This window comes from Somniosus microcephalus, chromosome 29 (assembly GCF_052327205.1).
Source record: "Somniosus microcephalus isolate GS21.2 chromosome 29, FLI_Smic_1.0, whole genome shotgun sequence".
Classification (NCBI taxonomy): domain Eukaryota; kingdom Metazoa; phylum Chordata; class Chondrichthyes; order Squaliformes; family Somniosidae; genus Somniosus; species Somniosus microcephalus.
This window is the reverse complement of record NC_141015.1, coordinates 25,616,935-25,761,113: the sequence shown is the minus strand read 5'-3', so window position 1 is coordinate 25,761,113 and position 144,179 is coordinate 25,616,935. Positions and strand designations below refer to the sequence as shown.

The 144,179-nt window shown below is 48.0% G+C and overlaps 1 protein-coding gene across 1 annotated transcript; it reads right to left on the bottom strand.

The window, feature by feature from the left end:
- Positions 1 to 80,847: 80,847 nt before the first annotated feature.
- On the bottom strand, positions 80,848 to 139,315 carry caly (calcyon neuron-specific vesicular protein). Its single transcript, XM_085970420.1, has 5 exons — positions 139,165 to 139,315; positions 109,428 to 109,571; positions 99,752 to 99,871; positions 99,468 to 99,581; positions 80,848 to 85,353 (listed from the first exon to the last, which is right to left on the bottom strand). The coding sequence occupies exons 2-5, from the start codon at positions 109,554 to 109,556 to the stop codon at positions 85,150 to 85,152; spliced, it is 567 nt and encodes a 188-aa protein (XP_085826546.1). The 5' UTR covers positions 109,557 to 109,571; positions 139,165 to 139,315; the 3' UTR covers positions 80,848 to 85,149.
- Between the last annotated feature and the right edge of the window lie 4,864 nt (positions 139,316 to 144,179).

The window sequence follows — 144,179 nt, the reverse complement described above, 5'->3', positions numbered from 1 at the left end:
CAAAGGAGGCCAATTTCTAGCCCATAGTTCCTTCCTTAATCGTGTTGCAGGGAAAATTATTTTAAATGGTGTAATCTAGAGAGCACTGTAAAGCTTTATAAATTTCATTCTCCAGCCAAAATAATGCTTTTTATTTGTTTGTGGAGAGTGTTATCCTGCATGCTAAAGATTGTGGGTGTTATTTCGGCCAAAGGGTAAAAACAGGCACTCAATGAGTGCGGTGCTAATACGACACGCCTGTTCAAAAGTCTGGATTTAGCACACAATTTTGGTCCTACTTGTTGATTACCATAATTTGAACTTGCCTGGAGCCTGAACCTGCAGGTTTAGCACTCAAGTGATGATTAAATGCAATTTTCGGAGAGCAGCCTATGTGGGCTCCTCGCACCCACTTGCACTGAAGGTGTGGAGTGCTCTGGTTGACACACAGCGGCACATTGCAGGATGGCTCAGGGACCGAGGGCGAGGGTGCACAGGTTCTCGGGCGAGGGTGCACAGGTTCTTGGGCGCGGCACTGGAGGTCCTGGTGGAGGAGGTCCAGAGGAGGAGGGACGTCCTGTACCTCTAGCGGGAAGGAGTCCACCTCACCCTCCTGTCCCTCTCTCCTGCAGCAGCTGGTGCTACTCTGCCTGGCCTCATGTCCTCCTCCTATTCCTCATCCAGACCAAGCAGGACCTCTAGCAAGATGCCCATGACCAAGCCCTCCCTTTCTCCTGGTGACTCCTATGATGTGGCATAGCGTAGCCCTTACTCCTTAAGTAGGTGAAGTCCCAGAGAATTTCCAGAATAAATATTGCTCGAGTGTTGGTGAAGTCTTGACAAAAGTGTCCCAGAAAATCTCCCGATGTGTTTCAGAGGTCCTCGTCACAGCTCGAGCAGCAATGACCATGAAATGGTGAGTATCGATTTAAGGAGCGCTTGAAATTGACATCAACAGCGTGTTTACTCAGCTGGTCGCTGTTAGGCGAGGGCGTTAGTTGAAGCGCTAGCCACCAAAATGCCGTGCAGCCTCTTTAATGAGTGTGAGCAGGCATTTTAAGTGGCAATCAACTGTTTAACAAGCTTCCGGATGGCCATTTCCAGTGCTGGCTTCCAATCCTTTACCAAGATGGTGTCTTGTGCTAAACGCGGGCTAAACCGGCGGTTTCAGCTCAAGTCCCCATCTTGGCCACCTCAGAGGATCGTTAGTGCCTGAATGCGCTGCTGAAAATTGCCCAATGATCCTTATTTAGAAGTAGACAGGTTACTGCATAACAACATTAATTAACTGTGCTGTGATTGGAAGTTTGAACAAGGCCTTATACTAAGTTTGTGATCTTCCCTTAGTACAATATATGATACAATGGAGAATAGTAGCCTATTATTGGTGTCAGCTTGGCTTTAAGTCAGAAGGTTTTGGTCTCAAGTCCCACTCCAGTGTGGTACAGAGTGAGTGCTGCATTATTGGAGGTGCTATCCTTGGATGGGATGTGGAACTGAGGTCTTGTCTGCCTGTTCAGGTGGATGTTAAAAGGTGTAATTGGAAGTTGGTAGGGTGGGTTATTCTGGAAGAATGAGATCAAATGGGCCAATGGCCTTTCTTCATCTGAATGTACCTTGTGATCTTCCGCCTGCCTATAGAGATAAAGACTAGCTACTGCATTCCATATGGCCTCATCTGACTGACACCTGGAATGTCCTGGCCAGGAGGCTCTTCTTCCTCCATTACTTTGGTGAGCTTCTTGCCTCGACCCCTTTCCCATCTATGAACAAGCAAAAGTGTTGTTTCCTATCTGTGCTTGAGTTGTGGACATGCCAAAATTCTGTATCTCCAGTTGCCCAAGCGATTGTTTTTACAACTGAGTGGTTCGATAGACAACTTCAGAGGGCATTAAAAACCAACCACGTAGTGTGGAGTAGAGTCACATGTCGGCCACAGCAGGTACATAAGAACATAAGAAATAGGAGCAGGAGTCGGCCATTCGGCCCCTCGAGCCTGCTCCGCCATTCAATGAGATCATGGCTGATTATCCAAATTCAGTACCCGGTCCCTGCTTTCTCCCCATATCCCTTGATCCCCTTTAGCCTTAAGAAATATATATAACTCCTTCTTGAATATATTTAATGAATTGGCCTCAACTGTCTTCTGTGGTAGAGAATTCCACAGGTTCACCACTCTCTGGGTGAAGAAATTCCTCCTCATCTCTGTCCTAAATGGCTTACCCCTTACCCTTAGACTGTGACCCCTGGTTATGGACTCCCCCGCCATCGGGAACAGCCTTCCTGCATCTAATCTGTCTAGTCCTGTTAGAATTTTATAAGTTTCAATGAGATCCCCTCTCATTCTTCTAAGCTCTAGCGAATATAAGCCTAATCGACCCAATCTCTTCATACGTCATTCCTGCCATCCCAGGTATCAGACTGGTGAATCTTCGCTGCACTCCCTCCATGGCAAGATCGTCCTTCCTCAGATAAGGCGACCAAAACTGCACACAATACTCAAGGCGTGGTCTCACCAAGGCCCTGTACAACTGCAGCAAGACATCCTTGCTCCTGTACTCGAATCCTCTCGCTATGAAGGCCAGCATACCATTTGCCTTCTTAACCGCCTGCTGCACCTGCGTGCTTACCTTCAGCGACTGGTGCACAAGGACACCCAGGTCTCGTTGCACTTCCCCTTTTCCCAGTCTATTGCTGTTCAGATAATAATCTGCCTTCCTGTTTTTGCCACCAAAGTGGATAACCTCGCATTTATCCACATTATACTGCATCTGCCATGCATCTGCCCAATCGCCCAACCTGTCCAAATCATACTGGAGTTTCTCGGCATCCTCCTCACAGCACACACGCCCACCCAGCTTTGTGCCGTCTGCAAACTTGAAGATATTACATCTAGTTCCCTCTAGAACATAAGAACTAGGAGCAGGAGTAGGCCATTCGGCCCCTCGAGCCTGCTCCACCATTCAATAAGATCATGGCTGAGCTGATCTTGGCCTCAACTCCACTTCCCTGCCCACTCCCCATAACCCTTGACTCCCCTGTAGCTCAAATATCTGTCAATCTCCGCCTTGAATATATTCAATGACTCCGCCTCCACTGCTCCCTGGGATAGAGAATTCCAAAGATTCACGATACTCTGAGAGAAGAAATTCCTCCTCATCTCCGTCTTAACTGGGTGACCCCTTATCCTGAAACTATGCCCCCTAGTTCTAGATTCCCCCACTAGGGGAAACATCCGCTCTGCATCTACCCTGTCGAGCCCCTCAGAATCTTATTTGTTTTAATAAGATCCCCTCTCATTCTTCTAAACGCCAATGAGTATAGGCCCAACCTGCTCAACCTTTCCTCATAAGACAACCCCTTCATCCCAGGAATCAATCTAGTGAACCTTCTCTGAACTAACTTCAATGCAAGTATATCCCTCCTTAAATAAGGGGACTAAAACTGTACGAGTGACAGGTTCCCTTCTTTGAAAGACATTACTGAACCAATTGGGTTTTTACAACAATCCAGCAGCTTCCATTTCTTTGTGTAGTTTCAGAAATAATCATAATTATTAAGTTCAATTTTCCATAGAGGGATTCAAACTCACAACCTCTGAGGTTACTGCTCCAGTACCATAACCACAACACTACGGTACTCCTAGACATAAAGCTCAAATTACTTAATCTTGTTCTGGACAACTAATACATATTACAACTCTAGTTCCAACAGCTTTTATTATAACATTTAAGAAGCCCAGATTAAATGGTGACCATCTTTGTTCCTAAACTTTGATTCATTATTATAACTTAAAAATGGAATAAAATCATTGCTTCCACCCCAAGGACATTAAGGGTGAAACTGAATAGTCTTCACTAGTGAGAAGACAAAGCATTGTGCCTATTTGTTATAATGCACAGTCACTTCTTCTTAATCTTCATTTCAGATATTTGTTAATTATACAGTACCATCATCTCAGAACTTCAATACTATTAGGCGTGTCAATGCGTTTCATGTTTAATGTATAATTTTCAAAATAGAAGGGATTAAATTAGAGTTGCTTGTAAACACCTGTTAAAGATGAAATTTGCCGATCTGTATTTATTCAAACGTTTTGAGGTTACAGCAATGCTTTACCTGTAATTTAGTGTTCACCGCATGCAACAAGCAGATAGACACCCGCTTTGAAAATAGCCCTCAAGGTGAAACTAAGGTCCATGCTTACCTCTGAACCAACACACCAACTCGATATAAACTGTCTCCGTTTGGTCTCCTCTACATTGGAGAGGCCAAACGCAGATTGGGTGATCACTTTGTGGAACACCTCTGTTCAGTCCGCAAGCGTGACCCCGAGCTTCCGGTCGCCTGTCATTTTCATTCTCTGCCCCACTCCCACTCTGACCTCTCTGTCCTCGACCTCCTGCACTGTTCTAATGAAGCTCAATGGAAGCTCGAGGAACAGCACCTCATCTTTTGATTAGGCACTTTACAGCCTTCCGGACTCAACATAGAGTTCAACAATTTCAGATCATAACCTCGGCCCCCATTTCATTCAGACAGCAGCTGTTGGCAATGATTCTGCCATTGCCATTTACACCTCCTCTAGGCCCATCTTTTGTTTCTTTACTTGTCCCATTACCATCTCCTTTTGCCTTGCACCATCTCTTTTGCCATTTAATCTCTCCTGCCTCCCACCCCATCACAGACCTTCCCGTTTGCTATTTCCTCCCATCTCTCTTTCCCTGCCTCTGTACTTGCTTAAAACCTGTTACATCGCTAACTTTTTCCAGTTCTGATGAAAGGTCATTGTTCAGAGACGTTAAAATGTTTCTCTCTCCACAGATGCTGAGTGGCCTGCTGAGTATTTCCAGCATTTTCTGTTTTAATTTCAGATTTCCAGCAACCGCAGTATTTTGCTTTTCCATATAAACTTCCTACCGATTTACCTTACCAGGAGGACCCGGCCCACCTCATTTACTGATCACTAACATATCAGGAACGGATGATACTAACACGCGCCCTTTTGACTCATCCCTTAGATGGCCAAACTGGTGAGGTTCTATTATACTAAACATACATCATAACACGAACAACCTTAGAACGAATTACAATTAGAGTATAACTTCACAATTCGAACATTCATCTAACTATCCCGCTAAGACGACAGCCCCATTTTAAAATCAATATTATTGGGCCAGAAATTCGGGTCCCCGCGGGTGAGTATGCGCTGGGTACTCACGCGTGGGCCCAACGAAAGTGCCGGTTTCGTGCATGCGCGGGAAACCGGAACTTCCGTTCCCTTAAAGGAAAGGGTTCACAGGTCGAACGCGTGCGCCGGAGAGGCAGCGCCTGCGCCTGGAACTTCCGTTTTTTTTACAGGTTTCTCCGGGAGGGTAAGTCTCCAGGAGCTACGCTTGTAAAAAGCAGTCTCAAGGCCTGCTTTTAACAAGGTAAGTGGTGAATTAAGTTAAATTAAAACATTTTTTCCACAGGTTTATTATTTTTAAATACTTTAAAGAAAGGTAAGTTTATTTTTAGCCCCGTTAGAAACTGTAATTAATTTTTCAAAAATTTAAATTATTGTTTAAAATAGTTATTTTATGTAATTTATAGTTATTTTAAAAATGTGATTTAAAAAAAAAATTATTTGAAGTTTTAGTGATGTTTTGGGGCTGAATTGTATTCATAGATTTGACAGCTCTTCCTGTCAAATCTATGAATACAGATTCCCTGCTACCATTGGCTCTCCATGGCCCACGTGATCCCAGGGGACGCTTCGAACTAACTGCGCCCCTGGGATACGCAAGCACTGCACGCCGGCAGTTGGAGCAGGCCCAGGATCGGAATCCCACGCGGGCCCACAGCTCAACGGCCGGCGCGCTAGGTAAGTGCAGGTCGGAGGCTTGCACCCGCGGGAAGCCCCCGACCTGAATTTCTGGGCCATTAATGATTCTGCAAATCTTGTCTCACTAATTTGACCAGCCCACGATTCGGGGGATCCCAGCCACTTATTGTTGGTCTTGGACACTTTTTTTGAACTCCTCTAGGTCGGTTACCTGGCCAGTAAACAGAGGCGGTGTTTTTAAAGTAAATTGCCCAGGATTATCAGTGCTGCAGCCAGGAGCAGCTGCTGTTGCTCAGGGTGGTTTGTGCAGCCACGATACAGCCACAGCTGATCTCTCCAATGTGCCACAGCTGATGCAGCTGGTCCCAGCCTGGAAGAGGAGGCTGAGAAACGTGTCCTTGTTGGAAATTGGAAATGATTTCTCCTGAGGTTGTGCCGAGGCCATCAGTCGCGTTACAGCTATCTCGGCAGCTAGTCTTCCTGCAAAGTACACGTCTGATCTCACAGCTCCTCCCTTTGTGTGACCCACTAACTGGGCCCTCTCACTAAGACAAGCGCATTTGACCAGTCCCTTAAATGGCCAATGTAGTGAGGTCTGATTATACTAAATACACAGGATCACATCCTGACTCTGCAAAGCCTCTCCACCATCTACAAGGCACAATTCAGGAGTATGATGGAATATTCTGCATTTGTTTGATGGGTGCAGCTGCAACAACACTCAAGAAGCTCGACGCCATCCAGGACTAAGCAGTTCGTGGCAACCCATCCACCACCTTAAACATTCACTCCCTCCACCACCAGTGCTACTGAGACATTGGGCTGGATTTTCCAAGCCCCGAGGAGGCGGGCATGGAGGCGGGACTGCCGATAAACTCAGAGAAAGTGGGGGCGGATGGCAAAGCCGCCCCCATCCCGCCTCCGTGCCCTTTTGCCAGGAGGCGGGAAGATGTGCAGCTTCGGGTCCCGTCTCCTTTAGGCGGGAAAGACATTTAATCCTTTTCACTGCCTGTTAACAGGTAGTTAACAGGCAGAAAAAAAGGATTAGTGCCATTTTACCTTCACAGGTGAAGGCTTCCCGACCTCGGAGAACCTCGCTGGGTTGGGGGAGACGTGGAGGAGGTCTGCAGTGGTCGGAAGCACCTGGAAGTAAGATGTAGAGGTGAGTAATGGGTGCAAGTGTGGAATGGTAAGTATGCAAGGTGAGTGATAAGTTTAAAAAAGTGTTCACTTACCTTGTTTTCTTCCGACAGCTTTTAGCCGCAGTGGATCGGGCGAGCCAACATCCTCCTTGTCAATTTCACAGACTGGCTGTTGGATCCTCCGAACCAACAGCCATGTGAAATTTACAAAGTTGGAAGGTTTGATGAGTCCTGAACACAAGGACTCATCAAACTAAAGAGAATGTCAGTGTTTGACAGCTTCACAGAGCTGTCAAACGCTGACATTTCTTCTTTGAAGAAGTCTTGACAGATAGCACGTCTGACATTGACGTGATCTGTCAGTGACTTCCTCCCTAATTGGCCTGCTGAGCCCGCAGGGCGGGCTTAACAAGCTCAATCAGGGGAAAACCCCTCTGGTTGGTCAGGTGAGGATGGAGGCGGGACATTGACACGACAAGCAGCAGTCCCGCCTCCAACTCACCTCCATTCACAAAATCCAGCCCATTGACTGCCACAGGCAATGCTGTCTTGACTGCGCTGCGAGGTCTGAGTCTCCGTTCCACGGGGCCACAGATCTCTGTGATGACCGCCTTTGAAAAGCGCAGCCTCCTCACGCACTGTTCTTGGGTCATGTGAATGTAGGAGTAGTGCTCTCTGAAGACCTTGGCTGGATAGGGCCTCCTGCTGAGAGCCGTCCTCGCCCTCCTGTTCCTCTCTCCTCACCCTCCTGTCCCTCTTCTCCCTCTCTCCTCCAGCAACTGGTGTTGCTCTGCCTGGCCTCACCTCCTCCTCCCATTCCTCCTCCAGACCAAAGGGGACCCCTAGCAAGATCCCCATGACAACCACTCCCATTCTCCTGGTGACTCTGAAAAGGTCTTCAATAAAGGTACAGTGGCACTGCACTGACTCTTTTTAGGTGAAGTCCTCAGAGAATTTCCGGAAAAATTGTTGATAGGGTGTTGGTGATGTCATGACAAAGTGTCCCAGAAAGTCTCCCAATGTGTATCAAAAGTCCTCTTCAAACGCAGTGCAGTCAGTTGATCTCAATCAGCAAGTGAACAGTGAAAACTGAGCGTGGCTGTAAATAGCGCTCACAATCCTCACCAACGTCTTTGTTATTCCTGTTCAGTTGGTCGCTGTTAGGAGAGGTCGTTAATCACAGCGCTAGCCGGCAAAATGGCGCAGCCTCTTTAATGAGCGCTAGGAGCCAATTTAATTGGTAATCAGAGGCTTAATCATCCTAGGGGCGGTCGTTCATAGCACGCGCTTAAACTCCTTTAGTAAGATGGTGGCTTGCGCTAAAGGCAGGCTAACCAGGCGCTGCAGCTCAAGCCCCCATCGTGGCCACATTGGAGGCTCTTTAACGCTTAAACTACCGGCGCCACAGCTGGGAAAATAGCCCCAAAAATGTTAAATGTAAATTCAGCAGGGCCTGAGGGAAACCCGTTCTTCCAGGTTTCCCAACCCAAAACAGCAACCACCCCCACCCCACCCCACCCCCACCACCGCCCCCCACCACCGCCGCCCCCCACTCCCTCCCAGCCTCCAATTTAATATCGGGGCCAGTATGTCTTCCTTGAATTACACTGTAAGATCTATTTAATTGATTCTACTTAAAGAAAGTGGGGCCTCCATCCAATCTCTCATATTCTGGGACAATCCCACGGCTGAAAACAAACTGATTCCAACCCTTTTTATTTTCAATTTACAATAATGAATTCATGTTTCAGTGTCTACAAGCCACTTGAACTGTGCATTGCATTTTACAATAAAGCATGTTGGCGTGACTGTTTCATTATTTTCCAGCATATAATTTAAATCTTTGTTTCCTTAGAATGCCAAACTGCCTCAAATCCAATTATGTTAAATATCAGTAAAATTGCACAGGATTTACAGCACAGAAACAGGCCATTCGGCCCAACTGGTCTGTGCCGATGTTTATGCTCCACGCGATCCTTCTCCCACCCAACTTTTTCTAACCCTATCAGCATATCCTTTTAGTTTTTTCTCCCTCATGTACTTATCTAGCTTCCCCTTAAATGCATCTTGTTATAAATCTCATCATCATCAAGAAACTACTCATGAAATAACGCTGGACGGCCAGCTGGTGGCGCCGTCCAAGGAGTATAAATACTCGGGCGTGGGCCCAGCTTGCCAGGGACATTTTGTAAGACAAGGAACTAGTGAAGTACAACTAGACCTCCATGTTCTGAAACAAGTTGATTAAAGCCTTGCTTTATGCTCAAACCAAGTGTGTAGTGAGTTTTATTACATCAATTTAATCAACTTGATATCGACTCCACGCTTTGGGTGATTTCGGGAACAGCCAGCTACAACTCGAACCGTAGAAGGGAACTCAGACAAGTAATTGATCCGTCATGGAGAAACTACTCAGCCCCGCCCGTCTCGACCTGGACCCGAATTCACTTACAGCTGCTAAGGTATGGAAACACTGGTATCGTACCTTTAGCAACTTCCTTGAGGAGTGTGGTGAGAATGTTCCTAACAAGTTACAAATGCTTGCTAATTATGTATCCCCTCATGTGTTTGATTATATCGAAGACTGTGTAGACTATGACACCGCTATCCAAATACTACAGCAGCTATATGTCAAGTCCCCAAATGAAATTTTTGCTCGGCATCTACTGGCCACAACTCAACAACAACCCAAGGAATCACTTGACGAATTCCTTCAGAAACTTCACAGGCTCAGCAAGAATTGTAATCTTAAAGCTGTTACAGCTGAGCAGTACCAGGAGGAGTTAATTAGTGATTCCTTTATTAATGGGATTGCATCTCCCTTCATACGTCAACGTCTGTTGGAGAATAAAACCCTCAAGTTACAGGCTGCCTATGACCAGGCATGTTCTCTGGACTTAGCAAAGAGGAATGCAGACACCTATCTTTCACCACGTGCACGGGCTACTGCTATCACTTTTAGTGACTCCTTCGATAGACCTCGGGCGGAAGCCCTCACGGATGACGACTCCAACCTGGCTGATGACAACCCTACCCTAGAAACCTACACTGATGATGACCCCGCCCTAGCGGCATCTTGGCAATCTGTAAGGAAGTGTTTCTTCTGTGGAGGTGCGTTCCATTATAGGAAATTTTGTCCTGCTCGTAACGCAACCAGCAATCATTGCAGCAAGAAAGGTCACTTTTCTAAGGTATGCCAGTCAAGAGCCGCTGTTAGTAAGAAAGGCTACTTTTCTAAGGTATACCGGTCAAGAGCTCCTGTTAGTTTTGCAGCTACTATCTATAAAACTGCTCCTCCCCCAAGAGCCACTACTAAGGTTACAGCTGCAATCTATAAAACTGCTCCTCCCCCAAGAACCACTACTAAGGTTACAGCTGTCAAGGGTAAAACTGCCCCTCCTCCCATCACAGCTGGTTTTCCCCAAAGTCTGTCCCATGCAGCCACAAAGGTTTCAGTAAATGGACACATTTTGAGTGCACTAATCAAGTCATGCAGCTCTGACAGCTTCATTAGTGAGTGGGCTGTCAGTAAGTTAAAACTGCGTATTTACCCCTTGGACAGGGAAATTGCAATGGCTCTGACGACACTGACCACCAATTCTTCCGGCTTTTGTCTTGTCGACCTTATTCTCAATGGCCGCACTTATTTCTCCACCCGGCTCGGGGTGCTCAAGAACCTATGCAGTGATGTGCTCCTGGGACAGGATTTCCAGAAACAACACAAAAGACTCACTTTCGAGTTTGGAGGGTCAAAGCCGGAGCTTACTATTTCCAAAGTATCGTTTTGTGCGCTTTCGGTGGCTTCGCTCGACGAGCCCTCCTTGTTTGCCAATCTTTCCCCCCAATGTAAGCCCATAGTCACCAAATCACGACGATTCAGCCAAGATGATCGATCCTTTATCTAGGCAGAAATCTCTCACCTTCTAGCAGACAGCATCATTGAGCCATGTTCATCTTCCTGGCGGGCTCACGTCGTCATTGTCAAACATCCTCTGAAGCAACACAAGAAACGTCTTTGCATCGATTACTCGCAAACTATTAAACAGTATACCGACCTGGATGCCTACCCACTACCACGCATCGATGACATGGTCAATAACCTTGCTAACTACAAGGAATTTTCAACCTTTGATTTAAAGAGCGCATATCATCAAGTACCGTTAAAGGACTCTGACAAAAAGTATACGGCCTTTGAGGCCAATGGTCGGCTTTACCAGTTTTGTCGCCTTCCATTTGGGGTCACCAATGGGGTGGCCGTCTTTCAACGGGCAATGGATAGCCTAGTCAAACAGGAGAACTTAACAGACACTTTTCCATATCTGGATAATATCACCATTGCTGGTCATGACCAGAAGGAGCATGATGCCAACCTCCGGAAATTTGTTGACGTTCTCCGTCGTCGCAACTTAACCTTAAATGAGTCCAAATCTGTAAAATCAGTACCATCAGTCAACATCCTTGGCTACTGGGTGGGCAACGGTGTCATCAAACTGGATCCGGAGCGACTTCGTCTGCTTCAGGAGCTCCCTCCCACTACGAGTCTCGGTTCTCTTCATCAGGCACTCGGCATGTTCGCCTATTATGTGAAATGGATACCCCACTTCTCCGACAAGATCCAGCCCCTGCTTCACACAAAGTCATTTCCATTGGAGGCAACGGTTATTTCAGCTTTCAACCTCCTCAAGTGACAACTGGAAAAAGCCACGCTTCATTCCATTGATGAAAATCTTCCTTCCGTGGTCGAGTGCGATGCATCGGATGTGGCGATCACTGCTACCTTGAATCAAGGTGGTCGACCCGTTGCATTTCTGTCCAGAACTTTGCAGGGTAGCAAGCTCCATTATCCTCCTGTCGAGAAGGAGGCTACGGCCATCATCGAAGCTGTACGTAAATGGAGTCATTTTCTCGCTCGTCGCCATTTCACACTTATAACCGATCAGCGCTCCGTGGCTTTTATGCTGGATAACCGGAAATGCACTAAGATCAAGAATAACAAAATACAACTCTGGAGGATGGAATTGGCCGCCTTTGGATACACCATATATTATCGACCCGGCAAAGAGAATGTGGCCCTGGATACCCTCACGCGGGCATTCTGCTCTTCTATGTCAACTTCGACTCTGGCGGATCTTCATACTGACTTATGCCATCCTGGCGTTACCCGTATGTTGCACTTTGTGCGATCTAAAAATCTCCCATTTTCTACGGAAGATGTGAAAAGAACGTGCTCCTCCTGTAGAATTTGTGCGGAATTAAAACCGCAATTCTTCCGTCCATTGGATGGCTCACTCATACACGCTATGCAGCCTATGCAGCGACTCAGCATTGGCTTTAAAGGGCCATTGCCTTCCTCAACGCGAAACACCTACTTACTGACTATGGTGGATGAATATTCATGCTTTCCCTTTGCTTTCCCCTGTCCCAATATGCTTACTTCCACAGTGATCAAATGCCTCGATCAGGTCTTTTCCCTTTGCGGTACGGCCAGTTTCATCCACTCTGATCGGGGTCCCTACTTCATGTCAAGTGAACTCAAAAGTTATCTCTCCCAACGGGGAATCGCCACAAGTAAAACGACATCGTACCATCCCATCGGTAATGGACAGGTTGAGAGATACAACGCTATCATTTGGAACGCTGTTCATCTTGCGCTGAGGTCACACAACCTACCAGACCAGCAGTGGGAAACTATGCTCCCTGATGGATCAAGCAGCTCAGGGACCAAGACACGATCTGGGGAGACAGGCCTAAATCCAAAAATCTAAAAGACTGCGGCTATTCGTGGTCCGCCTAATCCGTTAAGAGGAAGTCGTCGGACTTCCATCAGGTCTCTCCTTTCTACGTCTACCAATGTCACACCTCACGAGCGATTCTTCAGCTTCCAGCGTCACTCCACCCATGGGACATCTCTACTGTCATGGTTGGCAGCTCCCGGCCCCATGCTGCTCCGAAGATTCGTCCGATTGTCTAAAAATGATCCTCTCGTCGACGAGGTAGAACTCACGGACATCAATCCCACGTACGCGCACGTGCAGTACCCTGATGGCCGGAAGTCCACTGTTTCGCTCCGGGACCTGGCTCCCTGTCCAGCCGGTTCCACGGACCCAACTGATAGAGGGACCCACGGGGATGATGCCGACACTCTGCGCTCCCCCGAAGATGACGCCCTACCTGGGACATCTGCCAGCTGCCCCACTGGATCCACTCGGGGAGCTGAGTGCTCCCCATGGGATGGCCACCCTAGGCCAGGACGCCGGTCAATCCCCAGCTATCAAACAGGATGAAGCCAGTTCTGCGCCTGTGGGGACCCGCACCCGGAGTCACGATCTCCCCAGCCTCCCTCGGGTCGATCAGAGCAACACGGGCCCTGTCGATCCACCAGTACGGGTCAAGCGGCTCAGGGACCAAGACACTATCCGGGGAGACAGGCCTAAATCCAAAAATCTAAAAGACTGCGGCTATTCGTGGTCCGCCTAATCCGTTAAGAGGAAGTCATCGGACTTCCAAATCTTTTAGGCAGGAAGAATATTATAAATCTCATCATCATCAAGAAGCTACTCATGAAATAACACTGGACAGCCAGCTGGTGGTGCCGTCCAAGGAGTATAAATACTCGGGCGTGGGCCAAGCTTTCCCAGGGACATTTTGTAAGACAAGGAACTAGTGAAGTACAACTAGACCTCCATGTTCTGAAACAAGTTGGTTAAAGCCTTGCTTTATACTCAAACCGAGTGCGTAGTGAGTTTTATTAAGTCACATCTATGCTATTTGCCTCAACTACTCCCTGTGGTAGCGAGTTCCACATTCTCACCACTCTCTGGGTAAAAAAGTATCTTCTGAATTCCCGATTTGATTTCTTGGTGACGATCTTGCATTTCTCTAGTTTTGCTCTTCCCCTCAAGTGGAAATACTCTACTTACTGGGTTTCTCACGACTTTGCTTTAAACGCTCTTAAGCATGGTGACGGCTTTCCGCGTGGATGACTCAAAGAACAGCTTGCTCCTCAGCCCTCACCTCACCTTCTTTCAGCAAGTTGCACGTCTCTCCTTCTGCCTGCTCCGGGTATCCCTTCTCCACCTCTCCTGCGAAAGGAACCTCAGCAGAAACAAGAAGGGAGGGCCTCAGGGGGTGAAAGGAGCCAGCAGCAGAGCCTTCTGGGAGAGTGGAGCCTCCAAACCCAACTTCAGCGATGAAAGGAAGCAGAGCAACTTGGAGATTCCGCTTGATGTGCCTCCAGTTGTGACCCTAACCCGGTAATTTGACAGCTAAAGGCCTCAAATGTTTAAAAAACTGACAGGATGTCAAGCACTGTGAGAGAATAATATTATACTTTCATTTCATTTGTAATGAACTTTAATAGCTTTGGGAGAGTAACCGAGATCTAACGTTTGTTATTTTTAGCCATTTTTGTTCCAATATCAAAATTTCACGTGTCCCTACTACAGTGCATCAGAAATGAAAGTACGAAGCTATAAATAACTAAGATGTTATCGTATGAAGGCTTCAGGCACTCGTATCAAATTCCTTTCTCTGGCGTATTAATGGGGGCAATAACCAATTTATCTAAATGGGTTAAGGTCTAGTATAAGAGCAGAGAGTGGAGTTTGATAAAACAGATGATAAATCATTCATGGAGATTTCCAGCCTATAGCGCTGAACTATAATTATATTCCGTGCTCCTCGAAAATTTAAAGCGGAAAACACCAAGATAAACAACAACAAAAAAGAGAAAGGTGCCCCTTGTGTGTAAAAATGAACACAGATGTAGTCAAATGTTGCCCTAGAGAAGCTTTTTTGGAGGCCCAGAGATATTGCTGAGTGGTAGATTGGTACAGGACACATCTGTAGAGTAGGGTTGCCATCGCCAACCCTCGAGGATTGCCCTGGTGTCTCCAGGAATGAAAGATTAATCTCCTTCACACCGCTGCGAGCAAACCCGGGAGAAAAATCATAGGGAGATTTAACACTTGCTTTTATTAGCTATCAAAATATTGGAAAAAGGCTGTTTGACCGGAAGGGGCGGGTTGGAGCCAAGAGGTCATGTGATGAAACCTGCTCCAGCAGAATTGGCGACCCTACTGTACAGGCATAGCGTTGGCCAACAGGACCAATACTGACCAGTTGGACATCTTTAATAATCGGAGAACCAACCTGAAAAGCAGAAAACCAAGGATCCTCAAAGTCAGAGACACTCAGGCTAGTTGTTGAATTTGTCCCATGTTATTCCAACTGAGGTCAGCTAACTCAACACAAAGACCAGGGATCAAACCTGGACGTAGTCTGTATGACTCGGCAACACACAGCAACAACTTGCATTTGTATACAGCCTTTAACATAGTAAAACATCCCAAGGCGCTTCACAAGAGCGTTATCAAACAAAATTTGACAGCGAGCCACATAAGGAGGTATTCGGACAGGCACTCAAAAGTTTGGTCAAAGAAGTAGGTTTTAAGCAGTGTCTTAAAGGAGGAGAGAGAGGTAGAGAGGCGGAAAGGTTTAGGGAGAGAATTCCAGAGGTTAGGGCCAAAGCAGCTGGAGGGATGGCCAATGGTGCACAAGAGACCAGAATCGGAGGAGCACAGAGATCACAGAGGGTTGTAGGGCTGGAGGAGGTTACAGAGCTAGGGAGGGGCGAGGCCATGGAGGGATTTGAAAACAAGGATGAGAATTTTAAAATCGAGGCGTTGCTTAACCGGGAGCCAATGTAGGTCAGCGAGCACAGGGGTGGTGGGCGAACGGGACTTGGTGCGAGTTAGGGTATGGGGCAGCAGAGTTTGGGATGAGCTCAAGTTTGTGTAGGGTGGAAGATGGGAAGCCGGCCGGCCAGGAGAGCGTTGGAATAGTCGAGTCTAAAGGTAACAAAACCACATGGTGCATTTACCTGACGGTTCACCAAGAAAGGTGACTTTTTTTTGAATCCCTTGATCAAATGGAGAATGATCCTGAAACATCAACTTAAAAGAAACACAATTGATGTCAGTATTTACTGATGTCAAGTAAAGGGTCCGCGTGAAAAGAGCCAGAAAGTGTTTTTCTGAAAACATCAATCGTTCTCCTTCAATTATTCATGAAATGGAGCAGGACAATTTGGCTGGATTTCCCCAGGACTGTTATGACAGCAACAAAAATCTATTTGTACTTTTCTATTCAGTTGATTTATGTTGTGAATATGCCTGGCTATGATTACATGCTCTGAACTAATTAACTGGAGGATCTAGCGTGTTATTTCTGCTCAGAGGTCCATTCGATGTCGTGAAATTGCCAAACTTTGCCGAATGAAGAAGACACAAGGGTCTATTTTAACGATAGCAAAACCTTCCAGGTGAAACAGCGATTTACTTGTACTTCTTGCAATTTAGTATACTGTATTCGCTGCTCACGATGTGGTCTCCTCTACATTGGGGGGACCAAACGCAGATTGGGTGACCGCTTTGCGGAACACCTCCGTTCAGTCCGTAAGGGTGACCCCGAGCTTCCGGTCGCCTGTCATTTTAATTCACCGCCCCATTCCCACTCGGACCTCGGTCTCTTGCATTGTTCCATGGAAGCTCAGCGTAAACTCGAGGAACAGCACCTCATCTTCCGATTAGGCACTTTACAGCCTTCCGGACTCAATATCGAGTTCAACAATTTCAGATCATAACCTCGGCCCCTATTACATTTTTACTTATTTTTTATCCACACTTTTGGTTTGTGCCTTTTCCTTTTTATTTTCTCTCTCCTACATGGCAGCTGTCTCTCACTCTGCCAACGCATTTCACACTTCATCTAGAGCCATCCTTTGTTTCTTTACCTGTCCTATTACCATCTCGTCTCGCCTTGAATATCTCTTAATGTCTTTTCACCTCTCAGACCTTCCCCTTTGTTCTTTCATCCCCTCCCCCATTTCCTAGCCCCCCAAACTTGCTTTTTAATCTGTTTCATTTCCTGCTTTTTTTCCAGTTCTGATGAAGGGTCTTCGACATGAAACGTTAACTCTGTTTCTCTCTCCACGGATGTTGCCTGGCCTGCTGAGTTTTTCCAGCATTTTCTGTTGTTATTAGGGTCTATTTTAACTTGGGCCGGGAATCAGGGGTGTGGGGGACAAAGAAGGTGGCAAACTATCCGGCCCCTTGCACCCCCCCGAGCCTCATGTACATGCCTGACACTGACTACTGGCCGAAGCTGGCAGGGTGGACAACACCACTGGCAGGCAGGGGCCAGTCCTCTGCCGGGGACCCATGGTAACGGTCCCTGGCAAGGTAAGTAGGGATTGGGGAGGAGGGGGTGGGGGTTGGTGGGTGGTCTGACAAGCCCATGATCGGGGGACTGGGGAAGTCCAGGGTCGGGAAGCGCAAGGTATACTTCACAAGGAAACTCTAAAAAAACATTTTTTGAAAGGACTTACCTGGGTCTGGTGGGTGGGCCCGAGACCTTGCCGGCTGTAATCGGGCCCACAGTTAAAATGGCGTGCATGGCCCGATGGTGTCATCTGGACATGAAGCAGCCATTGACAACAGTCCCCCACTCCTCTGGAGGGGGATGACATTGTTGTACCTAAAAGTGGCGACGAGTTAGGGTGACGAGGAACACGGTGGGAACACCATGTCGAACATAATATCCCGGTTGCAATTTTGAGGTAAAAACTGGGCTCGGAAAATTTAATTTTTGTGGTTGTGGGCCCAGGAGTGCCGGCCCATCCAAGACCCCTCCCCCTTCACTCTCAATTCCGCCCCCCCCCCCCGCCTCCCCCAGGATCGCCTCCCCCACCCCCAGGCACTGACTGTAGGCCTGCTCAGTGTGGGACTGGCCAATTGCATGTCCTCCCACAACCGACGAGTTGCAGTGAGACGCACGTTTGGTGCTTGCTGCCCTGCCAGCGACCCGGCTAGTCAATGCTGCATTTGTGCTGTCCGGTACTGTGCGTATCTGATGATGTAAATTGGGCATATTCTCACTGGAAAAGAGAACGTTTAGAGGTGACGAGTGCTATTTTTAGGATTCCAAAGGGACTAGATGATGCAGACCATGACGAGCTGTTTCACCTTCTCCAGAACATTATGTAAGAAGTCACACAACACCAGGTTATAGTCCAACAGTTTTATTTGAAATCACAAGCTTTCGGAGCACTGCTCCTTCGTCAGCGCTCCGAAAGCTTGTGATTTCAAATAAAACTGTTGGACTATAACCTGGTGTTGTGTGACTTCTTACATTTGTCCACCCCAGTCCAACACCAGCATCTCCACATTCCAGAACATTAGAACCAGAGGACACGGCCTGCGCTGGAAGGGGAGGTAAATTCAAAACTAATTTGTGGCAACATTACTTCAGTGAGCGAGTGGACAATCTATGGAACAGGTTTCCGAGGGAGAGGTGGAAGCTGATTGTATTGATTCATTCAAATGCAAATTAGATAGGTTTGTTTCAGAACATAACATTTCGGGATACGGTGTATGAGTAATTTGAGACGTGACATGTGGTGAGTGTAACATTGCTTGGAGGAAACGGGTAACTTTGGACCTATGGTCCCAAAGCTCTCCACCTCTGGGGGTTTTCCTCACCTCATGTCTGTGTCTGTTGTAGACTCATTGATAGAGATTGATCGCGGTGATTAGTCAACAGCTCCATTATCGTTGTATCATGGGACTGCCAGGACGGTAGAAGGTGATCTAGTCTTTTTCCGTCTAGCAATTCCTATGGTCCTATCTGCATGATGTGCACAGTTAGAAGACTAGGAAGGGTGCTTCAGTGCCAGAGGTAGTGGACATGAAAGGAGCAAAATGGCAGAAGATCAAAGGTAAAATAAATGGCAATTTAGGAAAGTGCCTCAATATTTGTCTTGCAGATGTTGACTTTTTGTTGGCAAATCGTGGCCGGAATTTTCAAGTCTCTGACCCGCCCGGAGTGGGGGCGGGGGTGGGGGGGGGGAGCTGGTAGACGGCAGGAAACCCGGAAGTCTGGGTTTTCCTGCAGGCTGCGTGCGTGTGACGTCATGGACAGGTTCCCCGCCCGACTGGGAAGCCAGCCTTTAGGCGGGGAACGCTGGACAGGAGGCGGTCTGATCGAGGGGGGGGGGGGGAGTTTTCCAAGCCCTGGGGCGGTCCGATCCCAGACCCCGGGGGGAGTTCCAATCCCGGGGTAGGACGGTCCGATCCTTGACCCCAGGGGGAGTTCCGATCCCGGGGTGGGGCGGTCCGATCCTTGACCCCGGGGGGAGTTCCGATCCCGGGGTGGGGCGGTCTGATCCTTGACCCCAGGGGGAGTTCCGATCCCGGGGTGGGGTGGTCCAATCCTTGACCCCAGGGGGAGTTCCGATCCCGGGGTGGGGCTGTCCGATCCTTGACCCCAGGGGGAGTTCCGATCCCGGGGTGGGGCGGTCCGATCCCTGACCCCAGGGAGAGTTCCGATCCCGGGGTGGGGCGGTCCGATCCTTGACCCCAGGGGGAGTTCCGATCCCGGGGTGGGGCGGTCCGATCCCTGACCCCGGGGGAAGTTCCGATCCCAGGGTGGGGCGGTCCGATCTCTAACCCCAGGGGGTGTTCCGATCCCGGGGTGGGGCGGCCCGATCCTTGACCCCAGGGGGAGTTCCGATCCCGGGGTGGGGCGGTCCAATCCCTGACCTCAGGGAGAGTTCCGATCCTGGGGTGGGGCGGTCCGATCTCTGACCCCAGGGAGAGTTCCGATCCCGGGGTGGGGCGGTCCGATCTCTGACCCCAGGGAGAGTTCCGATCCCGGGGTGGGGCGGTCCGATCTCTGACCCCAGGGGGAGTTCCGATCCCGGGGTGGGGCGGTCCGATCTCTGACCCCAGGGAGAGTTCCGATCCCGGGGTGGGGCGGGCCAATTCTTGACCCCAGGGGGAGTTCCGATCCCGGGGTGGGGCGGTCCGATCCTTGACCCCAGGGGGAGTTCCGATCCCGGGGTGGGGCGGTCCGATCCCTGACCCCAGGGAGAGTTCCGATCCCGGGGTGGGGCGGTCCGATCCTTGACCCCAGGGGGAGTTCCGATCCCGGGGTGGGGCGGTCTGATCCTTGACCCCAGGGGGAGTTCCGATCCCGCAGTGGGGCGGTCTGATCCCTGACCCCAGGGAGAGTTCCGATCCCGGGGTGGGGCGGTCCGATCCCTGACCCCGGGGGAAGTTCCGATCCCAGGGTGGGGCGGTCCGATCTCTAACCCCAGGGGGAGTTCCGATCCCGGGGTGGGGCGGTCCGATCCTTGACCCCAGGGGGAGTTCCGATCCCGGGGTGGGGCGGTCCAATCCCTGACCTCAGGGAGAGTTCCGATCCTGGGGTGGGGCGGTCCGATCTCTGACCCCAGGGAGAGTTCCGATCCCGGGGTGGGGCGGTCCGATCTCTGACCCCAGGGAGAGTTCCGATCCCGGGGTGGGGCGGTCCGATCTCTGACCCCAGGGGGAGTTCCGATCCCGGGGTGGGGCGGTCCGATCTCTGACCCCAGGGAGAGTTCCGATCCCGGGGTGGGGCGGGCCAATTCTTGACCCCAGGGGGAGTTCCGATCCTGGGGTGGGGCGGTCCGATCCGATCCCTGACCCCAGGGGGAGTTCTGATCCTGGGGTGGGGCGGTCCGATCTCTGACCCCGGGGGGAGTTCCGATCCCGGGGTGGGGCAGTCCGATCCCTGACCCCAGGGGGAGTTCCGATCCCGGGGTGCGGCGGTCCAATCCTTGACCCCAGGGGGAGTTCCGATCCCGGGGTGGGGCGGTCCGATCCCTGACCCCAGGGAGAGTTCCGATCCCGGGGTGGGGCGGTCCGATCCTTGACCCCAGGGGGAGTTCCGATCCCGGGGTGGGGCGGTCTGATCCTTGACCCCAGGGGGAGTTCCGATCCCGCAGTGGGGCGGTCTGATCCCTGACCCCAGGGAGAGTTCCGATCCCGGGGTGGGGCGGTCCGATCCCTGACCCCGGGGGAAGTTCCGATCCCAGGGTGGGGCGGTCCGATCTCTAACCCCAGGGGGAGTTCCGATCCCGGGGTGGGGCAGTCCGATCCTTGACCCCAGGGGGAGTTCCGATCCTGGGGTGGGGCGGTCCGATCTCTGACCCCAGGGAGAGTTCCGATCCCGGGGTGGGGCGGGCCAATTCTTGACCCCAGGGGGAGTTCCGATCCTGGGGTGGGGCGGTCCGATCCGATCCCTGACCCCAGGGGGAGTTCTGATCCTGGGGTGGGGCGGTCCGATCTCTGACCCCGGGGGGAGTTCCGATCCCGGGGTGGGGCAGTCCGATCCCTGACCCCAGGGGGAGTTCCAATCCCGGGGTGGGGCAGTCCGATCTCTGACCCCGGGGGGAGTTCCGATCCCGGGGTGGGGCGGTCTGATACTTGACCCCAGGGGGAGTTCCGATCCCGGGGTGGGGCTGTCCGATCCTTGACCCCAGGGGGAGTTCCGATCCCGGGGTGGGGCGGTCCGATCCCTGACCCCAGGGAAAGTTCCGATCCCGGGGTGGGGCGGTCCGATCCCTGACCCCAGGAGGAGTTCCGATCCCGGGGTGGGGCGGTCCGATCCCTGACCCCAGGGGGAGTTCCGATCCCGGGGTGGGGCGATCCGATCTCTGACCCCAGCGGGAGTTCCGATCCCGGGGTGGGGCGGTCCAATCCCTGACCTCGGGGGGCGTTCCGATCTCTGACCCCAGCGGGAGTTCCGATCCCGGGGTGGGGCGGTCCAATCCCTGACCCCGGGGGGAGTTCCGATCTCTGACCCCAGCGGGAGTTCCGATCCCGGGGTGGGGCGGTCCGATCTCTGACCCCAGGGGGTGTTCCGATCCCGGGGTGGAGCAGTCCGATCTCTGACCCCAGGGAGAGTTCCGATCCCGGGGTGGGGCGGTCCGATTGTATGGGGTAGGCTGATGGTGGGTGAGCTTGGGGGGCTGGAAGGCTGTACTCCTGCTCCTCCTGGCCCACAAGGAATGCTTCCCTGAGGCTGTCCTCACCTCGCTGCAGCTATCGGGGATCCCGGGATCCCGGACCGGTCACAGTTAAACCTGCACAGTAGGTTAAAGCAGAGGCTTCAGGGCCTCATTATCATATTTAAAGTGCCAACCTGTCTCCTGGCAGCGGGTTGGTTTCAAAGCCCCCAACCCGCCTCTGTTAAACCCGAAGTGGGCGGGTCGGAGGCAGGTTGGGGTGGGGATTTAGATTTCTAATACTTTAACTTCCCCTCCACCACCACTCACCCACCCCCAACCCACCTGTTTTTTCAGGTTAAAATTCCCCCCACCCTGTGCGTCTGATTATTTTTTTAAACAAAACTCACCAGAGAATCCTTCGTATTTTAGATTTATATGCAAAACACTTTAGAGCTCGGGGAACTCACATTAAAACGCAAGAGGGGGAGGGAGGAGGGAGAATTCTCCCCAGATGCTTGTCAGACACGATGTCTAGTAGTTTTTCTGGTTCTCTTCTAATCTGGGTCAAGCGTTCAGTTTATGTTTTGGGATTGCTCCATTTCTCAATCACCCCTGGTTGAAGTTGTTCCTTTTATATGAGCAACCAAAGGGCACTCAGTTAAAGCTGATCCCTATAGGAAGGGTCATTTCTGATGCTGTTAGTGCTTAAGGCCCTGAAAGTCCACCGGCTTTGATCCCAGCAGTTATGGTGGGATTGCGCCCTCCAGCACTAACCCTACCAGAGTATTCGGGGATCAATGGGAAAGCTCTTCATTGCAATGGTCTGAGCTTGAGGGAGTGGGGTTGTGGGGCATATAGAGTCATAACTGTTGGATCCGTGGTTCAGTGGATAAATAATTACACGGATGCTGTACATAAACAAATAACAGGTCTTTACTGGAGGAGGGTAATCTCTAGACTGGGGTACAGAGGCATGCGCACAGCTTATATACCGGTGTGGTCACTGCCGGTACTACAGTATACAGGAGCTGTAAAAAGTAGTTCTGACTTAAAGCACATACACTACAATTCCTCCCTTTTTAGATTAATAATACCCCCTTAATATTCAAATAACTATTACATTTTTACATGTACATTCAATAACAAAAGGTCCATTTATAGATTCAGTCTTTGGGGCGGCTTCCTGACCCTTTCGGGATAGCGCCTTTCCGGAGGTTCTTGTTCTTGGTGCAGAGGCGATTCTGACCCCCTTTCATCGGGTAGTTCATCGGGTTCCACTGCTACTGGGTCTGAAGTAGATGCCACCGGTATGTCGGGTTCATCCCCAGGTACTCGAGACATGGGGTTGACGCATTCCTGTGACGCTAAGATCTGATCGACATGGCGTCTCACAATGTTCTCCCCGACATCCACTGTGTACATTAATGGCCCCTGCCTTGTACATATCGTTCCGGGTTGCCACTTCTCTGTTCGATAGTCCCGGGCCAAGACTGGTTGCCCTACATTGAAGCTCCTTGTCGGCTTCTTGTTGATGTGCTGGAATTGTTTGTCCTCAACATTTCTTCGCACATTTGGTCTGAGTAAGTCCAGACGAGATCTCAACCTGCGGTTAAAGAACATCATGGCCGGGGTCTGGTTGGTAACTGTATGTGTCGCGTTTCGGTAGGCTAATAAGAAGTTGTCCATCTTATGCTGTAGTGGAATTTCCTCGTCGCACATGGCCTTTATCGCCTTCTTAAAGGTTTGCACGAACCTCTCAGCCAATCCATTGGTGGCTGGATGATACGGGGCAGATGTGTAATGCCTTACCCCATTCCTTTTCATGAATTTTTGGAACTCTTCGGACACAAACTGTGGTCCATTATCAGGGCAGATATGCTCTGGCAAACCGTTTCTGGCAAATATGGTCCGTAGGACTGCAATCATTTTCTCTGTAGTGGTTGAAGACATCTTTATCACCTCAGGCCACTTTGAATGAGCATCCACTGCTATTAAGAACATTGAATCCATGAATGGACCAGCGAAATCAATGTGCACCCGTTGCCATGGAGAGGAGGGCCACTCCCATGGGTGTAGAGGGGCATGTGGTGGTGCATTTTGGACCTTCTGGCATCCTAAGCAGCTCTTAGTTAGGTCTTCGATTTGTTGATCGATTCCCGGCCACCACACATAAGCCCTAGCTAGGCTTTTCATTTTCACCCCCACCAGATGACCTTCATGTAGCTCATTTAGCACTCTCTCCCTTAACTTGGGTGGAATCACCACTCTGGATCCACACATCACTGTCCCCTGGCATACTGACAGCTGTTCTCTTCTGGATGAGAATGCTGGCAACAGTGAGTCGCCATGTGTTGGCCATCCCCTCACCGTCAATTCATATACCCGTGACAGCGTCGGATCATTGCGGGTCTCCTTCTCTATATCCGCGTTTGTTACTGGCAATCGTTCAATTATCGACGAATAAAATATCTCGATAGGGTCCACTGCTGGTGCTTCCTCCACAGTAGGCAGTGGCAGGCGCGATAGCCCATCAGCGTTCCCATGCCGTCTCGTGCCTTTATATTCTATTTCATATTGATTCGCCCCTAGAAACAGGGACCATCTTTGTAACCGCTGTGCAGTCATTACTATCACGGCCTTCTTAGGATTAAAGATGGAGACAAGTGGTTGGTGGTCAGTCAGCAAGGTGAACTTCTGTCCATGCAGATAGTGGTTGAATTTTTTTACTCCCCATACTAGGCTGAGGGCCTCCCTGTCAATCTGGTCGTAGTTGCGCTCGGCTGAGGTTAGTGACCGAGACGCAAAGGTTACTGGCCTCTCCAACCCGTCTGGGAATTTGTGCAACAGCACCGCTCCAATGCCGTAGGGTGATGCATCACATGCCAAACGAATTGGTAGTGCTGGGTTGAAATGGGCCAACACCTCTTTTGATGTGATCAATTCTTTACACTTCTGGAAAGCTCGTCTACATTCGTCATCCACTTCCATGGTACCCCTGTTTGCAGTAGGGTGTTCAGCGGGTGTAATACCGTAGACAAATTTGGTAAGAACTTGTGGTAATAGTTTACCAGCCCGAGGAACGACCTCAGTTGTGACACATTTTCCGGTGCTGGAGCCTTGACTAATGCCTCAATCTTGTCAGGGGACTTATGTAACCCCTCTTCATCGATGACATGGCCGCAATACGAGATCTGTTTCTGGAAAAACTCGCACTTGTGGCGATTAGCTCGTAGCCCATATTCCTTTAATCTGGCGAGCACCTTCTCCATGTTAACGAGGTGATCACCGTCATTTTCGCCCGTGACCAAGATGTCGTCCAAATAACACTGGGTCCCTGGAATCCCTTGTAGGACCTGATCCATCGCCCTTTGCCAGATAGCCGGAGCCGAGGCTACTCCAAACACCAGCCGGTTGTATTGATAGAGACCTTTATGGGTGTTGATCGTAAGGTAATGTTTCGAAGCTTCTTCTACCTCCATTTGCAAGTACGCCTGAGCTAGATCAATTTTGGTGAAGCATTTACCACCAGATAGCGAGGCGAAAATATCCTCAATTCGTGGAAGCGGATATTGCACCGTGTGAAGGACTGGGTTCACTGTCACCTTAAAATCCCCACAGATGCAGACCTTATTGGTTCCCCAGGCGTATTACTCAACGACCTCTTCATTACAGGAATGATGGGTGTAGCCCACTCGCTCCAGTCCACTTTGGACAGTACTCCTGAACGTTACAATCCTTCCAGCTCTGCTTCAACCACTGGTCTGATCGCATAAGGCACTGGTCTGGCCTTCAGAAACTTTGGGCTTGCATTATCCTCTATTTTAATTGTTGCTGTTATTCCTTTTAGTGTTCCTAGTCCCTCCTGGAACACTTCTTTTGCGTCAGTTAGCATTTTTGACAGTTGTCCAGGTGTGACGTCGTCATCCTTTTTGGCCTCCACCTTCAGTGCCTGTATGGAATGCCAATCTAAATGTATCTTCCGGATCCATTCACGTCCTAGCAGTGGTGGTCCTCCATTTGGCAATACATATATATCCATTTTAGGTATTTCCTGACCTTTATATGTCACTTTCACCCTTATTTTCCCTTTGGGGTAGACTTTTTGCCCCGTATACGTCTTCAAGACAATCTCTGTAGCCTTCAAGGGTATGTGTGAAAATAGCCGCTTGTAGTCTCTTTGATTTATGACTTTTAGAGCTGACCCTGTGTCCAATTCCATTTCCACTTGGACTCCGTCTATCTTGAGTGTAACCCAGATGGTCTGGTGATCCTCCATTTCGGTTACATTATGTAGTTTCAGACAACCCAGCTCCTTGCTTCCGGAGTCTGTGTCACTTTTCTGTTCGTCTGAACCACTGTCCCTCACCTGGTGTACCTTTTTGTACTTTTCCTGTGGAGATTTCTTACTGTTGGTTTTCTTCCCAGACCTGCAGACTCTTGCTATGTGTCCTGCTTTCCCACACTGTCTGCACACTTGGTCCTTGAACCAACAATCTTTCTGGTCATGTGTTATTCTGCCGCAGCGATAGCACTTCCCTGTTCCATAGGTCATTTCGTTGGTGCCATATTCTTGCGGTCTCCGTTGTATCTCTGCAGCGCCCCTTGCGGCTGTTTCGTGTGATACTGCCATACTGAAAGCTTTGTCCAGCGTAAGGTCCTTTTCTGACAGAAGCCGTTTCTGGGTTCCTTCACTTTGTAGCCCACACACAAACTTGTCCCTTAACGTGTCTGCTAGTCCCGCTCCAAACTGGCAGTATTTCGATAGCTTGCGCAGTTCCGTTAGGTACTCAGCATTGCTTTCGTCTTTGTGTTGGTTCCTTTTATGGAACTTAAATCGTTCTGCTATCAGCAGCGGTGTGGAGTTTAAGTGGTCCTGTAGGATTTCTACTATGCTTTCAAAATTCTTGTTTACCGGCTTCTCTGGGGTTATTAGATTTCGCGGTAACCCATAAGTTTTTGCACCCATGGAATTTAACAGAACCAGTGCTTTATTAGCATCTGGCACTTCATTCGCCCTGCAGTACACCTCAATACGTTCCACATATGTCGCCCAATCTTCGACGTCATTGTCGAACGTAGAGATACTGCCACTCTTCGGCATCCTTGGTTGTGCATTAACTATCACCAATGGTGCCTCCCGCGCTTCCCCTTCTTCTCCGCTGGCACAAAATGGCATCTCCCGCGCTTTCCTTCCTTCCCGCGCTCGCCCGTCTTCTCCGCTGCGGCTTTGCAAAATGGCGTCTCCCGCGCTCTTCCTTCTTCTCTGCAGCTCAATGGCGCCTCCTGCGCTCTCCCTGCTTCTCCGCGGCTCAATGGCATCTCCCGCGCTCTCCCTGCTTCTCCGCGGCTCAATGGCGTCTCCCCTTGCTTCGCCCCGCGGACCCTGATCAGCCCGTGATCCCTGGCTGTGCCCTGCGCGTTCCTCTCTTGATATTTGTCGACGCCGCTCAGTCTAGAACCCGGCTGTTTCTTACCCTCGCTCTCTGCGGTTTGCAGTATTTTTCCTCGACGCCACTCGGTGATCAACCCCTGGCTGCGCCCTGCTCTCTTCACCCTCTTTCTTACCCCATCGACGCTGCTCGGCTCTCTCTCTCTGCCGTCGGTCGGCTCCAGCCGCCGCTGCTCGGGAAGGGTCTGCTCTGGACCTGTCGTCGGTCTCTTACTGCTCGTTGTGGCTGGGGAACCAAGCCCGGCTCGCCACAGCCTCCCCAGCGAAGTTGGATCTCTGCCTGACTGCTGGGCGGTTGCTCGCGGTCGACGCCCGTGTTCCTGGACTCGACTACTTTTTAATTTTTTTTTCTGTTTTATGTTGCAGGTAGATTCGCATCGACACTCGTCGCCACTGTTGGAATCGTGGTTCAGTGGATAAATAATTGCACGGATGCTGTACATAAACAAATAACAGGTCTTTACTGGAGGAGGGTAATCTCTAGACTGGGGTACAGAGGCATGCGCACAGCTTATATACCGGTGTGGTCACCGCCGGTACTACAGTATACAGGAGCTATAAAAAGTAGTTCTGACTTAAAGCACATACACTACAATAACGGCACAGAGGGAGGCCATTCGGCCCATCGAGTCCATGCCGGCTCTCTGTAGAGCAATCCAGTCAGTCTCATTCCCCTGCTTTATCCCTGTAGCCCTGCAAGTTTATTTCCCTCAAGTGCCTATCCAGTCTCCCCTTGAAAACATTGAGTGTCTCCGCTTCCACCACTTCCGTCGGCAGCGAGTTCCAGGTCCTCACCACTCGCTGCATAAAAAAGCTTTTCCTCACATTCCCCCCTGTATCTCTTGCCCAAAACCTTAAATCTGTGTCCCCTAATCCTTGTACCATCAACTAGTGGGAACAGCCTTTCCCCGTCTAGCCTACCCAAACCCATCATAATCTTGTACACCTCTATCAAATCACCCCTCAACCTCCTTTGCTCTAATGAAAACAAATCCAGCTTCTCCAACCTGTCCTTGTAGCTAAGATCCCCCATCCCCGGAACCATTCTGGTAAATCTCCTCTGCACCCTCTCAAGGTCCTTCACATCCTTCCGAAAGTGTGGTGACCAGAACTGGATGCAATACTCGATACAAATCTGCACCACTATGGGAGCATCTTGGGTGCCCACCAGCTCCACACTGCTTGTAACTCCTGTGGCAACCTACCTGCCATTTGGGGTGGGGCTGGGGGGTGTTGCCCAAGCACCCCCCCACCACCCCTTGGAAAAACCTTCTTCCTTTGGGGTGCAATTGCAAAAAATATCTTTTGAGGAAGAATGTTCCCCTCTACGTCAGGGAGTCCACGCCACTTCACTGGCCTGGACCTCCCCAGTGGGGCCCACTTGCTTCGCTCTACATCACATCTGACTGGGGTACCAGCATCTAGATATAGAAGAGGTCCCATAGGAATTGAAATTGTGGAACTGCAGTTCTTTGGAAAAAAGTGGAAAGAGAGGACCGGTATGAATGGTATCCATGGAAACAACCCACTCCACTAACTGGTGTTACTCCATCGCTCTAATATTGATTATTGTGATTTCAAATCTCACTAGGATTCTATCACAAGTGAAATTTATTAAAATATTAAACCAGAAAAAGAGAAACATTGAGCGCTGGAGTCCCTTTAAAAAATTTAATTGATTCAGCATCCTTCCCCTCAAGGAAGGAAAGAAAAACACCTCATTTTTGTAGCTTCCCCTCCGCCATTTTTATCTTATTCTCACTCCTTGTGTTTGGGTGCTTGCTGTGCTGCACCCCTGTGCTCGGCTGTCCTACATTGGTTCCCAGTCCACCAATGCCTCAATTTTAAAATTCTCATCCCCGTGTTCAAATCCCCACCACGGCCTCGCCCCTCCCTAGCTCTGCAACCTGCTCCTGAGCTCCGGAACTCCCTCCACAAACCTCTTCACGTCTCCACCCCTCCCTCTCTCCTTTAAGACACGACTTAAAACCTACCTCTTTGACCAAGCTTTTTTGGTCGCCTCTCCTAATCTTTCCTTCTTTGGCTCGATGTCAGTTTTTCTCTGATTACGTTCCTGTGAAGCGCCTTGGGGATGTATTACTAGGTTAAAGGCGCTATATAAATTCAGGTTGCTGTTGGGTCTTCCCTGGTAACATGCACATCATTTCATGACCCGCCCTCAGGCCTACGCTGATGCTGCTCTGCCCTTCAGTACTTGTCTGTGCTGCCAGATGATACGGTGACGTGAGTTCAAATCCCACCACGGAAGCCGGGGAATTTAAATTCAATTAAATAAATCTGGAATTTAACAAAAAAGCTGGTATCAATAATGGTGACCATGAAACTACCGTCTTCTTAGGCAGTCCCTCGGAACCGAGGATGACTTGCTTCCACATTAAAAATGAGCTCTCAGGAGACTGATGAGTCCAATGCGGGACCTACAGTCTCTGTCACAGGTGGGGCAGACGGTGGTTGAAGGGGTGGGTGGGTGGGGTGCTTGGGTTGACGTGCGCTCTTTCCGCTGCTTGCACTTGGCTTCCGCTTGCTCCCGGCGAAGAGACTTGAGGTGTTCGGCGCCTTCCCGGATGCATGTCCTGTACTTCGTGCGGTCTTGGGCCAGGGATTCCCAGGTGTCGGTGGGGATGTTGCACTTTTTCAAGGAGGCTTTGAGGGTGCCCTTGAAGCGTTTCCTCTGCCCACCTGGGGCTCTCTTGCCGTGTCGGAGCTCCGAGTAGAGCGCTTGTTTTGGGAGTCTCGCATCGCGCATGCTCGATCAGCTCCGATGGACGGGTCACGTCATCCGCATGCCCGACACGAGACTCCCAAAACATGAAATTACCCGATTGTCGTTAAAACCCATCTGGTTCACTAATGTCCTTTAGGGAAGGAAATCTGCCGTCCTTACCCGGTCTGGCCTGTATAGGACTCCAGACCCACAGCAATGTGGCTGACTTTTAACTGCCCTCTGAAATGGCCCAACAAGCCACTCAATTGTTCAAGGGTAACTAGGGATGGGCAATAAATACTGGCCTTGCCAGCGACGCCCACATCCCATGAACTAATATAAAAAAAATGAAGAGCAGAGCAGGATAATATCTGTGTTGCCAGAGAAGAATCAAGGGGAAGCTAGTATGGCCATTCGGAATTTAATATCAGTGACCTGGTAACAAAAATGGTCATTTTAAAGAAAATCGGTGATTAAAGAACTATAGGGCTAGAAATTGGCCTCCTTTGCACCTCCCGTTATTACCTCCAGGGGGCGATAATGGGGCACTAATGACTTACCGACCGGGCGGGGCGAAAGAAACAACTCCCGCGAAATTCAATGGCGAGGGGGGGTAGCGCCGGCAGTAAAACTTACCACCTCGATCTCCTGCGCCCCGGAGATGATGACGTCATCCGGTGCGCATCGCCCCGTTACCGCCCCGGATCCTAAATTCGCTCCCGCCCCCTGCAGCTTCGCCGGGCGTCAGCAACGGCAGCCGCAGCAGGAGACGTTGTGACCTCGGCCGGCCGCTTGGGGAGCGGTAATTAAAGGGATTGGTGGTCAGGTAGGCCGGAAAAAAATACTCACCCCTTTGAGCTGTTTTTTTGTAATTCTTCATTGCCACGATTGATCGGCCCTGCGCTCTCTTAGAGGGCTTGGGGCTGCTCCTCGCCGATCGCGTTCGCCGTCGCCGACCCATCCCCAGCCTTCCCTTTAACTGCTGTGAGCATTGGACCTTCCCTTTAAGGGAGGGAAGGAGCTGGCGAATCCGGCAGTGCTGCACGGAACACTGCTCAGCGCTCTGCCGATTCCGCCCTCTCGCTCCCTTTAGCACTCTAGGAGAAGTGATAACGTTTGATTTAGTGCTCCACTTCCCTCTTGGAGCGCTACAACTGAATTTTGCGGGAGCCTCTCATCATTAGCGCCTGGCGATCATTTTTCCGCTTCCAAAGTTCTAGCGCCCCAAACGGGACTATAATGAATTTCTCCCCCATTATATGTTGTTACTCCATTTCAAGTGTGGTGATGTAATATGAAAACTCCAAAATGCTAATCAAGAGTTTTAGTGCAGAATCCTTAATGAGACAACTTAGAACTTCCAAATTTCTAGGGAATCGACGGGAAAGTTCTGAATGGGCAGAATTCTGAGGTTTCTGTAGAAATCACATGATCTTGGATTCTCACCGATCGCAGTGACATTTTTCCCTTTCCTCTTCTGACAGTTTCCCTCACTCTTCTCCTTTCTTCTCTCCTGACTACTTGCTGGGTTACAGTTCTGTGGGTGTCAAGCGCCCTGTTGGTACCTCACCCAAGTAGCAACTCTTCATGCCTGAGTCCAGATAGTGAGTAGCACAAGCTATTCAACAAAGGGAGGCACCCCAACCAAGCCTGTCCTCACCCAATGCCCACGGTATCATAGTAGTTATGTTACTGGACTAGTAATCCAAAGGCCTGGACTAATAATCCAGTGAGAACATGAGTTCAAATCCCACCACGGCACCAGGGGAATTTAAATTCAGTTAAGTAAATAAATCTGGAATACAAAGCTAGTATCAGTAATGGTAACCATGAAACTACCAATGTAAGGAGTCACACAACACCAGGTTATAGTCCAACAGCTTTATTTGAAATCACAAGCTTTCGGAGCGCTGCTCCTTCGTCAGGTGAAGTGGAGAGATGCATAAAAACACAGCTTATATAGTCAGAGAATAATGTCAGATGTTTACAGGTAATCTTTCTAACTGCCATTTATCACACCTCGGCAGAGAGATAATCACAGCAATCAAAGGTGTAAATGGTGTCCAAACAGGTCAGTAGGAAAACATTACATCAAAGAACAATGAGGTGGGGTCACAAGGGGTCAAATGTTGCAGATGCTGGGGTCTGTATGAAAAACAAAAAAACAGACAAAAAATATTTTTTTTGCTGGAAATCACAGCAGGTCCGGCCGCATCTGTGTGGAGCGAACAAGCCAACGACAACTCGAGTCTGGATGACCCTACGTCAGGTGGGGTTACATGTAGCGTGACATATGACCCTACGTCAGGTGGGGTTACATGTAGCGTGACATGAACCCAAAATCCCGGTTGAGGCCGTCCTCATGGGTGCGGAACTTGGCTATCAGTTTCTGCTCGACGATTTTGCGTTGTCATGTGTCTCGAAGGCCGCCTTGGAGAATGCTTACCCGAAGATCAGAGGCTGAATGTCCTTGACTGCTGAAGTGTTCCCCGACTGGGAGGGAACACTCCTGCCTGGCGATTGTTGCGCGGTGTCCGTTCATCTGTTGTCGCAGTGTTTGCATGGTCTCGCCGATGTACCATGCTCCGGGACATCCTTTCCTGCAATGTATGAGGTAGACAACGTTGGCCGAGTCACATGAGTATGTACCATGTACCTGGTGGGTGGTGTCCTCACGTGTGATGATGGTATCTGTGTTGATGATCTGGCATGTCTTGCAGAGGTTGCTGTGGCAGGGTTGTGTGGTGTCGTGGTCGCTGTTCTCCTGAAAGCTGGGTAATTTGCTGCGAACGATGGTCTGTTTGAGGTTAGGCGGCTGTTTGAAGGCGAGTAGTGGAGGCGTGGGGATGGCCTTAGCGAGGTGTTCGTCATCATCGATGACATGTTGAAGGCTGCGAAGAACATGGCATAGTTTCTCTGCTCCGGGGAAGTACTGGACGACGAAGGGTACTCTGTTGGTTGTGTTATCGTGTTTGTCTTCTGAGGAGGTCTATGCGATTTTTCGCTGTGGCCCGTCGGAACTGTCGATCAACGAGTCATATCCCGTTCTTAGAAGGGCGTCTTTCAGCGTCTGTAGGTGTCCATCGCGTTCCTCCTCGTCTGAGCAAATTCTGTGTATTCGCAGGGCTTGTCCATAGGGGATGGCTTCTTTAACGTGGTTAGGGTGGAAGCTGGAGAAGTGGAGCATCCTGAGGTTGTCCTTGGGCTTGCGGTAGAGTGAAGTGCTGAGGTGTCTGTCTTTGATGGAGATTCGTGTGTCCAAGAATGAAACCGATTCTGAGGAGTAGTCCATAGAATCACTGAAAAGACTACACGATAACATCAACAAGTTCCATCCCACCATCAAACTCACCATGGACTACTCCTCAGAATCGGTTATAAAATTCTAACAGGACTAGACAGACTAGATGCAGGAAGGATGTTCCCGATGGCGGGGGAGTCCAGAACCAGGGGTCGCAGTCTAAGGATAAGGGGTGAGGAGGAAATGAGGAGGAATTTCTTCACCCAGAGAGTGGTGAACCTGTGGAATTCTCTACCACAAAAGGCAGTTGAGGCCAATTCATTAAATATATTCAAGAAGGAGTTAGATATATTTCTTAAGGCTAAAGGGATCAAGGGATATGGGGAGAAGGCAGGGACAGGGTACTGAGTTTGGATGATCAGCCATGATCTCATTGAATGGCGGAGCAGGCTCGAGGGGCCGAATGCTCCTATCTTCTATGTTTCTATGTAATTGTTCACTAATGTCCTTTAGAGAAGGAAATCTGCCGTCCTTACCCGATCTGTGACTCCAGACCCACAGCAATGTGGTTGACTCTCAACTGCCCTCTGAAATGGCCCAGCGAGCCACTCCGATGTATGAGGAGGCTCACCACCACCACCACGTTGTCAAGGGCAATTAGGGATGGGCAATAAATGCTGGCTTTGCCAGCGACGCCCACATCCCGCGAATACATTTTAAAAATGCGCATTTCCAACAGGGACCATGGGCAGTTTGTCCCTCCCTGGCCCAGGAATGCGAAGGCGAATTTGACCCGCCCTTCACGATGCTCACGTTAAACTCAGCTAACTCAGCACAGACTGAAAACATTGCGAACCAGTGTACTTGCTCTTTGCTATTCCACTGCCGAATATGCCTGCCCTACATGGGAACGGTCTACTCGTGCCAAGAAGATGGATGACGTTCTGAATGCAAGCTGCCGATTTATCACAGGTTGCTTAAAACCAACAAACACCAACAGCCTATATATCGTGGCGGGTATCGCTCCCCCTGATATAAGAAGAACGGTAGCCAGCAAGAAAGAGCGACTCCATCAAACATCAGATGAGAGGAACCCTCTGCATTGTCACACACCTGCACCCAGCCGCCTAAAGTCAAGGAAGAGCTTCATGAACAGTGTTGTTCCATTACAATCAACCTCATCTGAAGCCCGCATCACCTTGTGGAAAGACCGGCTCGCCAGTCTTGAACAACCCCCAGCGATGGAAATTTTACCTGATGAAAGCCTTCCCCCAGGAGCTAATTGCAACTGGGCAACCTGGAAGTGCCTTAACAGACTTAGGACCGGTGTAGGTTGCTCAAAGGTGTCACTAAGCAAATGGGGATATTCAACCAGCCCGACAACTTGTGAATGTGGAACTGAGGCACAGACTATGCAACATCTCCTGCTTTGCCCATCGTTAGAGGAACCCTGCACTGTTGCAGATCTTGCTGAATTCAACAACAAGGCGCAAAAATGTGTCCAGTTCTGGGTGGGCTATATATAGACTGTCCATGGACATGATAAGAAGAAGAAGCACAGACTGTGGATTCAAACGGGGCATCCTCCTGCTCTGTACGGCTCAGCGACTCACTGGCTCACTCAGCTAAAAAATCCGGGCAGCCAATAACTATTAGTTTCTCCTTTGAGTTGAACACAGCCCTATTGTTTTCAATGATAGGGGGGGTTGATCCTCAGTGTATTACAAATAATTATTATTTTGTGCCTGTGAGACTTAAAATCTTCTTAAAGTACTTTGTACAACTCACGACACTGAAGAGAATCACACATATATATTTCGAACCACTCCCACCCTGGGAAATGTTTTGTAAGGGTTCCCTGGTACCTTGGAACTATTGAGAATAAGGGTTAGCAGCATGTGTTAGCCATGACATCTGCTAATTGTAAGTAGAACACATTGGTATTCTATTTAAAGTGCAAATTAGAAACAGGTTGAACTTTTTTAGAATAAACCTGCATCAGCAATAAAGGGGGATGATTTTAAAGGAAGAAATATTTGCGAGAACGATTTCTAATTTGTATTCTAAGGAGCTTGTAAGTTTTCCCAAAGTACAGCACCAATCTAAAAATAAAATGCAAAGCAGTCCTCGGTCATGTTTCTTGTCGCTTGTTAATTCAGCATAGTTTTTTTTCCTTTCTGAAGTGGTGTGCAAGCACTTGTGCGTCTATAGAATAGCATTTATTTCCATGGATTTCAAAAGAACTGAAATGTGGCTTTGATAAAGCTTCAATTCTATTAAAAAACGAATGAGAAATCTGATTAATATCTTGATTATTTGAAAAAAAAGGATTCATGTTCCACTTCATTACTCAGTCTGTAAGAGCACCACCGTATGTGGAACTGAGTCATATGGATCAGGAAAGTATTGCATTCAATCCTATGTCGGTGTTGAGTTAGCTGAACAGGGCTTTGGGCTCCTTATCCGAGGAATGATACACTTGCCTCAGAGGCATTGCAAACGAAGGTTCACTAAATTAATTCCTGGGATGAGAGGATTGTCCTATGAGGAGAGATTGAGTAGACTGGGTCTATACTCTCTGGAGTTTAGAAGAATGAGAGGTGATCTCATCGAAACAGCACTGTGGGGGTACCTTCACCAAGAGGACTGCAGCGGTTCAAGAAGGCGGCTCATCGCCACCTTCTCAAGAGCAACTATGGATTGGCAATAAATGCTGGTCTTGCCAGCGACGCCTACATCCCATGAATGGATTAAAAAAAAACATATTAGATTCTGAGGGGGATTGACAGGGTAGATGCTGAGAGGTTGTTTCCCCTGGCTGGAGTGTCTAGAACTAGGGGGGATAATCTCAGGATAAGGGGTCAGCCATTTAAGATTGAGATGAAGAGGAATTTCTTCACTCGGAGGGTTGTGAATCTTTGGAATTCTCTACCCCAAAGGGCTGTGGATGCTGAATCGTTTAGGAACAGCTTCTTTCCCAGGGCTGTCATCCTACTGAACTCCACAAATAAACTCTAAAGCCTGCACATCTGCCAATGCACTTTATTATGGTTATGTTTATGTTAATGTATTACAAGCCAAATGAATGTTGAATGTTTAAATGTCTTAATCTAAATGTACACTCTCGGGAGCCGCAAGCCTACATTTCGTTGTACTGCACTTGTGCACGAACAATGACAATAAAGTTGATTATGATTATTATTATTATATTCAAGGCTGAGATCAATAGATTTTTGGACTCTAGGTGAATCAAGGGATATGGAGATCGGGCGGGAAAGTAGATTGAGTTCGATGATCAGCCATGATCTTATTGAATGGCGGAGCAGGCTCGAGGGGCCATATGGCCTACTCCTGCTCCTAACTCCTAATTCTTATCTCAATCGGGCAGCGGTCAGGGCTCAATGGACCTTGGCAAGAGAGGGTGGGAAAAAATTTAAATCATCCATTCTTGATCGTGAGCTGCTGCCCTGTGCTCAGAAATTCATTAAGTGTGGGTGTGAGTGAGGATAGGATCAGCTCAGCATGGATGCTCCCTATGGCCATATAGCCTGTCGCAACTCACTCGCCAGTCAGTATTCCAGCGTGAGGTAATGCCTTCAAGACTGGAGGTTCGGGGGGGGGGTGGAAATAGCCAATAAATATATACTTCAATAACTAACAGCTGAAAGAATAAATCGCCTTTTAAAAAATATTTCTGTAATACAGCGAAGATATTTACACAAATTGTAATATAGCCGTAATACTTTTTTAAAAACGTGTACACGTATCCTGCGCAGGAAAAAAATTTAATGGCCTAGAAATTCCGATTGCAGGCCAAGATCGGAGGGCTCCCGGGTGGCGCAGAGTTCCGCTGCTGGGCCTCTCCAAACTGCCGGTGCGCAGGGCCCACGTATCCCAGAGGCGCAGGCGGTTCGCAGCATCCCTGGGATCACGTGGGCCATGGGGAGCCAATCAGAGAAGGGAATCTCCATTCATACATTTGACAGGAAGACCTGTCAAATATATGAATGATCACCCCCAAAAACATAGTAAAATTTTAAATAATTTTTTTTTAAAAATCACATTTTTAAAATGACTTTAAATTACAATAAATTGTCTTTTAAACAAAAGTTTTATTTTTTGAAAAAATAATTAAAGTTTTTAGCGGGGCTAAAAATAAACTTACCTTTCTTTAAAGTATTTATAAATGATACATCAGTGGAATTAAAAAAAAAAACTTTTTTCAACTCTTATCCTGATAAAAGCAGGCGCAAGAATTGTACAGGAAACTTTGGTTTATCCGGAGGTTAACTGCCCGGAATGCTCGAGCCACCGGCAAAAACCAGGAGCTGTTTCGTTAGGTTTTTTTTCTTTTCGTTGCTTTTTTTTCACCAGTCAGGCTCTGCAAGGGCTCGCTGAAGCTGTTGCTAAGCTACAGAGACGCTTGCAAGGTACGGCCGACTGTTTAGAAGCTGTTGGGTTTGTTGCCAGATACGGAGCTCAAAATCGCCGTATTTTTCAACATTAGCGCTGATTTGTCCGTCAGTTTTGATGGGACGGCAACAGTTCGGTCCCGTCAGTGCCGGATAGCACAAAGTTTCCTGTAAGTGTTTTCTGCGGGCGGAGGCTCTCCAAAAAACTGAACTCTCCGCCCGCAGAGGCCCTTCTCCCGGGCAGGCGGAGGATCTGTCAAGAGCTTTCTTGACAGATCGGAAATATCGGTTTTCAGCGCATGCGCAGTGCATGTATCTATTGGGAACATTCCCCACCTCCCCCCCCACAATACACAGTAAATTTCAAGATATCATTCCAGAGCAGTACAGATCCCAGATGGTGCCTTTGATAGATGATGGATCCTACGCTTTTCTTTTGAAGAGGGCATTTGAAAGCAAGGTAGCTTTTTTTCCCAATGACATACAGTCAAACATCTCACTCTGCATCTGTGCTGCAATCAAATGATTGAGTCTTTTCAAACATATCTTTAATGGCATTTCGAAATCGGGATTCTTGTCAGAGACATAACATGATTGAAGAAACGCCAAAAAAAAAAACCCAGAAAGATATTTAAACAGACAACACGCAACCGTATAGTTGTTGCTGGGGGCAACCCCTCGGTGATGAAGAAATCAGATTGTGCTAAATTTTCAGTGTTTCTTAGCTCTCCGACAAAGCTGTGCTGGTAAGTGCGCTGAGCTGTTCTGTTGGTTGGTACCTCTGACTGGCATAAAAGCTGAATCTATTAGAAGTGAACAACTGGATAAGAAAGGATGGAATGACTAAAGGTCGTTCGGCCCACTTCACAGACCACTACAGTGGACTCCTCCCCATGCATTTAATCGTCTGAGGGAAAGTTCTGAATAAAAAGTTCCTCATCACCTCCCCAAAACAAAATCAAGCAAAACACCAGAATATTTCTCCCTCACTGCAATTCTCTTTTTCAGCCATGGCTTGCTATCCTCCAGAAAAAACAACCCCATAAGCAGTGGGAACATCCACCTGAGAGGGCGGCTCGGGCCTCTGTTTTATGTCTCAGTCAGAAAGACGGCGCCTCCGACAGTGCCACACTCCCGCAGTGCGGCACTGAAGTGTCAGGCTGGATTATGCACTCAAGTCTCTGGAGTGGGGCTTGAGTCAGAAGGCCGTGGGTTCAAGTCCCACTCCAGAGACTTGAGCACAAAAATCTAGACTAATACTCCAGTGCAGTGCTGAGGGAGTGCTGCACTGTCGGAGGGGTCGTCTTTCAGATCGAAACATAGAAACATAGAAGATAGGAGCAGGAGTAGGCCATTCGGCCCCTCGAGCCTGCTCTGCCATTCAATGAGATCATGGCTGATCATCCAAACTCAGTACCCTGTCCCTGCCTTCTCCCCATATCCCTTGATCCCTTTAGCCTTAAGAAATATATCTAACTCCTTCTAGAATATATTTAATGAATTGGCCTCAACTGCCTTCTGTGGTAGAGAATTCCACAGATTCACCACTCTCTGGGTGAAGAAATTCCTCCTCATCTCTGTCCTAAATGGCTTACCCCTTATCCTTAGACTGTGACCCCTGGTTCTGGACTCCCCCACCATCGCGAACATCCTTCCTGCATCTAGTCTGTCTAGTCCTGTTAGAATTTTATAAGTTTCAATGAGATCCCCTCTCATTCTTCTAAACTCCAGTGAATATAAGCCTAATCGACCCAATCTCTCTTCATACATCATTCCTGCCATCCCAGGTATCAGTCTGGTGAATCTTCGCTGCACTCCCTCCATGGCAAGCACATCCTTCCTCAGATAAGGCGACCAAAACTGCACACAATACTCAAGGTGTGGTCTCACCAAGGCCCTGTACAACTGCAGCAAGACATCCTTGCTCCTTTACTCGAATCCTCTTGCTATGAAGGCCAACATACCATTTGCCTTCTTAACCGCCTGCTGCACCTGCATGCTTACCTTCAGTGACTGGTGCACAAGGACACCCAGGTCTCGTTGCACTTCCCTTCCTCCCAATCTATTGCCATTCAGATAATAATCTGCCTTCCTGTTTTTGCCACCAAAGTGGATAACCTCGCATTTATCCACATTATACTGCATCTGCCATGCATCTGCCCAATTACCCAACCTGTCCAAATCATACTGGAGTTTCTCTGCATCCTCCTCACAGCACACACACCCACCCAGCTTTGTGTCATCTGCAAACTTGGAGATATTAAACCGTTAAACCAAGGCCCCGTCTGCTCTCTCAGGTGGACGTAAAAGATCCCATGGCACTATTTCGAAGAAGAGCAGGGGAGTTATCCCCGGTGTCCTGGCCCAATATTTATCCCTCAATCAACATAACAAAAACAGATTATCTGGAAATTATCACATTGCTGTTTGTGGTAGCTTGCTGTGCGTAAATTGGCGTTTCCTACATTACAACAGTGACTACACTTCAAAAGTACTTCATTGGCTGTAAAGCACTTTGGGGCGTCCTGGGGTCATGAAAGGCGCTATAGAAATGCAAGTCTTTCTTTTTTTTCCTTTTTGAACCTATAACCATGTGACTCAGAGTCGAGGGAGCTACTAACTGAGCCATGGTAATATCTTAAAACATTTAGGGGGCAATTTTTGGCAGCTTGTTCAGGCACTAATGAGGTGGCCAAGCTGGGGACTTGAGCTGAAACGCTGGTTTAGCCAACGATTAGTGCAAGGCGCCATCTAGGTAAAGGATTTGAAGGACTGGATTTTACCAGCCCTGAGGAGGCGGGTTTGGAGGCGGGACTGCTGGCAAAATCAAAAAGAATAGGAGCGGGTCCTGAACCCGCTCCCACCTGCCTCCAACCAATCTTCCCGGAAGACGGGTCCCCAATTTGCGCAGGGACCTGACTCCTAGCGGCGTGAAGAGGATTATAGCCACTTAACTGCCTGTTAACGGGTCGTTAATAGGCAGCTAAGAGGCTTTTTCCCATTTTGAGACTTCTGTTGCGGGCTTCCCGACGTCGGGGAACCCCGCCAGGGTAAGTGAGGTGTGCTGTGGGTCTGTTGTAATGTTTGTGTATAGATGACAGCTGCAGAAGTGATGTGAAGGAGCCAATGGGACACTGGTGAGTATGAGAGGTAAGGAGATGTTGCGAAAGTCATTTTTAATGTGTTTAGATTTTTCTGTAGGTGACAAGCTTTGAAGTGTTTGTGTGGCCTCACCTCATTGGGAGAAGTGACAGATCGCTTCTGTAACCTCACCTGCAGCTGCCATCTGTTTTATCCTAAGGAGAGAGTCATTGGAGAGCCTGGGTGAAAGGGCTCAGCTTTGTACAGTGATTGTCAGTGTTTGACAGCACCTCAATGCTGTCAAGCACTGTCAAACACTGACAGATCAACTGTCAAAAATAAATGGTACATGTCCCTTTAAGAAAACCGGCAGATGAAGTGTCATCAACTGATGTCATCTGACATCGGCTTTCCCTTAATTGGCCGGCAAGCCTGCAGGGCGGCGCTTAACAAGGCCAATTAGGGCAAAATAGCGTCCGTGCATCGGACGTCGCTGGGGGCGGGACTAGAACCCGGAAGGCAGCAGTCCCGCCCCCAACTCGTCTCGGCAGGGAAAATCCAGCCTGAAGTCTCCACTAGGAACGGCCGCCCGGAGGCTCGTTAAGGGGCCAATTGCCACTTAAAATGCCTACTAGCACTAATTAAAGAGGCTGCACGGCATTCTGGTGGCTAGCTCTTGTCCTAACGCTCTCTCCTAACAGCAACCAGCTGTTTGGGAGTAAACGTACTGTTGATGTCGATTTCAAGCGCGACTTAAAGGGATACTCACCATTTCATGATCATTGCTGCTGGAGCTGTGAACAGGACCTCTGAAACACATCGGGAGACTTTCTGGGACACTTTGTCAAAACTTCACCAACTAGAGCAACATTTATTCCGGAAACTCTCTGAGGACCTCACCTAAAACGAGTGAGTGCTGCATTACTCCACCTTATTGGAAACCTTATAGGAGTCACCAGGAGAAAGGGACTGCTTGGCCATCGGCATCTTGCTAGGGGTCCCCCTTGGTCTGGACGAGGAATGGGAGGAGGACATGAGGCCAGCAGAGCAGCACCAGCTGCTGCAGGAGAGAGGGACAGGAGGGCGAGGTGGACTCCTTGCCCCTACAGGTACAGGACATCCCTACTCATCTGGACCTCCTCTACCAGGACCTCCAGTGCCGCGTCCGAGAACCTCGCCTCCGGTCCCTGAGCCATCCTGCTGTGTGTCGCTGTGCGTCAGCCAGCGCACGCCACACCTTCAGTGGAAGTGGGTGCGAGGAGCCCGCTTATGCTGCTCCACGAAAATTGCATCTAATCAGCATTCGAGTGCTAAACCTGCATGTTTCTGGCTTAGCACCTCCGGGCATGTTCAAATTATGGTAATCAGCAATCAGGGCCAAAATTGTGCGCTAAATCCAGACTTTCGAACAGGCGTGTCTTATTAATACTGCACCCATTGAGCACCTGCTTTCACCCATTGGCCAAAATAACCCCCTCAGTGAAATGCATGGTTTGCCCACCTACTCAGTATAGCGAATGGCTGACTACCTCTAATGGGCAGGTGCTGTGAGGCTATGTGATTCTTTCCTCATCTGACTCCACCTGCGCTGCACGCTTGAATCCACAGGTATGGCTTGTAACATAATTCAATCCATCAGGACCCTATAAAATGATAGTTTCGCTGCACAATCATCACTTAGACTTGAACTGAGGGCAATCTTAACAAACAGTCTGGATTTTGAATTATATGCATTCATATACTGTATATTAAAGAGAAGAGGCATACATCAGACTTATTAGTCAAAGCTGGAAACATCAGTGCTTCTGTAATTATCAGGCGCACTGCTAACCAAGGTCTATTCCACATAGACTTTTGGTTTAATTTAACTGCATGTATAAACCCAAAACACACACAGCCAAAGCTATTCACCCAACAACAGATGCATGAGTAATATCAGTTGTTTTCCAATCACTCAATGGCTGTGGGGCGGAACTTGACACATTCCTTATTCATCAGCCCTCTACCAATAGGAATACTATACCTCGGATGGGCCGGATACTAGAAACCGAGGCTGGGCAAAGGCACATCATTCTCTAATCCCTAGCCTCCGATTTGAGGCGAGGAGCATAAGGCTGTTTAAAAAAGATAAACAGAATCTTTGGTCTTGTATCTAGAGGATAGAATACAAAATCAAAGCAGTAATGTTGAGCTTGTACAAGACCTTGAGCTGGCCACAGTTGGAATATTGCGTACAGTTGTGAGCACTTCACTCTAAGAAGGATATGAAAGCAAAGGAAAAGGTACCGCATAGATTCAGTAGGATGTTACCAGGAATCGGGAGTTACAATTTTTTTTAAAATTCATTCACGGGATGTGGGCATCGCTGGCAAGGCCAGCATTTATTGCCCATTCCTAATTGCCCTTGAGAAAGTGGTGGTGAGCCGCCTTCTTGTACCACCTTGTGGTGAAGGTACTCCCACAGTGTTGACTTTCTCGCCGTGGTTTGGTACAACTGAGTGGCTTGCTAGGGCATTTCAGAGAGGCAATTAAGAGTCAACCACATGGCTGTGGGTCTGGAGTCACATATAGGCCAGACTGGGTAAGGACGGCAGATTTCCTTCCCTAAAGGACATCAGTGAACTAGATGTTTTTTACAACAGTTTCATGGTCACCATTACTGATATTAGCAGGCCACATTTACTTAATTAACTGAATTTGAATTCACCATCTACCATGGTGGAATTTGAACTCATGTCATTGGATCATTAGTCCAGGCCTCTGGATTACTGGTCCAGTAACATTACCACTATGCTACCGTACACCTATACTACCGCACAATTATAAAAACTTAAAAAGTTAGAGGCTTTTTCACTAGAGTTAAGAAAGTTAAAGGGTGGTATGCTAGGGTGCTTCAAGATTATGAAAGTTTATGATGAGGTAAGCAGTGATAGATCGTACCATTGGTCAGCAAGATGGTGGTAATAAGAGTCCATTCTTTTACGATAATAACAAAAGAATTGAAGGGGAGGTTAGGAAAAATTCTATACACGGAGGGTGGTTATAATGTGAGGTAATCTGCCACAAACTGTTGTTGAAGTAGAGTCCATAAATTCTTCCTAAAGAGAAGTAGATAGCTGTTTGAAAAAGGTATGGGGATCGAGCAGGACAATGGGATTAGACTGGGTGGCTCAGGTGGAGAACAGGACTGGTGTAGATTTGATGGGTGAATGTCCTGCCTCTGTGCTGTAACATTCCACGATTCTAAGAAAAAAAAGCTCAGCTTATGCTTATAATATTTTCAGTCAATAAAGGCAGACACATAGTAAAGCAGGCAAGGTGCGTGGCAGCTTGGCCTTGATGGTAGTCAGACTGGACTCGAGCACATGTTCTGGGCTGACACGCCTTTGCAGTACTGAAGGGTGCTGCACTGCCAGAGGTGTGACACTTTGGGGGAGATGTTAAACTTCGGCCCTCCCTGTACTGGCTGGTGGTTAGGATGGGGGTTAAAAATTCCATGGCTTATTTGAAGAAGAGCAGGTATCCTGGTCAACATTGCGCCCTCAGCCAATGCCACCAAAAGCAGATTCATTGGTCATTCACCTCATTGCTGCTTGCGGGATCTTACTATGTAAAATGGTTGCCATGTTTGCCTACATAATAACAGTCACTGCACTTTGAAGTAATTTGTTGTATGTGAAGGGGGTGATTTTCCATTCAGAAGTCGGGAAGGAGGCGGGACTACAACTTTCGGGGTTGTAATCCCGCCTCCATTGAGATGCGGCCAATCCACGCGATTTTAACTTGATTGACCTTGTTGAGCCCGCCCAGCGGGCTCAGCAGGCCAATTAAGGGCCACCCGGCAACAGGTGATGTCACAGACTGAAATTTCATCTGTCAAGACGTTTTGACAGATGAACTATCAGTGTTTCACAGCTGTTTGAAGCTGTCAAACACTGACAGTCTTACTTCTAACCTGAGTCCTTCTCCACAGACTCAGTTAGAAATCTCACCGGCACTGAAAGCTGCAGGCTGTCACTTTTGACAGTTTGCAGCCATTCTGCTTTCTGTGCTGGTGAGATGATGGACTCCCGAAACCTAGAGGAAGGAAGGCTGAAAAGGTAAGTACAGGTAATTTAAACCTCTTTACACACTTTACACACACCATGCACTCATGCACCCATCACTCACCTGAACACCAACATCTCGACCCCTCCAAGTCCTTCAACCCGACGGCCCGACTCCTCTTACTTGGCGTGGTTTGGAGCCGTCGGGAATCCCACACTTCAAACTTTAAAATAGGGATTAGGCTAAAAACTGCCTGTTAACTACCTGTTAACAGGCAGTTAATTGGCACTAATCCCTTCTCACCTCAGGTAGGCGGGTCTCAGTGCGGGGCGGGTACCCGCCTCCTTTGAAACTTACATGGAGGCGGGTTGGGGGGCAGGATGGTGTTGGGACCCCCCGCAAGCCTCCAATCCCGATTCCATGGGTCAATGAATATCGACCCCGAAGTGTTGCGCGACATGATCAAGATATAAAGGCCTGTCTTTCTTTTTATCTAGTGAGAATGAAAGAGCACTCTACATCTAAACATTTTGGTTACTCAGACGGCAATGTGATTTGGGATTGTGGTGGCTGCACATTTAGTATTCAGTACAATGTTCACCAAAAGAGGACTGAATAATTCACATGTTCAATTGTAATGAGGTTTAAATGTGTGTAAGTGGTTGTGCAGCCTCTAATCAAGTTCTATCTCATAGTTCTGTCAATGCTGATAAAGAAAGAACATGGCAAATTCAACTCTTTTCTATTCAGCTGAATTCACTGGCCGCGATCTTGCCAGCCCTGGGGAGGCATGTTTGGAGGCGGGACTGCCGGGGAAGTGGCAGAATCCGCCTCCTTGCCATCTTCCCAGGAGGCGGGTAGCCGACCCGCACCGGGTCCCGTTTCCTGGAGGCGGGAAGGGGATTACAGCCACTTAACTGCCTGTTAACAGGTAGTTAACAGGCAGATAAGAGAATTATCCCAATTTTACCCACACAAGTGCAAGCTTTCCGAAGGCTGCGAACCCCACCAGGGTCAGCGAGGCGAGTAGTGGGTCTGCTGGGGTCGGAGGGGTGCAAAGTGTTCTGTGAAGGTAAATGATGGGCACAAGTGTGGAGAGGTAAGTATGTGAGGTGAGTGGAAAGTGATAGAAAATGTTTACTTACCTTTGTTTCTTCCTGCAGGCTTCAACAGTTGGGGATGCGGAGAGTCTCGCACCTCCGCAGCAGTGATGACAGATGGCTGCTGCATTCTCCAATGCAACAACCATCTAATTTCTGCTCACAAAAGAGGTTTGATGAGTCTTGAATAAAAGGATTCATCAAACAACAGAGAATGTCAGTGTTTGACAGCTTCACAGAGCTGCCAAATGATAACAATTCATCGGTAAAATATTTTATACGCTGACGTCCTCTGTAACCAGCTTCCCTTTAATTGGCCTGCTAAGCCCCTGGGCTGGCTTAACAAGGTCAATCAAGGGAAAATAGCATGGATTGGCCAGAAGTCGATGGAAGCGGGACTAAACCTGACAAGTGGGAGTCCCGCCTCTAAAAGCTCCCCATTGGCTAAATCCAGCCGCAAGTGTTCACTGTACTGGTTCATGTCTTCCCATTCATCAATAAGCAACTGAAAAGGTGTGTTGCCACACAGCAACCAAGAATGGGCAACACAGGAAGTGGTGCAGAGTAATACATTTTATGTGATTGCATTAAATAACGGAAACTTAGCAACATAACCGGGGATAGGGGAAACTTAGCTACAAGGACAGGTTGGAGAAGCCGGATTTGTTTTCATTAGAGCAAAGAGGGTTGAGGAGTGATTTGATACAGGTGTACAAGGTTATGACGGATAGGCTAGACGGGGAAAGGCTGTTCCCACTAGTAGATGGTACTAGGATGAGGGGACACAGATTTAAGGTCTTGGGCAAGAGATACAGGGGTGGGGGGGGGGATGTGAGGAAAAGCTTTTTTACGTAGCGAGTGGTGATGACCTGGACCTCGCTGCCGACGGAAGTGGTGGAAGCGAAGACACACTCAGTGTTTTCTAGGGGAGACTGGATAGGTACTTGAGGGAAATAAACTTGCAGGGCTACGGGGATAGAGCGGGGGAATGGAATTGACTCGATTGCTCTACAGAAAGCCGGCACAGACTCGATGGGCCGAATGGCCTCCTTCTGTGCCGTTATGACTCTATGGGGCCGATTTTCCCGCAGGTGCGGGGAATTGTCGGGTTCCCCGAATGTCGGGTTCCGACACGAATCTAAATGGGTCAGCCAGCTGGATGCAATTTTCCCTCAATTGGCCAATTCATTTCCAGTGTGTGGGCACCCTTGCTAATTGACTATTTCCAGTCAGAAAGCCCCACAGTATGATGTCATCATTCGTGGTGCTTTTAAAGTCTCCAGCAAGCTTTTCAACCTCTGCAGGCTTCCCAACGAGCCCTTGGTCTTGCAGCCTCACACCATCTTTGTCTCCTTCTAAGTATCTATGCTATGCAATCTCTACACTCACTCCTGCACTCTCACTCAAACTCCACTTGTCTCCCTCATTGCAGGAAAAGAGAGCTCACAACAGGAGAGAGCGAGCGAGGACTGGAGGAGGCCCACCCTCAATCGCCCACCTGACCCCCTGGGAGGAAGGAGTGATGGAGATTGTCGGGGCTGACGTGGCTGCGGAAGCTGGGGAAGGAGAGACAGGAGCAGGCCCGCAAGCTGGTGACAGAATAGTTTTCCATCTCTCTCATTGACATAGCATGAGTCGCTGATATGATTCTGAAGCTACATCATTTGGACTTATGAGCATTTGCAAAATCCAATGTGCATGTAGCCTTGGCATCACATCTCTAACTCTTTCCTTTACTCCCCCACAGGACCATCCAGAGCCCCCGTCCCCACTGTCGAGGAGGAAGAGGCTGTGCAGCCAGACTCCTCAGAGGAAGCTCCAACCTCTGAGGGCGCAGCGTCAGCAGAAGTTAGCGCACCCAGCACCAGCGCAGACACTCACACCTCGGTGGGACCTTCGGGACATAGAGTAGTGTTGTCACCTGGTGTTTCACAGCTCACAAGTGAGCATCAGCAGATTGTGGAGACAGGGACAGCAGTGGAGAGTCCTCGTCGGAGGGCGCAGGCCTCTGCCAGCTCAGCTCAGCTGCATGTCGACCCTATGCATCTGGGTCCATCCGCAAGAGAAGAGGTGATGGATCTCCATGCACAGATGTAGGAGTCTCTGGCAGGTTTTGTCTCCAGGGTCGCTGCGAGTGTGGAGCGAATGGAGGAGTCCATGGCGAACCTGAGCAGAGCCTATTGGAGTCATTGGCGCATGAACGCATCACCACGGAAAGGATGGCTACCTCCGTGGTAAGGCTGGCTACCGCCGAGGAGAGGAGGGCTGCGGCCGAGCAGAGGAGGGCTACGGCCGAGGAGAGGAGGGCTACGGCCATGGAGAAGCTTAGTCGCCAGGGTATGGAAAACATGCTGAGTGCTCAGAATAGAATGACATCTCTTGAGGAGCGATGGGCATCTATTGAGCACCGAAACCAGACCTTCATGGAAGTCCTTCTGAGCAGGACTTCCAGCGCAGAGACGGGTCCCCGTGGCCCCCCTGACGTGCAGCAAGATGCTCTCCAGCCACTTGCAGGCGCTGAGGGGGAGCTGACCCATGAGAGGGAGGTTGTTGGCACACCTCAAGGAAGTGGGGGCTCCTCTCCATGCGCTCACACTTCCATGCCACTTCAGAGCCCTCGGTCAGAGCCCCGCTGGAGCCCACACCCAAGTGAGATAGGCGTCTCAACCCCTGCACAGCCGCAGGAGCAGCAGACTGCTGGCGAGCCCTCACAGGCTCGCTACCCCAGAGGACGCCCGCCAAAGGTGTTGAGACAGGAGCAGCAGGAAAGTGAGAAAGGGGCCTCCACATTTGCTGAAGCCACAGGGTTACCACTACGTAGGAGCACGCATAAGAGAAAAATAAAGCACCACTAATCACAAGGGTAGTCACTTGGGTGAAAAGTCTTGTATATAGTTTTAATGCCATCAGTTTCTTGTACATAAAAAATCTGATGGCAACTGCTGCAGTTGTGGCGTCTGTCATTTGGCGAATGGGGATTTTACATTGAGGCCTTAGGATTACTTGCAGATGTCAGCAAGCTGGTCAAATAGGTAGAAATGCGCAGGGATGGGCCACTGTCCATGCTCAGGTAAGAAGCAGCGAGGCTACAGTGTTTGACGCACCAGGCTAAGCAAATCTGGCCAGGATGAGTGCATTCCTTGCATTCCGGCCAGCAATGTTCTCGCGTACTGGTGCCGCTGGTTGATGGGCCTCTGCAGGATGCTCGTTTCCGGCCTCCCCCTCCTCCTCCTCACCATCATCCTCAGCATCATCCTCATCCGAGGCGGCTCTGTGAGGAGCCTCTTGGTCCTGCGGAATCTGCAAGCCACGACACTGTGCCATGTTGTGAAGCACACAGCAAACCACGATGATTCTGGAGACCCTGGCTGCTGAGTACTGTAGGGCTCCACCTGATCTATGGAGGCATCTGAAGCGCATCTTCAGCAATCCGATGGCTTGCTCGATAATGCATCTGGTGGAAATGTGGCTGGAGTTGTAGCGCTCCTCAGCTTCGTTGGCTGGTCTCCTCAGCGGCGTCATTAGCCAAGTCCGCAGGGGATATCCCTTGTCTCCAAGCAGCCATCCCTGAAGTTCGTTTGGTGGACTGAATAGCGGAGGCACAGTAGACTGGCGCAGTATGAGGGAGTCATGGCAGCTGCCAGGGTACTTAGCACAAACATGCAAAATCTCCTTCTTGTGGCCACACACCAGCTGAACATTAAGGGAGTGGAAGCCCTTGCGGTTGACAAAAACTCCTGGATTGCGATGGGGCGCCCTAAGGGCCACATGTGTGCAGTCAATGACGCCCTGCACCCTTGGAAAGTCTGCCAGCTGAGCTAATCCAAGCGCTTGCGCCCTCACACTTGCGCGATCCCTGGTGAAATGGATGTGATTGTGCGCGAGGGCAAAGAGGGCATCGGTTACCTGCGTGATACAAGTGTGTGCGGCCGCCTGGGAGATGCTGCTGATGTCTGCTGCTGATCCCTGGAAGGAGCCTGAGGCAAAAAAGTGGAGTGCGGTGGTGACTTTGATGGCCACTGGTAAGGAGTGTCGACCTGGTGCTCTGGGCTCCAGGTCTTGCTGCAGCATTGCGCAGATGTCAGTCACAACCTCTCGCGAAAGTCGGAGCCGCCTTTGGCACTGCTGCTCAGTCATGTTGAGGTAGCTCACCCTGTGTCTGTAGACCCTGTTTGGGGGGCATCTCCTGCGCCGACGGCCTTACATGCGCTGGCCCCTTCTGGCCTGTGCTGCCTCAGGTGGGTGAGCCACAGCCTGTCGCTGTTGCTGCTGTTGCTGGTGCTGCTGTTGCTGGTGCTGCTGTTGCTGGTGCTGCTGTTGTTGCTGGTTCTGCTGCTGCCGCCTCTGCTGCTGGAGATCCTCTAATGCCAAGAAGGGAAGGAACAAAAGTCCTCCCATGCTTCCGGCAGATGCCTCCGTTGAGGAAGCGCTGAGTGAGGGTGGTGAGAGGGGCTTCCCAGGAGCTCACACTGGAGAAGTGTGTGAGGCTCCAACCTCCCACAGCTGTGCCTAAGCCTTGAACACGTTGCCCCAAGCCTGAAACAACAAGGTCCTGCAACCTCCAAATGCTGTATGATTAAATCTCTTCTTCCCTGACTGACCTGCAGCTGAAAGTAAGCAAGCAGACATTGTTCATGCCAGGTTTCATCAGCGGTGTTCCCACCAGGCGTGGTTTACGTGGGGAAAGGCTGAAAATTGCAAGGGCCCCTTAAAATGGCATTATAGATGCCAATTATTGCTGATTAGGCTCCCGACGACCAGTCCCGCCTGCTGCGGGCGGGACTGATTTGGGTCGCTTTGAAACGCCGGGGCGAAAGTCGGACGGGGCAGGGAATCAGGCGGGGGGGACGCGGCCCCCATTTTTGCGATTTCCGCCCCCCCCCCACATGCCTGAAACCCCGCCTGACGGCTCCAGGAAAATCGAGGCCTATGACTCTATAACGTTTTCTCAAGCAACCATGTGCACACCCTTGTGCAGCTATAAAGCTTTACTCTTCCTTTTCCTACCGCTCCTACGTGGTGCAACCCCTGTGGCTTGAGCAGAGGCAGAGGCAGGCTGCTCAGATCCCTGCTGCGACTGCTGAGATGCTCTTGGCCGACGACCGCCAAAGACTGCTCCACCTGCACCTGTGCAGGGGCAGACTCGGCCATTGCGACACGAGGCAGCATGTCGGGTACCGGCTGAGGAGGGTGGGCAATGGATGAGAAGTAGGAGCGCTTTGAGTGGAATTCCCACTTCCATGATCCCTTTCGCCATCGTCCCTCTCATGGGCCAGCCGCACTTCACTCCTACCGTTCTGCTGGAGAGCAGCTTGGTCCAGATCAGTGAGGCGCTGTAAGGTCAAGGCTAAGGTGTCTGTCACCCTATTTAAGTTGGCATCCAGAGTGTGCACGGTCATGGTCAAGGCCTGCATGGACTCATTTGATTGGAGCGTTTGATGTTCCCCTGAGTTGGTCGCTCTATCCATGCAAGATGACATCATCGCAAAGCCCTGTGACATCATCCCACTCATTCGTAAGCTGGACTCCTCCATTCTCTCTGCAATCGTGGACCGTGTGCGTGGAAGGCCTGCCAGTATGTTGCAGATTTTCTGCTGCCCCTCAATGATTATCCTTTTCATCGACAGCCCCCCCCCCGGGGCACAGCATCCGTGTCCAGCTGAGCCGAGCTTGGAGAGGGAGTTGCGTCCTCTGGCGCGGACTCTCCACTGCTGACCCCGCCACCACTGTCAGCTGTAAAGGGTTAACATCTTCGCTGAGGCAACAGCCACAAGAGCCAATCTTGTGAATGGCTTTACTTCCTGGACCATTATAAATGTGACACCGTACACAAGGGCCCTGTCTTTAAGGCCAGAATTGTTAATGGCCTTACGGAGTCGGCTATTGTATCTAGGCTTGCTGGACGGTGCTTTCTGTCTGGAAGACACCATACACAAAGACCAGAGGAGATGGAACCTAATCATGAGATTCGAACACAATGATCCGATCAGCAACTCAGCAAAGTGAAGCTCAGACAGCCATCAACAATGAATGTGACTAATGCATATTGAAAAAAGGCATAAGAAAGTTAACATCCAAACCCCACCAGTGAAAACCCAACTATAACTGCCTAACTGTACTCACCGAAGTGCGAGTGTCTGAGCTGGAGCATGGTACGCATGGGTCCTGTGACGGTGTACCCCTCGGAAGGAATCAGCTCCTCTGAGGATTCATCGTCCGGGAGGTCCACTGACTGCTGCAGTACGCATGAAGGCCCTGGTAGAGAGAAAATATATGATTCAGTCCTGGCGAGGTGAGAATGTTGCAACTTAGCATTATGAAGAGGATCATATTTCACTAGGCTGATACTCCAGTGCCGAACTGAAGGAGTACAGCTGGACATAAAAGCTGCCGTGATGATCTGGTCATTGTTATGTTCATTAATAACTAGTCGTTTTTATTAAGAACAGCTAGCTTTTGCTAGACACTTTATTGAGCACATGTGGACTAGGTACAGTATCTGTAGAGGCCTCCATCTTGACTGCTGCCTTGTGGGTAGCCTAATGCATCCTGGGTAGCCCACTCTTATATACATACAGCACCACCTAGTGTACCATTCCAGAATGACAGGTTACTGATCATTACATCCCCATTTCTTTGAGGTTAAACAAAATCAGTATCAATCAATATCAATCAATAACAACATAAACATCTTCAACAGTCAATACATTTTCAATGTAGTTTTCTTTGTACTCAAAGATTAAGTCTATCAGGCTTTTTTACTTCACGTGTGGATCTACTCAGCACAGGTAAGTCTGATGTGTTTTCATGAGAGCCTGTATGTGTATTTGTGTTAGATTGTTCTGGTGGTGAGTGTGATGAAATATATGCCTTCATCAGCCCCTGTGTTTTACCTGCTTTGTATTGTGTGTACCGCCCCCTTTTTCCTATTGTGTGTATTGGCTACGCCCCTGTCTTTTGTCATATAAAGGTCTCAAGAGCTGTATGAGTCATTCTATCAGACGAACCCAATGTGTAAAGACCTGCAATGTTCTTAGTGATTAAAAGCCTTTAGTTGAATCCTTTAAACTCCTTGTCTTTGAGTTATCGATGGCACATCAATTTTAATCACTAAAACACCAAGATGGATCGACCCCTGAAACCAGAGCGCTTGGATCTGGACCCCTATGCCTCAGACGCAGCCACACAGTTCGGACACTGGTTCCAATGCTTCGAATTTTTCATTGCAAACTCATCCACCGCCATAGCAGCCGCAACCGCCACCGGAGACGTGAAACTGGGAATCCTGCGAAACTAGGTGAGCCATCGGGTCTCCCCTCTCATCCAAGATGCCACCAGCTACGGGGATGCCTGCACCATTCTGAAGGCCCACTACGTGCGGCCAATAAACGAGGTGTACGCCAGGCATCTTCTGACTACTCGCACGCAGCGGCATGGTGAGTCACTAGAGGACTTTATGCTAAGCCTAAAAGTACTGGGCAGAGACTGTAACTGTAAGGCCATGTCTGCCATCGTGTACACGGAGGAGCAGATCCGAGACTCCTTTATTGCGGGCCTCAGTTCAAATTACATTCGGCAGAAACTGTTTGAAAAGGAGGGACTGGACTTAAAACAGGCTATGGGTATAGCGCGATCGCTGGATATGGCCCAGAGAAACTCTGAATCCTGTTCCTCAGGCCACACGGCCCACTCCGCCTCGTGCGCGCCGTGGGGGCCGCCATCTTGGAAGCCATCTTCACCTCCCAGGTCTCAGGCCAGCCCAGCACCATCGGAGCCCCAGCCTCCACCCAGGAGCCCCACTACTGCCGTGATGCATCGGGGCCCAAAATGCTACTTCTGCGGCCAGGACAAACACTCCAGGCATCTGTGCCCAGCGAAGGGCACCACCTGTTTTAAATGCGGGAAGAAAGGACATTTCAGCAAAGTCTGCAGAGGGAACCCCGCCTCCAACTCCACCACCGCCACGTGCGCGCCGTGGGGGCGGCCATCTTGGACGCCATCTTGTCCACCCTCATGGAATCCACCATCTTGCCCCGACTACACGGACCTCCAGGGCCCACTGGTGGCCTCGATCACAGTGGATCAATCCAGGCCGCATCCGTTGTCTAAATCGATGATGGACATAGAGGTAAACGGGAACAAGGTTAAATGCTTGATTGACTGCGGGAGCACCGAAAGCTTTATTCATCCTAGCCTGGTAAAACGACTTTCACTAACGATAGTCCCCACACAGGGCAAAATCGCCATAGCTGATAAGACTCATACCTCAAAAATTACAAGTTTCTGCGCGGTTATGTTGTCGGTAAAAGGCACTGATTACAGAGATTTTAAACTATTGATAATGCCAGATCTCTGTGTGAGCATGATCTTGGGTCTGGACTTCCAGTGCCACCACCAAAGTATCACGCTTACCTACGGTGGGTCCCAGCCGCCCCTCACAGTGTGCGGTCTGGCTACCCTGAAGGTCAAGCCGCCCTCTCTGTTCGCCAACCTCGCACCCAACTGTCGACCCATAGCGACCAAGAGTAGGCGGTACAGCTGGGAGGATAGACGGTTCATTGCGTCGGAAGTAGATAGACTCAAGCAGGAGGGTATCATCGAATGCAGTACCAGCCCGTGGCGCGCCCAGGTAGTAGTAGTTAAGGGTAGCGAAAAGAAGCGGATGGTGATAGATTATAGCCAGACGGTTAATCTATACACCCAGCTAGACGCCTACCCTCTGCCCCGCATAGCGGATATGGTTAACCAAATCGCGCAATACCGGGTGTTTTCCACCATCGACCTAAAATCGGCATACCACCAGCTCCCCATTAGGCCGGAGGACCGTCCATACACCGCCTTCGAGGTGAACGGACGCCTCTACCACTTCCTCAGAGTCCCCTTTGGGGTAACGAACGGGGTCTCGGTCTTCCAGCGGGAGATGGACCGCATGGTCGATGAGAACCAGTTAACAGCCACCTACCCATACCTAGACAACGTCACCATCTGCGGCCACGACCAGCAAGACCACGACTCGAACCTCGCGAGATTTCTGAAAACCGCCCTCAGACTCAATCTCACCTACAACGAGGATAAGTGTGTCTTTAGCACCACGCGCCTCTGTATCCTGGGCTGCATGGTGGAAAACGGAGAAATCGGTCCTGACCCCGACCGATTGCGCCCCCTACGGGAGCTACCCATACCAAACACTCCCAAGGCCCTGAAAAGGTGCCTGGGGTTCTTCTCCTATTACGCCCAATGGGTCCCCAATTATTCTGACAAGGCCCGTCCCCTCCTGAAATCAACGTCCTTCCCGCTCACGGCCGAGGCCCACGCCGCCTTCAACAGCATTAAACACGACATTGAGAAGGCCGCGCTGCGGGCAGTGGACGAAAACATCCCTTTCCAGGTCGAAAGCGATGCATCCGACTTTGCTTTAGCAGCCACCCTCAACCAGGATGGGCGGCCCGTAGCCTTTTTCTCAAGAACCCTCCAAGGGCCCGAGATCAGGCACTCCTCGGTAGAGAAGGAGGCCCAGGCCATAGTGGAGGCAGTGCGGCACTGGAGGCACTACCTAGCCGGCAAACGCTTCACCCTGCTTACCGACCAGCGGTCGGTAGCCTTCATGTTTAACAACAAACTGAGGGGGAAGATCAAGAACGACAAAATTCTCAGGTGGCGGATCGAACTCTCCACGTTTGAGTACGACATAATATATAGGCCGGGGGCCCTCAACGAATCCCCCGACGCCCTATCACGAGGGATGTGTGCCACCATCCAGAGGGACAGGCTACAGGGCCTCCACAATGGCCTCTGCCACCCGGGGGTCACCCGGCTATTCCACTTTATAAAATCCCGTAACCTGCCCTATTCCATCGAGGAGGTCCGGTCTATGACCAGGGACTGCCGCACCTGTGCGGAATGCAAGCCCCGTTTTTTCAGGCCCGACCGAGCCCACCTGATCAAAGCTACACGGCCATTCGAGCGCCTGAGCTTAGATTTCAAGGGATCACTCCCCTCCACCGACCGCAATGTGTATTTTCTCAACATTGTGGACGAGTACTCCCGCTTCCTATTCGCCTACCCCTGCCCAGACATGACCAGTGCCACGGTCATCAAGTGCCTCGGCAACCTGTTTTGCATGTTCGGCATGCCTAACTACATCCACACTGACAGGGGGGCGTTGTTCATGAGCGACGAACTGCGCCAATACCTGCTGTCGAAGGGGATAGCCACGAGTCGGACCACTAGTTATAACGCCCGGGGTAATGGGCAAGTGGAGAGGGAGAACGCGACAGTGTGGAAGGCGGTCACCTTAGCACTAAGGTCTAAAGGCCTCCCCACCTCCCGCTGGCAAGAGGTCCTCCCAGACGTACTCCACTCGATAAGGTCGCTACTGTGTACTGCTACTAACGCCACTCCTCACGAGAAGATGTTTGTTTTTCCCCGCAAATCAACCTCAGGAGAGTCCCTACCCTCGTGGCTCTCCACCCCAGGGACAGTCCTATTACGAAAGCATGTGAGGGGCCACAAAACGGATCCACTCATGGAGGCAGTGCACCTACTCCACGCAAACCCACAGTACGCGTACGTCAAGCATGCCGACGGGCGTGAGGACACCGTGTCCATAAAGGACCTCGCCTCGGCAGGAAGCGATGACGACCCATCACCACCACCCCCAGAAGAACCTCCACCATCCCTAGGCTCACCACCCCCAGAAGTACCTGCAACACCCCCAACACATGGGTATGCCCAGGAGGGCACCACGGACTCCCGGTCGGAACCCGAGGTACTGTTGCGATGTTCAGGAAGGACTATTACACCCCCGGACAGACTAAATCTGTAGAAGGGGTGAATGTGATGAAATATATGCCTTCATCAGCCCCTGTGTTTTACCTGCTTTGTATTGTGTGTACCGCCCCCATTTTCCTATTGTGTGTATTGGCTACGCCCCTGTATTTTGTCATTTAAAGGTCTCAAGAGCTGTATGAGTCATTCTATCAGACGAACCCAATGTGTAAAGACCTGCAATGTTCTTAGTGATTAAAAGCCTTTAGTTGAATCCTTTAAACTCCTTGGCCTAGAAATTCACTATGGCCCCGCCAGCTGGCTAGCGCCCAAAAGTTAGCGCTGGGCGCGGAGCCAGTTGCGACCGTCAGATATTCAGTTTTTTCGCCCCAAGTCAGAACCGGGCGCTATTCCAGGGTGTGCCCGCCCCCGCTTGGGGCGCTGAAACTGAATTTCAGCGCTCTAGGCGCCGCTGCGCCACCCACTGCGGAGCGGCAGGCTGCGGTACTGCAGGCCTCCTCCTTCTCTTAAGGGGGAGGTGCCTGCCACGGGGAGATCGCCGCTGGATAGTGCCGGCAAATGAGCCCGGCACCACGGAGAAGTGCCGGGTTTGCGGAAAGCAGCCGGCAATGCCGCGGGGGGGGGGGGGTGGTGGAGGAGGCCGGGGAAGGAGGTGCGGGCAGGCGGCCGCCGAAAAAGCGGCCGGCTGCACCTCCACCTTAAAGCGCCCCACTAAGGCTACAGTACGGCCCCATTTTCTGGTCGCTGTTTGCGGCCGCTGCGGAAGAGGCGGCCGCAACTAAATATGGGGATCGGGCCGGTATCGGGGCGGAACCGGGGCACTGCGCACACCGATGACGTCATCGGTGCCGGCGCAGCCCTAACGGCTACCGCTGCCATTACCGCTGCGCTGAATATCAGCGCAAACTCCTTTTTGGCGCAGAAGCCCTCTTTAGGTGGTAACTGGCCGCAAAGCTGCTGGCGCCTTAATGAATTTCTAGGCCCTTGTCTTTGAGTTATCGATGATTCCAGAATGACAGGTTACTGATCATTACATCCCCATTTCTTTGAGGTTAAACAAAATCAGTATCAATCAATATCAATTAATAACAACATAAACATCTTCAACAGTCAATACATTTTCAATGTAGTTTTCTTTGTACTCAAAGATTAAGTCTATCAGGCTTTTTTACTTCACGTGTGGATCTTCTCAGCACAGGTAAGTCTGATGTGCTTTCATGAGAGCCTGTATGTGTATTTGTGTTAGATTGTTCTGGTGGTGAGTGACAAGATTCAGTTGCGGCATTGTCATCGATTTGCTCTTCGATAGTCTCTTGTGTTTTTAGGAGGGAATGGCGGTTCCTCCTGAGAATCTGCCCTTCCTCAGTTCTAACAGTGTATGACTTTGGTCCTACTTCCTCAAGAACTGTAGCTTTCCTGTTCAATGCATCTGGATCCTCAATCCTGACAACATCATCCCTTGTCAATGGTTTCAGAGTTTTGGATGACTTGTCATAGTATGATTTCTGTTTCAGCTTTAACAGTTGAAGCCTCTGTCTCAGTTCCTCACTCTGCTTTTCTTTTGCACAGCAGGGTAGCATGGTACACAACTTGCGACCCATTAGGAGTTCAGCAGGTGAAGAACCAGAGTCTAAAGGTGAGGCTCGGTAGCTCAGCAGGGCGAGATAAAGATCAGACTTGCTTTCTGTCGCTTTCTTCAGTAGCTGCTTGAGAACTTGAACACCTTTCTCTGCCTTACCATTCGACTGAGCATACAAAGGACTGGATGTGATGTGTTGAAAGTCATAATGTGCTGCAAACTGTTGCCACTCCTTACAATTGAAGCACAGACCATTGTCAACGGCAATCCTGGGAATTCCATGTCTGGCGAAGATGGATTTCACATGCATTATGACACTGCTTGCTGTGGTGCTTGAGAGCAGCGCCATCTCAGGATAGTTAGAATAGTAGTCAATCACTATTAGATAGTCTTTACCATTTAAATGAAAAAGGTCCATACCAAACTTTTGCCATGGTGCTGTTGGTGTGTCAGCTACTATCATTGGTTCCTTTGCTTGTTTGTTTTGGTGTTTCTGACATGTCTCACATTTGCCTATCATGTTCTCAATGTCCTTATTTATGCCAGGCCAATAAACAGTGTCTCTTGCTCTCCTTTTGCATTTTTCAATTCTGAGGTGTCCCTCATAAATCCTTTTGAGCATGTCTTGACGTAAAGCCTGTGGAATGACTATTCTGTTCTGTTTTAGTAATAGTCCACTTGCAACACTCAATTCTGACTTTATGTGAAAATATTTTGGACAGGAACCTTTTGGCCAACCATGATGAATGTTCTCTATTACTGTTTGTAATACTGTATCTTTTACTGTTTCTTCTGCTATTTGCTTTGATTTTGTGTCTGACATGGGCAGCGCAGCAGTGACCATACTCACAAGAACATCCACGTCTTCTTCAGTAGAGCTCACATGACTCATTGTGGGTGCTCGGGATAGTGCATTTGCCTGGTGTGTAGATCAGTTCAAAGTCATATATTTGCAGCTTCATCATGAGTCGTTGAATCCTTGGAGACATCTCATTCAGGTTCTTTTTTATGATGGCAACCAGTGGGCAGTGGTCTGTCTCAACTGTGATGGTGGGAAGTCCATATATGTAGCCATGAAACTTTTCTAGTCCAACTACCAAGCCTAGACATTCCTTTTCAATCTGGGTGTATCGACACTCAGTATCAGTCATAGACCTGGAGGCATAGGCAACAGGCTTCCAATCTTCACCCTCTGCTTGTAGCAAGACCGCACCTAGGCCATCTTTTGATGCATCTGTTGACACTTTGATTCTTTTTGTTGGGTCAAAGAAGGTGAGTACAGTTGTGGTTGTCAGCACTGTTTTGAGGTTTATCCACTCTTGTTCATGTCTTTCTGTCCATGCAAACTCATTTGTTTTACATAGCAGGTCTCGCAGACAGGCTGTCTTGGCTGACAAGTTAGGAATGAACTTTCCAATGAAGATTATCACCCCCATGATGCGTAGCACTCCTTTTTTGTCAGTGGGTCGGGGCATTTTAAGTATGGCGTTTACTTTTTCCATATCTGGCTCTATTCCTTTACCAGATAGATTATCTCCTAGGAAAGTGACTTCCTGGATGCCAAACTGACACTTGGCTTTGTTGAGCTTCAGTCCATTCCGGCGTATGCTCTGTAGCACTTTAGTCAGTCTCTCATTGTGTTCTTTCAGTGTGGAGCCCCAGATGATGATGTCATCAACATAGACCCGAACTCCTTCCAGACCTTCAATTATGTGTTCCATCGCTCTATGAAAGATTTCAGATGCAGATATTATCCTGAAAGGCATTCTGAGGAAACAATACCTGCCAAATGGTGTGTTGAAGGTACAGTATTTGGTGCTCTCTTCATCCAGTTTTAGTTGCCAAAATCCTTGTGAGGCATCGAGCTTTGTAAAGTATCTGGCACCTAACATTTCACTGGTGATTTCTTCTCGCTTGGGAATCTGGTAGTGTTCACGTTTTATGTTTGCATTTAAGTCCTTTGGATCCATGCATATTCTTAGATCATTGTTCTTTTTCTTTACACATACCATGGAGGTAACCCAGTCTGTTGGCTCTTCGACTTTCCTGATGACTCCTAGTGTGGTTATTCTGTCCAGTTCTTTCTTGAGCCGGTCACGCAGGGGTGCTGGAACTCTTCGTGGAGCATGTACCACTGGCTGAGCATCCTCCTTTAGCTGGATCTTGTAAGTGAATGGTAGAACTCCAAATCCTTTGAACACATCCTGGAAATTATTTACTACAGAATCCACCGAGTCATCTGGTCTGCTTATGGCACAGTTTATACGGTAGACTCTCTTGACCAGTTCTAAGTCTTCACAAGCTTTGTCACCTAGTAGTGAATCAAGTCCTTCAGCCACAACAGAAAACATGAGATGATGCACTTGTCTTTGACTGTCACTTTAAGTCTGCATACACCTAAGCTATCTATTTTCTGACCATTGTAGTTCTTCAGTAGTACTGACTTTTTCTGTATTTTGGGCTTTTCTTTCATGTTTTTAATGTCACTCATACTGATTAAGTTTGCTTTTGCCCCAGTGTCCAGTTTCAATGTAACTAATGCTCCATTTATCTGCAGTGGGATCATCCATTTGTCCTCTTTTACTGCATTAACTTTATGTTCAGCATTGTCCATATCTGAGGGCTGCACATTTTCTGTATTCTTTTCTATATTGTCACATGACACCATTCCTACAAAAAATGTCTCACTTAAATCAGTGTCCTCAATTACATTAACTTGTTGCCCTTTCTTAGTTTTTACTTTTGAAAAGCATTGTTTGGCAAAGTGATTCTTTCCATGACATGTTGTGCACATTTTTCCAAACGCTGGACATTGTTTTAACTGGTGTTTGTAACCACAGCGTTTACAATTAAAAATTCCTTCCTCCAATTTCTGCCCATGTTTCTTCCCCTTGTAGGACACAACACCGACAGCAGCACTTACTGCAATCGCATCATCATTGATTTCACTGAAAGCCTTGGCATGCTTTTGAGCTAGCTCACTAGCTTGGCTTATTTTCACAGCAACTTCCAATGTTAGTTCGGTTTCTCTCAACAGACGTTCCCTGACTTTTTTATCATGAATACCAAACACAATCTGGTCACGAATCATGGATGCTTTCAGCTCAGAGAAATTACATGTCTGTGCTTTCAGTTTCAGATCAGTCAAAAAGCTATCAAAAGTCTCATTTTGCTGCTGTGTCCGAGAATGGAAGATGTACCTCTCATAGGTTTCATTCTTTTTGGGAGAACAATTTGTATCAAACTTCTTTAGCACATCGTCTAATTTTTCTCTGTTCTCCTCTGGATTAAATACAAATGTATTAAATACCTCTATCGCCTGTGGGCCTGCAACCGTGAGCAGCAACACTATTTTCCTTGCATCTGGCTTCGTACCATACCTGATGGCAGCAATGTAGAGTTCGAATTGTTGTTTAAAAGTCTGCCAATTGTAGTTGACATTTCCTGTGAGTTTCAAACACTCTGGTGGCTTCAAATTCTCCATGTCGCGTTGCACAGTATTCAGCAGATCTTACCACTCCTGGTACCATGTTATGTTCATTAATAACTAGTCGTTTTTATTAAGAACAGCTAGCTTTTGCTAGACACTTTATTGAGCACATGTGGACTAGGTACAGTATCTGTAGATGCCTCCATCTTGACTGCTGCCTTGTGGGTAGCCTAGTGCATCCTGGGTAGCCCACTCTTATATACATACAGCACCACCTAGTGTACCATTCCAGAATGACAGGTTACTGACCATTACAGTCATCATCACATTGCTGTTTGTGGGAGCTTGCTGTGCGCAAATTGGCGCACTTTACAACATTACAACAGTGACTCCATTTCAAAAGTACTTCATTGGCTATAAAGTGCTTTGGGACGTCCTGAGGTTGTGAAAGGCGCTATCGAAATGCAAGTCTTTCTTTCCTGCTGCTCAAATCAAGTCAACATGACTGAGTGTTGTGTGACATGTGGGTCGCTGATATTTAATTCTGTCACCAGGGAGCTGGGAGGTCCTAATTTCTCCATCTCCGATGGCCAGGGATATGGGAAGGCCACTGATCTCCAGCGCTTCCTCCTCTGCAGGTGTCAACTGGGAAATGTGTGGAGCACCACCTCCGGTTCGCTCCCTCTCCCTCGTGTTCTGTGCTCTCTTCTCCTGCAACAAGGGAAAGAACAGGCCTACGAGTGATTGCAATGGCATGTGTTCACTGGATGGACGCAGTCCATTTGGTGAGGGTGATTATCGCGGAGAGGCATAAAATTGCATAAGGATGAGGGTGAGTGGCCGCGGTGGATGGATAGATGGGGATGTGAGGAGTGCGCTTGCAAGGTAAGTGGGTGTGAGGAGTGATGTGATGGAGTAGGCTTGACAAGGCAGAGCGAGGGGGGTGGGGTGATGCGCACAACAGGATGTAGGTGAATGTGCAACTGTATTCACCTTTCCTAAATAACAACAGAAAATGCTGGAAAAACTCAGCAGGCCAGGCAACATCCGTGGAGAGTCGACATTTCGGGTCGAAACCCTTCTACAGAACTGAGAAAAAAAGGCAGGAAATGAAACAGATTAAAAGGCAGTTTGGAGGCTGGGAAATGGGGGAGGGGATGAAAGAAGAGACATTAAGAGATATTCAAGGGGGGACGAGATGGTAATAGGACAGGTAAAGAAACAAACAATGGCTCTAGATGAAGTGTGAAATGCGCTGGCAGAGTGAAAGACAGCTGCCATGAGTCTCACCTTTCCTAACCTGGTTAGGTCATTAAAACGCTTCCTGCACTGAATCCAGGAGCGCGACACAATGCTTCTGCTGCTGACCTCCTTGGCCACCTCTAGCCACGTCTTCTTTGTTGTCGCCGCTGGGGAAGAGTATCTCTCTCCGACTCCCTCACTGCACCCAGCAGTACGTCAAGCGATGCCTCGTTAAATCTTGGCCGTCCTGAGACTTCACCCTCTCTCGGTTCAGACTCCTCGCGCCTCCAAATTCCATCTTTGGATGGGCCCTTCAAATACTCCAGGCGAGATCGCGTCACGCGGGTCCGCACCACACCCGCTGACGCGCACTCAATGCCAAACCCGACGGCAATGTTATAAACAGCTGGCTGTGTTAAAGTGCCAAAAACAGAAGCACTGAAACGTCTTCCGGTTTTCCCACCCAATATCGCACCCTCCCCCCCCCGCCCCAACCACCACCTCGCTCTGAACAGGCCCTGGAGTTATTATCAGGGCCAATGTCCATCCTTAAACATTGCACTTCAAAGCGGCCTACTGAAAATTGACCTTCACTGTCCCTCCCCTATACCTTCTCTGTGAATTTTTATCACTTTATTCATTTAGAAATGATTGCATAGGTGAGTAAAGGATAAGTGATCTGTAAACCTCTGGATTATTAACAGCCCTTTTACATTTTTATATTTTTTATCCACACTTTTGGTTTGTGCCTTTTCCTTTTTTTTCTCTCTCCCACATGGCAGCTGTCTCTCACTCTGCCAGCGCATTTCACACTTCATCTAGAGCCATTGTTTGTTTCTTTACCTGTCCTATTACCATCTCGTCTCACCTTGAATATCTCTTAATGTCTCATCTTTCATCCCCTCCCCCATTTCCCAGCCCCCAAACTGTCTTTTAATCTGTTTCATTTCCTGCCATTTTTTTCTCAGTTCTGAAGAAGGGTTTCAACCCGAAACGTTGACTCCGTTTCTCTCTCCACGGATGCTGCCCTGGTCTGCTGAGTTTTTCCAGCGTTTTCTGTTGTTATTTCGGATTTCCAGCATCCGCAGTATTTTGCTATCTTATTAACAGCCCTGTTTGTTCTAACACTTGTTGGAGAACTAACTGCTTCCAACACTTATGAGGAGCATTTGCACTTCCTCGGTTTCTCTGGACACCTTTTCAAGTAGTGATGATTAAATGGACAGTCGAAACAGTGGACGGATCAGGAGGGTGAGTCAGAGCTCCTTGGTCCTGTCAGAGCAAATGTCACGGCTGCAATAATGCTGCCCGGGAAAGGCTAAGCTCAATCTGTGTGTCTCCCTCTCGTCTCTTTCCCGCTGACTGCCTTTCTCACAGTGGTCACTTTATTGACTAAAAGCCATGCTGCGGCCGTGGGCTCCTTTCTGATTGATGGCAGCAGAGCACATTCCCCAGCAACGTGGCTGTTCGAATCAATACGGTTTCGGCAGACGTGAAGGGCTGCTGGCCGGGAAAGGAATGGGCCAGCTGATTAAATGTTCCTGGGCCCAGGATCCCAGGGAGCAGCAAATGGAGAGAGAAAAAAAGATCAGTAATAAAGTGTAATTTAATAACAGAATACACAGTGATAACCATGTGTAACAATGAAAGCATTTAATAGATTGGCTCACAGGACTAGAGACGAGAGGATTGTAAATCAAAACAGAACCTAAGAATATCTACTGAGTGGTTCCCCACACAGCAGGCTAAGTTTTTGAAAGCCAGTATTCCATTAGGGGTAGAACAGCAAAGGAGATACAATCAAACTTCAATGCTTTGTAGTCCATCCACGTAGTGACCTCTGCTTACCTACTAGCTACTGTAGTTCTTTACCTCACTAGCCAGTGGAAGTACCACAATTCTGAGCTCTTTAAGTTAGCCATTATTGCAAATATCGATTTATTTGTCGCCTCGATTTAAAAATTCTCATCCTTGTTTTCAAATCCCTCCATGGCCTCGCCTTTCTCTATCGCTGTAACCTCCTCCATAGAGTCATAGGCCTAGAAATTCAGTATAGCCACTTTTGGGGCGGTAAAGTCGGGCGGGCGCTAAAGTTTACGCCCGGCGCAAAGTCGATGGCACTTCGCCGATATTCAGTAGCTTCGCCCTAAGAGGTTGCTTGAGCGCTAAAACTGGCGATGCACGCCTATCTTTAGGCGCTAAGCCGGCGGTGCTGAGGGATAGCGCCGAGGCCGGGCGCAGCGCAGGTGCGGTCATTTCTTGATTGACAGCAGACACCGTGACACCGGCCAGCTCTTAAAGGGGGAAGGGTCGACTTGCTCTGCTGCAACGGCCTGCACACTGCAGCCTTCCAGCTAGGCCTGAACACTGCTGGTGATCAGAAGGAGCCATGGCAACGGTACAGAAGGCCCGTGAGCGTGCCCTGCGCTTCTCAGCCCATGACTTGAAGGTGATGGTGAGGGCCTTGGAGAAGAGACAGCACATCTTGTTACCGGACACTGGCAGGAAGTCTCCCACCAGCGTCTAGAGGAAAGCCTGGAGGGAGGTCGCCCGCTGGGTGTCGGCCACCGGCAATGCCCCCAGGGACAATTTCTAATGCCGGAAGAAGTTTAATGACCTGACCAGGATTGTCAGGGTGAGTACCCTTTCCAGTCTCCTCCTCATCCTTGCATGTACACCTGGCATGATGGGCAAAGGGACCTGAAAGCCCTAATGGCCAGCCCTCAGCCAGCAGCTATGGGACAGTCATGAACATCAATTGCACATTCTGCACTTTACACCATGGGAGGCAGTGCACACCACATCAGGGCTACACACTGGCCAAGCTATTCCACCATGGGAAGCAGCGCACACCACATCAGGGCTACACACTGGCCAAGCTATTCCACCATGGGAGGCAGCGCACGCCACATCAGGGCTACACACTGGCCAAGCTATTCCACCATGGGAGGCAGCGCACACCACATCAGGGCTACACACTGGCCAAGCTATTCCACCATGGGAGGCAGTGCACACCACATCAGGGCTACACACCGTACTTACAGGCCGTCCTTTCTCTTGCAGGCAAAACTTGCCAACAACCGAAGGCACCAGGAGCAGACCGGGGGAGACTGCCCCCAGATCCAGGAGCTCACTCCCCTGGAGGAGCGCGTGAGTCGCCTCATGGGACCCCGGGTGATTGGGCCCGTCGCCTGTGGAGATGCCGACCCTCTTCTGGGCCACAATGGTATGGACATCACCTTTTGGACCTCTCTCGTCGCACTTGCGCATCCGATCTACCTCCTTTGCCATTGTCCGACCAATGCGCTGAATGCCACCAGTCATGCCTCCCTCGCTGACGCCCTCTCCTCACTCTAAAGCTACTCTTGTGCCTTCCTGCTTTCAGCTGGTGATGAGGAGCTCCCTGAAGCTGCCAGTGACAGCCCCGAGGAGGAGGAGGAGGAGGAGGAACAGGAAGGCGGACCATCAGGGCAGCAGTCAGGTGCGGCTGCAGATGCCGAAGTAGTGGGCACGTCTTCCCTGGAGGAGAGCCTGGAGGAAGTGTCGGAGGGGAGTGTAGCTGCTGGGACCAGTGGCGTCCAGCAACCCAGGAGGGCTGCGGTTGGTCCGCGGCCTTCCCCCCAGAGGGGGGAAGGATCGGAGGGGAGTGCAGTTGCTGGGCCCAGTCGCCGCCGGCAACGTGGCAAGGGTCGGCCAGCTCTGCCCCCTGCTCCCCAGCGGGAGAGTCCGGACTCCAGTCCGGCCACGTTCAACTCAGAGGAGGCACGCCACCTCGATCAAATGGCCCAGGATTCGGATCACCGGCACACCGAGCTGATGGGGATAGTGGCACGGATGCCTGAGGCCATCGAGTCCCTGGCTAGTAGTGTGCGCGAGTTCGGGGCCTCACATGCCGCGAGTGGCCGGCTGATCAGTGATGCCGTCCAGACAGTGGCTGCTCTGTTGCGGTCGCAGACCAGGGCAACAGGGGCACTGACTGCTGCCACACGCGCTGCGTCAGCCAGGCATCGCCTGGACACCCGCCGCGCTGCAGCAGCACAGCGGGCTGCCCTTCGGCAGATTGGTGCGCATGCTGCAGTGCGGGCCCGTGCGAGTGCCAGGGTGCCATATCACCAGCCAGGGCCGACCATCCGCCAGATTGCACACATTCCTCCAGCCGTCACCGCCACTCCCCCAGTGGCGCCTCAACGGCAAGCGGCTGCGAATGATGTTGGCCAGGCACAACTGCGCCAATCACCAGCCGGCCCCTCAAGGGGCAAACCCCGTCTAGGCCGCCCCCCAAGGGCATCTGCCGGAAGGACATCTAACCCTCAGGAGCCTTTCCCCAGCCTCGCAGCAGCCACTGGGCAGAGCTTGCGGAGGAGCAGCAGGCCGGGCAGGGGCCCCAAAAGGCTCGACAAGGTCTCGCCCTCACGGCCCAATAAGTAGACGGTGTGACCAAGTGTTATTTTATATGGCGATGCCTATGTTTCTTTTGGGGATGGTTGTTTTGTTTCTGGGGATGTTTTTTGGGTTAAGGCCGAGGATGAAGGCCATTTTTGAACAAATGTTCAGTTATTCCTCCCCAGGTTGTGGGAGTGAGTCATTTGATGTACTGTTTTTTGGGGCCGTTGAATGTTTCTGGGTTTCATGTGGGAAGGGGTTTCATTGGTCTAAAATAAAGATTTCTCTTTATTCAGAGAGTGTCCATGTTTGTTGCTGTGTGTTTGTTGCCTTCGCCGGCTGAGGGCTTGCGGAGCGGCTGCGTTCATGTTCCTTCATGGCCACAAGGCATTCCCTGACAGGGGGCTTAGAAGTGACATTCAATAAGCTGCCGACGGATGGCCCTTGGACCTTCTCGCTCCCTCCTGGGATGGTACTCCTCCTCCTCCTGCTCCTCATCCTCATGCTCCTCCTGCTCCTCCTCCTGAGGTGGTGGTCCAACGTGAGGTGGCAGTGCCTGAGTCCTGCGGAGAGCCAGGTTGTGCAGCATGCAGCAAACAACGACGAATTGGGACACTCGGTCCGGGGAATACTGCAGAGATCCGTCGGAACGATCCAGGCAGCGGAACCGCTGCTTGAGGACGCCAATTGTTTGCTCGATTATGTTCCTGCTCGCTTGATGACTCTCGTTGTATGCCTCTTCAGCAGGGGTCCTGGGCACGCGGAGTGGGGTCATGAGCCAGGTACACAAAGGATAGCCTTTGTCCCTGAGAAGCCATCCTCTTGGGGGAGGCTGTGCCTCGAACATGTCACGCACAGTTGTCTGCCGCAGGATAAAGGCATCGTGGCTGCTGCCTGGAAAGCGGGCATTGACAGCTAGGATGCGCTGCTTGTGGTCACACACCAGCTGCACATTGAGGGAATGGTAGCCCTTCCGGTTGCGGTAATCCTCGGCATGCTCCACAGGTGCCCGCAAAGCCACATGCGTACAGTCAATGACGCCCTGCATCAAGGGGAAGGCCGCGAATCTTGCAAATCCCAGTGCACGCTGATGCTGCCTCTCCAGGGCCATGGGGAAGGAGATGAATTGGCGTCTCCTTCTGAAAAGGGCATCGGTCACCTGGCGGATGCAGCAATGCACGGCGAACTGGGATATGTTAGCAATGTCCCCAGCAGCGGATTGGAAGGAGCCGGTGGCATAGAAGTTCAAGGCCACCTTCGCCTCCACCGACAGAGACGTCCTGCTCCTGAGCTTTGGACACAGATCTCTGCGAAGCAGATGGCAGATCTCTCCAACCACCTCCTTTCGGAATCTCAGCCTTTTTACACATCGCGCGCCACTCATGTTGAGGTAGGAGCGCTGCTGGCGGTATGCCCTGACTGGGTAAGGCCTATGTTGCCGACGCCTGTTGCCCCCTCTGCGTCTAGCCAGGGCTGCCCCTCTCACACCGCGTCTGCGAGCCCTACGGACATGACGCTGAAACTCAGCGTTGGCACCCCATGCAGCCCCCATAATATGCTGCCAAACAGTCAAATATCCAAGAGGCCACTTGCAACGCTCTGGCCTGAAGCCAAAAATACCTGAGCTAGTGTTGGCCCAAACCAGAAAGCTGTCTTCCTTGGTCTCTCTCCAGAAATCCGTTGCACAAGAGTGTTTGCTGCAAAATGCCTGCCCTTTATAGTGCAGGGTAAGTGCCCTTTAATTTGCGCTCCCCGGGGCCCGCGTCGGCTCTGTTGCGTTCCACTAAACAAGCGTGCGGGCCGCCGGCCGCACAATGGGGCGGTCCCACTGAAGTTCTGGATCGGGGCGCGCAAAGGGCGTTGCACGAGGATATGACGTCATTTTCTGCGCGCGCAGGTGAGCGCGCGCTAAACTTTGCGCCGGTGCTAAATGTCTACTTAATTTGGGGCGAGGCGCAGATCGCGCTGCGCCTGGACGCTACACGCATAGCGCCCAAAATTCACTTCTCTTAAGGCGCTAACGGCTGGCGCAAGCAACTGAATTTCTAGGCCACAGAGTTATACAGCACTGAAAGAGGCCCTTCGGTCCATCGTGTCCGCGCCGACCATCAAGCCCTGTCTATTCTAATCCCATTTTCCAGCACTTGGTCCGTAGCCTTGTATGCTATGGCGTTTCAAGTGCTCATCTAAATGCTTCTTGAATGTTGTGAGGGTTCCTGCCTCTACCACCCTTTCAGGTAGTGAATTCCAGATTCCAACCACCCTCTGGGTGAAAAAGATTTTCCTCAAATCCCCTCTAAACCTCCTGCCCCTTACCTTGAATCTATGCCCCCTTGTTATTGACCCCTCTACTAAGGGGAAAAGTTCCTTTCTATCTACCCTATCTATGCCCCTCATAATTTTGTACACCTCAATCAGGTCCCCCCTCAGCCTTCTCTGCTCTAAGGAAAACAAACCCAACCTGTCCAGCCTCTCTTCATAGCTGAAGTGCTCCAGCCCAGGCAACATGCTGGTGAATCTCCTCTGCACCCTCTCCAATGCAGCTCCACAACCCCCCGAGATCTCTGCGCTCCTCTAATTCTGGCCCCTTGCTCATTCCTGATTTCAATCGCTCCACCATTAGCGGCCGTGCCGTCAGCTGCCTGGGCCCTGAGCTCTGGAATTCCCTGCCTAAACCTCTCCGCTTCGCTACCACTCTTTCCTCCTTTAAGACGCTCCTTAAAACCTGCCTCTTTAATTCAGCTTTTGGTCCTTATGTGGTTCGGGGCCAAATTTTGTTTGATAATGCTCCTACGAAGCACCATGGGATGTTTTACTACATTAAAGGTGCTATATAAATAAAAGTTGTTGCTGTTGTTGTTGTGTGTTCTCCTTATGTTTTTTAATTTGTTCTCAGGGTGCGGCCGCATTTATTGCCCCTCCCCCGTTGATGTGAGAAGGTGGTGGTGGGCCTTCTGCAGCGATTGATTTTACAACTGAATGGCATGCTGGGCCATTTCTGAGGGAATTAAGAGAAAGAAAGACTTGCATTTATATAGCGCCTTTCACAACCACCAGACATCTCAAAGCACTTTACAGCCAATGAAGTATTTTTGAAGCGTAGTCACTGTTGTAATGTGGGAAACGCAGCAGCCAATTTGCGCACAGCAAGCTCCCACAAACAGCAATGTGATAATGACCAGATCATCTATTTTTGTTATGTTGGTTGAGGGAGAAATATTGGCCCCAGGACACCAGGGATAACGCCCCCTGCTGCTTTTCAAGATAGTGCTACGGGATCTTTTACGTACACCCAAGAGAGTCCCTGGAGTGGGATTTGAACCCACAACCTTCTGACTCAGAGGTGAGAGTGCTACCCACTGAGCCACAGAATGAATGGCTGATCACCTGTAGGCCATATTGGGGAGGGGCAGCAGATTGCCTTCCCTGAAGGACGTTAGTTTTTTTTCTTCAATTGTTTTTTTTTCCAACAATGTGGCAGCTTTCGTGGTCATTTTTTTTCTGGCGTCAATCCACAATTAAAGGCAGATGCAATTTATTTTTAACTGTCACTCACCCAAGGGTGTTTCACACACTTCACATTTATTAACAGAAGATTGCTGTGGCCTGTTTTCTTTTCATCTCATTGGCGATAGAAACCACGCAACTGGTCCTCTTTGGATGGCCCAGCAGTTGACCCAGCCCATCCGAGCCTTAGTCAGACCAATGTGGGCCACCGTCTCCTGTTGTGTTTGAGCCAATAAGTGACTTTTGGCCATAAAATAGAGCAGGGAAGTTCTCCCCGGTGTCCCGGCCAATATTTCTCCTTCAACCGACATCACTGAAATCAGATGATCTGGTCACGATCACATTGCTGTTTGTGGGAGCTTGCTGTGCTCAACTTGGCTGCCTCGTTTCCTACATTACAACAGTGACTCCACTTCAAAAAGTACTTCATTGGCTGTAAAGCGCTTTGGGATGTCCTGAGTTCGTGATAGACGCTACAGAAATGCAAGTTCTTTTTCTTTTCCGACATTACTTTAACTTGTCCACCCAATCCAGTTTGCTTGAATTGATGCCAGTGATGTCATTCAGACTCAGATTGCGCCAGCCCTAAACTGTCTGGTGAAGGGTACATCATTGGATACTACGTCAGGTAACACGACATCACTTTAAAGTATCCCACATCCTTTAGCCTGCCAACATTTTATTGTTCATCTTGCATTCACGGCAAGGAAAGCTTTCATTGTTCGGAATATGCTAAAAAAGTCTTCTGGAATTAACCTGCCAACTTTATCGCGTAACAAATTATTCTACTAAATTTGAAAGAGCATGCATTCCCAATCTTACCCAAGGAAGTGCTCCTCCTGATAAGAGTGAGAGAGAAAAAAACGTGTGGAACGTCGGTGCCGTTTTCAACTTTCAATTGCCCGTTTCTCATCTAAAAGACGGCGAGGGGAGGGGGGGGGAGAAACACCTGAAACAGGCGGGGTGGGGGGGCGGTGGTGGGCGCTGCTTCAACATGCAAAATCGCGGCCCTAGATTGCAATTGTCAGGTACAAATCGGCGGAGTTTGCGCTGCTGATGCCTCGCGCATTTGTACCAGGCGGTGAGCGGACTAACCAAAATAACAACAGAAAACGCTGGAGATACTCAACAGGCCAGGGCAGCATCTGTGGAGAGAGAAACAGAGTCAACGTTTCAGGTCGAAGACCTTTCGTCAGAGCGGATTAACCGGCCGTCCTTAAAGGGCCCAGGAATTCTTTAAATTAAATTTTTGTGGGGCTCCTCCTGGGACCCCCCCCCCCCCCCCCCCAAAGCCTCTGGCTCATTTGAGACCCCCCATCCCTCCCTCAGAAATGACTTGCCCCCCCCCCCTCCCCCCCGCTATCCCCAACCCCCGCCCCGACCTCCCAGCGGACTCAGCCTGGGAGCCGGCCAAATTCCCGCAACCTGCAGCAGGGGTCCATCTTGGGCGCACACAGCTCATTGGCAGTCAAATGAGGGCCTGGCCGGAAAATGGTTTGGATGTTATCCTGTCTGTTTATTATAATAGAACCTCACTACATTGGCTATCTAAGGGACTGGTCAAATGCGCTTGTCTTATGGTGAGAGGGCCCAGTTTAGTGGATATAAGCAACTTGCACAAGGAAGCAGCTGTGGGATCTGACGTGTGCTGTGCAAGAAGACGAGCTGTAGAGATAGCTGTAACATGGCTGATGGTCCTAGGGGAGTCCAACACTAGGGGGCCATAAATATAAGATAGTCACTAATAAATCCAGTGAGGAGATTAGGAGAAACTTCTGTACCCAGAGCGTGGCGAGAATGTGGTACTCGCTACCATGTGGAGTAGTTGAGGTGAATAGCACAGATGCTTTTAACGGGCAGCTAGGTAAGTGCATGAGGGAGACTGGAACAGAAGGAATTGGCGATACGGTGAGCTGAAGTAGAGTGAGGAGAGGCTCGTGTGGTGCATTAAATCCGGCACAGACCAGTTGGGCCGAATGGCCTGTTTCTGTGCTGTACATTCTATGTAAACGCACCAGCACAAAGTTGTTAAAATTGGGCCTAAGTAGATGAGGTCAGGACTGGACATAGAATGCCCTGCTGAAACCATGGTGGAAGCAGAATCCATCAGGATAGCCTTTAAAAAATAATATTTGAAAAATAAAAATGTTAAAAAAAAAGGGAAGAGCAGGGGAATGGAACTAAGTGGAAAGTTCTTTTGGAAAGCCAACAGAGGCCCAGTGGGCTGAATGGCCTCCTTCTGTGCTATACAATCTATGAGACATAAGTGTAAGTATTTAATAGCTGTTTATATTTTTAAGTAACCCAAAACCCTTGAGGTAGTCTCGAGACAGCCTGCTGCATGGATTTTAATTTGGCAAGTTAGCTTTGTATCTGTGACAGTTTCAAGGATAATAATTAATTTTCTTATATTTTATTAAACATTCACTTAATTAGAAGGAGCAGATGCTCACGGAAAATATTCTTCCGAATTTTAAATTGTTAGGCATTAAAGATGGCAAACTAATGCCCGAAGACTTTAGCATATTCCGAGTAAATTTAAAGTTGTCTTGTCCTGAATGCTAAACGAACATACAAACATAGAAATTCTTGACAGGTTAAAATAAGTGAAACATTTTAAAGTGATGTTACGTTACCTTGATCCCCCCGTCCTTGCAAACTACCGCCCCATCTCCAACCTCCTTTTTACCTCCAAAGTCCTTGAACATGTTGTCGCCTCCCAAATCCGTGCCCATCTTTCCCGCAATTCCATGTTTGAATCCCTCCAATTAGGTTTCCGCCCTTGCCACTGTGCCGAAACGGCTCTCATCAAAGTCACAAATGACATCCTTTGTGACTGTGATAAAGGTAAACTATCCCTCCTCGTCCTTCTTGACTTGTCTGCAGCCTTTGACATGGTTGACCACTCCATCCTTCTCCAACGCCTCTCCACCGTCGTCCAGCTGGGTGGGACTGCACTCGCCTGGTTCCATTCTTATCTGTCTAATCGTAACCAGAGAATCACCTGCAACGGCTTCTCTTCCCGCTCCTGCATCGTTACCTCTGGTGTCCCCCAGGGATCTATCCTTGGCCCCCCTCCTATTTCTCATCTACATGTTGCCCCTTGGTGACATCATCTGAAAACACAGCGTCAGTACGATGCCCAGCTCTACCTCACTACTTCTTCTCTCGACCCCTCCACGGTCTCTAAATTGTCAGACTGCTTGTCCAACATCCAGCTCTGGATGAGCAAAAAATTTCTTCAATTAAACATTGGGAAAACTGAAACCATTGCTTTTGGTCCCCGTCACAAACTCTGTTCCCTAGTCACTGACTCCATCCCTCTCCCTAACATCTGTCTGAGGCTGAACCACACTGTTCACAATCTTGGTGTCATATTTGACCCTGAAATGAGCTTCCGACCACGTATCCGCAGCATAAGAAAAGGCCGCCTACTTCCACCTCCGTAATATCGCCCGTCTCCGCCCTTGCCACAGCCCATCCACTGCTGAAACCCTCATCCATGCCTTTGTTACCTCTAGACTTGACTATTCCAACGCACTCCTGGCTGGCCTCCCACATTCCACCCTACGTAAACTTGAGGTCATCCAGAACTCGGCTGCCCGTGTCCTAACTCGCACCAAGTCCCGTTCGCCCATCACCCCTGTGCTCGCTGACCTACATTGGCTCCCAGTTAAGCAGCGCCTCGATTTCAAAATTCTCATCCTTGTTTTCAAATCCCTCCATGGCCTCGCCCCTTCCTATCTGTGTAACCTCCTCCAGCCCCAAACCACCCCCCGAGATATCTGCGCTCCTCTAATTCTGCCCTCTTGAGGATCCCTGATTATAATCGCTCAACCATTGGTGGCCGTGCCTTCTGTTGCCTAGGCCCTAAGCTCTGGAATTCCCTGCCTAAACCTCTCCGCCTCTCTACCTCTCTCTCCTCCTTTAAGACGCTCCTTAAAACCCACCTCTTTGACCAAGCTTTTGGTCACCTGCCCTAATTTCTCCTTATGTGGATCGGTGTCAATTTTTTTGTCTTAAAAGACTCCTGTGAAGCGCCTTGGGACGTTTTACAATGTTAAAGGTGCTATATAAATACAAGTTGTTGTTGTTATCTCGTAAAAAAAATTAACTTTTTCACTGGAATTAGTTTTGTAATCCGTGTTTATTATATCGCAGCTGATGGGGCAGATTGAGTTAGGTGCCCCACTTATAACCGGGTGTACTAAGCCTTGCTGCCCCACACTGTACCCACAGTGGGTACGGCCACATGGGCAGTCCACTTTATGAATGTGGTGGTGGATGGACTAGGGTGTTTGTGGAACAGGAAACTCTGATAGGGTGTGGCGGGGGGACGGTGGAGATCATATTTGTCATGGAGACTACTGGGAGACTAAAGAGGCGTGCGTCCGATCCCGTCCCAGGATGAAGCAAAGCTCTGGGCTAACTCTAGGTTTACAGACACAGCTTCTCAGACCACACAAATACGATGAAGAACTCTGCGATTCCGGATCCAACCCGACCTCCAAAACACATTGTTGGAAAATCATACCTGAGTGAAGCCCGCACAGAACCACTTTTGTGATATTAATCCTAAATACCAGTGTTCTAACAAATACAGGTTGTTTCCCCTGCCTGGAGAATCTAGAACTAGTGGCCATAGTCTCAGGATAAGGTGTCGGCCATTTAGGACTGAGATGAGGAGAAACTTCTTCACTCAGAGGGTTGTGAGTCTTTGGAATTCTCTGCCCCAGAGGGCTGTGGATGCTGAGTCGTTGAGTATATTCAAGGCAGAGATCGATAGACTTTTGGGCACTAACAACAACAACTTGCATTTATAAAGCACCTTTAACATAGTAAAACATCCCAAGGTGCTTCACAGGAGCGTTATCAAACAAAATTTGACACCGAGCCACATAAGGTCAGATGACCAAAGAGGTAGCTGTTAAGGAACGTCTTAGAGGAGGAAAGAGAGGTAGAGAGGCGGAGAGGTTTAGGGCGGGAAATCCAGAGCTCAGGGCCTCGGCAGCTGAAGGCACGGCCACCAATGGTGGAGCAATTAAAATCGGGGATGCTCAAGAGGCCAGAATTGGAGGAGCGTAGAGATCTCAGAGGATTGTAGGGCTGGATGTGGTTACAGAGGTAGGGAGGGGCGAGGCCATGGAGGGATTTGAAAACAAGGATGAGAATTTTAAAATCGAGGCGTTGCCGGACCGTGATCTGGTTCCTTTTAAAGATGCCGGTTGACCCTGAATCCACTACATTTTTTGGGGAATGTGTTCATTATCCAGTAGGAAAAAAGTTTTTTCTAATCTCTGCCCTTTTACTTGAGATTGTAAATGTTGCACTTTGCATCCCCTAATCCTAGGCTCACTGTCTGAAGATAAGTACATTGCTTACTTCCCCCTCATCTGCAACCTTCATTATTTTAAGAACACGTATCATATCTCCTCTCATGTTTCTCTAGGGAAAATACATTTCGTCATCCCAGCCTTTCTTCAAAATGTAGTCCTCTCGCCTACTTAACCACCCTACAGCTTAACATAGATATAGTCAGCTTAAGCAGACAGTTCCTGAAATTTTATAAGACTGAAATGTGAACTGAACTTTTAAAATATAACAGTTCCATCGATGTAACTGATATGGCAGTCCAACAAACGTGAGGTTAAGGGCTCAGTTTCTCTTTGCGCCCAGTACATAAGTAAACATGCAGGTGCAGCAAGCAGTTAGGAAGACAAATGGTATGTTGGCCTTCATTGCAAGAGGATTTGAGTACAGGAGCAAGGATGTCTTACTACAGTTATACAGGGCCTTGGTGAGACCACACCTGGAGTACTGTGTACAGTTTTCGTCTCCTTACCTAAGAAAGGATATACTTGCCATAGAGGGAGTGCAGCGAAGGTTCACCAGACTGATTCCTGGGATGGCAGGACTGTTGTACGAGGAGAGATTGGGTCGACTAGGCCTGTATTCACTAGAGTTTAGAAGAATGAGGGGAGATCTCATTGAAACGTATAAAATTCTGACAGGGCTAGACAGACTGGATGCAGGGAGGATGTTTTCCCTGGCTGAGGAATCTAGAACGAGGGGTCACAGTCTCAGGATACAGGATAGGACATTTAGGACTGAGGTGAGGAGAAATTTCTTCACTCAGAGGGTGGTGAACCTGTGGAATTCTCTACCACAGAAGGCTGTGGAGGCCAAGTCACTGAATATATTTAAGAAGGAGATAGATGGATTTCTAGACACAAAAGGCATCAAGGGGTATGGGGAGAGAGCGGGAATATGGTATTGAGATAGAGGATCAACCATGATCATATTGAATGGCGGAGCAGGCTCGAAGGGCCGAATGGCCTACTCCTGCTCCTATTTTTTTTCTATGTTTCTATGTAATGGTTTTGCCAGCTCTATGCCCAGAGCACTGGGCCCCCAGAAGCAGAGCACAAAGGTGGTGCTCCAGGGAGTGGGCACATTGGCACACTTGGTTCAGGTGGTTGTCTTCAGCCGATTTTTTTGTTTTTTTTGTTTTTGCCCTCAGCGTGCCGAATGTAAATCCTGTCATACGGGCAAAAAAAATAAGGTCTACTTGGAGAAGGAGTGAGGAACCGTTTGAAGTGGGGGCCTGGGCAGAGGAAAATGGTGTTTGCGATTAGCCTGAGAGGTGGAAGGTGACGTGGGATAAAGAGTTCGAGCTGGGGCTGGTTCTAAATACCCGACCTTCTGACCTGCCTGGGATCAGCTGGGATCCCACGAGACAGCCAAATGCTGTAAGATGTGCCGTTTGTTTCCTGTTAACACTTTGGTGAAATCATAAACAGCTTGTCAGCAGATAATGATGACAGGAAGCTTCTGGGTCAAACACACGAGAAAGCAGAAACGTCAGTGCTTGAAGCTACTGCATTCTAGTATTGAACTTCACAAGTATTTGAGAGTAATGACCCAAACCCAATATGCTTTTCATCACTCCTCAAAAATGCTCAGATGTCAAGATGGGTTAATGAGCAATTTCTGTTTGAAGTTACTGAATTCCAGAAATATAAATTGTAAATATAAAGGCAAAACTCAATTAAAAAAAATTGCATGTTTCTCCAGTGAGTCTGCAGTACAGGAAGTCTTTTGAAGTTAAGAGTTGCAGGTTTCAAAACAGGTTTTAGCGACTGATTATACAGGAAAGAGGTTCTCTGTGTGGATGGCACACTGATAGAGAAAGAAAATAATTAAAAACACAAAAAGGTATCTAATTTCCGGTGTAAGGAGGAGCAGCATGTGGCTGCTCCATTAGCGGCACTGGTGTCAAGAGATTGTCAATGAGCTCTCCAGGGTAGGTAACGCCCACTATGCGCTATGCGTGAAGTGCATTCTTTGAAATTTGAAGAGATAAACTGAATTACTGGGTTTAGTAGTCAGCAAAGACATTGGGGGTGAAATTGTGCTTTTCCACTGGCGCAAAAAACTGGCTCATAGCGAATCAGCAGCGCCCCCTATTTACACCGGGCACTATTTTTTTTCTGTTGTGGAAACAAAAATCGGGTGCGGTGTAAAATAAACTGCCGGTTCGTTAAGAAAGACTTGCATTTATATAGCGCCTTTCACGACCACCGGACGTCCCAAAGTGCCTTTACAGCCAATGAAGCACTTTTTTGGAAGTGTAGTCACTGTTGTAATGTGGGAAACGCGGCAGCCAATTTGCGTGCAGCAAGCAGCGACGTGATGCGAGCGCGTTTCACGCCACTGGCACGGAGCAATTTCTCCCCCTATGATATTCGTCTCTGCTAGTTTGCCGAGCCTGCTGTATTTTCCCAAGCTTAGTCAGTATAAGTGGCCTCAGAACTGGCTGACATTTACCTCAGATTACCAAGCAATATTACTCCAGAGCTTCCAAGAAACTCAGAGACAGACACCTCTCTGGATGCTAACCAAATACACGGGCTTCACTCTGGATTCCGATGCATCTAAAGTCATGGCTGACAGCTCCCCTCCATATCTCCTCCCTCCTTGCCCAGCAAGATCTCCCCCCCACCGTATTTACTTTAAGTGTGGATTAGCTGAAGAAAAGAGGGGTTCAAAAAAAGAGTTTTCTTGAAAGAAATCACTGGGCCTGCGCATATAGTTTGCTTCTGCACACAGTCTGCATAGCCCTTATTCATGCAGAATAGTGTTTTACATTTGTCATTCTTTCTGGTAGCAGCACAGTGCTCAAGGTAAACCTGCCAAGCTAAAACAAAATGGGGGCTGCAGAGTTTATGATTTCCCCCCCCCACCCCCACCACTTCCCAAATCAAAAAAGAACTGTAATATAAATGGGTGGAGTTTGAAACCAGCAGACAATTGGAGCAAATATCTGGTGGGAAGCTTAGATTAACATTATTCTACAGCCCTGTTAATAGCTGAAAGCCTAATCCTCTAGAATATGTCTATTATTATATATATATATATATAAGAGCAGCAGGCGCATGGGAACACCACCACCTCCAAGTTCCCCTCTCAAGTCACACACCATCCTGACTTGGAAATATATCGCCGATCCTTCATCGTCGCTGGGTCAAAATCCTGGAACTCCCTCCCTAACCGCACTGTGGGAGCACCTTCACCACACGGACTGCAGCGGTTCAAGGTGGCGGCTCACCACCACCTTCTCAAGGGCAATTAGGGATGGGCAATAAACGCTGGCCTCGCCAGCGACGCCCACATCCCGTGAATGAATAAAAAAATAACAGAAACTTCTCCCTCCAAAACATCATCATTGGAACTGTTGCCATGTTTCTCACCCAATCTTTGTCAGACTATAAAGTCTCAAACTAGAAAACAAATGACAACTACATGTAATCCCACCAAAGTACTTTGAAGAAATCAGAGCAGTGTAACATACTTTACCGTAAATGATAAAAAAAATCTTGCAAATATATGAAGAAGTGGTTAGCACTGTTGCCTCACAGCGCCAGAGACCCGGGTTCGAATCCGGCCTCGGGTGACTGTCTGTGTGGAGTTTGCACATTCTCCCCGTGTTTGCGTGGGTTTCCTCCGGGTGCTCCGGTTTCCTCCCACAGTCCAAAGATGTGCGGGTTAGGTTGATTGGCTATGATAAATTGACCCTTAGTGTTAGGGGGATTAAATACATGGGATTACGGGGATAGGGTGGGATATGTGTTGGTGTAGGGGTTACGGGGATCGGGTGGGATATGTGTCGGTGCAAGCTCAATGGGCCGAAATGGCCTCTATCTGCACTGTGGGGTTTCTGTGATTCTGTGATTTTCTGTGAACAGTATCAGAGAATGATACTTGGTGCCATTACAGTTGAAGCTATTAAATCGATAATAACAACAACAACAACTTGTATTTATATAGCACCTTTAACGTAGTAAAACGTCCCAAGGCGCTGCACAAGACTATTTTAAGACAAAAGATTTGACACCGAGCCACATGAGAAATTAGGACATGTGACCGAAAGCTTGGTCAAAGAGGTAGGTTTTAAGGAGCGTCTTAAAGGAGGAAAGAGAGGTAGCGAGGCGGAGAGGTTTAGGCAGGGAATTCCAGAGCTTAGGGCCCAGGCAACAGAAGGCACGGCCGCCAATGGATGAGCGATTATAATCGGGGATGCTCAAGAGGGCAGAATTAGAGGAGCGCAGATATCTCGGGGGGGTTGTGGGGCTGGTGGAGATTACAGAGATAGGGAGGGGGGCGAGGCCATGGAGGGATTTGAAAACAAGGATGAGAATTTTGAAAACGAGGCGCTGCTTAACCGGGAGCCAATGTAGGTCAGCGAGCACAGGGGAGATGGGAGATAGATGAATGTTGATGTGTTACATAGAACTAATAGGACAGAAACAGGCCATTCGGCCCAACTGGTCCATGCCTTTGTTTATGCTCCACATGAGCCACCTCCCACCCCTATTCATCTAACCCTATCAGCATAATTCCGTTCTCCCTCATGTGTTTCCCCTTCAATGCATCTATGAGTTGCAGATGGAAACCTGCCATTTTCTGTCCCTTTTCCACTGCAGTGTTTAGGGCACCGGTTCTAGTTGGTGCTTAAAGCGGAGTACCGAACACAACGGCTCTGTATGAGCTACTAATGCATATTAAGAAGCCGAGAGACCCATATCTGAAGAGAAAACTGTCCATTTATTTTTTTTTATCAGTTTCAAAGCAGGTAATCACTATCTCCATTTTGGCACTTGAAACACCTCGAAGTGCTGGCAGCGATGTGAAAGTCACAAGATCTATAAATACATACAAAGTGTTGCTAAATTAACAGAGTGTCATACAGTGAACATTAGCCGTACTAACACAAATGCTGACAGATGTGTCACAACAGTATTACAACATTTATTATACTTATTAGAAGCAGCGTCTCATTAGATTTTTAGACAAACAAAGGCGACCTGCGGCAACTTAATTAAAAATCTGTCAGCTCCAGTACTCCTACTCACAATTGAATGCCACGTACAGAAATGAATGGATTAGTTCCACAGCAGGTCAAATTGACATTTACGCCGCGATGAAGCAATGGCGGTTACTTCTGATGCAAGTTCCCTTTTGCGGGTTGGTACAGCACTATTGTGTCAGAACTTATCCAGGTGAAATTTGCTCTTTAACCTGCCAGCAAAGCAAATGTTGGAAAGATCAAAGCAGATTTATGTTCAATATGCTCAGACCCTTCAAAGCGCGGCCATTTTGTTGGTCCAATACACACGGGTGGACCCTTAGGCATACCCTGGGCTTCACTTCTGCCTCTCTTAGGCCGGAAAGTCTGCTTGTTAATCCTAGAGTATCCCATGTGTAGCCGGCATATAAAATTCCGGCTGGCTTGGAGTGCCAGGAATTCCCAATGCTGTGCTCTCTTGCGAGATCTCGAGTTGAATTTAAAGCATCAATACTTGGAGCTGCTCCAACTGACCCAGTGACTTTCACCCAAACTGTATAGGATCCTAATTATTGGGGAATCTGAAAGCTGTAAGCAGTGGCAGGGCTGAAATGACTGCCCGCCCGGTAGTTTTCAGTCTGCTCAGAATTTTGATATGTTTTGGGGATAGACAAAGCTGCCTTTTTCCCCTCTCCATCCTTAACTCCTGGAGATCCCGTTCCTAAACCAACTGAAGAACAGAATAATTTCCTTTATCTTGTCATTTGTTACAGAGAATCTGCTCTCCGCAATTGTTCCGCCAGAGATTTCCTACATAACTTGTACAAATTCAGTTGCACTGAAACAACTCTTTTGTATTTAGCCTTTATGAATCTAACCTGACTGAATTTTTTTTTTTTTATTCACGGGGTGTGGGCGTCGCCGGCCAGGCCAGCATTTATTGCCCGTCCCTAATTGCTTTTGAGAAGGTGAGCTGCCTTTTTGAATAAAACTGAGTGACTTGCTAGGCCATTTCAGAGTCAACCACTTGGCTGTGGGTCTGGAGTCACATATAAGCCAGACCGGACAAGGACAGATTTCCTTCTCTAACGGACATTGGGTTACATTACTAGCTTTTTAATTCCAGATTTATTTAATTGAATTTAAATTCCCCAACTGCCGTGGTGGGATTTGAATTCTGGATCATTTGTCTAGGTTTCTGGATTACTAGTCCAATAACGTAACCACTAGGCGACGTTACTGTACCCTCATTTGATTTGCATCTACTGGTGTGTATATATTAATATGAATCGCGGTCTAGCTCTTTCGATGCCCGTGACTCAACTTTCGGCCCCTCATGTTTAAAGGGAAATGTGGTCTTGTAAAGTATATTGCGAGTCATTTCACCAGGTCTGTGGCCGTGTGTAATGACGCAATAGTTTGTCATCACTGTCCACCAGTATAAACATTATAACTTGGCCTGAAGGCAAAAGATTGCACTGCTGCACATCTAACCAGCTCTGAAGCACACACATTCCACAGTAGCCACTGCGACAACATTTGGGCTGTAGTGTCAGAGAGGCCATATCTGGAACAGAGGGGGCGATCTTGCCAGCCCTGGGGAGGTGGGTTTGGAAGCGGGACTGCCAGGAAAATGGCAGAATCTGGGGGTGGGTGCCCATCCCGCCCCCAATCCGCCTCTGTGCCATGTTCCCAGGAGGCGGGTAGCCGACCTACGCCGGGTCCCGTCTCCTGAAGGCGGGAAGGGGATTACAGCCACTCAACTGCCTGTTAACAGGTAGTTAACAGGCAGTTAAGAGGATTATTCCCATTTTTCCAGGAGAGGCGCGTGCTTCCCGACGTCGGGAAACCACGCCAGGGTCACCGAGGCGAGCAGTGGGTCTGCGGGGTCCAAATGTGCGCTGGGAAGGTAAGTGATGGGTGCAAGTGTGGAGAGGTGAGTATGTGAGGTGAGTGGAAAGTGATAGAAAATGTTTACTTACCTTTGTTTCTTCCTGCAGGCTTCAACAGTTGGGGATGCGGAGACTCCCGCATCTCACTGACAGAGATGACAGATGGTTGCTGCATTCTCAGATGCAGCAACCATCTAATTTCTGCTCACAAAAGAGGTTTGATGTGTCTTGAATACAAGAACTCATCAAACTACAGAGAATGTCAGTGTTTGACAGCTTCACAGAGCTGTCAAACGATGACAATTCATCTGTCATTATACGCTGACGTTCACTGTAACTGGCTTCCCCTTAATTGACCTGCTAAGCCCGCTGGGCGGGCTTAACATGGTCAATCAAGGGAAAATAGCATGGGTTGGTCAGACGTCAATGGAGGCGGGACTGAAACCCCAACAAGCAGCAGTCCCGCCCCCAACGCGCCCCCACTGACAAAAGTCTATAAACTCCCCAGTGTGGTGACAACACCTCTTTAGCTATGAGCCCTTTAGAGGAAGAAAATGCAAGATCATAGAATGAAAGTGGCACCATGTGGCTTCTATGGGGAAAAGCTCTCTCAATAAAGACATGCACGTGGAGTGGAAAAGGTGTTCCACCTTAGAGCGAGGAGTAAATAGCGACACATCCCTCCAACTCCTGCTCACAGAACGCGGGCTAGATGATAAAAGAGCAGAAGTGACCTCATTCATAGAGGCGGCTACATCCTGGTGTCTTCTATCCTTCCATCCTGATAGGTAACGCCAAGGGCAACAAAATCAGAAAAGAAAAATGATCTAAAAGATTCATCTGGAAATGTTGCGGAAATGATGCCAAGAATAAATGAAACAGAAATGAAACAGAATTTAAATCGTAGCAGAGCTATATCGTTTGCAGGCAGCGTATATTCATAACAAACATTAACAAGGTTACGTTTCATTATTACTGTGAAGCTGTACAATCTTTAAAAATAAATAGTTGCTTATATGTACTTATCAGGCTGTTTAACATGGTGACGCCACAGTTGGGAACTCGCTGAGATTTGGCCTTCGCGCCATAATAAAATTCACAGGAGTAACACCAATGTCACTGATGTGGTGACACAGGCACAACACCAGATAACGATTACCAAGCATACAATAGCCCATTCAGTGGCAAAACTAGAAGAAAAAAGCAATTGACATTAATCATTTCAATAGGGGAGGGGGGGAAAAAAGCATTGTTATTTACATATTTGTGCCGCCCAATGTCTGCAATCTGTGGATTCCATCTGTTTACTATCCGTGTCTTTAAGCCATGCAAGTTATTTTTGGCCCTCCCATGGATGTACTGGGGACCCACAAATTAAAGGGTCCCCCATTGTTGTTATGGGGGATGCAAGGAGAGTGAGTGGGTTCGGCTAAACCAAGTGCAATTAAAACCACAAACCTGGGGCTGAGACTTGGAATCGCCTATTCATCCTTCCTCAGTCAGTCACCAATCCTGATCTCGTCACCCAAGACATTCATTTCAGGTGCCACCATATCCTTTGACATTGTGGGTCTGATGGGGCAATTAACCCTTTGTTGTTGAGTTTTGATGCTTAATAATGAATTAAAGATGCTTGAGGGGAGGGGGGGTGCTGGTGGGGGCAATACCCCAATAGTACTTGTGAACTTGGGTTAGGTAAAATACTGTAAATAATCACAACACAGCTACAGAAATATTTGTGGGCATTTCAAAGAGCCGGCACAGGCACGATGGGCCGAATGGCCCCCTTCTGTGCTGTATGATTCTACGATTCATTTCTCAAAGGCCTTGTTTAAAAACTGGTCCCTGCAGCTTAATATTTATGAAAATGCAAAATTCCTGATTCTGCTACTTTTTCTGCTGGGAGCCATTTTGGATATTTCAGGGCTGAGCTAATTAACTAACTGGTTCAGGCAAACCAACCAAATTTAATTATGTTAAGTGATCCGATTGCAGTTTAGACACACACATATACACACACATATGCAGACACACACACACACATCCCTAAGAGAAAGATGTTTTCCTTGAAAAGAGAATTATATAATGCTTGAGTACTTCAGAACTTCAATAAACAATAAGAGATGAATTTATTTTCCTTCTTCAATCTTCTATTGACGGGAGCTGTTAGGTTCTTCTTTTGATTTGGCTGGTCCTTTCAAGGCAGGAAGCACCGGTAGCCATGGCGATGACAGATCAGGAATGGTTCTCTTAGCCTGGCTTAGATGGTTAATAACCGTGTAGAGGTTTCCGCGGGGACCCGCTTCCTGTTCTGAGTAATACATCTCCAGAGCTGCAGGAGTACAGTGCTTATGCTGTAGAAAAGAACAAAAAAACATAGCATGACAATCGTGCAGCTCACCAGAGGGATCCTCAACCCCCCCTAACCATTTTCAGAGTCGGCAATGAAATCCCTTCAGAATTACATTTATATGTCACGGGGCTTCGGGAAGCTTTAACTGGCTGCAGAGGGGAAAACGTTCCCCACTTTTCATTGTCCTTCAATGCTTCAGTAGAAGTGTTATCTATCGCATTTGGCACGTCTGTAACCGATCCGAGTATGACTTATGTGACGCATCTGATGGCGGGGCTGCGTAAAAGGTGGGCAATATCACCAATGACAGCGGCACAACAAATGCGTAGGAGGTTTCAGTGTGTTGCTCTGGTACCTGTGGGCTATGCTTGCCATACAGCGACCCTGTAAGAAAGCTCACCGCGTCTCACTGGTATCCATTGCCGTACTAGTTGCACAACAACTGTGTGAGAAATCTCAGTTCTTTCTTCGACTCCAACAGCATTTTTTTTTGTCCCCCTACATAATTTATTTTTAAATTTACATTCCGGAGGGAGCTAACTTGCACAGAAGCGGTGGAGGGCCTTGCACAGCCTGACAATGCATCCTGTTGCGCCGTTGTTGCTATGGTGAATCATGAATTTTCAAATGGCCTCACAACATGAGATATCACACTGGCGGCATCACTGCAGTCAGGATCTCTCACATTGTATAATAATGATTTAAGTATGGCTCTTTTTTTAGATACAGCTATTTTTAACTCCTTTATAATTTGTCCTTCTGGTTTTAGCTGCTTATGCAATCAAATTATCCATTTGAGACAATCGGGACTTTTTGTTTTTTCACAGATTTATTCCTGTCTCCAAATGTACTTTTTTCTTTACCCCAAAATCATGTTACCGCTGCGGCTGGGGGAGATTATCTAAATATAATTTGAATTTGACGTGCGCTTCTAAAATACAGTCTGGCGTTTGGAGTACTGAACAATACCAGATCCCTCAACAGAAAGGAGGAGCTGACAGCTTCGTGGCCCAGGCCAAGTCTGAACCAAATGGTTTTGTTAAATGTCCCTATCGGGGAAAAAAGAAAATGGGACTTGATCGGAACCGAAAATCGAACAAAAGCTCAGTTTCGGCTCAGTTCGGTTGAGTCATATGTGTCCTTGTGCACCAGTCGCTGAAGGTAAGCATGCAGGTGCAGAAGGTGGTTAAGAAGGCAAATGGTATGTTGGCCTTCGTAGCGAGAGGGTTTGAGTACAGGAACAAGGATGTCTTGCTGCAGTTGTACAGGGCCTTGGTGAGACCACATCTTGAGTATTGTGTGCAGTTTTGGTCGCCTTATCTGAGGAAGGATGTTCTTGCCATGGAGAGAGTGCAGCAAAGATTCACCAGACTGATACCTGGGATGGCAGGAATGACGTATGAGGAGAGATTGGGTCGATTGGGGTTGTACTCGCTGGAGTTTAGAAGAATGAGAGGGGATCTCATTGAAACTTATAAAATGCTGACAGGACTGGACAGACTAGATGCAGGAAGGATGTTCCTGATGGTCGGGGAAGTCCAGAACCAGGGGTCACAGTCTAAGGATAAGGAGTAGGCCATTTAGGACAGAAATGAGGAGGAATTTCTTCACCCAGAGAGTGGTGAACCTGTGGAATTCTCTACCACAGAAGGCAGTAGAGGCCAATACATTAAATATATTCAAGAAGGAGTTGGATATATTTCTTAAGGCTAAAGGGATCAAGGGGTATGGGGAGAAAGCAGGGACCGGGTACTGAATTTGGATGATCAGCCATGAATGGCGGAGCAGGCTCGAGGGGCCGAATGGCCTACTCCTGCTCCTATCTTCTATGTTTCTATGAAGTGAGCGTCAACCCAGAGGTGCACAGGTAAATCTGAAGCCTGACCACAATGATTGGAAGGCGCCCCACACGGGTCTTATTCCATTTATATCAACACTGTTCAACATCTCCAGAATGGACAAATAAAAATTGTTCATGAAGTGATTTGCATTGGTGATAGAAATGGCCTATATCTGTAATGGCTAAATCAAAGCAATCTACTTCTCCCTTTAAAAGAAAGCCCTGCAGCAGAATCGCATGGATTGAAACGGAAGTTCACTGTCATTCTCAAATCTCATTCATCCAGAGCAGCCCATTCGATTGCAAGCTGTAATGAATCGCATAGGCCTCGAATTTCCTCAGAACCTTCAGCACTTGTGCTGTTATTGCACCGTTCCTGCGCTATAAAAGATGGAGGAAACTTGTGTTTAGTGCATTACGCCGCTTCTGTGCCACGACTGCACTGGACGCGAGCTTCCTCGATCGTTCTGGCGGATTTGACAATCCGTCCGCCCAAACCCCCCTCGAGACTCATTTGCATAGGAGCGCCACTCACCCCTCCATGCCCACCACTGCTGCTGCACTCTGGGAAGTTAGACCCACATAAAACAGTTGCTGCCTCTCTCCCGGTCACCCGAGGCAGGCGGAAGTGAAGAGTTTGAGAGCTTTGAAGAGTCCCCAAACTTTGCTTGTCAATTTATGGCTTCACAGACATTTCCTCAACAGTTTTGCTCATTAAGACCTAAACTTGACTGCCACCACCCCCCCCACCCACCACAGTGTGACAGTTTCACCCCATCTCCCCAGCACCCCCCACCCACATTCTCAGAACAACTCTGGAGAACGTATGGCATTCCCCAGGGCAGACCTCCCTATGCCATCCTTATGGAAGAGGAGGAGGTGGAACAGCAATGCGGGGAGGAGAGCAGAATAAGGCAGCATGGCAGAAGACATTGGCAGGCTGATACCCCTGGATGACTTGCTGCCTGGCACACCCAGGAGTCTGTCCCTCCTGTTTCGCATCTCTTCCACGAGAGCTTGAGCAGCTCTTTGGCGAGATGTTGCCCTATCATGGTGCCCCCTCCCCGTGGGCACACCTGGCCCGTAACTGCTCATGGTTCTGGCAACAGGCACTTCCGGTGAGGGTGGGAGATGCCCCGAGTGGATAAATTGCAGAGGGGTCAAGGAAAGAATCTCCGCAGCCTCCCCTCGCTTCTCCCCAAGTGCTCCAGTTTTCCTCGGCATCTGCGTCGCTGTTTACACTGAGGTTTCCTGGGGCCAAAGCTGCTCCCTGCGCTTTTAGAATGCAATTATGTCAGAACGCTACACCACGTCAATCCACCCAGGAAATCTGCGTGCTGGTGTACGGCGTAACCTCCAGCACTACAACAGTGCAATAGACATTGAGGAATTTCAGAGCCATAATCAATAAAATACTAAATATAACTAACAATATTAGATAGAGCCCAGTCTTCGATGAATAGTTGGACATGATGGAGTAATGTGCATCACGATATGTCACTGTATTATGACAGATCATTGCATTACTTCTGCAAGATGTTATTATGAATTTAATTCTATTTAAGTATATATATTTAATTTAAAACAAAATGCAGCAAGGATAGGGAATGAATGGCTGCTTCTGAGTTGCATTAACTTGTTTTTTTGCTAAATGCAAGGGTTTAAGAGCCAACTACTGTATTATGAATTTGATGTGCCTCTGTTCTCTGTCTCCAGGCATAAAGAAAGCAAATCATGAAATCACAAGACAATTTTAAGAAAATATGCATCTGAATTAAATGACATTCTGTACAACCAATGCGCACGGAAATCTAGGGCACATTTACACTCCCAAGTACGAACTGATTTTAGCTTTCAACTGGTGCTAATTTGGCAGCTGAATCTGGAATCTAGGCCTGACCTGATTCAGGAGCAAAGTGGAGTGAGACTCTCTGGGGAGGATAGTCACGCACTGCTTGGGTTTGACACACCAATGAGTGGAGATCCAGCGGAGTGGCAAACCTGGTTCACAAAGTGCTTGGGAGGGGCTGGACGCTTTGTGAAACCCACCTCGCCTTCGCTTAAATATTTTGAGTAAGCGGAGATCCTTCCCTCCCCATCATCTTAAGCATTTAAGTTTCTTAACTGTTGGAACAGTGCTCCACCCAGTCATGTGCCCAGCTCCCTCTTATGCCAAACTGTTACGGTTCCAGACAGACAGGAGCCGGTGAATGTAAACATGCTTCTGGATGGCAGGAATCCGGACTGCCATCTACCGGTGTCAGATCAGTGGCTGCAGAGTAAAATCAAAGAATCATACAGCACAGAAGGTCTGGTAAATCTACTCTGCACCCTCTCCAAGGCTTTGACATCCTTCCTAAGATGTGGCACCCAGAATTGGACACAATACTCTAGGTGGGGCCGAACCAGTGATTCATAAAGGTTCGTCATAACCTCCTTGCTTTTGTACTCTAGGGGGGAAATATTGGGTTGGTTTGCACTGTGTTAGCACCCCCGGGGGGCGCTATGGGGCGCAAATCCCCTAGCGCCCAGACACGGCGCCGCTAACGCCTCCCGCAAAATTCAGCCAGAGGTTAGCAGCAGCGTTAGCCAGTAGCGCCCCACGGTGCTGCGCCACCGGCGATGACGTCATCACCGTGCGCAGCGCCCCGGCCGCAATATTCCCTTGTGCCCCCCTAACCTATCGCCGCACGATATGTCCGACAGGGTCAGGGGGCGGTTTGGCAGCGGCGGCGGCGCTACTTAAAGGGGCAGGTGTCTGGCGGCCATTTTTATTTTGGCTGACTGCCTGCACCTGCCCCCTTTCACTTTTTTATACGGGGTGCCGGCCGCGATCGCTCAGCCTGGTACCCCTCTTGAGTAACGGGCTGTTTTCACGGCATCCCGCTCCCAGGTGGTCTGGCAGGGCCCCGGTGCGCGCAGCACTAGGCCTGCAATGACATGGCGTTACGTGCCACCACGCGTGGCATGGCTGCACGTAGCGCTGCGAAATTCAGTAGTAGCGCCTCAGGAAGGAGGGGGAACACTTCCAGTAGCACACCGCCTCGTGCTTGGGGCGCTACTACTGAATTCACTGCGGAGGGGCGCTAACCCATCCAATTCTTCCCCCGTGTCTCTGTTTATCAAGCCAAGAATCCCGTATACTTTTTTAAAGTCGTAAAAGCACCCTAAAAATTACATGAAAAACTGCTGAATTACTGGAAAATCAGGAGCACCATGAATCGGATGAGTTAGTCGCTGTGCCCAGTTCCCTGCGTGCCCATCAATTGCGACTCGCCACAGCAGCAGAGACTCACTTAAGAACATAAGAAATAGGCGCAGGAGTCGGCCATTCGGCCCCTCGAGCCTGCTCCGCCATTCAATAAGATCATGGCTGATCTTCCACCTCGACTCCACTTTTCTGCCCTGTCCCCATATCGCTTGATTCCCTTATGTATTTATTCCATTCTATTTACCCTGTAGTCTTCTCACACATACATGCATCAGTACCAGAAAAACAGCATCATTTCTGTCCACCTGGCAGCCAGTGATAAGCTCCACACACACACATTTTTTTTAATAGGCTCCAATATTAGCCCCATTAAAGTTCTGACTGAACAGCACAATTCATCCTCGGCATTCCCGGTGGAAATGTGTCAACCAAAATGAAATGACCATAATTTACCCAGCGTGATGTTAAAGCTGTGTCTCTGTGTGTCTTTGGTGTATTGCAGCTGCTTCAGAAGAACTGCGATTATTTATTATTCGGCTGCATCCACACACAGCTCGAAAAGCCAATTTTAAAAATGTATGCTTTGAGAGCAGCTTTAGTTGCTTTGTGCTGTATCTCGTATTCCCAGCCCCTATTCTTGATTCAGCCTCTGTGCAAGAGATAACCAGCTTAAAGTGAAGTAACTTCAAGGGCACCGACAATTTGGCCGAGAAATTCGTCCCGGACGGTGGCATCAAACGGGCGCTATCGGATCGCCCACCCGTTATACCCAACATCTGCTATTCAGGTCCATTTGCCTGCAATTTAGCTGAATATCAGGCACTGTGTATAACGAGTGGCCAATCCGAGACTGCCCGTTTTGTACCACCGCCCGGGACGAATTTAGAAACATAGAAGATAGGAGCAGGAGTAGGCCATTCGGCCCCTCGAGCCTGCTCCGCCATTCAATGAGATCATGGCTGATCATCCAAATTCAGTACCCTGTTCCTGCCTTCTCCCCATATCCCTTGATCCCTTTAGCCTTAAGAAATATATCTAACTCCTTCTTGAATATATTTAATGAATTGGCCTCAACGGCCTTCTGTGGTAGAGAATTCCACAGGTTCACCACTCTCTGGGTGAAGAAATTCCTCCTCATCTCTGTCCTAAATGGCCTACCCCTTATCCTTAGACTGTGACCCCTGGTTCTGGACTCCCCGACCACCGGGAACATCCTTCCTGCATCTAGTCTGTCTAGTCCTGTTAGAATTTTATAAGTTTCAATGAGATCCCCTCTCATTCTTCGAAACTCCAGCGAGTATAAGCCCAATCTACCCAATCTCTCCTCATACGTCATTCCTGCCATCCCAGGTATCAGTCTGGTGAATCTTCGCTGCACTCCCTCCATGGCAAGAACATCCTTCCTCAGATAAGGCGACCAAAACTGCACACAATACTCAAGGTGTGGTCTCACCAAGGCCCTGTACAACTGCAGCAAGACATCCTTGTTCCTGTACTCGAACCCTCTCGCTATGAAGGCCAGCATACCATTTGCCTTCTTAACCGCCTGCTGCACCTGCATGCTTACCTTCAGCGACTGGTGCGCAAGGACACCCAGGTCTCGTTGCACTTCCCCTTTTCCCAATCTATTGCCGTTCAGATAATAATCTGTCTTCCTGTTTTTGCCACCAAAGTGGATTTCTAGCCGTTTATAACTTGAGGAAAAACTTATGCCATATTTGCCAACCTAGCTGTGCTGTACTTGTCGCCATCAGTGTCTCCATTTAAAAGGCATCGGTTACAAAGCATTATCATTAACTCTTTATTAATGTGTTCTTCACATATATGCGGAAACCAGGCCAGGGGTGTAAGACACCCTATTCTTATATACCTATACTAGCTGGGGGAGCCCGGCTTTGCCAGGGCTGTTTTGGGCTGGGCGGTTTAAATCGAGTCCCAGGCTTTGGGGCCTCTCTGTGTCCCTCTGTGAATCTGCTGCCGGGCAACATTTTAAATCGAGTCCCAGGCTTTTGGGCCCTGTCTCTGTGACCCTCTCTCAATCTGCTGCCGGGCAACATTTCTACCTTTTAATACCTTGAAAGATGAAAGTGAAAGTACTTATAAAACGTTTTTGGTAAATCTTATGTTATTTTTAAAAGAGATACTAACTTTTTCGAAGCTGGATGAGCAGATTTTGAGCTGGAAGTAAATGGGGTTTTTAGCTTGAGGCAATGGCTGCCAGATCCCTGAGATGAAAACGATTAGTCCCGCCCACAGACGCAGCGATTGGCCAACCATCAGGTGACTGAACTGTAGGATTGGTCAATCATGACGGCACAGGATTGGTCGAACCTTGACGTCAGTCAATCAATGCTAATTAGCAGATAATGAGTTTAATTTTGAAGGTTTTTTGCATAAGGCGCGAACAATTTTGGTCCGACCGAAAAGTAAATACGCTTACGACCATCATGGAACCGTAAGCTTTCTTTGGAGGTAACGCACGCGTAGGTATGCTCTATAACTTTCGAGTGCATAGCCGGACAGACGCACACCGGAGGACAGACAGACAGACAGACTGATCGATCCTTTTATATATATAGATACGTAGGATTAGGATTTGGTTTAATCTCATATGATTAAGGTTTTTGCCTCCTTTTGACTTATAAACAGCTTGTAGATTTGTACTGCAGCTAGAAATAATGAAATGATTAATTTGTTCATTCCCAGGTATGGATCACATTTAGAAAGAAAGAGCTTTGACAGCAAGGAGAGGATCTATTGTTGGCAAGGAATGCTTAATAATGGTATTGAGATAGGAAACGGGACAATGGGCTCAAGATGATAAATGAGTTGGCATCTGGTGTTCTGTCAGGAATTACCTCATTTCTAGGGGTCTTGTTCACAATAACTCTTGTCATGCCATAATGAATAATCAAGGACCATGCGTGACTAGAGGCCTATAAAGATCTTAGGTTTTCCTTCACAATTCGTAGAGACAAGAACGAAAGGATCGATGAAGGTTACAACTCTACCCAGAGGAAAAGCAGGGTAATATCGTTAATTCTCTGTATGACTACTGTTTAGATATTGAGTGTGTCAAGACTTGGCTGAACACAATAAAAGGTTTAGTTGTAACCATATTTGGTGTCAGATTCATATTCTCTTATGGGGTGGGGGTAACTAAAATGGAGTGGAGGACTTACCCACTCCTTTCCCACCCTGATCTGGCCAACTGCAATTTCAAATTGCAGGTGGCATGGACACCCATCCCAAGTGGGGCGGGGTCCTCTTTAAATCTGCAGGTTGGGCTCCGACGACATCACTGAGGCTCAATCTGCGATTTTAACCTGAGGCTTATATGGGGGCTTTCATGTCAGGCCCAAACCAGACGGGCACAGAAGCCAGGGTCAAAAGAGGCCCAGCGAGGTAATTTTTTTCAATTTTTTTTTGTAGTTTCATTGTGGGCCAGGAGGAGCAGGAGTGGATCCACAAGGAAATCTTGGCTTACCCTTGCCCCGGGCATTCTGCTCACACCGCCCTTCTCCCTTTATGGGATTTCTCTCCAAGAGTGTTTGGGGCCCTGGACGGTTGGAACACATCTTCCTCTCCCCTCCGCTTTCAGCATTCTGGAGGGATCGTGCCCACGTCCACTCCTCTATCACCCCCAACACCTGCTCCCCTTCCCACCGCACCATCCCATGCAAGCGCAGAAGATGCAACACCTGCCCTTTTAAGCTCCTCCCTTCCCACTGTCCAGGGCCCCAAACACTCCTTCCAGGTGAAACAGAGATTTACTTGTACTTTCAATCTAGTATACTGTATTCGCTGCTCATGATACGGTCCCTTCTACATTGGGGAGACCAAACGCAGATTGGGTGGCCGCTCTGCGGAACACCTCCGTTCAGTCCGTAAAGGTGACCCTGAGCTTCCGGTCACCTGTCACTTTAATTCTCTGCCCCACTCCCACTCTGACCTCTCCGTCCTCGACCTCCTGCATTGTTCCAATGAAGCTCAACGTAAGCTCGAGGAACAGCACCTCATCTTTCGATTAGGCACTTTACAGCCTTCTGGACTCAACATTGAGTTCAACAATTTCAGATCATAACCACTGCCCCCATTTTTTTGGATGGTAGCTGTTGATAATTCAGCTATTCCCATTTACACCTCTTCTAGACCCATCTTTTGTTTCTTTACTTGTCCCATTGCCATCTCTTTTCACCTCGCACCATCTTCCCTTTTGTCATTTAATCTCTCCTCCCTTCCACCTTATCACGGGCCTTCCATTTTGTTCTTTCCTTTCCCCCCACTTTCCCTGCCCCTACACTTGCTTAAAACCTGTTACATGTCTAACTTTTTCCAGTTCTGATGAAAGGTCATCGACCTGAAACATTAACTCTGTTTCTCTCTCCACAGATGCTGCCTGACCTGCTGAGCATTTCCAACATTTTCTGTTTTTAGTTCAGATTTCCAGCATCCGCAGCATTTTGCATTTATACAGTTCTTTTAACGTCGAAAAATGTCCCAATCTGCTTTACAGAGGGAGGTGGGTGAAGAAAATTAAATAATTAGGAATATATAAGGGAAAAAAAACATCAAGCCATGGAGGGAGAGACTAGGACAGGTGAGGAAGGCTTCGGCGAAAAGATGGGTTTTGAGATGGTTTAAAAATTTGGAAATGAGGAGCGGCAAAAGAGGTTTAGGGAATGGGTTCCAGAGAGTAGGACTGAGGTGGCTGAAGGTTCTGTCCCCAAAGGTGGGGTAAAGGGAGAAAGAGGTGCACAAAAGGTCAGAGTTGGAGGACTGAAGGTTTTCTATTCTTCAGTCTTGGGACGTGGGCATGACTGGCTGGGCCAGCATTTACACCTCTTCCCCAAATGCCCTTGAGAAGATGGTGGTGGACCTTCTATGCAACTGATTGGCTTGCTAGGTCACTTCAGAGGGCAGTTAAGAGTCAACCACGTTGGTTTGGGCTAGAGACACGTATAGGCCAGTCTTCCCTGGTCGTTGTGTAGCTCTGTATTGTCCCCATTCCTCCGTGGTGTGAGCTGGCCACGTAGCCAAGCTCCCAGTTTCCATCCCTGGTGAAATTCGGTTGGTAATGTACCGGCAGCAACAGTAAAATGACAGCAGAAGACCGCACCTGAAGAGTGAAACCATTACTCTGGAGAAGCAATCGTCATTCCAAGGGGTTTAGATAAGAACCAAAGGTGACATAAAAGAAAGACTTGCATTTCTGTAACGCCTTTCATGACCACCGGATGTCTCGAAGCGCTTTACAGCCAATGAAGTGTAGTCACTGTTGTAATGTGGGAAACGCAGTAGCCAATTTGCACACAGCAAGCTCCCACAAACAGCAATGTGATAATGAACAGATTGCGGGATAAATATTGGCCAGGACACCGGGGATAATTCCCCTGCTCTTCCTCAAAATAGTGCCATGGGATCTTTTATGTCCACCTGAGAGAGCAGATGGGGCTTCGGTTTAATGTCTCATCTGAAAGACAGCACCTCCGGCAGTGCAGCAGCCCTTCATCACTGCACTGGAGTGTCAGCCTAGCTTTAATGTGCTGAAGTCCCTGGAGTGGGACTGTGAACCCACAACTTTCAGACTCAGAGGCAAGGGTGATACCCACTGAGCCACAGCTGACACTGAGGGAAAAGAATTTTACATAGCGAGTGGTTAGGATCTGGAATGCGCTGCCTGAAAGGGCGGTGGAGGCAGACTCAATCGTGGCTTTCAAAAGGGAATTGGATAAGTACCTGAAGGAAAAAAAATTGCAGGGCTACGGGGAAAGAGCGGGGGAGTGGGACTAGCTGAAGTGCTCTAGCTCGACAGGCCGAATGGCCTCATTCTGTGCTGTAACCATTCTATGATAAGGAGGTGTTTCTATAATCAGTGCCAGGGATGTGGGCCCCACATTCTGACAGAAGACCTTTGAATGCTATGGTTTAACAAGGATTGCAATTATAAATCACCCTCAAAGCTTTGTACAGCAAAGGCATACCTGTAATTTACCAATTAATGTGATGAATGGTATTTGTTTAGTGGGCCTTTTTTAAATAATCGGTATAATTTAACTAATGAACAGAATAAATTGACACTGTCAGAAGAATCTGAACAACACAGATGTACTGGTACATTCATAGTGATGCAGTTCTTATCTTAAACAGAATTACTGTCTCAAGTGCCACATAACAAATGTCATCCCTTGGTTACAAATGAATGCTATTGAGTTACAGTGAAATGGACTGGTGTATCATTGAGATAATCACACAGGACCTAAGAGAGTTCAGTTGTGATAATAATAGCAAGCTCAGATTCATTCAGTAGGTGCAAGTGCTGAATGCAATAAAGGATCACCAGGGTTTGAGAAAACCGAGATTATCACACGCAGTCCACCTAATTACTAACATAAGAAGGGAGTTGGTGGTCTTAATCCATAGCCCACTGAGGTGGCCACAAGCAAGAAAGAGTAGTTATTCAAAGGGACGAGGTTAATCCTGGAGCATACAAGTTACCACGTGCACTTATAAAGAAAATCATAGATGCTAATATATGTCAGTGTAAATGAAAGCCAAATTTGGTTTAAATTAATGACAATGGAGACCATATTTATTTTGAAAGACTTATAGTTGGGAAGAAGCCCAGAACTGGATAGAATCGGATCATCATCTAGTCTGTTAGGACACTGTACAATGTACAGTGTGTTATACAGTGTGTTGGTACACTGCGGTATGTTTGTACACTGCGTGTTGTACAGTGTGTTGTACAGTGTGTTGTACACTGAGGTATGTTTGTACACTGTGTGTTGTACACTGAGGTATGTTTGTACACTGTGTGTTGTACACTGAGGTATGTTTGTACACTGCGTGTTGTACAGTGTGTTGTACAGTGTGCCAGTACACTGAGGTATGTTTGTACACTACGTGTTGTACAGTGTGTTGTACAGTGTGTTGTACACTGAGGTATGTTTGTACACTGTGTGTTGTACAGTGTGTTGTACAGTGTGTTGGTACACTGAGGTATGTTTGTACACTGCGTGTTGTACAGTGTGTTGTACAGTGTGTTGGTACACTGAGGTATGTTTGTACACTGTGTGTTGTACAGTGTGTTGTACAGTGTGTTGGTACACTGAGGTATGTTTGTACACTGCGTGTTGTACAGTGTGTTGTACAGTGTGTTGTACACTGAGGTATGTTTGTACACTGTGTGTTGTACAGTGTGTTGGTACACTGAGGTATGTTTGTACACTGCGTGTTGTACAGTGTGTTGTACAGTATGTTGTACACTGAGGTATGTTTGTACACTGTGTGTTGTACAGTGTGTTGTACACTGAGGTATGTTTGTACACTGTGTGTTGTACACTGAGGTATGTTTGTACACTGCGTGTTGTACAGTGTGTTGTACAGTGTGTTGTACACTGAGGTATGTTTGTACACTGTGTGTTGTACACTGAGGTATGTTTGTACACTGTGTGTTGTACACTGAGGTATGTTTGTACACTGCGTGTTGTACAGTATGTTGTACAGTGTGCCAGTACACTGCGGTATGTTTGTACACTGCGTGTTGTACAGTGTTCCAGTACACTGCAGTATGTTTGTACACTGCGTGTTGTACAGTGTGTTGTACAGTGTGCCAGTACACTGCAGTATGTTTGTACACTGCGTGTTGTACAGTGTGCCCGTACACTGCGGTATGTTTGTACACTGCATGTTGTACAGTGTGCTGGTACACTAGTGTCGTACAGTGAGTTTTCCTGAGTGTCAGTAAATTGCACAATGTGTTGCACAGTGTTTCGTACACTATGGTATCGCACAGTGCGTTGTACAGTGCACATTGTGTCTGTACACTATGGTATCAGTGTGTTGTCATGTGTCAGTACATTATAGCGTTGTACAGTGCATCGGTACATTATACAGTGTGTCAATACATTGTACAGTGTGTTGAACACTGTTTTAGTACACTATGGTATATAAAGTGTGTTGTGCAGTGTGTAAGTACACTGTAGAATTGTACAGTTTGTCTTTTTTTTAATTCATTGGATGTGGGCATCGCTGGCAAGGCCAGCATTTATTGCTCATCCCTAACTGCCTGTGAGAAATTTGTGGTGAGCCGCCTTCTTGCATACAACTGAGTGGCAGAGGGTAGTTAAGAGTCAACCACATTGCTGTGAGTCTGGAGGCATAGGCCAGACCGGGTGAGGGCGGCAGATTTCCTTCCCCAAAGGACATCAGTGAACCAGATGGGTTTTTACGACAATCCGGTAGTTTCGCGGTCACCATTACTGATACTAGCTTTTTATTCCAGATTTATTTAATTAAATGAATTTAAATTCTCCAGCTGCCGTGGTGGGATTTGAACTCACGTCTCGAGACCATTAGTCCAGGCCTCTGGATTACTAATTCAGTCACATAAAATCTATGCCACCATACCCCATAATATATCACTGTCTATACACTGCGGTGTTGTACAGTACCTTGTGAAATTGTACAGTATGTCAGTACTCCATGATATTGTACAATGTGCTGTACAGAGTGTCAATACACTAGGGTATCATATAGCATGCTGTATAGTGTGCTGGTACACTATGGTATCGTACAGTGTGCCAATAGACTATAATATTGTACAGTGTGTTGCACAGTTTGGTGGAACACAATTCAGCATGTAGAGCTCGAAGAAATATTTTGCTTTATAGGTTCCCTGCGCTCTCTTTATCCTAATAAAAATGCTAATGTTGCTTCCTGGATCAACTAGCAGGAGGTGAGTTATCTCCACTCAAGGTGAACAGGTTATCTTCCACTTTCACTTCCCATGAAGGGTAAATATGGCCCCAACTGCGCAGTTGGCAACTAACAGGATTCATTACACACGAGACAATTGAGTTTTAATGCATATCGCACAGACCTTTAAAAAGGTTATCTGTGAGGTTTAGTTATTTTAAGCTGTGAGTGCTAAAGATCTGAAGAATTTTTACTGCAACAGGATATAAATAAAGCAACATTTCCAAATGATACTTCTGCCATTGTCCATAATCTGCAGTGTAATATCTGGAAATAACAAGAGGAACATTGACTGTCAGCTTACCTTAAATACAAAACCCTCAGGACAGCTTAACTGATCGTACCAGAATGCCTTGTACATGACCAGCATTAACAGGCAGGCCAGGAATGCCATTGTAATGAGTATCAATCCAGTCAGCTACAGGAATCAAATCATATTTAGAGTGAGGGACAAGACATACATAATACATATTCATTATTATGCAGTGGCTGTTATTCCACTTAGATGTTTGGTGATGAGAGATGAACTTCATTGAAAGTGCGAGCAAACTCTATTTATGAAGAGCTGAATGGTTTCCACTGGGTTACCTTGACTTTTTCTGAGACTTCATCGTAAAGGTTAATGTTGAGCTTCTTAATTCCAGGGATGTACAGCTTTTTCTTTTTCTTCTGCTGCAGCTGATACTCTGTCCTGGTCTTCACCACGACCTGCGGGGAATTGGGTGGGAGTTAAGAGTCCAGCTCTAGGCAGTGTTTGAAAAAATATTGCTGGTAATCTAACATCCGAGTGAATTTTTATTTTGGCTAATTCCCCCCCCCACCTCAGTATTGGTCTTCCTGTCTCCATTAAATAATGCCCCCTCTGTTCCAGCTATTCCAACTAACTGGATTGCTCTTCAAAAGGGCCGGCACAGGCTCGATGGGCCGAATGGCCTCCTTCTGTTCTATGATTCAGCTGCACGACGGGCAATCAAGCTCTGCCATGTCCCAGCTTTATTGGAAAGGCGTTTTCATCCGCTAATTTGACTTGCAAGATAGTTCACCAGTTAAGGGAGGAGAGGACAGTGATGAAGGCAGGGTATCATCAGCTACTGTCTAAAACTGTAATTTCCAGAGGAACTAAGGCAAGCATGTGGAAACCCTATGAGAAGAGTTTTTTCATGCAGTGTAGCAATGACCTTTTGTGGCTATGGCGCTGTAGGAGAATTTTTGGGTCAGGTTGCCCTTAGTGCTTGCCCATGCCATTTCTCGTACAACCTTACAGCTCTTACTCCATCTCATGATTACCCACATCTCAGCAGCGCACATATTCAAGCTGCAACTTACAATTGAAAGCCTGCCAGACTATCATATTCCAAGAGCTTCATACATCAAATCATTTTAACAGCAACATGTCCATCTACTTATACCCAGGATGGCCTTCAGGTTGGACATGGGGCAACCAACATGATCCCCTTGTGCACTGGAACATCCAGGAGTGCAGTAACATTGGGCGCACATTCAGTGGGAAAGTGCTGATCGATGCATCAGTCACTTGTTGATATATTAGAATTACATAGAACGTGTAACATTGGCCCTGAAATTAGGATCGGGTGCTTGCCGCGCGTGCAAGCCCCCGATCTGCACTCACCCTGCGCGCCGACATCTGAAGCCTGGGCCTGCTTGGAATTCCTGTCACTGGCCCGGTTCAGCTGTCGGCGCGCTGTGCTAACCTGATCCAGCGGCGTAGTTATTGCGATGTGCCGGCTGGGATCAGGTGAGCACTGTGCAGCCAATCAGGGGAGGGGAAACTCATTCATGAGTTTGACAGAAAGAGCTGTCAAACTCATGAAAAGTCCTGGCCCCAAAACACTACTTAAACCTGAAAGAAAATTTAAAAAAACATTGCACTACTTAAATGAACAATAAAGAACTCTGAAAAACTATTTTAAACAATAATTTAAAAATTTGAAATTTTTTTTTTAAATCAGGGCTAAAACTAAACTTACCTTACTGTAAATTCTTTAAAAATAACAAACCTGTGGAAAAAAAAATTCTCAATTGTACTAAAAGCCCACTTACCTGAAAAACTAAGTACTTACGTGTGGTTTTTCTATGCGTAAAGACCGGAGGCCTTTACACACGCGCAACTCAGAAAAAAAAGAAGGAATTTCACTGCGCACGCGCTGCCTGTGCAGTCGCGCGCGTTCTGCCTCTAAACCCCTTGGGTCAGAGGACAGGAAATGCCGGTTTTCAGCGCATGCGCTGTGCATGCTGAAAACCGGCAATTCCTCCGGGCACACGCGTGAGTACCCCGTCCGTACTCACGCGTTGTGCCCGGAATTACTGGGCCATCGAAACAAGCCATTTGGCCCAACCAGTTCATGCCAGTGTTTATGCTCCACTCAAACCTTCTCCCATTCTTCCTCATCTAGCTCTAACAGTATAACCCTCTACTCCCTTCTCCCTCATGTGCTTATCTAGCTTTGCCTTAAATGCATCTATACTATTCGCCTCAACTACTCCCTGTGGTAGCGAGTTCCACATTCTCACCATTCTCTGGGTAAAGAAGTTCCTTCTGAATTCCCTACTGATTTCTTGGTGACTCTCTTATATCAATGGTCTCTAGTTATGCTCTTCCCCACAAGTGGAAACATTCTCTCTGTCTACTCTGTCAAAACCTTTCATAATTTTAAAGAACTCTATTAGGTCACCCCTCAGCCTTCTTTTTTCATCCTTTCCTGATAGGTATAACCTTGTAATTCTGGTATCGTCCTTGTGAATCTTTTTTGCAATGACCTCAGACATTGGCAGGTAGCTCTCTCCCACCACCTCAAGCACAAAATACTGTCATGGAATAATAAACTTAATTTAAAGAGCTAAAAAACTTGGCTCCCAAAAATGTTTATCACAAGACATTTCAGAAATATGGAAAAATGTCTGATAAAACCAACACAGTACGAACAGGTACTGTAAACAATGCAAACATAAAAGTCTGTTCCCCTTTAAGAGTTTAATCGGCCATTCTAATTGGATGCTGAAGGAAACACATAGAGCAATGCAAGCAAATTCCACAGAATTGATCATTGAAATATTTTAGCATTAAATCTGGGTCTTTAATGAAGCTAAGGCATGAACTTGGTACAAGAAACCTAGCAAGCAAAATGCAGCAGATCACACCATCGCAGCCCAGTAGGGAGGGAATGGGCCCAGGGCCTGCTCTCCGAATTCTGCAACCCCCCTTGCTGCTGTCCTGGGACACCGGCACTGCAAAGTCAACCCGCAAGATTAGTTTAATAAGCGAATGGAACACTGCCACACGCTCAAATGTAAAACAGGAAATTAAACCTGAGTAAATGCTGCGTGAGTGAGACATGGCATAGTGTCGATTACACTAGTCACTTACCTCCGCAGTTCTGGCTTCCACCCAGCCACACCATGCACCATCCCTCATATATGAGACACTCTTCAGATTAACGTCTAAATACTCCTACGTGAGGCTGAGAGGCTACGCTGTGCAGATTCTACCCTTACACCTCAGTTCTGCTCGACACCGGAGCACTCTAAATTTCCCCATACAATCCGCTTTCTGATTGCCAGTGGAGACGCTATTGGGAGCGCTGGTCTGGATTCTGGCAGAGCTACCTTGGTGGGAGTGGGACTAGCTGAAGTGCTCTTGCAGCGAGCCGGCACAGGCCGAATGGCCTCCTTCTGTGATTCTATGATTCTAGCTGGTCCACCTCTGAATCTGCAGTGAAACTGTTGGCTGGTGTCTCGAGCGTGATTTGCCAGTTCACTGAATTCTTTCTGCTGCACATGATGTCCACTGCTCGGAACGGGCATTGCTCAAGGCCAGAAACATTGGCTAAACGTATAATTCACATCTGTTCTTATTCTCTTTCTTTCAGATTGTAATGCAGTGAAGTAATGACATTGTTACATGCCTTTGGAGCTGCCTCGATGACTCCGTTTGTGAAAGGCACTGTCCATATAGACCAGGGCTGATCCTCAGGCTGAGCTGAGCTAAAGAAAGACTCACATTTCTATAGCACCTTTCACGACTGCAGGACGTCCCAAAGCACTTTGCAGCCAATGAAGTACTTTTGAAGTGTGGTCACTGTTGTAATGTAGGAAAGTTAGCTGAACCTAGCCAAGCAACAACAGGGAAACTACACCTGGACTCAGTGCTCCGATTACTAGCCAGCAACCTTTGCTAGAACTGCGGTATATTTGGACACCAGCCGTAATGTGCCGCACAGCCAAATACACCTGCTCAAACTCATTGCTTGGACTCAGACATGAAGAATGGGCAATTAATCAAAGTTCTGGCTCACAGCTGGCACCCATATGCGACCGAGCTTACGTCAGTCACTGTGGGTGGGGCGACACATTGGAGATCATAGGGTAAGCTCATCAAACCCACACGCTCAGCACGGAGCTGCGCTCAAAGGGAGTGAGAGTCGGAGGTAAGACTACAATACTGTAGCATTGACTCTCCAACCTAAGCTGCCTTCGAGCACTACTCTGTACTGGGAGCACAGAATCAGTGACTTTACACACATGTCACTGCAATGTCGTCAACTTGATCACACGCACTGGTGCAAAGAAACTCTCCAACAGAATGTAGCAACTGGATCAAGCTGATCCAGGGCACAGCTGGAATGGTCCTGCATCACCTGATCTAAGATTCAGTGTAAATAGCAGATTATACTAAGGTTGGAACTGCTAGTGCTGAAAGTATATATTGAGTGTAACATGTCAATATTTTCTAAAGCTGAATTATGGTTGGTGCAATGGAGATTGTGCTGGGGGAGGTTGTATCTGCTAAATCCATTCATTGTAAATTCACCCACACAGATAGAAAACAGATGACTGTGGTTTTTCAAACCCTTATACCACCCTCCGCTCACTGCCCACTCTTGCTCTGGAGTGCATGTCTAACCCAATGTCCCCCAAACCTAGCTTAGTGCCTGGCAATGGAGTCATTGGCAATGGGGTCATTGGCAATAGGGTCATTGGCAATAGGGTCATTGGCAAAGATGTCGTTGGCAATGGGATCATTGGCAATGGGGTCATTGGTAATGGGGTCATTGCAATGGGGTCATTGGTAATGGGGTCATTGCAATGGGGTCATTGGCAATGGGGTCGTTGGCAATGGGGTCATTGGTAATGGGGTCATTGCAATGGGGTCATTGGCAATGGGGTCGTTGGCAATGGGGTCATTGGCAATGGGGTCATTGGCAATGGGATCATTGGCAATAGGGTCGTTGGCAATAGGGTCATTGGCAATGGGGTCATTGGTAATGAGGTCATTGGCAATAGGGTCATTGGCAATGGGGTCATTGGCAATGGGATCATTGGCAATGGGGTCATTGGCAATGGGGTCATTGGCAATGGGGTCATTGGCAATGGGGTCATTGGCAGTGGGGTCATTGACAATAGGGTCGCTGGCAATGGGGTCATTGTCATTCTGGGTTTGTCTCGAAGTGCTTTACAGCTGCACTATGTGGGGAACGTTCAGAGTTCATTTTAATATATTCTTCATGACAGTCAAAGGAATTGGCATTTAGAAACCAAGTTCGATTTCAGTGAACAGAATTATTCATGTAAACAGCTAGGGGCCAGAAATTCGCCTGGGGCGTTTTGGGGCCCAGGCTCGGCACTGTGTGAGCAGCACGCACCCAAAACCAAGAGGCCCGAGGATCCATAAAAATTGGTCCTCGGGTTACACTGGTCACGCCTCCCAAGGCAGCTCGCCCGATGAGAAAAAATAATTTAGGGCTGCCTGTCTCGCTGTCAGTGGCCCTCGGGTATGTCCTGGGAGGGGGTTTGACGTGGGGTACAGGGGGTGGGGGGCGCGATCGCAACGCCTTAATAGGCGAGCATTTCTGCCCCACTCACCGATAATTTTAAGATGGGGTCCTTCAACAGGCGTTAGTCCCCTCGATAACGTATTCAGCTTGGCAGGCGCCTAAAAAACTGGGCCCTGCGAATTTAACAATGGGACCAACACCTGCGCAGATTGGCACAGGCTGCCCCACTGCTAAATTGGTGTGCTTTGCACCCACTTTACACCCAAACAAACGCTGCAACGCACACCAATTTCTACCCACTAGTATCAGCACCAGGATCCTTTTTTAATTTAAATATTTACCAACAATTATATTTCACTTTAGCGGCCTTTTGTCTGGTTCTTGGTTGAATTTTTTTTTAAATAAATTCTGTTGAAATAGCGAGCGTTGATGAGATCATCAGGAAGCAGGTTAGGCGAAAATCAAGGCACCCTGACTAAATTGGGAGTGGGGGCCATGCACTAAATTAGATATTTTTTTTCCCTGTTAAAACTGATTTTGATCAGCATATGCGATTGTCTTTTCGCAACCAGGTCTTGTAAAAGTGGAGTCGAGTGAGTTTGACAGTGTGGAGGAGCTGCGTTACCATCAGCACAGATACCGTCCTTAACCAGAAATCGTTCAGCGTCAGTGGAGCCTGTTTAATTCAGCTCGCTCTCCCCATTGGGCCCAGTGTCTGCTGAGGATACTGTCAATGGCATCATGTGACTGGAACTGCAGCACCGAAAGGTCTATTTTAAACTGCAAATTCTTTCGAAATAAATGTTGACACCATTCATTATTTATATTTCACAGTTTCTCAGATGCACGCAAATTTTTTTTTTTCTGCAGCTCCTTAACAGCTTGGTGTTGAACTGCAGTAGGTGATGTAGTACTGAGCCGTATGGATCAGGAAGATTCCAGGTTCAATCTCTGGTCTGCGTTGTTATCTCAGCCCGGGTAGCAATAGCAGCACTACAATTGGCCTCAGTGACTCTGGGCGGGACCAGGGGGTGGGGGAAATCAGACAAGGTTTCTACTCCTCATCGCTATTAACTGACCCCTGTTGTGTATATTTTGGATAGAGGGCAAGGACAGGAATCGGTTTTGCTTTGATAGTGCTGCCTCCCAAGGGTTAAATCGCCGACCGATACTCGCCGACTCGGCCCGCACATGAAGAACGGTCACTTCAGCAAAGGACCAAAGGGCCATTTGCACCCACAGAATTGTACTGTAGGTCAGTGCCTTCAGGAGAAAGATTGGAGGGAAAATATTCCTGTAAGTATCTGATCTGTATACATAGGGGGAAAAATTGGGTATCGCCCATTTTGGGGCGCTAATATCGGCCGGGCGCAAAGTTTAGCGCAAAATTCGCCTCTATCGCCCCTGGAGGTGATTCGAGCGCTAAATCAGGCACTACACACCTCTCTTAAGGCGTTAACGTCGGGGAGCGAGGCGCTACCTCAGAACGCTACCGAAGCTCAGGCGATGGCAGTTACCATGGAAGCCAGACAGACTGGTGCCGTCCAGTTCTTAAAGGGGAGGGGCCATCTTGCTGGCCAGCCACACCCTGCTCATTGCAGCCTTGAATCTCAGCCTGGAGAGACCTCGAAAGCAATTGTGTTGGAAGCACTAATGGATAGGCCCAGGGAAAGAGCTCTGCACTTAGGAACCTCAAAAGTGGTGCTGAAGGTCAAAACTCCTTAGGACAGCGTTAAATCTCTCCAGACGTCTCTCTCCGTCTCAACCTGCGTGTACCAAACATTTTGCCGACAAGAAAAAAGCAGGAAGCGCCCGCCTTTAAATAGCGCTCCCCCAGCCCCTTCCCGACTTGAAAATGTTCCCCTCTACCTGTCGTTCCTAGCGGCAGGTGCTAAGGGCAGGGGGTGCGACTCAATTTCCGGTCCGGGGCGGTACCGGGGCGTTGCACGCTTGCATGACGTCACGATCTGAGGGTGCAGGAGATCGTGGCGGTAGTGTTTAGTGCAAAAACGACAGGTCAATTTCGTGAGTGGCGCTAAAATCGCCGCGCTCGGGCGCTAAGTTGCCCCCCAGAGGCGCTAATGGGAGGCGCTAACCAACCAAATTTTTCCCCATAGAATTTACATTTTCAACTGGTGTAAATGAAAAATTGCGGGGGACAAAATGACTGAGCCCACTCAGACATCGTGCTCTGACATTGCTCCTTCCCACCCTAATAGATAGGAGCATCAAAACCATTCTCCTAAACCAAAGAAAATCCCATTGTATATATAACTACTGGGGATTAAATACTGCAGCTGAAATGACTGAAGCTATGTATTTGGAAACCAACTGTGTTTATGTGGTGCAGAGGAGTTGGAGGTCAATCGATAATCTGCCATTAATTTTTTGTTAATGTGTATTATCTATTGGGAAGCATAGACCTGCCAGATTCTTTATTATGGTGTTTTTAATTAATATGTTTTCTATATTCTAAATTATTTACAATCCACAATTGATTAACATAAATCACCGGGATGTCTTTAGTTATCAACTGGCATGATATCAATATAAGGAGAAACGAGCACGTTACTTTAAACAAAGTCCTAATTTCATTCGGGTTTAACTCATACTGTTCTGTCTGATAGAGCCATTTATGTAGAGCCTGAATTTACACCACTGTGTGCAGCCTTAATGCATTCAGCTGAAACTACTCCCTCTGCAATTTCAGCAGAGGCATTGGGCTGGATTTTCATTGGGCCGTGGAGGCGGGATTGAAGGCGTGTGGGGGGTTTAAAATCCCAAAATCGTTGGTCCCGACCCCATCACGCACCCAACCCGCCTCCATGCCAGTTTCAAAGGAGGCGGGTACCCGACCCGCGCTGGGACCCGCCTCCCCGAGGCGGGAAGGGGATTAGTGCCAATTAACTGCCTGTTAACAGGTAGTTAACAGGCAGTTTTTAGCCTAATCCCTATTTTCATTGTTGATATGTGGGATTGCCGACGGCTCGAAACCACGCCAAGTTAGCGAGGCGGGCCGTTGGGATGAAGGGCTTGGAGGGGTCGAGATGTCCGGTGTTCAGGTGAGTGATGGGTGCATGTGTGCAGAGGTAAGTGTGTTTGGTGTGTTTAAAGTGTTTAAAGAAGTTCTACTTACCTTTACAGCCTTCCTTCCTTCAGGTCTCGGGAGTCCCTCATCTCACCGGCACAGAAAGCAGAATGGCCGCGATCTGTCAAAATCTGCAACCTCTGCTTTCTGTTCCGGGGAGATCTCTAAATCATCCTGAGAGGGAGGAATTAACTTGGAGTACAGATTGGCAGTGTTTGACAGCTTCAAACAGCTGTGAAATGCTGATATTTCATCTGTCAAAAGGTCTTGACAGATGAAATTTCAATCTGTGATGTCACCTGTTGCCAGGTGGCCCTTAATTGGCCTGCTGAGCCGCCCATTAACTTGTTTAAAATAACTGAGTTTGCCTCTCCACTGAAATAGCAGAACTAGGGGTCACAGTCTCAGGATAAGGGGTCGGCCATTTAAGAGCGAGATGAGGAGAAATTTCTTCACTCAGAGGGTTGTGAATCTTTGGAATTCTCTGCCCCAAAGGGCTGTGGATGCTGAGTCGTTGAGTATATTCAAGGCAGAGATCGATAGATTTTTGGACTCTAGGGGAATCGAGGGATATGGGAATCGGGCGGGAAAGTGGAATTGAGGTCAAAGATCAGCCCTGATCTTATTGAATGGCGGAGCAGGCTCGAGGGGCCGAATGGCCGACTCCCGCTCCTATTTCTTATGAATTCACATCAACACGTTAAGCATTCGTATGTTAGTATCCCATGGCGTAATTGATTTCTCCTTTAATGGTCACTATGGGCTTTTAATATTATCTTTATATACATGCTGGAAGGCGCCTTTGCCATATTAAGTGCCTTTTTCTCCCCTTCTGTTTCAGTCCCATGACACATTCTATTCTCTAAACAAGAGACCAAACAAATGGTCTGCTTCTAGAGCTCTGCTCCTGAGCAGCCACCAGTACATGCATGGGAGTGTCTGAGGAGACTCGCCATCCAATTTCCGCTATGTTCCCTGTGAGAAAAATGACCGAGGCAGCCCACCCTGATAGCAAGGCCAAGATAGGGAACTCTGAACCACTGACTTGAACCCACACTTCCTAACCTCGACGGCACAGAAGCCAGCGTCTAATCTCTGCCTTTGTTTTTATGTCGATGTAATTCTGTCTAAAAAATCATATTGCTGTGCGACATCAAGATAAGCTGACGCAATCACGCGACTAAGTCTAAATTTCATTTGGGTTTAACTTGTACTGTTACGTTCGTGTACACGTGAACATTTTCGAACAGTTATCCATTTCAAAGGCGACGACCAGCCAGGGTGACAGCTGCCTTGCTGTTCCATGGTGTGACTGAAGCCCAATCCTCACCCTGTGCTCTCCCTTCATTAAAGCCATGCACGGTTGCAATGTATTTCTATGTACCTTCTCGGGGATAGGCTGCTGAAGCTGATTAACATCCAGTGGGGTGATCAAGGGGATGTTGTCAAAGCCATCGTCTGCACCGTGCTCTTTCTCTGTCTTCTCAGAGAGATTGCACCCAGGCTTCACCATGTCTGATTGGAACGACTAAAAAAAGGGGGGAAAAAAGATAATCAGGAACTGACATAAGAAAACTACTAAGCACTTGGTTTGAGTATAAAACAAGGCTTTAATCAACTGTTTCACAACCATGAGTTTCTAGTTACATCACTAGTTCCTGGTTACAAAAACATCCTGAGTAAGCTGGGCCCACGCCCGAGTATTTATACTCCTTGGACGGCGCCACCAGCTGGCCGCCCAGTGTTATCTCATGTTTCATTTCTACATGAATGGTAAGATTCATGACAGGAACTTCTGATAAAGAGACTTCCTAAAATTTAGCCCATGTCCAACTTAACATTTAAAGAGCCTGTTCCCAGTTCTACAATATAAAGGGATCTTGTTAATTCATTAAAGAGGTTGCAGGCAAAATACTGCGGATGCGGGAAATATGAAATCCAGGTGCAATTAAATATGCGTGGACCAGACATTTTCTAATGAAGAGGGCGCCATTTTAACCCTTAGTTCAAACACACATTAATTGCACACACTTATCATTCAAAAGGTAATACAAAATCATTTTTTGTACTCGTTTAAAATCTGTTACACCTCTAAATTTTTCCAGTTCTGATGAAAGGTCATCGACCTGAAATGTTAACTCTGTTTCTCTCTCCACAGGGTCAGTGAAACCGGCTCTTAATGTTTTGCTTAAATCCCACCATGTTGGAGTAGGATCTCCGGAGCAGACACTATCTCCTTCACTCTCTTCGTCTTTAACTATGTCCATTTTTTACTTAAATGTTAGTAAGCCATGATTTGGAAGCGACTTTGCCACAGTAAGCATGTTTTTGTTCACAGAAGAACATAAGAAAATAGGACCACACTTGGAGTACTGCGTACAATTCTGGTCACCATCTTATAAAAAGGATATAGAGGCACTGGAGAGGGTGCAGAGAAGATTTACAAGGATGATACCAGAAATGCGAGGGTATACCTATCAGGAAAGGATAAACAGGCTGGGTCTCTTTTTGCTTGAAAAAAGAAGGCTGAGGGGTGACCTAATTGAGGTCTTTAAAATTATGAAAGGTTTTGATAGAGTGGATACAGAGAGAGTGTTTCCACTTGTGGGGAAGAGCAAAACTAGAGGAAGAGCAAAACCAGAGGCAAACAATATAAGATAGTCCACCAAGAAATCAAATAAGAATTCAGAAGAAACTTCTTTACCCAGAGAGTGGTGAGAATGTGGAACTCGCTACCACAGGGAGTAGTTGAGGCAAATGGCATAGATGCATTTAAGGGGAGGCTAGATAAGCATATGAGGGAGAAGGGAATAGAGGGTTATGTTGACAGAGTTAGATGAGGAAAGACGAGAGGAGGCTCGAGTGGAGCATAAAGGCCGGCATGGACTGGTTGGGCTGAATGGCCTGTTTCTGTGCCGTATATCCTATGTAATCCTATGTAATTAGGAGCAGGAGTAGGCCATACGGCCCATCGAGCCTACTCCACCATTTAGTAAGATCATGGCTGATCTTCTACCTCAACTCCACCTTCCTGTCCTATCCCCATATCCCTTGATTCCCCTAGAGTCCGAAAATCTATCTATCTCAACCTTGAATGTACTCAACGACTCAGCATACACAGCCCTCTGCGGTAGAGAATTCCAGAGATTCACAACCCTCTGAGTGAAGAAATTTCTCCTCATCTCAGTCTTAAATGTTCGACCTCTTATCCTGAGACTATGCCCCCTAGTTCTAGACTCTCCAGCCAGGGGAAACAACCTCTCATCATCTACCCTGTCAATCCCCCTCAGAATCTTATATGTTTCAATGAGAGCACCTCACATTCTTCTAAACTCCAGAGAGTACAGACCCAATCTACTCAATCTCCCCTCAATGCTGTCTACATTCTGCACCCAGTGTACTGCAAAGTACAACATAGTTAGATGTAAAGTTGCCTCTTCTCTACCTCTAGACTTGAGTCTCGTAACAAAATCCACAGTCGCTCCAGTGTGAAGGTTCACATCAGCTTTCCTTGTTCCCTCTCTAAATGTATTCACCAATTTTGGTTCCAGTTTGTGCTAAATATGAGCAGCTCATGCTCACGAGCAACAGGGTTCAGGTTGTCCAAAGTCATTCCATATAGGACCTCTATAGGCAGTCAAACAAATGCTGGTACTTGTATCCCATCAGTTTGCATTAGGTTCAAAACCAGATCCCAGGGGAAAAGTACTAACTGTGCAGCCTTGCCCAATCATGTTGTAACATGAGTAATCAATTGTGTGACTGTATAGGAGGGTCAATATTACACCTTTATTCTTACAGACTAATACATGTTACTATTATAAGCTGTGGCAGCTTCATCTGATCCTCAGAAAACCCTTGTCTCTGCATTGCAGTCGAGCAACCAACATGCAGAAGTGTCTGACTGTTCCTTTCTCTGGTGCTGAACTCAGGCTCAAGGGCATCCCAAATTACCTTGGAGTGGTTCTAGATTGAAGTCACGCATACATACAACAACAACAACTTGTATTTATCTAGTGCCTTTAACATAGTAAAACGTCCCAAGGCGCTGCACAGGAGTACTAAAAGAGAACAAATTTGACACCGAGCCACATAAGGAGAAATTAGGGCATGTGGCCAAAAGCTTGGTCAAAGAGGTAGGTTTTAAGGAGCGTATTAAAGGAGGAAAGAGAGGTAGCGAGGTGGAGAGGTTTAGGCAGGGAATTCCAGAGCTTAGGGCCCAGGCAACAGAAGGCACGGCCGCCAATGGTTGAGATTATAATCAGGGACGCTCAAGAGGGCAGAATTAGAGGAGCGCAGATATCTCTGGGCGGGGGGGGGGGGGGCGGGGGTGGAGTTGTCGGGCTGAGGAGATTACAGGAGGAGCGAGGCCATGGAGGGATTTGAAAACAAGGGGGAGAATTTTGAAATCGAGGCGCTGCTTAACCGGGAGCCAATGTAGGTCAGCGAGCACAGGGGTGATGGCATCAACATCTGATGAAAGCCACAGCTAAGATAAAGACTAGGATCAACTTAATCCACAGATTAGCTGGGACCAGTTGAGGAGAAGATGCTCAAACCTTGCGGACAGCCACCTCGCTCCTTGATTTTTTTAGTAGCTGAATATTCCACACCAGCATGGGCAGGAAGGGCACAGATACATCTTGTGGACTTGCAGTTGAATCATCACAGGAGTGCTGGAACCAACACCGACAGTCTGGCTCTCTGCCCTCAAACATATCTTGCCACCACCTCTCGGAAGAGAAGCAGCATTAATCAGTGAATACAACCACGCCCCAGCAAACTCAGATTTGCCAATTAACGAGGATCTCCAGAAGCCCCCGAGATGCAGCAAATTAAGTCCAGCAACCTCTTCTGATTAGCATGCCGAACCTCTCAAAACCTCGGAACTCTTGCCTAAAGACAAGTGGCGGAGGATGTGGGAGACCAGCGGGTTCAAGAATCAGGAGCGGGATCACCGACCCTGCAGATCAACAACCGGCTTCACCGCGCCACATAAAATATGGGTCACTGCGAATCGCATCAGAACTTCGTGTGGGCGCTGCTACCACCTGCTACGTGAATGGAAGGTGAAGGGCGGCCCGACGTGTTGTAAGATTCTAAAAACTGTAATAAAACCGCTGCTACTGTGTGGAGATCGAAATTGTGAATGAATGGTAAGATGATAACGGACGGATTTAAAATGTAAGAAATCAGCAGGTGTTCTTTGTTTGTGAAGACACAAAATGGTGGTCAGCGTGTGTTCTTTGTTTGAGAGGCCACCTGGAAAAGAAGGGGAGAACATACATCTCACAGGAACAGGAATGTGTCATGCAGATGGAACTCCAATGAGGGAAGGTTTGGAGTGGAACTGACCTATCCAAGGGAGGCAGAGAGTAACTTACGATCAACGAGGCCTTATAACCCAGTGGGGGGAGTTTTCAGAGACAAGAGAAAGAACAGAGAAGACAAAGCAGGAGGAAGATTGAAGTGAGAAAGCCGGCCAGTTTATGTTTCGACTTAAAGTTTCCTTTGACCGATCACCCAGAAATGAAGGAGTATGTATGAAAATTGTACATGGGCTTAGATATTGTTAAAGGGGGTACTTTTATGTACAATTGAATCATTAAAGGGACATGTTTATATACTTTGAATTGATAAGTTGCCGGCATATTTATTGCTGGGAGTTCTTTGAATTTATTGCCCAAGGTGCTTCTATGTATACTTGAATTTTGAACTATAGTCTGATTAAGAGACCAATTTTATTGATCGCATCCTTGTCTGTCATTGTTAAGCTAATTCGTAATTCTCGAGGTCCGAACAGTAGTAAGAGGGGTCTAAGGATAAGGAGTAAGCCATTTAGGACAGAGACGAGGAGGAATTTCTTCACCCAGAGAGTGGTGAACCTGTGGAATTCTCTACCACAGAAGGCAGTTGAGGCCAATTCATTAAATATATTCAAGAAGGAGTTAGATATATTTCTTAAGGCTAAAGGGATCAAGGGATATGGGGAGAAGGCAAGGACAGGGTACTGAATTTGGATGATCAGCCATGATCTCATTGAATGGCGGAGCAGGCTAGAGGGGCCGAATGGCCTACTCCTGCTCCTATCTTCTATGTTTCTATGTAAGAGAAAGTTCTACAGTGTCACTGTGGAGATACCGCCCGAACCATGGAGCTTCTTGTGAGTCATTGCTCGCTAAGATCGTGGAGTAATAGCTTCTAATCACTCCGTATCACCAGAGTCCAGATAGTGAAGGACCAGCTTGGTCATCGACATTTAATGTTGCTTTTCAAGCTGCCGTACGAAAGAAGACTACATGGCCAGTGATGTTCTTGATGTGATTGTTTTTTGCTTTTCAACCGGTGCAGATATAAGTATAAAAGCAATGAGTGCCTCCGTGCACTATATGTGCAAACAAGGAGATTATTTATATACATGTACAGGAAACTCTCGATTTACCGGCACCTAAATAACCGGAAATCTCTGTTAACTGGCAAAATTCAGGAGTAGGTTCAGGTAAGTTTTACTTCATATTAGTGGCAGTTCCTGGATCTGTGGCTGTGTAACTGGGGTTCGTGCACTTGTTGCTAAGCAACAGGGACGCTTGGTCTGTGGCCGGAGTTCCTGCATATGTTGCTAAGCAACAGGGAAGCCTGGATTTGTTGCTATGTACGGAGCTCTCGTACCTTTTACTATACCTCTCTGTAATCCGGACTTTTTGATAAACCGGCACCACGCCGGTCCCGTCGGTGCCGGATAATAAAGAGTTTCCAGATATCTATATAATCTACTTGTTTACATTTCTGAAAATGGCTAATGCTGCCTCAGAATGTTTTAACAGTGCCACGTGAGATGAGCAATGATGCTGCTCCATCCCAGTGGCCACCTGATCAGAGGCAAGAAGTTAGGCAAAAACACATTCTGATTTAACAACTTGCAATTTACATTTTGAGAAAATATAGGACCAGTAAATCTTTCATGGAGGCAGTCGATCTGTCTTAAAGGGGAAGGAAAGTCTAAGGGGAGCACTTTTGGTTCCCCTTTTATAGAAAGAAAAAAAGAAAGACTTGCATTTATATAGCGCCTTACACCACCTCAGGATGTCCCTAAGCGCTTTACAGCCAATGAAGTACTTTTTGAAGTGGAGTCACTGTTGTAATGTAGGAAATGCAGCCGCCAATTTGCGCACAGCAAGCTCCCACAAACAGCAAGGTGATAATGACCAGTTAGTCTGTTTTTGTGATGTTGATTGAGGGATAAATATTGGCCAGGACACCGGCGATAACTCCCCTGCTCTTCTTCAAAATAGTTCCATGGGATCTTTTACATCCACCTGAGAGAGCAGACGGGGCCTCGGTTTGACATCTTATCCAAAAGACAGCACCTCCAACAGTGCAGCACTCCCTCAGCACTGCACTGGGAGTGTCAGCCTAGATTTTTGTGCTCAAGTCTCTGGCAGAGGATCTGAACCCACAACCTTCTAGGCTCAGAGGCGGGAGTGCTACCCACTGAGCCACTTTACGGAAGAAAATATTTGTCTGAGGAAAATTTCAATTGACGATTTCAATGACACTGTTGGGGAGTGGGCCTTGTCTCCTGGAGTAGCTCCATGAGAAATAACAGGGCAGAGGGGTGGGACAACAAGTGCCCACCCCTGGAAACCCTCTCTGGAGCCAGCCAACCCCTGGACATTCCTCCTCAGACTTTCTGCTATAAAAAGTAGGGTTTTTCTACCAAACTTCTCTCTAATTAACTGTAAGTAGGTTGGTCTTAAAGGAGCTGTCAACATGGGAAAGTATCTTTGAAGTCATTCGGCCATGTTCACAGACAGAGAAGTGCTGAGTGACTTAGTCACTGATACAGTGGTATCACGGTGCCACCAATTACATTACTGAAGCAAATTTATTGTTTTTACTTCAGGTAATTGAGACCAAAACTAAATAATTTGTGACTGCTGAAAAGATCAGGGAGAAACAAAATGGAGGCACGTCCATATATGGGTAAAATTTGCTGCAGTGCCACTGATTGGCTGAGGGTGGATCAAGTCATGGTCATGTGGATGTCACATGGACTTGAGGTTATATAAAGAACTGCCTCAAGGGGGAGGGCAGAGAACAAAGGATTAGATAGCCTCAACACATGGTCACTTGCTTGACGTAGGATTTGGATAATATCCATCTTTTGTACTTATTGCCATGTTACTTGTATTTGATCATTGAAAATTGCTGATTGCCGCCATATAGTTTGTCTTGCTGAGCTGATCTACAACAACAACAACTTGCATTTATATAGCGCCTTTAATGTAGTAAAATGTCCCAAGGCGCTTCACAGGAGCGTTATCAAACAAAATTTGACACCGAGCCACATAAGGAGGTATTAGGGCAGAGAGGTAGGTTTTAAGGAGCGTCTCAAAGGAGGAGAGAGAGACAGAGAGGTTTAGGGAAGGAGTTCCACAGCTTAAGGTCTAGGCAGCTGAAGGCACGGCCACCAATAGCGGAGCAATTAAAATCAGGGATGCGCTAGAGGCCAGAATTGGAGGAGTGCAGATATCTCGGAGGGCTGGAAGAGATTACAGAGATAGGGAGGGGTGAGCCCATGGAGAATTTTGAAAACAAGGATGAGAATTTTAAAACCGAGACGTTGCTCGACCGGGAGCCTATGTAGGTCAGCGAGCACAGGGGTGAAGGGCGAATGAGACTTGGTGCGAGTTAAGATACAGGCAGCAGAGTTTTGGATGACCTTAAGTTTATGGAGGGTGGAAGATGGAAGGCCGGCCAGGAGTGTATTGGAATAGTCAAGTCTAGAGGTAACAAAGGCATGGATGAGGATTTCAGCAGCGGATGAGCTGAGGAAGGGGTGGAGACGAGCGATGTGGCGAAGGTGGAAGCAGGCGGTCTTAGCGATGGCGCAGAAATGTGGTCGGAAGCTGATCTTGGGGTCAAATACATAGCCTTAAACCTTACTTCCTGTTGTCAAGATTTTTAGTCATGCATTGGTGACAGTATTTGCCATTGTAAATTGCTATGTCAACATTTCCCCATTCAACTTTTTTATGTCAACAGTCATAATGTCGTTGCTTGCTCTGGCCACTAGATGGTTCTGTGGAGCACATTTCTGAAGTCTCTCCTAACTCCACCACCATACTGCCTAGATAAAAACAACCCTTGCATTCATCAACTGATTGTGGGCAATACAGCAGGTAATTTGCTGATAAATATATGATAAATGGTCAAAAGTGAGGGATTGTAATTAAATATTGCAGTTACGATTACATTTGTGAAGCACTCAAACTTTACTTGTGAAATAAATACTTCCTGAACCCTTCAATTAAATTACTGCTGTATCACTCCCACCATTTATAATTCTGTCTGAAATTTACACAACATGCAATGAAATATATTGGCACATTTGAAAACACTGAAAAGAGCAATTCAGTACTAAGAGAGTTAAACTATATTTTAATTGTATCCAGCAAAATGATAGTCACCATTCTTAGTGGTTGCCAATGCATTATAACAGAGGATGCTCATCAGAGAGCAATAGATTATAAAAACAGATCACAAGGTTGACATGGATGAGGAAAGTATTCCATTGTGGCTTGTCATTTCTGAAAGTATGTACAGTTCCCCATTCATCGCATCCGAGTGTTTCTTAAATGATTCAAGAAACTTATTCCACGTGTTATTCACTCTGTGTGAGGAAGATCTTTCTCATCTATCCTAAATTTGCTTGTCACTCATTTAAACTCATGGGGGGAAAATTTGGTTGCGCCCCCTTTGGGGCGCTAACTTCGCCGGGGCGCTAACTTTGCCGGGTTTAGCGGCCCGAAATACTTAGCATCCCCGCGCCAGAATTTCAAGCTGCTGGAAGCGCTCCCCCTCCCTCTTGGGGTGCTACCGGTGAATATCGCACAGCTACGTGCGCTGCGGCACGTCGTGCCGCGGTACTGTAGGCCTTCCTCCCTTTATTAAAATGGAGGGGCCTTGCGCAGGGTGACCCAGGGCCCAGCTGGGCCACCAGCGATCGGGGTGCCGGCAAAAGAGTGGGAGGCGTTAGCGGCGCCGTGCCCGGGTGCTAGTTGCTTTGCGCCCCGTTCGCTAACAGGAGGCGCAAAGCAACCGAATTTTGTCCCGGTCCCTTGTACTACTATAATGATTTAATTTGAAGTGTTTCAGATTTACTTTTTCTGTAATGTGCATATGTTACATGCCTCAATGAGATGCACTCTCAGCCACCTGCTTTCAAGATTGAAGATCCCAGGTTTCTCCAGCCTTTCCTTTGTAACGTAGTCCTCCGATGCTAACGATCTGTTTAATGCTCTTCTCTACTTCACCAACAGAAATTAAAGTCTCTTGTTTTTGCTGTTCAGAACTGGACACAGTCCTTAAGGTCAATGTTCCCTTTAATTTGTTTTTCGGGTGCGTGGCCCCTTTAAGGGGTTGGGCGACCCCCTCAAAATACCGCGCACGTGAGGGCTTTTCCCCATTGGTGAGTCGGCTGCGCGGGGATCTCCAGAGCGCTGCGCCAGTGCACAGCTTAAAGGGGAACATTTCTTAGGCTGCGATCTGATTGAAGCACTTCCTTCTACTCCCACCTTTTAGCTCTATAGTTGAGCGTCCTTTTTTTCTTGGTTGGAAGATCTGCAGTGATCAGACATGCCAAGTTCTGAGTTTATTAATACCCCCAGACCTCTTTCAACAGCATCCATACAAAATTCACGGAGTACATGTTACTATTTTTTTCCTCCTCATGCAGTACCTTATACTTGTTCATATTAAATTAAATCTGCCACTTAAATATTTTGTCTAACTAATTTCATAGGTTCCTGGCTGCCTCCTCAAATTCAACTGGCCACCTAGTTTGGTATGATCTTCTCATAATTCTCCTAACAAGCATCTATCGCTTTTCCTATTCTTCAGCCAATTCCTTACCTGTGTTTTAAGAATAATTTTCAGCCTTTCATGTGTGCTTTATCATAAGGATTTTGGAAGTTCATGTCCATTACATTGTAGAGCCTTCTACTACCCACTTGAGATGTCACTTCCTCAAAAATGTAAGCAGGTTGGGTCAGGAAGAATTTTGCCCTTCTAAATCCAAATTGGCTGCTGTTTATTAGGTTAATATCAAACAGGTAATCCCCAAGTTTACTCCTGATAATCCATTCTATTATTTTTGCCAGTATTGGCCCGGCTTTTGTGGTAATAATAACCATGAGGCTGTTAGCGCTCGCTGTTATTACAGGGCAAATCTGATCGCAACTTCTGACATCTGAACCTGCGCAGTTAAACGCGGAAATCCAGAAGTTGCTGTCAGAGATACCCTGCTCCTCCACACGGTGCGCTGTTGCAGTCCTCGCTGATAGACATGGCACTGAAATCACTGTAATGGCTTGAACATGGGGGTAATTACCCACTAATTCTGCACTAAAAACGTCTGAAAAAGTTAGGGTTGGTACGTTTAGGAGTAAGTGAGTTTTTAACGGCATAACAAGTGATAATTACTGCTGAACAACCTCTCTGGAGTGTGGAGTCTCATTCCCTCAGAAGAAAATTAATGTTGCAGATTTTTAAAAAATAATTAAAATTTTAAAAATATACTTTTTCTGTTTGTCTCTTTTATCTCTCTCCCTTAATCTCATCCGTATTTCCCAATCTTTATTTTGCTTCCTGTTCATGATTTAAATGTAATTTATATTTCCTGTTTTTTACTTCCTGGTTTAGACTGTGTGGCTCAGCGCGGATTCTTCAGTCTGATTGGTTGGAGAGCCTCGTTGTTGCTTGCCCTGTTCACAGACGTCACAGATCCCCCTGTAGCGGGCGCCGCGCTGGATCAGACCCCCGATTCGCGGAAATCCTCGCTGACAAGCCTGCTGAAAGTGTGCGGGCAGTTGTTTGCAAGGTGATCAGCGAAAGCTGTTCCTCCCCCTGCTGAGAGTAAAATCCAGGCCATTGTTGTGAGACTGATGGAGCTGCAGTAGTCCAGGTCTGTTTTATCAACTTTCCTCAAAAAAAGGCTACCATGTTAGCTTGTTTCTAATCTAGTAAACCTCTCCAGTATTCACTGACTCCCTCATAAAAGACTTTTAGCATTTCACAAATCTCATCTCTTGTCCCTCCTAATACTTGGGGATAATTGCCATCCATCCCTGTGGGTTAATATTTTTTTTTAGCCCTTTTAGTCTGCCTGTTACCTCCGTCTCATTTATTTGGATTAACTCTAATTAGCGATGACATTTTGCTCACATTTTTCTTGATGACTGCTTGGCGGAAGTAATCTTTTTTTTCATTCGTCCCTGGGATATGGGTGTCGTTTGGTGTATTAACTATTTTATGTTTGATATGCCTATCAATTAGTCCAATAAAAGGCGACGAGTTAAGAACGTAACTGAAGGTTTTTATTGGCTAAATAACAGAGCCCACCCTCGTGGGTGATCCGATCCAACAGGGAGGAATACTAGCCAGTCAGCTACCTTTATACCTGGGCAGGTAATGGGCGGAGTCGGAGGTGGTCAGCCCAGGTATAACAGTGCGACAAGAGGCGACCTCGTGTAGTGATGTGACAGTGAGAACAGTGAGAACAATATACAGTGATAACTATAACAGTGGTTTACCACATTCACCCCTTGTTTAGATTAGAGTCCGGCGGGGTGAAGTGTATTACCAGCTCTGGTATGTCAGTCTGTCCGGAGGCTTCATTAGCCTCTCCGATCGTCGCAGCGGCGGTGTTACATTATCCGGTGTTAAAGCTGGTGTCTGCGTAGTCGGCAAAGGCTCGTGGGGTTCCGGCATGCCGTCTACCTCGGCTGGACTCGGGGGGTTGGGAGGGGGGGGTGAGGGTGCGAGGTCTCGTAAGGAGACAGTGTCCTCCCGTCCGTCTGGGTAAGCCACATAGGCGTACTGGGGGTTGGCGTGCAGGAGGTTCACCTTCTCGACCAGGGGGTCCGTTTTATGGGCCCTCACGTGCTTTCGCAGCAAGACGGGTCCCGGAGAGGTCAGCCAGGTTGGTAGGGTGGTTCCCGTAGTCGACTTCCTGGGGAAGACAAACATTCGAGCATGGGGGGTGGTGTTAATGGCAGTGCAAAGTAGTGACCGGATGGAGTGCAGCGCAATCGGGAGGACCTCTTGCCAGCGGGAGGTTGGGAGGCCCTTAGACTTTAAGGCTAAGAGGGTGGCCTTCCATACCGTCGCGTTCTCTCTTTCCACCTGGCCGTTCCCTCGGGGGTTGTAGCTGGTGGTCCTGCTTGCTGCAATACCCCTCTCCAATAGGAACTGACGGAGTTCCTCGCTCATGAAGGAGGCGCCCCGGTCACTATGTATATAGTTCGGGAACCCGAACAAGGCGAAGAGTTTGTTCAGGCATTTAATGACCGTGTTACTGGTCATGTCTGGGCAGGGGAAGGCAAAGGGGAAACGGGAGTACTCATCAACGATGTTGAGGAAGTACACATTACGGTCGGATGACGGTAGGGGCCCCTTGAAGTCGATGCTCAGACGCTCGAAGGGGCGGGTGGCCTTGATCAGGCTTGCTCTGTCCGGCTTATAGAAGTGCGGTTTTCACTCAGCACAGATCTGGCAGTTCCTGGTCATGGTCCTGACCTCCTCGATGGAGTATGGCAGGTTGCGGGCCTTAATGAAATGGTAGAGTCTGGTGACTCCGGGGTGGCAGAGGTCATTGTGGAGGGTCTGAAGTCTATCACTTTGCGCGCTGGCGCATGTAATGCGTGAAAGAGCATCAGGGGGGTCGTTCAGTTTACCGGGCCGGTACAAGATCTCATAATCATAGGTGGAAAGCTCGATTCTCCACCTCAAGATTTTGTCGTTCTTGATCTTGCCCCTCAGCTTGTTATTAAACATGAAGGCAACCGAGCGTTGGTCGGTGAGGAGGGTAAATCGTTTGCCTGCCAAGTAATGCCTCCAGCGCCGTACTGCCTCCACAATTGCCTGGGCTTCCTTCTCGACCGACGAGTGTCGGGTCTCGGGGCCCTGTAGGGTCCTTGAGAAGAAGGCTACCGGCCTACCCTCCTGGTTAAGGGTAGCGGCTAGGGCGAAGTCGGATGCATCGCTCTCCACTTGGAAGGGGATTGACTCATCCACTGCGTGCATTGTGGCCTTGGCTATGTCTCCCTTAATGAGGGAGAAGGCCGCGCACGCCTCTTCCATGAGGGGGAAGGATGTGGTTTTCAGGAGGGGTCTGGCTTTGTCCGCATAATTGGGTACCCATTGGGCATAGTAGGCGAAAAGCCCCAGGGTTCTCCTAAGTGCTTTTGGACAGTGGGGGAGGGGTAGCTCCATGAGGGGGCGCATTCTTTCGGGGTCGGGGCCGATGACTCCGTTCTCTACTACACAGCCAAGGATGGCAAGGCGCGCTGTGTTAAACACGCATTTCTCCTTATTGTAGGTGAGGTTCAGCCGTTGGGCCGTACGGAGGAATTTCTCCAGATTCACGTCATGGTCCTGCCGGTTGCGGCCGCAGATGGTGACGTTATCGAGATAGGGGAAAGTGGCCTGTAGTCCGTTCTGGTCAACCATCCGGTCCATCTCCCGTTGGAAAACCGAGACCCCGTTGGTGACACCAAAGGGGACCCTAAGGAATTGGTAGAGGCGGCCATTCGCCTCGAAGGCGGTGTACTGGCTGTCCTCCGGGCTGATGGGGAGTTGGTGGTAGGCCGACTTGAGGTCGATGGTCGAGAATACGCGGTATTGTGCAATCTCATTGACCATGTCCGATATGCGGGGGAGGGGGTATGCGTCCAGCTGGGTGTATCTGTTTATGGTCTGGCTGTAGTCGATAACCAGGCGATTTTTGTCGCCGGTCTTGACTACCACCACCTGGGCACGCCAGGGGCTGCTGCTCCCCTCAATAATGCCCTCTTTCAGGAGTCGCTGCACCTCAGAGCTAATGAAGGCTCTGTCCCCAGCGCTGTACCGCCTGCTCTTAGTAGCGACAGGTTTGCAGTCGGGGGTGAGGTTAGCGAACAGGGAAGGTGGCGGTACCTTGAGGGTGGATAGGCTGCAGGTGTTACGCGGTGGGCGGTTTAACTTTCGCTGGTTGTCGACTGTGAGTGGGGGGAGGGGTCCACCGTATGCTAGGGTTACACTTTGGAGGTGGGATTGGAAGTCCAGCCCTAGTATGACGGCAGCGCACAGCTGGGGGAGTACGAGGAGTTTAAAATTTTTATACTCTGTCCCTTTAACCGACAATGTCACGACACAGTAGCCGCTGATGTCTGTGGCGTGCGACCTCGATGCCATCGAGATGCGGCTGCGCGTTGGCAGGACGGGGAGGGAGTAGTGGCTCACCGTGTCTGGGTGGATGAAGCTCTCCGTGCTTCCGCTGTCGAACAGGCAGGTCGTGGCGTGGCCGTTGACTTTGATGTCCATCATTGAGCTGGCCAGGTGGTGCGGGCGGGCTTGATCCAGGGTCACGGAAGCTAGGGTGTAGATGAGCGCGTCGTTGTCATGACAAGATGGCGGCGAAGATGGCGGCCCCCGTAGTTCACATGAGGCTCTGTTTAAATCGTTTGCCCCGCACAAAGATGGCCGCCCCTGCTGTTCCCATGAGGCTCTGCAGGCTTCGGCTGCCCCGCACAAAGATGGCCGCCCCTGGTTTTCCCATGAGGCTCTGCAGGCTTCGGCTGCCCCGCACAAAGATGGCCGCCCCTGGTTTTCCCATGAGGCTCTGCAGGCTTCGGCTGCCCCGCACAAAGATGGCCGCCCCCAGGGTTCGCATGAGGCACTGCTGGCTTCTGAGGATTTGCTTCTGCAGGCCTTGGAGAAGTGGCCTTTCTTGAGGCAGGTTTTGCAGGTCGAGTTTTTGGCTGGGCAGCGCGACCTCGGATGCTTCTCCTGGCCGCAAAAGAAGCAGCCAGCGGCCCGATCGGGGTTGCCTGATGTCGGGGCCGGTACCGGGGCTAGCGGGCCCGGTCGGATCCGTGATGCAGACGCTGAGGTAGGTCCCGGGGGCAGCGCTGTGAAGGGTGGTGGGGTGGGGGTCGGGCCCGAGTCCCAGGGTCGCGAATAGTACCTGGCAAACGCTTCCTGGTCTTGCTGGGTGGCCTCTAGGGTGAGGGCGAGGGCTTCGGCCTTGTCCAGGTCTATGTCCTTAGCTTCAAGCAGTCTTTGCCGTGTGTCGTCGGAACGTAGGCCTCTCACCAAGGCGTCGCGGACATTGTCTTCCATGTTCGCAGTAGCCGTCACCGCTTTAAAGTCACAGTTCCTGCCGAGTTGTCTCAGCGCTCGTGAAAATTCAGCTATCGATTCTCCTGGCTGTTGCTGGCGAGATCTTAAGAGATGCCTAGTGTACATGTAGTTTACCGGGCTCCGGTACTGCTGTTTCAGTAGGTTGATGGCGTCGTCGTACGTAGTCATGTCCTGGATGAGTGTATATACTCTCGGGCTCGCTTGGGCTTTCAGGACTCTTAGTTTGGATCTCTGAGGGACGACGGCTTCCTCCAGGTACGATTCGAAGCAGTCCAGCCAGTGTTTGAAGTCGTTGGCTGAGTTTGGTGCCTGTGGGTTTAGATCCAGGTATGGTGGTTTCAAGGCTTGCAGCCAAGCCGGCTGGTGTGGCCCGTTGTCTGGAGGCTGCTGTTGCTGTGCTGCTGGGTGAGCTCCTTGCTGTTGCTGTTCATTATCAGACATCTTTAAAATTTAGCCAATAAAATTGATATGCCTATCAATTAGTCCAATAAAAGGCGACGAGTTAAGAACGTAACTGAAGGTTTTTATTGGCTAAATAACAGAGCCCACCCTCGTGGGTGATCCGATCCAACAGGGAGGAATACTAGCCAGTCAGCTACCTTTATACCTGGGCAGGTAATGGGCGGAGTCGGAGGTGGTCAGCCCAGGTATAACAGTGCGACAAGAGGCGACCTCGTGTAGTGATGTGACAGTGAGAACAGTGAGAACAATATACAGTGATAACTATAACAGTGGTTTACCACAATGTTCATCCTCAGTTATGCATCCTTTAGGAATCTCACTTCTTCTCCTACTTTCCTCTTATTGTTTTCCCACATTACAACAGTGACTCCACTTCAAAAGCCCTTCATTGGCTGTAAAGCGCTTTGAGACGTCCGGTGGTCGTGAAAGGCGCTATAGAAATGCAAGTCTTTCTTTCTTTGAAGGAATTGCTTACAGTTGTGTTTATATCTGCAGCTTTGCTCATTTCTTGGCTCCTCTTTCCCCCTCTGACTACTCTCTTTTTATTGTGTTTTTTTTGAAGATTCAAATATTGGCTCCAGTGTTTACATTTATCTTTCTCCCTGTAGGCCTTGTAGCATTTGCTTTTATCCCTTGCCTCAATTCAGATTGTTTTGCTGATTAATTAAGGGCCATGCTTGTTTAGCCTGCACTCCTTAATCCAATTAGAAGTAGTCTGAGCACAAACAAAATAACACTTTTTCGAGGGGAGCGCAGAGGGTTAGCACAATGTCTTCGCTGTAATATCAGCTGGCAGTAAAATATGCTGCTGTTAAACAGTAAGTCCTTTAACAACAAAACCAACATTTGATTGGACACGCGAAAGAGAGAATGCTCCTAAAATTGGTCGGGCTGCAGAATAGACACACTACTACCTCTGCTCTCGCACTCTCGTGGAGTTGAAGAATGGAGCAAGGTGACTGAAAATGGAACCAGGCGATTGAATAATAAAACATGAAGGCAGTAGCACTTACCCTCCTGCTGGTCATTAATGATCTATGTGTTGTCATCAGGCACACCACGTCAGCTTAGCATCAAAACAAAGCAATCATTTTAGTAACATGGGAGTAGGAGTAGGTTTCTTCTGAGATATTCTGCTTAATGCCCGATCAGCTGTGTGCAGTGTGTACTGAACGCCCTTACGAAGAATATCATTTACAATTCACCACATACTGGACCTCTTCCCTTCAGGTCTCATGACCGAGGGATCCAAGGAGAGCTTGTCAACATTCAGATCTTCTGGGCAGCACGGTGGCATAGTGGTTAGCACTGTTGTCTCACAGCGCCAGGGACCCGGGTTCGAATCCGGCCTCGGGTGACTGTCTGTGTGGAGTTTGCACATTCTCCCCGTGTTTGCGTGGGTTTCCTCCGGGTGCTCTGGTTTCCTCCCACAGTCCAAAGATGCGCGGGTTAGGTTGATTGGCCATGATAAAAATTGGCCCTTAGTGTTAGGGGGGATTAAATACGTGGGGTTACGGGGATAGGGCTTGGGTGGGATGGCTGTTGGTGTAGGGACCAGGTGCTAGGGTTTGGATGATCAGCCATGATCTCGTTGAATGGCGGAGCAGGCTCGAAGGGCCGAATGGCCTACTCCTGCTCCTATCTTCTATGTTTCTATGTGTTGTGTTTAGGCTGCACTTGTCCGTGCGTGGGTGAGTCAGAAGTATTTTTTTAAAAGGGTCGAGCAATAAGTAAGAAATGTCATTTCACTCTGGGATACTACAGGGAGAAAGATAAATGTAAACACCGGAGTCAATATTTGAATCTTCAAAAAAAACACAATAAAAAAAAAGAGTAGTCAGAGGGGAAAAGAGGAGCCAGGAAATGAGCAAAGCTGCAGATATAAACACAACTGTAGGAATTTCCTTCAAGCAGCAAAACAATAAGAGGAAAGTAGGAGACGAAGTGAGACTCCTAAAGGACTCCTAAAGTGGGTTTCATTGCGTTGAAGCTAAATGGGATTGACCCTCCTCTGTATTTGGGCAATTTCAATCTCATTCCAAATGCAAACCTGTGGGAAAGTGGAGTTGAGGTCGATGATCAGCCATGATCTCATTGAATGGCGGAGCAGGCTCGAGGGGCCGTATGGCCTACTCCTGCTCCTAATTCTTATGTTGTTATAATTCAGCACTAATTTCCAGTGCATAGGGCTGATTCCTATGGTGCTCCCAGTGTGGAGTGTTGGGTCAGGAAATCTCAGGCCTACTGCTCCTGGTTTTACATCAATTAATTTAAATGGATGGAAAATTAGGATCTGCACCGCCTCAGTTTCCCAACCGGCGCGCCATGTGAGCACCAATCCTCACCGGGAGCGATGGTCTGGGAGTCGGCCTTTGTGGGAAATCTCCCTCGAGGCAAGAGGCTGGTGTTGGAAATGGGAATTCTGTTACGGTACGAGTGTGTTTGCTTGCTGGCAGGGAGTTGTAATCAGAAAGGAATAACATTTTACAGTAATTTGCCAGCCGTGTCATCTTGAATTAAAAAATTCAATCAAAATAGTTATTAAAATAAATTGTTTCTTTAATAGGTTGTCTGTTGCTAATTAATGAATTCCAATCTGTGGTTGGTAATAATCGATATTCCTGAAGATGAATTGACCTCTGAATCAAGCGATTTGCAGCCCAAGCAATCAGGATTCACATAACGTATATTAACACCTTGAATGTGCAACTCCTCTAGTGCTTCCATATGTGACTGTACAGCCAGAGGTAATACTGCGCCGTACAAAGCAGGAAGGCCTCAGCTCGATCCCTGGCTTGTGCTGAGTGAGCTGATTTCAGTTAAAGATACACCCCAGGGGGCGTGATCTTGCCAGCCCTGGGGAGGCGGGTTTGGAGGCAGGACTGCCGGGAAAGTGGCAGAATCTGGGGGCGGGTGCCCATCCCGTCCCCAACCCGCCTCCGTGCCATCTTCCCAGGAGGCGGGTACCCGACCCGCGCCGGGTCCCGTCTCCTGGAGGTGGGCAGGGGATTACAGCCACTTAACTGCCTGTTAAGGGTTTCCTGAAGGCTGCAAACTCCGCCAGGGTCACCAAGGCGAGCAGTGGGTCTGCGGGGGTCGGAGGGGTGCAAAGGTATGCTGTAAAGGTGAGTGATGGGTGCAAGTGTGGAGAGGTGAGTAGCTGAGGTAAGTGGAAAGTGTTAGAAAATATTTACTTACCTTTGTTTCTTCCTGCAGGCTTCAGTCGGTGGGGATGCGGAGAGTCTCGCACCTCCGCGGCAGAGATGACAGATGGCCGTTGCATTCTCCGATGCAACAACCATCTAATTTCTGCTAAAGAAAGTGGTTTGATGAGTCTTGAATTCAAGAACTCATCAAGGTACAGAGAATGTCAGTGTTTGACAGCTTCACAGAACTGTCAAATTCTTGACAGATGAAACATCATACGCTGACGTTCTCTGTAACCGGCTTCCCCTTAATTGGCCTGCTAAGCCCGCTGGGCGGGGTTAACAAGGTCAATCAAGGAAAAATAGCGTGGGTTGGCCAGAAGTTGATGGAGGCGGGACTGAAACCCGACAAGTGGGAGTCCCGCCTCCAAAAGCTCCCCATTGGCAAAGTCCAGCCCCTGGCCTCAAACAGAACCTGGGCTCAGAAAGAAAATCAGTTTCTGATCATGATCCAACTAGAAAGCACATGTGAGTGGACCTTGGGTGAAAACGGGACCGTGCTCAAATGTGGCCTCCCCCTTTGGCAAAGCAGCCTGCTGGCACTCCGCCTGAAGAATGTCCCCTTGGGTGAGGTGCTGGAAACGTAACCGAGCATGCATCAGCACCTTCAGGGGCAGAAGGAAGAAACTGGAAGAGAAACAATATATTGAAAGAGACGCTGGGAGTGTTGCTTGAGTTGTTGTGCGGCTCAGTTGACACCAGCTGTAACAGCCACACCAATTCAAACACCATCAGCTTAGCAACAATCAAAATGAGCCATTTTTGTATCATTGGATAAGCAATAAATCTATTCTGTTTAATAACCAATCAGCAGGGAAGATCTCCTCCGCATGCTGTGTCCACTGAATTTCAAAGTTTCTTTCTAAAGAACACACTTACAATTTTGCTACATATAGCGCACAGAAGAAATCTTCCCTGCTGATCTCACAATGGAAGAATAAAACAAAAGTTCATCACTATTCACAACTTCTACGCTTTGTGATTTCTTTATGCCACGTTTCTGCAGTAAGTCCACTCACCCATCACCCCCATCCTCACTGGCCTGCACTGCCTTCCCATACTTCAGTACGTCCAATTGAAAATCGTTCTCCTTGTCTAGAAATTCCTCCCATGGCTTTGCCCCACGCTATCTCCTCCAGTCCTACATCTCCTCCGGAAAATTACATTTCCCTGGCTCTGGACTTCTGTCTCCCTTGCTTCACCCCACCATTGGTGGCAGAGCCTTCAGCTCTTAATTCTACTCGTTGGGACTCCCTCACTAAACTTCTCAGCTTCTCCACCTCTCTCTGTCTTTAAAAACCTCCTTAAATCCCAACTGTTTGACTGAGTGTTCGAACGCCCAAATTAACCTCATCCCTTCGGGCTCACTGTCCATTTTCATTACCCTTATTTGTGAAGAGCCTTAGGATATTTTTTCTATTAAAGGTCTTATATAAATGCAGATTGTTACTGTATATATCCAACTGCTTATATACTATTTCCCTCAATTTAGCATATATTGCAGAAATTCAGGCAACTGTTGAGTTAGGGAATAAAACCACAAGTGGGAAAACCTTGAGTTTCCATGGAATCAAGTTAAACATTATAAATCAATGTGCATTATCACAAACTACTTGTATTACCTTCAAATGTTATCTAGATCAATGACACTTTTATGTATTGAAAAGAAGTTAGCAAAATTATTCCAAAAAGCAACATTTGAGCTGAAGTGGTTTCGTTTTACTTGAGATAAGTATCATAACCTATAATATATTTAAAAATCTTATGTCTGTGCGTCCTTCCTGTCTATAAATCCTTGTTTTCTGTTCTCGTGCTTTGGCCGCACTTGTGTGTGAACTTTGCCATTATAAATTCCTATGCCCATGTAAACTTGTTCCGCATTAATTACGCTCTGCTACCAGTGGCGGCGCTGTCGTGCCTCAGTATTGTGTCGCCCAGCTCTTTGTCCTGTACTGCAGAGAAACTCCTGTGCTCCAACCAACTCTACTGCCCCACTTTCTAAGTTTTACTATTTGACCAATAAAGAGAAACTGTTTCCAGTGGCTGAAGGGTCGATAACCAGAGGGCACAGACTTAAGGTGATTGGCAAAAGAATCTGAGGCGACACGAGGAAAAAGCTTTTTTACGCAAGGAGTGGTTGGGATTGGAACGCGCTGCCTGATACGGCGGTGGATACAGATTCAATAGAAGCCTTCAAAAGGGAACTGGATAAATACTTGAAAGAGAAAAATAATTGCTGGGATATGGGGAAAGAACTGGAGGAGTGGGACTAACAGGATTGCTCTTCGAAAGGGCCGGCGCAGATTCGATGGGCCGAATGGCCTCCTTCTGCGCTGTACTATTCCATGATTCTATGATTCTATGACTATAAATAATATCAAATCAAAATACTATATAAAAATAAGGGGGCGCAATTGCTGCAGCAGCTCTCTCGCTGTAACTTTGGCGGAAAATTGGCAGGAACGCTGGAGAATCATAGAAACATAGAAAAATAGGAGCAGGAGTCGGCCATTCGGCCCTTCGAGCCTGCTCCGCCATTCAATATGATCATGGCTGATCCTCTATCTCAATACCATATTCCCGCTCTCTCCCCATACCCCTTGATGCCTTTTGTGTCTAGAAATCTATCTATCTCCTTCTTAAATATATTCAGTGACTTGGCCTCCACAGCCTTCTGTGGTAGAGAATTCCACAGGTTCACCACCCTCTGAGTGAAGACATTTCTCCTCATCTCAGCCCTAAATGTCCTACCCTGTATCCTGAGACTGTGACCCCTTGTTCTAGACGCCCCCAGCCAGGGGAAATATCCTCCCTGCATCCAGTCTGTCTAGCCCTGTCAGAATTTTATACGTTTCAATGAGATCCCCTCTCATTCTTCTAAACTCTAGTGAATACAGGCCTAGTTGACCCAATCTCTCCTCATACGACAGTCCTGCCATCCCAGGAATCAGTCTGGTGAACCTTCGCTGCACTCCCTCTATGGCAAGTATATGGCCGTAAAGAGCCATTTGTTCGGGATCTCTGCCGATCTTCCATCAAAGTTACAGCGGGAGTTCGGAGAGCCCCGGTGGAAATTCCCCCCATGGACAGAAAGTATGACTTTAGCATGGGAACTGAATTATTTCTGCATGTTTTGGTCCAATTAACTTGGTCCTCTAAACCTCCTTCACCTATGCCTACTCTTTTTGCTGATAATCCAAGTGCAATGCCACGGGAGGTCTGTTAGTTTCTATTAAGGATGTGTCTTTCTCCGCTGACTTTTTTCTTCAGTGCGAATGACTTTCCTTTTCTTCTTCTCTTCCTGTTTCCCATACATCATCCATGACCAAGAGGCAGAGTGAACGAACTGCTCCCGGGCATTCCACAATGGCACTCTGAAACTGGCCAGCAAGATGTGTATCAGAGCAGCGGGGGGGGTGGGCGGGGGTGACTCTCCCTGCACTTCTGCCTCTTTTTCTGTGAGGAAGCGCCAGGCTTCTGCTTATTGTCCCTTCACTATGACATGACTGAGACCAGTAGCTCACTGTGTGGAGGACTGTGTGTGTGAGTGTGCATCATACCATGCCATGGCACAATGCACAATACACCAAGATTTAATTTATTTACTTTTTGATGCTTTTTAAGATGAACAATATCTATTTTCCTACATGACAACACTGACGACACTTCAAAAAAGCCCGTCCTTGGCTGTAAAGCACATTGGGACGTCCTATAGGTCGTGAAAGGCGCTGTATAAATGCAAGTTTGTTCCATCTATCTATCTCTCTATCTCTCTCTCTATCTCTCTATATCTCTCACTCTCTATCTCTCTCTATCTTTCTCTCTCTCTCTCTATCTATCTCTATCTCACTCTCTCCCTTTGCATTTTCCACCCAGTGTCAGCATCAAGCAGTCCCATGTCAGGTATCGGGCAGATGCCTGACTTGCTTGCATGAGGGAATCTAGAACCTGGGGGCATAGTTTCAGAATAAGGGGTCGCCCATTTAAAATGGAGATGAGGAGGAATTTCTTCTCTCAGAGGGTCGTGAATCTTTGGAATTCTCTTCCCCAGAGAGCTGTAGAGGCGGAGTCATTGAATATATTCAAGGCGGAGATTGACAGATATTTGAGCTACAGGGGAGTCAAGGGTTTTGGGGGGCGGGCGGGAAAGTGGAGTTTGAGGCCAAGATCAGATCAGCCATGATCTCATTGAATGGCGGAGCAGGCTTGAAGGGCCAAATGGCCTAATCCTACTCCTACTCCTGTTTCTTATCTTCTTAGATGCAGAGAAGTTCCAATACTCCACTCAGAAGGTCACTCCCGCTGCACCAGCATGATCTTTCTGAGTGAACTTGCCAATTTAATGCCGATGTTTGAGTATTTCTACCCTTCAAGCCTACCTCCACTAGGAATTGGATTGAGATTGCATGTACTCATGTCACATAGAACCCTTACAGCTGGAAGAGAGGAGGCTTCTGTTGTACTTTTCAAACCCCAATTGTATTCTGACCCAACACCTCTCCCCATTTTTAAATTTAAAGCATGTAATGAAAACATATAATTTTTTTTAACGTTTTGATGAAAATATATATACACCATACAGAAGCAAAATGCAAGAGGGTTTTTACTTTCCGAAACTTTGGTCACTTTGCCTGAAGATGGTCACCACGGAATGGTGAAGAAATAATTTGACCGACTATATCAAGTTATGTGTTTTGCACGAAAAGTAATTCTTCATCCCTACACTAAAATCACTGCACTGAAACAGTTGCTACCATGACTGCAGTAAAATCACATCTTATTGCGATGACAATCCCAGGTACGGATACAAAATAAGTCTCAGGCAGCCCGGGGAAGCCTCAGTGATCAAAACCGGGAAGGCTGCGATTGAGTTGGTGGCTCAGAAGGCAAGATATACTGCACTTTAAAATAAGATCCTTTAAAGAAAGTATACTAAGTTGATGTTGTAATACTGAGCTCGAAAACAGTTACGTTGTTTGTTCAAGGCACTAGGATTTGGACTATGAGGAGAATCTTGAGAAAAAAGCAATAGGGTGCAAATCTTGAATGCATAGCATTTACCATGCAATGCCTGAAGTCAATCACAGCATAACCATGACAAATGCCCGCGCCATGAGATTCTTAAAATTCCATTGCTTTATACGTTCTTCTAATTAGTTTCTGTTTGATCTGACAATAGCAGTTTATGGCTATGAAGCTTTAGCCTCAAGCCACAAAGGGGTGAATATTGTCTCACCAATTTATGCAGGCTAGAGACACTAATGAGAAACAAGTTCCCCAAGTATGCTGCAGAGAATGGCTGACCTTCTCGACAGGGTATTATATGATACCCACTCCCATTGTTATCCTGCATCTAGTTAATTTTCAATCACCACAATGATAACTATCCACAGATTTCTCATTGCATGCTCTTAAACTCATTATCATAAATATTCTATCTGCAGCTATAATCCTGGCAGTGGATTTTTTTTCTTTGCATGTGAATCGGCAATGGTGAATTAGAATATCATTTTTGCACCTCCTGCTGTTCTATCCTAGAATGTTGGAATTCAGCGTTGATACTACTCTGTGGCCAGTTGATATAACTTGCAATTCAACCTGACCCCTGTGCTCGCTGGCCTACATTGGCTCCCGATCCGGAAATGCTTCCATTTTAAAATTCTCATCCTAGTGCTCAAATCCCTCAATGGCCTCGCCCCTCCCTATCTCTGTGACCTCCTACGACCCTACCATTCACCAAAATTTCTGCACTCCTCCAATTCTGGTCACTTGCGCATCCCCCGATTTCCATTGCTCCACCATTGGCGGTCATGCCTTCAGCTGCCAAGGCCCTAAGCTCTGGAATTCCCTCCCTAAACCTCTCCACCTCTCAACTTCTTTTTCTCCCTTTTAAGACGCTCCGTACGACCTACCTCTTTGACTAAGCTTTTGGTCACCTGTCGTATTATCGCTTTATGTGGCTCAGTGTCAAATTTTGTTTTATAACGCTGCAGTGAAGCGCCTTGGGACATTTTACTATGTTAAAGGCACTATATAAATGCAAGTTGTTATATTCTGGAATGTTGCAATGTTACATTCTAACCTCCCTATGTTATACTGTACTCTAGAATATAGGATCCTAGCTTTCCATTACATTCAAGAATGTTGTATTCTACACATTTTGCCTCTTACAGGCCATGTGTGCCATGCATCCAAGTCCAACTGGGAGGGTAAGATGTGCTGGACTAAGGGGAGTTCCATCATTGTTGATATTACTCTGTTGTCAGTTGATATAATTTACGATTCAACCAAGACAAGACAGTCAGCATTAGTAAGACAGGTTTAATCCCTATATCATTGTGTTAGCTCCATTGAGATCATTGAAGCACTAAGCAAGACTGTTTGATCCATCAACTGCTTCCTTTAGATTCTCAGCTATTTCTCAATACAACTGGGACTGCTTTTTGCTTTTTGAAATATATTAACTCAGTGGAAACACTAGGTTAACAGATTTTAAATTAATAGGCAGGCGTGATTTCAAACTGAAAAATATATACCTTCTAAAGATAGCCATACATTAGGCTCATTTGGTTGCTTGGTAAAGCATTGCCCAGTGTGATAGTGAGTCATTCAACAACAGCCGCAGCAACAAAAACAACATGCATTCATATAGTGCCTTTAACATAGGAAAACATCCTAAGGTGCTTCACAGGGGTGTAATCAGATAAAAAAATTGACACTGAGCCAAAGAAGGAGCTGTTAGGACTGGTGACTAAAAGCTTGGTCAAACAGGTAGCTTTTAAGGAGGGTCTTAAAGGGGGAGAGAGGTGGAGAGGTGAAGAAGTTTAGTGAAGGAATTTCAGAGTTTGGGGCCTGGACGGCTGAAGGCACAGCCGCCAATGGTGGAGCGAAAGGAATGGGGGATGCATAAGAGGTCAAAGTTGGAGCAACACAGAGTTCTTGGATGGTTGTGAGGTTGGAGGAGGTTACAGAGATCGGGAGGGGCGAGGCAAATGGAGGGATTTGAACATGAGGATGAGAATGTTATAATCGAGGCATTGATGAACCAGCAGCCAATGTAGGTCAGCGAGCACAGGGGTGATGGGTGAACGGGACTTGGTGCGGGTTAGGACACGGGTCAGCGAGCACAGGGGCGATGGGTGAACGGGACTTGGTGCAGGTTAGGACACGGGTCAGCGAGCACAGGGGTGATGGGTGAACGGGACTTGGTGCGAGTTAGGACATGGGTCAGCGAGCACAGGGGTGATGGGCGAACGGGACTTGGTGCGAGTTAGGACACGGGTCAGCGAGCACGGGGTGATGGGTGAACGGGACTTGGTGCGAGTTAGGACACGGGTCAGTGAGTACAGGGGTGATGGGTGAACGGGACTTGGTGCGGGTTAGGACACGGGTCAGTGAGTACAGGGGTGATGGGTGAACGGGACTTGGTGCGAGTTAGGACACGGGCAGCAGAGCACAGGGGTGATGGGCGAATGGGGCTTGGTGCGAGTTAGGGCACGGGTCAGTGAGTACAGGGGTGATGGGTGAACGGGACTTGGTGCGGGTTAGGACGCGGGTCAGCGAGCACGGGGTGATGGGTGAACGGGACTTGGTGCGGGTTAGGACACAGGTCAGCAAGCACAGGGGTGATGGGTGAACGGGACTTGGTGCGGGTTAGGACACGGGTCAGCGAGCACAGGGGTGATGGGCGAACGGGACTTGGTGCGAGTTAGGACACGGGTCAGTGAGCACAGGGGTGATGGGCAAACGGGACTTGGTGCGAGTTAGGACACGGGTCAGTGAGCACAGGGGTGATGGGTGAACGGGACTTGGTGCGAGTTAGGACACGGGTCAGCGAGCACAGGGGTGATGGGCGAACGGGACTTGGTGCGAGTTAGGACATGGGTCAGCGAGCACAGGGGCGATGGGCGAACGGGACTTGGTGTGAGTTAGGACACGAGTCAGCGAGCACAGGGGGTGATGGGCGAACGGGACTTGGTGCGAGTTAGGACACGGGTCAGCAAGCACAGGGGTGATGGGCGAACGGGACTTGGTGCGAGTTAGGACACGGGTCAGCGAGCACAGGGGTGATGGGCGAACGGGACTTGGTGCGAGTTAGGACACGGGTCAGCGAGCACAGGGGTGATAGGCGAACGGGACTTGGTGCGAGTTAGGACACGGGTCAGCGAGCACAGGGGTGATGGGCGAACGGGACTTGGTGCGAGTTAGGACACGGGTCAGCGAGCACAGGGGGTGATGGGTGAACGGGACTTGGTGCGGGTTAGGACACGGGTCAGTGAGCACAGGGGTGATGGGTGAACGGGACTTGGTGCGAGTTAGGACACGGGTCAGCGAGCACAGGGGTGATGGGCGAACGGGACTTGGTGCGAGTTAGGACACGGGTCAGCGAGCACAGGGGGTGATGGGCGAACGGGACTTGGTGCGAGTTAGGACACGGGCAGCAGAGCACAGGGGTGATGGGTGAACGGGACTTGGTGCGAGTTAGGACACGGGTCAGCGAGCACAGGGGTGATGGGTGAACGGGACTTGGTGCGAGTTAGGACACGGGTCAGCGAGCACAGGGGTGATGGGCGAACGGGACTTGGTGCGAGTTAGGACACGGGTCAGCGAGCACAGGGGGTGATGGGCGAACGGGACTTGGTGCGAGTTAGGACACGGGCAGCAGAGCACAGGGGTGATGGGTGAACGGGACTTGGTGCGAGTTAGGACACGGGTCAGCAGAGCTTTCGATGAGCTCAAGTTAATGGAGGGTGGAATATGGGAGTCCAGCCCTGCGAGCATTGGGGCAGTGATGTCTGGAGGTAGCAAAAGCATGGGACGAGGGCTTCAGCGGCAGACGAACACGGGCAGGGGCAGAGATGGGTGAGGTTATGGAGGTGGAAGTAGGCGGTCTTTGTGATGGAGAGGTTATGGGCGAGGAAGGTTATCAGATTTGTTCCCCCGTCTGTGCTGCCTTAACCTCATCAAGACCTGAAGTTCAGGACAGTATAATTGACTTTGGGCTAGTCAGTGAAAAAATCAGCTCATCACTATCTAGTAACCGCTGTTGGAAAGGGTGGACATCAAATGAGGGCAGTACACGCTCAGTGTGATGCCTGTTTGACTGGAGGATCTGCCAACACTCACTGTCTATGCTTAATTATGAAATATGGGCATACGTAAATATTAGAAAGCCACCAGTAGCACCCATGGGTCCTTGGCCGCAGCATATATCATCACCTACAGATGCGGGGAGAAAACTGGAGCAAAAAAACAGACTGTGCCAAGTTAAATATAACATTCTGTGCCAGAATAGTTATTCTTGGCACCCTTCAAGAGCTGAATTGCTTCAAATCTTGCAGAACACCAGCATTAATTCTGCAATTTTCCACATGGAAGCTAATTATAATACTAATTAAAAAGAGAGCCACTCGATTATAACCTGTCCCACATCGACGTCCATTTTTCCCCTATAAAAGGGGCCCACGGGTCACAGACAACAACTTACTCTAATCCTGAAGCACAATGCTGCACGATAGTGTATAACCTTGCCCACACAATAGGTGAATTAAATGCCACGTTGCACTGCAATTTGGCCGAACCCCCCTAATATATAAGATTGCCGTGGGCAAAAAAACATTTTCGGCTATCGTCGTGAATGTGGCCATATAATTCAGAAGTCCAAACCACCTTGACTACCAAACACAGGAGATGAGTGATCACCTCCCAACAGGTTGTCTCACACCTCTTGGACCTTCACTGCAGCATGACTCTCAGCTTGGTGCAAAGCCACTTGGCAAAAATGTAGACATCCTGGGAACTTTTAAACATGATGTAAGCAGCGAGCCCGCACTCCGGCCCATTGTCTCACGTTATTAAAAATTAGCCACTCAGGGAAATTCATGTCAACACACACATTCCGGGAGGCACTCGCCTTGCTCGGGCAGGTTACAGGGACAGTAAAGTGCAACCTGCCTGCAGCATAAAGTGTGGTCGGCCACTGTGCAGCTCCCTCTACAGAGATCAGTACCTGTTCCATAAAGCATTGAAAATACATGTTAAAGTTTAAAAAATAATAATAAATGTCCAATTCTTTCCAAAGCAACACACATTTTAATGCCCGATGCAAGGCTGAATGGTTAGATTACCGTTGAGTTTAAAAACAGCCAGCTTTCTACATGTGAACCCCATTTCATGGAAGATATTTATCCCATATTTATTTATTTGTAGAATTCGGTTTCCCGCACTCACTGTGTCTTCCTGGTTCAGGGAATTACCACTGAAAGATTCATTTTTATGCTGAATTTTGACAGAAAACCACCACAGTGATACCTCAGTCTATATTGTGACAGTAACTGTGGAAATAAGGGGTGTGGGGTGGAATCCATTCACAGGGGTGTAGCACAGAATGGGGAGGGGGCTTCTCCGTATGATACCTAGAAATTAAAACGGTTAAATCATTTTTCATTGTTTTTTTTTAAAAATGCTGTTTTTTCACAATGTAGAGATTCTGACTAATCTTATTTCAACAGGGGCTCTGAACGCTGCTCTCCCAGGTGCAGAGCGAACGCAACTCGGGACCTGAACAGTCAGGTGAAGAAAAAAAAATCAGTTTTCCTTCCAAAAAATAATATGGAGCTGGACGTCACCCTCTTTTCCCCTCCCCAAAAAGGCACCAAGTAGCACCGGCGCCTTCCGCAGCCCCCTGGTTTGCACAGTGAAGCGTGCGCCTGTTGTTAAGGGGAAATTTACCCTTGATAGCAAGCAAATTCTTTTGTCTCCCAACAGCCGCATGGGCGGAGGCTGCCAGAGGAACCAGTTAGGGTCTGATCTGTATTGATATTTTTTTTTTCTTTTCTTTTTCTCTCTCTCCTTGTGGTTTGCCTGAATGATCTGACATAGATTAAACACGGGGGCCGTTTTGATGTCCAATGTTGCTGCAATTAAAAGCGGAAACCTGCGCTTGGAATCTAATCAGCTCCGCCGAAGAATCACTTTTGCTTCCGCGCGCACTCAACGTAAATAAATGTATATATTCTGTTATTAAAAGCGAATTTAAAGCTTTCGCACAATCCTCCCGCACCGACAGTGTTAATTTCGCATGCTATAGCTCCGCCAAATATCCCATTGAAATATCACACGTTGCATTTCCCCCCCCCCCCCCCCCTTGCCTTCGGAATTGTAAAATATAAACAATGTATATGAAACTGACCAAAGCCATATTTGGTGCAACAGCAAATAGTTTCAGTTCATTTCATATATAAAAAAAAGATTATTTGTCTGGGTACTTACCAGAAGCAGAATGTGTGTGCTTTGATGAGAAAGAGCTGGTGACTTGCTGAGATCTGGAAGGAGAGAGTGAATGAGAGAAACAGACTGCGAGAGTGAGAGAGTGTGAAAGAGAACGAGAGACGTTAAGCTGGTTGCCTAGGAGATGTCTGTCAGCGTTATTTTCTCTCCCCCCCCCCCCCCGGCTTGGTGTTGTTCAAGCTACCTGTTAGCTCTCCACTCCCGAGGTTGCACAGATTAAAGGTCGACATCCAAATATGATCTGTTTACCCAGCATCAGGCAAATAGGCTTTTAGAAGCTTCAATGTCCTTCCGATTGAAGATGCTCTCTTAGTATCCAGATAACGTAAAGGTGAGAGCTTTGTGTGAGCTTAGTAATATATTTTTTGTATTTTTCTATACATGGAGCTATGGGGTAAATTACAGTAAACGGATTCGTTTTGTAAATATCTTGAGGAGTGAGATTATAAACTCTACAGAGAATAAGAAGCAAGTTTGCTTCTTCTTCTTAACCAGGTCACACTTTAATTTCGGTGGCCGGTTACTGAGGGTTAATATCAGGCTCCCAATAGCTGGCTACAGATAACAAACGAATAGAAAACATCTGCAGCCCAGCACATATAGTTTTCATGTGTTCAACAAATAATATTATCACCATTGCTAAACTGTGCGTCTTCAATAGGTCAACATATCCACACCTGTTGCATGAGTCTCAATAATGCCCCTTGCCCAAATTCTGGTTTTCATCTTTGACCAGTGCAGGATTTGTGACTGGATTCTACATACTGCAACTTAGCCATTATTAGGTGTTCATATCCAAGATGGGCATGGGAGGAAATGCCATTATTTTCCAATCGAACAGGATGGCATTCCACGAGCATGTGCTTTAAAAGGTTCCAGAAAGAAATCAGTGAGCCAACAGACTCTGCTCACTCTAATAGACCACCTACAATTTGCACCGTCATTGAATCCACCCCACATATCCAATTGGGTTGCCAACTCTGGTTGGACCTGTTGCTGGAGGTTTCATCACATGACGTCTCAGCTCCAACCGTCCCGCTCAGTCAAACCGCCTCTTTTCCCATCTCTAATGTTTTTAAAACTAATAAATAAAAGTGTTCTAAGAAAATGAAAAAAACACACCATTTTTTTTCTAATGCCCCTATGATTTTTCTCCTTTTTCAAAAAAATGTGTTCATGGGATGTGAGCATCGCTGGCAAGACCAGCATTTATTGTGCATCCCCAATTGCCCTTGAGAAGGTGGTGGTGAACCACCTTTTGAACCACAGAGGGAAGTTAAGAGTCAACCACATAGCTGTGGGTCTGGAGTCTCATATAGGCCAGACCGGGTAAGAATGGCAGATTTCCTTCCCGAAAGGACATTAGTGAACCAGATGGGTTATTACAACTCTCCTCTACATTGGGGTGACCAAACGCAGATTGGGTGACCGCTTTGCGGAACACCTCTGTTCAGTCCGTAAGGGGGACCCCGAGCTTCCGGTCGCCTGTCACTTTAATTCACCGCCCCATTCCCATTCAGACCTCACCGTCCTCGGCCTCTTGCATTGTTCCACGGAAGCTCAGCGTAAGCTCGAGGAACAGCACCTCATCTTTCGATTAGGCACTTTACAGCCCTTTGGACTCAACATAGAGTTCAACAATTTCAGATCATAACCTCGGCCCCTATCACATATATATTTTTTATCCACACTTTTTGTTTGTGCCTTTTTTTCTTCCCTCCCACATGGCAGCTGTCCTTCATTCTGCCAGCGCAATTCACACTCCATCTAGAGCCATCCTTTGTTTCTTAACCTGTCCCATTACCATCTCCTCTTGCCTTGAATATCTCTTAATGCCTCTTTACTTCTCCTGCCTTCCATCCTGTCACAGACCTTCCCTTTTGTTCTTTCATCTCCTCCCCCATTTCCCAGCCCCTAAACTTGCTTTTAAATCTGCTCCATTTCCTGCTTTTTTCCAGTTCTGACGAAAGGTCTTCGACCTGAAACGTTAACTCTATTTCTCTCTCCACGGATGTTGCCTAGCCTGCTGAGTTTTTCCAGCATTTTCTGTTGTTATTTCAGATTTCCAGCATCCGCAGTATTTTGCTATTGGGTTATTACAAAGTCCGGTAGTTTCATGGTCACCATTACCGATACTAGCTTTTTATTCCAGATTTATTTAATTAACTGAATTTAAATTCCACAGCTACTCTGTGGTGGGATTTAACCTCCTGTCCTTGTGATCATTAGTCCAGGCCTCTGGATTACTAGTCCAGTAACATAACCACTATGCTACCGCACCCCATCATAGCAGTATCCTGGAGATTAACCTTTAATTCCTGGAGACTTAGGCACAATCCTGGCAGGTTGGCGACCCTGTATCCAATTTATTTAACCTCTTAAGGTAAATAAAGCCAGATAAAATCTCTTTGAAATCTCTCTCTGACCCCAATGGCAAACAGCAAATACTGCAGGGCATAAACATATTGGGCCAGTAATTCCGGTCGCAACGCGTGAGTACGGACGGTGTACTCACGCGTGTGGCCGGAGAAATTGCCGGTTTTCAGCATGCACAGCGCATGCGCGGGAAACCAGCATTTCCTCTCCATCAAACTAAGGGGTTAAGAGGTCCAACGCGTGCGCGCAGGACTCTGCGTGCACGCGTTGAACTTCCTTCGTTTTGACAGGTTTGCGCGTGTGCAAGGGACTGAACTTTTTAGAAATGAAAAAAGGAGGCGTAAGGAGTGAATTCTTGAAGGTAAGTGGTCTATTATTTAAAATTATTACATTTTTTCCACAGCTTCATTGTTTTTAAGGACTTTACAGTAAGGTAAGTTTATTTTTAGACCCGATTTCGTAAAAAATTATTTTTTTCAAAAATTTTATTAATTGTTTTAAATAGTTTTTTAAAGTTATTTATAGTTTATTTAATTATTGGGATGTCTTTTAAAATTTTAATTAAAGTTAAACTAGTCTTTTGGGCACCCGTACTTTTCATGAGTTTGACAGTCTTTACTATCAAACTCATGAATGAGTTTCCCCTCCCCTGATTGGCTGCAGAGTGCTCACCTGATCCCAGCCGGCACATCGCACTAACTACGCCGCTGGATCAGGTTAGCACATCGCGCCGACATCTGAACCGGGCCAGTGACAGGAAATGCAAGCAGGCCCGGGCTTCAGATGTCAGCGCGCCGGGTGAGTGCACATCGGGGGCTTGCACGCGCGCCAAGCACCCGATCCTAATTTCTGCCCCGTTATTCAACCACGACTAATTGCATTCCCAAAATCCCAAATAGAGCTGGAAACATGGAATCACAAAGTATACGTGATCGTCCATGTCTGTACTTACCCTTATAACCTTCAATCCCATTCTGAACTAGATACATTTCATAAACAGGATACTTCTCAAAAACAAATGTGCATCCATGGTTAAGTAGATCCGACAAAAGAGGAATCCAGATGTAACTTGAGGTGAAAGAAATTCCATCCATTACAATTTTAAAATATTTAAGGAAGAACTGTGGATCAACATGCTGTCCTTTCACCTCTGGGATCTGGGTTGGACTCCAGCTCAGACTTATGGGATAAATAGGTTCCTTCTCTACCCGTTGAATGGATCCTGCATGAAATGAGTTTAGGTGGTCTAGAAGTCTAGAGGTTGCAATCTGGAATCCCAGTGGTCACCAGAAGCATATATCACAAAATGGTGGGGCATCAGCCCTTGGTTTTCTGTCCACCAGTTTTAATGGATGGAAAATCATGGACTGGGATTGCACAGTTTTGTGATTGCACTCCCACTGCGTGCCCAGAGTAGAGAAGTGGAATTTTTACTCCCTTAGTGGACACAGGCTCACAGAAGAAAACCATCCTTAATTCATCGTTATTTGGCACTAAAGTACAACCTCACTCAGAGCGGTTACAAAGACGATTGGTGTGGAAAATGGAAATGTTACAGAATGCAGTTAGGGATACTTGTATTGCAGTTGGGAGTATCCCTATTAGGCTAAGGTTAAGCAACTTTAATGGGGCAGTGTAAGACAAGCTCGACATTGTATATGCACCCTGTGATATACTTGAACTGGGACCAAACATAAACATCAAAAATGATTTAAGATAAATTTTGGGACAATGATCCTTGGTAATTGAAACTAAATTCTTTATCTTTCTTTTCATACCACATACAACAGTTTGTTAGTGAATAAGGTCTTTGTAATATCAAATCAAGCTTTAATCACGTCTAATCCAGCCAATCTTAGACAAAATTAAGTTGGCTTACACTTTGCTAATGTTTAAGGGAAGATGCCTGAAGCCCAGTTTTCAGAAGCTCACTTTTTTGGCTCAGAATAACCGTTAACACAGTTCGCTGTATGAGGTTTTAGTTCCGAAGGGCAACATCTGTATTTTCAGGATCGACTACTCCTGTTTGCACCAGCAGTAAATAGTAGCAGCCAATCAAAGCCATACAGATGTTGAATGCTCCTCATACAAATGATGTTATGAAAGTCTAAATGTACATAAGTAGCAACAGAATGGTGGTGTGTTGGTATGCAAGAAGGCAGAAACCAAACAGAAGTGTCGTGAGAAGTATTTATTCTAAGAAAGGACATAGGCAAGAATGTAAAATCCTTTCTGAAGTCCTAAAGTAAAACATAGAAGAAGGTTGGAGTTCCTCCTCGCCACCCAGCCCCGCAAAGCAAAAAGTCTGTCAATTCTGAAAAACAGATGCTTGCCAATACACCAAAGAAACCCAGTGAGGATCCCATCCACTGGCTTAAACATCCACTCCGCCATCAGCGTACTGTGGCTGCAGTGTGTACTATCTACAGGGTGCCCTGCAGCAAATCACCAAGGCTTCTTCGACAGCACCTCCCAAACCCGCGACCTCCACCACCTAGAGGGACAAGGTGATTGGGAACACCATCACCTGCAAGTCACACACCATCCCAACTTGGGCATATATTACCGTTACTTCACTGTTGCTGGGTCAGAATCCTGGAACTCCCTCCCTAACAGCACCG

Excerpts from the sequence above, each read along its gene's own strand:
- caly (XM_085970420.1), bottom strand. The coding sequence starts at position 109,556 with ATGGTGAAGCCTGGGTGCAATCTCTCTGAGAAGACAGAGAAAGAGCAC. Across the intron at positions 99,582-99,751 it reads AAGTCTCAGAAAAAGTCAAG|CTGACTGGATTGATACTCAT; the intron begins GTAACCCAGTGG and ends TGATTCCTGTAG. Across the intron at positions 85,354-99,467 it reads CTGAGGGTTTTGTATTTAAG|CATAAGCACTGTACTCCTGC; the intron begins GTAAGCTGACAG and ends TCTTTTCTACAG.